This window comes from Amphiura filiformis, chromosome 4, assembly GCF_039555335.1.
Source record: "Amphiura filiformis chromosome 4, Afil_fr2py, whole genome shotgun sequence".
NCBI lineage: Eukaryota > Metazoa > Echinodermata > Ophiuroidea > Amphilepidida > Amphiuridae > Amphiura > Amphiura filiformis.
Genome location: NC_092631.1, coordinates 67,881,930 through 67,992,040, shown reverse-complemented (window position 1 = coordinate 67,992,040; position 110,111 = coordinate 67,881,930). Strand labels below are relative to the sequence as shown.

At 37.3% G+C, this 110,111-nt stretch overlaps 1 protein-coding gene across 1 annotated transcript; it reads right to left on the bottom strand.

The window, feature by feature from the left end:
• Nucleotides 1-7,404: 7,404 nt before the first annotated feature.
• Nucleotides 7,405-101,564, bottom strand: LOC140150337 (uncharacterized). Its single transcript, XM_072172345.1, has 62 exons — nucleotides 101,301-101,564; nucleotides 83,504-83,628; nucleotides 81,641-81,985; nucleotides 79,922-80,035; nucleotides 79,491-79,604; nucleotides 78,022-78,135; nucleotides 76,909-77,022; nucleotides 68,885-68,998; nucleotides 68,060-68,173; nucleotides 66,975-67,085; nucleotides 66,497-66,610; nucleotides 66,084-66,215; nucleotides 64,872-64,991; nucleotides 64,022-64,135; nucleotides 63,666-63,779; nucleotides 62,737-62,850; nucleotides 59,664-59,891; nucleotides 58,048-58,161; nucleotides 57,200-57,313; nucleotides 56,296-56,409; nucleotides 55,624-55,848; nucleotides 55,078-55,191; nucleotides 54,498-54,611; nucleotides 53,432-53,545; nucleotides 52,501-52,614; nucleotides 51,295-51,405; nucleotides 50,999-51,078; nucleotides 50,295-50,412; nucleotides 49,598-49,711; nucleotides 48,747-48,860; nucleotides 48,374-48,487; nucleotides 47,878-47,991; nucleotides 47,270-47,383; nucleotides 46,429-46,542; nucleotides 45,738-45,915; nucleotides 45,057-45,106; nucleotides 44,276-44,389; nucleotides 43,908-44,021; nucleotides 43,310-43,423; nucleotides 41,930-42,043; nucleotides 41,177-41,290; nucleotides 40,299-40,412; nucleotides 39,521-39,634; nucleotides 38,528-38,641; nucleotides 37,501-37,614; nucleotides 36,932-37,045; nucleotides 35,434-35,661; nucleotides 34,228-34,347; nucleotides 32,979-33,092; nucleotides 32,143-32,306; nucleotides 31,227-31,437; nucleotides 30,826-30,948; nucleotides 30,280-30,396; nucleotides 29,135-29,248; nucleotides 27,936-28,061; nucleotides 26,707-26,832; nucleotides 25,456-25,572; nucleotides 24,677-24,790; nucleotides 23,762-23,875; nucleotides 23,027-23,174; nucleotides 16,023-16,172; nucleotides 7,405-12,629 (listed from the first exon to the last, which is right to left on the bottom strand). Exons 2-62 carry the CDS (start codon nucleotides 83,556-83,558, stop codon nucleotides 12,545-12,547), a joined length of 7,686 nt encoding a protein of 2,561 aa, XP_072028446.1. The 5' UTR covers nucleotides 83,559-83,628; nucleotides 101,301-101,564; the 3' UTR covers nucleotides 7,405-12,544.
• Nucleotides 101,565-110,111: the final 8,547 nt, after the last annotated feature.

Here is a 110,111-nt window from a genome sequence, read left to right as displayed (position 1 = left end):
AAATTACTATCTTCAGAAGATAGCAAGCAAATAAAATAAAGAAAAAAAGAAGGAAAAAACATTGCCTAGCACGCGTTGTAGATGATGATTCAGTACGGCGCGAAACGGCAAAACTGCATTGAACGGGATTGTGCGCTTAGAGAAAAATCGGCATTAGGCCGACTGCAGAGCTATAAAGAAATGTAAAAATGACGAAGCTGACCAAAATGTAAAACGGCACTTATAAAGCAGAGATTATCATCTGTCTGTTCTCTATTTTACCTCTTCTTTTTTAATAGCGCGGCATTATAGGTCGAATGCCGATTTTTTTATTCTGGCAGAGTAATCGGTCGCGTTTTAGGATTTTTTCGCTATATCTACTGAAGATAGCATTTAGAATCTCATCCCTAGTCATTGCATCTTTCTACTCTAGAAGTAATGTTTTACATTATTTTCTCTAAATTTTTACTTCATCATGTAGCGGCGAGTTTTTTTCTTTCCAATACATCAGTCCCGATCAGAAAGTTTAAAGCGATATTACAGACTCATCACTTCCCGCATCTGCCTGTTTCTCTGTTTTTACCTCTACCCCTTTTATTTAATAGCGCGGCATATAGGCCGAATGCCGATTTTTTTATTCTCGCAGAGAAACCGTGCGCGTTTTAGGATTTGTTCGCTATATTTTACTGAAGATAGGCCTAGCATTTAGAATCCCATATAGTCCCAAATTAACGCCTATAGTCCCAAATTAAACCAAAAGAAAATGTCGCAACATTTGAAATTTTAATTTGATTCTCAGTAGATATAGCACCAGTAGGCCTAATTCGATTCGAAAATATATCTCGCGCAGGGGACAATGAAAACATAGGCCTGCATTTTATTTCAGCTATACTAGTATTCAGTAGGTAGAACAAAAAACCACATGCAATTAAAATTATAAACCAAAACAAAATGTAGCAACATTTGAAATTTTAATTTGATCTTCAGAAGATAGCACACCAGTAACATGATTCTATAAAATATCGCTTTAGGGTTCATATATCACTAATCCGCCTGTGAAGCGGTTTCCGGTAAAAGTTTATCACGCCTGTAGTCCCAAACTTTGCCCCCGGACTTTGCCTAAACTAAATCGGTACAATATTAACAATTGCAGTGTTGAAAATAGTGTTTTACAAGAACTTGTGAATGTGATCTCAACAAATTTGAAAAGAAAATGTGAAAATTTGAGTGATACGATTATGTGCGCATGAACAAACGAGGTCAGAACGCGGTTAGCAGTCGGATGTAAACACGGGAAAATGTGGCCTTTTTATATAGCACTAATTATCTCAAAATTTAGTCGGACCTAAAACATGTAAAATGTGTAGTCATTTTCAGAAATGTTATGCAGAATTTTGTTCTAGTTAAAGGGCATTTCGTGATCCACAGCCTCATCCCCCACTTTTCCCAAAAAAGTTGAGATTTTTACACCACTGGATACCTCTGGCTACATAATGTTTATGTACCAAATATTTCTTGCAGATTAATTCGTTTAGCAAAAATATCGTTAAATTTGAATTTCGTTCTGGTGCACCAGAACGAAATTAGAAACACATTGTCTATGGAGCAGTGTAATACACATAAACATGCATAACTCGCAAACGCAAAATCGGAATCAAGGCTGAAATTTTGGAAATAAGCTTTTTTCGTGGATATCTACTGAAAAATGTCATAAAAAGAGGATGCTAGGATCACGAAATACTCCTTTAAGATGATATCAAATATATATTTCAAAGTTGGACGTAACTCGACTTATGGCCAAAAGGCGACCCCTATTCAGCACGTAAAGTATATGGAAAGCTTTTTTGTGGCAGTACCCTCTATCTTGATTTCGTTCAGCAGACAAAAACGACAACCAACGGCATTTAAATTTGAGCTATCTGCAGTTAATAGTAAAATCACATGAATCCGACAAACAGCAAAATGACATAAAACAGATAGAGCTTTATTTCAAAGTTTGTTTCAGCGTCATACGGTATTCGGTTCTTGAGATATTTCAATTTTAATATTACCCATGTAAATCAATGGAGGAGCTCTATAGACACCGGCACCAGAATCGAGCAAATTACGGCATGTCTCGCCACACTTTTCTTTTTAGTATAAAAATCGGCACTAGGCCGAATGCAAAGCTATAAAGAAATGTTAAAATGATGAAGCTGACCAAAATTACTATCTTCAGAAGATAGCAAGCAAATAAAATAAAGAAAAAAAGAAGGAAAAAAACATTGCCTAGCACGCGTTGTAGATGATGATTCAGTACGGCGCGAAACGGCAAAACTGCATTGAACGGGATTGTGCGCTTAGAGAAAAATCGGCATTAGGCCGACTGCAGAGCTATAAAGAAATGTAAAAATGACGAAGCTGACCAAAATGTAAAACGGCACTTATAAAGCAGAGATTATCATCTGTCTGTTTCTCTATTTTTACCTCTTCTTTTTTTAATAGCGCGGCATTAGGCCCCCCTATAGGTCGAATGCCGATTTTTTTTATTCGGGCAGAGTAATCAGGCGCCTTTTAGGATTTTTTCGCTATATCTACTGAAGATAGCATTTAGAATCTCATCCCTAGTCATTGCACCTTTCTACTCTAGAAGTAATGTTTTACATTATTTTCTCTAAATTTTTACTTCATCATGTAGCGGCGAGTTTTTTTCTTTCCAATACATCAGTCCCGATCAGAAAGTTTAAAGCGATATTACAGACTCATCACTTCCCGCATCTGCCTGTTTCTCTGTTTTTACCTCTACCCCTTTTATTTAATAGCGCGGCATATAGGCCGAATGCCGATTTTTTTATTCTCGCAGAGAAACCGTGCGCGTTTTAGGATTTGTTCGCTATATTTTACTGAAGATAGGCCTAGCATTTAGAATCCCATATAGTCCCAAATTAACGCCTATAGTCCCAAATTAAACCAAAAGAAAATGTCGCAACATTTGAAATTTTAATTTGATTCTCAGTAGATATAGCACCAGTAGGCCTAATTCGATTCGAAAATATATCTCGCGCAGGGGACAATGAAAACATAGGCCTGCATTTTATTTCAGCTATATATAGTATTCAGTAGGTAGAACAAAAAACCACATGCAATTAAAATTATAAACCAAAATAAAATGTAGCAACATTTGGAATTTTAATTTGATCTTCAGAAGATAGCACACCAGTAACATGATTCTATAAAATATCGCTTTAGGGTTCATATACCACTAAATCCGCCTGTGAAGCGGTTTCCGGTAAAAGTTTATCACGCCTGTAGTCCAACTTTGCCTAAATATTGTAGAAAATCGGGACAATATTAACAATTGTAGTGTTGAAAATAGTGTTTTACAAGAACTTGTGAATGTGATCTCTACAAATTTGAAAAGAAAATGTGAAAATTTGAGTGATATTTACGATTATGTGCGCATGAACAAACGAGGTCAGAACGCGGTTAGCAGTCGGATGTAAACACGGGAAAATGTGGCCTTTTTATATAGCACTAATTTTCTCAAAAATTAGTCGGACCTAAAATGTGTAGTCATTTTCAGAAATATTATGCAGAATTTTGTTCTAGTTAAGATGATATCAAATATATATATCAAAGTTGGACGTAACTCGACTTATGGCCAAAACGCGACCCCTATTCAGCACCGTCTATGGAAAGTTTTTTTTGTGGTAGGCCTATGTAGGCCTACCCTTTATCTCGTTCAGCAGACAAAAACGACAACCAACGGGCATTTAAATTTGAGCTATCTGCAGTTGATAGCAAAATCACACGAATCCGACAAACACCAAAATGACATAAAACAGATAGAGAAATGTAAAAGCTTTATTTCAAAGTTTGTTTCAGCGTCATACGGTATTCGGTTCTTGAGATATTTCAATTTTAATATTACCCATGTAAATCAATGCAGGAGCTCTATAGACACCGGCACCAGAATCGAGCAAATTACGGCATGTCTCGCCACATTTTCTTTTAGTATAAAAATCGGCACTAGGCCGAATGCAAAGCTATAAAGAAATGTTAAAATGACGAAGCTGACCAAAATTGCTATCTTCAGAAGATAGCAAGCAAAAAGAATCTTACTATAAATAGGGGAATGTTGTATGTATCTATCTGGGTTAATCAAAGGCTCCGTCAGTTTCGATCCAAATGTCACCAAATTCATACGGGAGATCGAGGAATATACCGAGACGGTAATGCGAAAATTTGGTTGAAAACGGTCAAGAACTGGCCTCAAAATCAGTAAAAATGTGGTCCGTTGCTATACTAGGTAAACAAAAAAAGGAGACCCTGCGCGTCGCACGGGCGTATCTAATGCCAAGCCGCTCGCGTAGCGCAGCGATACCGCGCGGGTAACGCAGCACTACGCCATGGCACGCGTAAACGACGCAGAGACACGTGATGAATGATATTAACGACCGTATAGAGCGTAATAAATACAGGAAAAAGATGTGTGTTAAAAAGTACAAACAACATGAAGAGGTAGGCCTACTATAAATAAAAAAGAAAACAAAATGAGGATAAACAGGCTGTACGAGTATGTGGGTTATAGTTAGTCATAAAATGAAAACGGGAATAAAATAGGCTAAAGAAGGAAAGAAAGAAACTCTTCAGGAAATGTAAGAAAAAAAAGCTATAATAAGATCAGGAAATTTAAATAAAAAGGCTATTAAACTGAGGACAGAATAAAATAAATAACATGAAAACGGGAAATCACAAGCTATGCAGCAAATAAAAAAAGAAGCTAAAAGGGAAATGTAAGAAAGGACAGATTTAGAAAATAACGGGAACGGGATTCAATAAATAAAACACATGGTCAATGGAAAATCGCAAGCTTAGCAGCTGACTTTTTTTTAAATGGAACAAAATTGGCCCATGTAGAAGAAACTAAAAAGAAAGAAAGAAGTTCAAATGGAAATGTAGGCTTATATTAAGGAGGGTCAGGTTCAGATAAATAAAATTTACCGTATCAATGATTCTACCTGTTCAGTAATTCCTCCTGTTTTAGTGAACGCTCTCCCATTTACTCACCTAGCGGGGACCCGCGCGTAGCGCGGGTGTCCCGCTAGTAAAAAATAATAATATTAAATTTTTTTTGTTTTAAATTGCCTAGCACGCGTTGTAGATGATGATTCAGTACGGCGCGAAACGGCAAAACTGCACTGAACGGGGCCGGGTTGCTCGCTCAGAGAAAAATCGGCATTAGGCAGCATGCAGAGCTATAAAGAAATGTAAAAATGACGAAGCTGACCAAAATTTAAAACGGCACTTGTAGAGCAGATATTATCATCTCCCTGTTTCTCTATTTTTACCTCTCCCCCCATTTTTTTTTTAATAGCGAGATATTTCAATTTTAACATTCACCATGTAAGTCAATGCATAAGCTTAAAATCAAGCAAATTACGGCATGTCTTGCGACATTTTCTTTCGTTAAAAAATCATGGTAAATTCGTGTTTTTACTATCTTCTGAAGATAGCTTAAATTAAATTGATCATGTAATTTTGGTCTCCAATTGTACTATCTTCTAGAGATCAAGTTAAGTAAAAACATTCAAGCAGGCACGAAGAATGTTGCAACATTATTTTGAAAACTTGATGATAAGATGTAGACCCAATAGACAATTTCAATGCCTTTTTGGCAATGGTCAAATTAAAACAAAAATTTAATATAAAATAAGAAAAATAAGCATAAGTCATCATTTAAAAAAAAATGGGACTATATTGGTGTTGAAAACTAAACTGGCCTCAAAAAGAAACTAAGTTATAATTTTTCACAAGATCATATCTTAGAATCCTGTCCATGAACAAAAATTACACACAGGATTACTTCAAAACTCTTCTCTAAACACATGTCAGTAACCAAGCAGTTGTCCAACTGACACAACAATAAAATGCACTGACACAGAACAGCTTCCGGGACCACATTCACAGGCGAATAGTTGGAACCCAGCAAAAAATTCTTGAGAATGCGTACAAGATCCTTACACAGATGATTATTTCCCAATAGTAAGTGGAATAGCGTGGAACGGGGTTGCTTCTGCTTTTCACACACTTTCTTCAAGAAAAGGGTCTTGTTTCACACTATTCCATTTACTCACAGATTTCTTATGTTGGGTGCCAATTATTGGGCTGTGAATGTGGTCCAGGAAGCTGTTCCATAACAGTGTATGTTGCTGTTGTATCAGTTGGACAACTGTTTGGTTACTGACCAGTGTTTAGAGTAGAGTTTCCTGCCCATATGATAGTTTGTACTAATTTGACCTCAGATGACCCCTGGATGAGCTCTGATGACCCCGAAATGACCTTCCAAAAATTTGGCCCTGAATGTTGACTGTACCCACCAAGTTCCATGCCCATACGACAGTCTTTACTAATTTGACCTCAGATGACCCCTGGGTGACCCCAAAATGACCTTCCAAAATTTTGGCCCTAAATGTTGATGGTACCCACCAAGTTTCATGCCCATACGAGTTTTTACTAATTTGACCTCAGATGACCCCAAAATGACCTTCCAAAAATTTGGCTCTAAATGTTGACTGTACCCACCAAGTTTCATGCCAATAGGATTTGAACTGTTCATATGAGACCAAATATACAAGTTGACCTCAAATGACCGTTGACCTCAGTATATGGCCTTCAACCCCACCCAAAAAAAAGTATCCAGGGTTTCTGACCATGAACCACCTATCCTGAAAATCTGAAGTCAATCCGCCCATCCATGCCCGAGATACAGCATCCGGACGGAAGCACCCCAGGAAGCACGGAAATGGCAAAAACAGTATGCCTCGTGGTGGGGGGGCATATTAAAAAATAATTCATGTGTAACATGAATTTACCAAGCTTGTTAAGGGATCTGGAATGAGCGTTTCAACAGTATTTTTTGTGGGACATGAGAGCACATCAGACATATCGAATTGCATTCTGAATACGAAGAATGTCTTTCTGATATCATTTTTGAAATTCACGATATAATACAAATTTTATGACAAATTATTAAAATTTGATATTTTCACATTTTGATATATAACAGTCCTCGAAGTAAATTTTATAAGTCTAATGATATATTTTTAAAGTATATAAGTTTTTTGGTGAAAAATCCATATCTTCATTACGATTTATAAAGTTTACTTCCGAGTACTGTTAAATATAAAAATATCAATTTTAATCATTTGCCATAAAATGTGTATTACATTGCGAATTTCAAAAATCAAAATTAATTGATATCAGAAGGACATTCTTCGTATTCAGAATGCAATTCGATATGTCTGACGTGCTCTAATGTCCCACAATAAATACTGTCCAAACGTTCATACCCCTTCCCTTAACAAGAGACAAATCTGGATTCACCTATCTGTCAAATTCATATCAATAATGAAGTCAATTAAAGAAAACATAAAATAACACAACTTAATTTTTTCACAATTTTATTTGTAGAAAAAATCATGAGAAGCACAATACTTTAACAGTATAAACAATATGCAAATATTCTTTTACCAAACGACAAGAAATGAGCCATTATTAAACTGATATTAAGTAGGGGCTGTTCAACTGTGCATCAGTAGTTTCTACAGTAAGGAGTTCCCGAAATATTTAAAAAATGTATAAAGTTCTTTTGATGAATTAAACAAACCCGCAAACACTTAAATTTATATTATATTCTGCATGCTCAAATCAAAATTTCAACAAACCCATCAAGTATAAACAACACCAACTGCATTAATTGGGCAATTCCAGTTGAAATCCATCCACTCCTATACGGAAGATATGATCATAAATCTTCCACACATGGGAGTGCAGGGAACAAATGGAGTCACCCATTCAGGTAACCTCATTTGAAATTCAGACTCTGTGTGGGAGATTAAGGTCATGTGTTCCATAGGGAGTGTAAGCCCCACAAGGGGAGTGCATTTAGATGCATTAACATCACAGTAAAAGTGCATCATTTTGAACAATGTCTTGAGCAACAAACAATGCAGTTTTTGACCTTATTTTATACACGAGCAGAAATCCTGTGATTTTTGCTCAAATTTGTGTTATAAATTGTCACTAAATATGACAAAATGTTGGAAATTATGAGCAAATATAAATGAATCAACCCGCAAAGAAAATGTATCAATCCTATGCGATACGTACAAAAGCACTGCGCTTGGTTCGCAGAGTGCGCATCAGTCCAATTATACACAATTGGTTCTCACTATCTAAGAGCGTATGAAAACTGTGTAAATGTCATTTTTATGACAGCTTAATGCAATACATTCTGCATAAATCATACATTCTATAAAGAAAAAATACACAGTTCAATGTGCAATCTGTAATATTTCTCTCAACATGCTACACAAGTGTGTCCTCACGGTCAAGTCCATTTTTCGGTTTGTCCCTTGTGTAAAATTATACGGAATTAGCCTTGCACAGAAATCTTCTATAGAAGAATTGTATAGCTTTATTCTGTAAGCAGCTGAATTCCTAAATAGAGTCTTCACACTAGTCTAACTCATGAATATCTTAACACCAAAATCAACTATTTCTTCCCATTCTTGGCACTCTTAGAAGTGAGTAAATATTGTTTTACCAACAACTATCAGTGTTTTTATATTTTCCATTATACTATTTGTATAGAGCATGAATAGTTTGAAATCATGACTACAAATCTCTTCAATACACCCTTGATGTCACCCATGTGCCTTGATGTCACCCATGTGGTGCCTTGATGTCACCCATGTGGTGCCTTGATGTCACCCATGTGGTGCCTTGATGTCACCCATGTGGTGCCCAATCTTCACATAGAACCTGTAGTGTAAGATTGTATTGCAATATCTACAAGTATACTAAAGGACAAAAGGGGTACATAAAGGTTGCAGTAATGGTACCAGGATTTCCCTATTGTAGTTGAAATCCACACATTACTGTGGTAGACATGACCTTAATTTCCAACACATGAAGCGGAAATTTCAAATGGGACTACCTGAATAGGTGACTCCATTTGAAGTCTACATTCCCTGTGTGGGAGATTATGGTCATGTCTTCGACAGGGGGTCACCCAACCTGGTCCTTTGAAGGGACAACTTAACAACCTGTTGCATGATCTATGGCGCACACATAACTTATGTGATACACCCTCCAAGTATTTTGAGAATGGTGCATACTTGAGAATGGTGCATACATTTTAGGACTGGTGCATAATAAAGTGTAACTCATGAATGGCATACATAAAACCTAGCCAAAAAACAAAACAAATTTGTATCAGCTGGAGAGGAAATCAGGATCCAAAAAGGACATCTCACTCCCTGGGCAAACATTTTACAAGTGGCATGAACACAATAGGTGGCGCCAAGGCATGCTTTAAGAGTATATAGTGGAGGTCCAGGTGGTACCCCAGAAGCTTATAAAGCTAGAAGCTTTAACACTTTTGTAGGGACAGTCACATATTATATTTTTGCAACATTTAAATGGAGGAAGGGGACAATAAGGAGAATTGGGTTGTGACCGAGGAATTCTTGGTACCACTTCTAATGGCATGCCAACGTAACTTGTAAAGTTTGTTTAGCTTATAATTGGCGAAAATTATTTGGTTTTGTTAATGCACGTCAATAAAGTCTGAACTTACACTTGCGTTAATTCACATTTACATGCATTTTGCAACGTGCAACTAAGTGCTGTGCCCAACTGCATGCACACCATTCAATATCAGAACACTTTTCCCCCAATTATAGGTTGAACAAACTTTAACAGGACCATCACATAGTAGGGATCTGGATGCATCAACAAGATTTGACCCAAAGAATACAGACTCAAAATTGTGTGTGATACTATGCTAACCTGTGTTTGACTCTCATGGAAATAGTGTACCTCCGGCATTCATCAGCTAAACCCAAAAATGAAACTATTGCTTATTTAAGTCTTTGGGCATGCAATGCTTCACACACACACATTTTGGGCACCACATATTATATGCTGAATGCAAAGAACCACACACTTCAAAAGTTTGCCAGGCTCATGGCGAAATAATCTGTGGGTACACTATTTTACTCACCATGCGCTACACCCAAACATGACAGGGTCAGTACTCTTTGATTTTTCCTCATTGGGATGTATACTGTAAAAGTGGACATTTTTGTGCGATTAATTTGTGCGTTTTGCCAATTTTGAACTGTTTCCCTTGTGATTCTAAGCTTCCTTACATTGGCCTATACACAAAAGGAATATATTCATGCGTTGTTATTTTCGCGATAGCAGCTTGGAACACCAAAAGCAAAAATAAATGTAGCACGAAAATTTCCACTTTTACATTATTTCTCTTGCTTCTTGATATGCTGCCTGTGACAAATACAAGATTGCTATCTATTTTCCTATCACAAATTGTCTTGTACAATTATTTCAATGATCCTTGTAACTATTTTTAAAATAAAACTGATAAACTATGAAATATACACAAATTCAGACAAATATAGTAGATACAATTATTGCTCTAAAATTTCATTACAAATACAGTGAAATGAAATAAGAACATGTGCACACACAAGACATATACACATTTTTAAGTACTAGCACAGGTATATACAACCCCCCTCCCACCTCACCCCTCCCCTGGAAACAAGGTCAGTTTCCAATAATATTTTACATTTCAGATGCAAAAACATAGTGCATAAAAAGTGGTCATTTCGTTTCCGGTAAGATGTGCTTAAAAATAATAAAATAAGAATTTGGAGATTGGTCACAATTTCATCACATAAGCTTTTTGTTCATCAAGTCAGTGTGACTTATATAGACCATCTGTATAAACTTTTCAGGAGTAATTTTTCTTTCCAGTAGTGCTATGCATCTGGAGTAAAAAGTTATGTGATGCAAATCACCTCCTTGTAATATTGTTTTATTGTATTGTTTAATAACATGTTTTGAGCACATCTATGAGAAACACATGTCACTTTTATGTCTGATAAAAGAATATACAAGTTGGCAGACAACAGTTACCAACTAAAGATACAGCGATGAGCTATGATTATAATGAAGACAAAGTTCAGAGGATGAGTTTCAGTGTCCTAATTTGTAAACTCTTTGCAGCTATAATAGCTCAAAGTTCTACTTTTATGTGCTTAAGTTTGTTCTCAAGTAACGAGGAGAAATATATTCCTGAACAATATTGTACTATTCAAGCAAACACAAAATATCTTCTAAAATAGTTTTTCAATATTTTTTCAAGAAGTTATTTAAAACATTCTATATAAAAAAGTTTTAAAATGTTGTCAAAATGGTTTTTTTTTTAAATATCTGTTGCAAACATTAAAAGAACCTTTTTATAACATTCATATAAACCAATATTTAAACGTTTTCCGACTACCCTTTGAAAATAATACAAAAACGTTTTGTGTTTGCTAAGATATAAATAAGTCCACTAATTAGAATCTTTTATGTAATTTATTTTGGATGGGGAGGGGACATAGATGGGGACAGCAAAGCTATGGGGAAGGGTCAGTGTAGTGCTCTCATTATACTGGGTGCAATTCCCTGATAGATGTGGGTCGCAGGACACTGCAATTCATCCTCTTCAATTACCGAGTAATTTGCAATTATGTCTGTTGACTTTGAAAGTCAAAATGCAAAGCACTGACAATACAGGAATTTTTATTGTAAGGACAAGCCCCCATGCATACTTTTTTTGAACTACCAAATATCTTAATGTTTTCTCCACCAGGGAAATATGAAATATAGAGGGGTCACCCTAAGAACCATGTTTTTTGTATTCCTGATTGGCAGTGCTTTCATTTCATTTTCAAAGATAAGTTCTTTAATTTGAAAAAGAACATGATAGAATTGTATCAAACATTTTAAAATGAAATTATTATGCATGCTGCTATCAGTAGTATTAAACATTATACTGAAAATTTTGACAGCATTATTATATAAAAAGGCAGGATAAATCTGATTTATACTATTTCATATTTAAACATATTTACAATTTTAATCAGTATCACTAAACCTCTAAAATCTTGCCAAAATAGCCTTCAGTTACCATGCAACTGTGTATTATATTGACAGCAATATCTTTGTGCAGGCATGTGGAGCAAAACATATCCAGACACTGCAAGTTTCTTCTCTAATAAGGTCACTTGGGTGCTGAATTCAACAAATGGGACATTAATAATTGATTGGTATATTTAATGTTTCATTATTATTGTGTGCACGTCACACACAACATGTGGGCTAGATAAAGTGAGCAACACATAAAGTAATGGGCAACACGTAAGTCTGGCCAAAACTGGGCCAGCTCTGGTTGCAATAGGAAGCCCGTAAGTGCCACACCATATGAGACCTGCTCTGGCCGACTTTGTCTTGTCCGGTACTAGCATTCACTTTATCTAGCCCATCCCTGGTCCAGCACTGGGCCAGTGTATAATGGGTATAATGACCTTTTTTGTCTGGTCCAGTACTGGCAGAGATTTGCTGTGTTCGTCAAATACTAAGAACAATTAACAACAGTTTGGGTTCATTGCCCATGAAAGACTCATTCAAACAACAAGAAAATAAAAATAATATAAGCAGTAATAGTTCATTACATAGCCGTATCTCCGTATTTGTCAAATTCCTCTGTGCTCTGTGGCCATGGATTCTCATAACTGTTGACGGCATAGACATTACTACAAAGAAAACATGGAAATGAAAATGCTTAAAATAAAACACAATACAACTATTTTGAATTAAAAATGGCAAAAATCAAATTCAAATCTGTAAAAGCAACCATTCTGTTCTTTAAGCTAGAATTTGGTAAACTGAAATTCAATTAAAAACTTGATATAACACATAAAACAAAATTAAAATATGACTAAAACAGTAACAGTTGGTTACAAAATTCTTCCATTCAATGTTTTTTAAAAACGTCACATGGACAAGTTCTTCATTACAAGATGCATGTGTGTAACTTTTTTGGCAAAAAATAAATAAAAAGAAGCTGGATGTATCCTTTGTGTTTCATCTAAGATTACATACAGGAGACAAAATCGATGGTTACCATGGTTACAAGCATATAGAGCTTTGGAGCAACAGTTGATATTGGGCGAATCCAGTTTAAATCCTTACCCCCTATGTAAGATATGACCTAGTGTGAATTTCAAATGGAGTTCCCTGAATGGGTGACTCTGTTTGAAATCTATCCCCCCTGTGTGGGAGATTAAGGTCATGTCTTCAATAGAGGGTGTAAGGATTTCAACTGAATAAACCCATTGTTAATGCCATCCACCTTTACATCACCATTTTCTTATACATAATTTGAACAATTCTTGACAATCTCTTCTATTATGCCTATGTATAGGGTGTTGCACCCATGTTGCATGAGTGTTGCATAAGCATGATCATAAAATCTTGATTAAATTTGTAAAGTTTTTTTCAGGAATTATGAAAATCATCTATTGAATCTTCACAAGTAAGTTTTAAGGGTTTCCACATAAGGCTGACATGATCTAACAGTCTTATAAAGTAATGCAGAGTAATATGTCAACCCTATACTGACAAAATATTAAAGGCATAATTGGAGAGATTGTCTGAGTATGATACGGCTATTACCCATTGTGACATGGATACATGGTACCATGATTGAAACACAGTCATATATGAAAAAGCTGTCTTCAGTTTACTCTCATTTTTGTTAAGGTTTCTATTTTGTTAGCTACTTGCTTAAGTGGTCTCAAATATCCCAAATTAGGAATTATCTCAAGATTCACTGGCCAGACATTTGTCGCCTTAACCCACAGGACACTACTGATCATCTAACAGCATTTCTGATTGGTTGATAACTTGAAATGCTCATTTCAATTGCCAATTATGACTAGGCTTTAAACTATTTATGGTCAAACTTGCATTTGCAGATGATCTTATTAATACCCTCCTCAATTGGTTCAAAATTGGACACAATATTCATTTTGGCCAATCAGCAGGTAGTTCTCATGGGGTTAACAAGTGATAAACAAAAACCTAAAGGCAGCTATGATAGTCTCTAGCTTTATTAAGTAAGTAGTATTAGTTGCAATGCTCCCATTAGCTTCCCAAGCAGGTCTGTAAGCTTCATGTTGCAGCGATATCCGCTGTCAGGCAGGCAGGCAGGCAGTCTGGCAAGGTTTATAGAGGTAGCGCAGTGAATGCTGATTATTTAGAGATGTGTTTTCTGTAATGTAAAGTCTTCTGTACTCTGCGGCCAAGGGTTTTCATAGCTATTAACTTCTGCTATCATAGGCCTGTGAAAAATTACATAAATGATGTTAGATTACAGTGACATGCACCAGCAAGCCTTGGTTAGATTTAGCACAATCAGAGAGCCAGTTGAGTTTTGGTGGGAACCATAATTATTGAAATAGATCATAGATCTATATTTGGAGAGCTTTTCTCTTTTTTGAAATCCTTAGAATTAGAAATGATTTGAAGTGCTCCCTGTTGAGTGCTCTGTGTCAGCTCAGATGTACCAGTGTCAGGTGAATTCAAGTACACTTAGAGGGCACAGGCATGAAACATTCCAATCTATGTGTTATTAATCTATTGGTAGAGGAGATAACCATGAATGGATGCTGCATACCCATATATTTTACAATCGGGCAGAAACTATACTGCATGATGAATTCCTCTGAACTATGTAGAACATATTACTAAATTCTAAAGAGTGTGTTTCGACGAAATTTAAGTTATGTTAGTCTCATTATCAAAGCACCATAAGGAACCAATGAAGCAATCAAAGATTCCTTTCTGTTATGCATTTCTTTCACTGTTCTCTTAATACTCGATCCAAAAGTGTTACTTAGACAAATTACAAAACCACACATCACTATCTGATGTGGAACTTATATAAGAATAGATCACATGCCAAAGGTTTGTATATTGGGTTATTCCATTTAAGATCCACACTACCCCTGTGGAAGATTTTGGAAATATCTGTCACAGGGGGAGTATGAATTTCAAATGGAAGGAGCACATTAGGCAGCTCCATTTGAATTTCATACACCCTCTGAGAATGAGTCACCCTGAATATTCCACAGAGGGAGGGTGAATTTCAAATGGAGCTCCAAATGTGTTAAATCTATTTGAAATTCTAACTCTCCATTTGGCAGATATTTCCAAACTCTTCCACAGGGGTAGTGTGGATTTGAAATGGAATAGCCCATTGCATTGACATTCAATGTGTAATTGAATCAGTAGCATTTCTTGCAACTTTTGGATTGAGTATTTACCTACAGCGATAACCAATAACCAAGAACTGATCCACTCAAGTCATTAATTGTGAACATTGACTAAGCTTTGTTATGCTTCAAACCCCATTTTTCTACATGTGTGATGCGATCAAGCAAAATCAGTCTGAACTCAGAAATATTAAATTTTCTTATAGGATAGTAAAAAGTATTTACAAAGCTGCATTTTGCAGAAAACTCCATTGAAATTGAGCAACCAGTTCCAAAGATATGAGCAATTAAAGAGTTTCCAAAACAAGAAGAAACAGGTTTGGCTATATCTCAGACTCAATATTTCTGATTTTGCTTGATCCCATCACATAAATGCATGGCTGAAATATTGCACTGTCAAATTGAAATGTCAAATTTTAACATTTGTTGTCATTATATCAAATTCAAAATTGCAGACTTATGTCTGATTGGATCATACAAGTCACAACCTTTTATTAAAAGGTAACAAGTACAGCCTTGTTTGTGCTATAAAAACTGAGGTACCAAAATGTGCAGAACAAGTTCAATATGCTTATTAGTACTATAGACCATTTCTATAATTGGCACTTTTCTGCCATTGATGGGGTGAACATTAATATCACATTGGTATCACATATTATAAAATAATGAAAGAGAGGTCAAAAAGGATATCATGTGATTATAAAATAATGAAATAATCATGTGATACCCCTATTGATGTGATATTGATATTCACACTATCAACAGTAGAAAAGTTCCAATTATAGGAATGGTCTGTAGGACTTCAAACTTAGTCTTCTGAAAAGTGGAAAGTTATTGTTTGTCTTACTGTTTAGGGACTGGCCAACTTACCTGCTACCACTGGGTGGTACAAATCCATAATCATTTTCATTGGCTGGTTCCGGCTCATTTACATCTATAACAGGGATCTGGTCATCTAGCTGAGTATTGGGTAGACCTCTTGTACGCTCATCCTGCGCTCTCTCTGCATCATATTTGGCTCTGTAAAAACATAGAATAAGGTTGATATTTAGTGATGTGTCACTGAGATTAAAGTTACAGGATTTTTGGATTATTTTGAAATATAAATCCCACACCCCTTGTGCAAATTATTTATCCAGGGCTGTCAACTCTCACGCATTGGGTCACTTTCTCACGCCAAGTAGTATAATCTCACACCTAGGTAGTAACTCTCACACATAAAGCTGTCAAATTATGCCAAAACATGCATCGTAAAAATAATTGGTTGTCCCTACCCCACCCCACTTTTTAAGATTCTCGAGGGCTGTGCCTCAAATAATCATGGGTCAAAATGAACATTGTAGTTGGCAAATAATAATTCTGTCCTGGTTCTACAGTGTCTCACGCCAAGCAATTCCAATAAGTTGACAGCCCTGATTTATCTACCATACACAATAAACAAGGCATGAGAAGTGACTGACTTGCAGTAAAATGTACTGAGTGCTTTAATTAATTGGTGAGCAGTCGGTGCTATTATGACGTGTTGAACCAACATTGAGATGATGCTTTCGAGACGGACATACACACTTGCATATTTTGTCTTCAGTCTAAGTGATTTACATGTAGGTTAACATCAATAGTGCAAAAAAAAATCATTGCTATGCTGTAAATATAATTTCATAATGTGTGTGTAAAGAGGTGAACCAGCAGAATTGAATGAGACATTACATAGAAATGTTTTTTGTGTGTGTATTATTGTTTTTGTTTTCATTTTGAAATGCTTATCAGAGACAAATACAAAGACTTATACTGGGTATTGTTAACAATGTACAACAAACGATAAACACGGAAAAGGATTTGCAAATAATTCAACATCAATCTACACATGTATGAAGTCAATGTTTCAGAATAATGTAAAGCCTGGTAAGAAATAAAGATACATCCATAAAAACTTCGGATGACCACTCAATGTGACATATATACCTTGTGTTGCTCTAATTTTGGTAGGGACATCAATGCGTGTTTTAGTTTGCATATTCTGTCGGTCGGGGTTGTTCCATCCACTGCACCTACCCATTTCTCATGTCTGTCAAAAGGGGATCGACACCCTCACGAAATCCCTATTGGTTTGTACAAGGCCTTTTACTTACTAGTAATTCAAGTCAATTTTTTCAACACACAAAATACCAATTTGCCTTGTCTTTGGAAATTATTGGAAATTGATTTCCCTGATAATAACATTAAACTTTTCAAGTTGGTACATTCAGAAAACAATCTCACATACAGAAACACATTTTGATGTCCCTACCAAACTTGAATGGCTACAAGGTATAGATGATCTTGACTCTGGTTCAAGGTTCAATCAAATGTGAAATTTGGGATCAAAATTCATCATCTGCTCTCTATTCGTATTTAATCATACCATTTCACAACAAAATGCTGAATTACATAAATGTCACATTTTTAAAAACATTAAGAGGGTACTACACCCTGGCCAATTGTGTGCCTATTTTTGCATTTTTCTCAAAAATTATAGTGCAGTGTTGACAAGTATATGTATATTATAGGGGCAAGGACTACAACTTCTGCACTGGAAATTTTATTTCAGCACAGACAACATTTGTGGAGTTACAGTCAAAAATGAGGAAAACCAGTATTTGATCAATAAATCAATAACTACTTGCCTTGAGTTGCTGAATTTTCAGTGCAGTAGTTGTAGTCCTTGCCCTATAATATACATATCTTACTTGTATCAAATGCGCTATAATTTTTGCGACAAATGCAAAAATAGGCACCAAATTGGCCAGGGGTGTAGTACCCCCTTAAAATTGCACAAGATTCACATCAACAAATACAAAATAATGAAGATACATTTAAACAAAACATTAAAATGACTGAGATGTTAAAAATGATGTACAATAACTTGGCAGTGAGGAACCAATCCAACATCTTGGCAGCTGATGTTAGGGCTCTCAATGTTGATGCACTGGAACATATGATAAAGTCCTTGATGGGGTGCAGTTGTGCATTAACAATTTTTCAGAATATCCTCAACTCAAGTCTTGTTGGTATAATATTATAGACTATATAGACTGGATATCATTCATGAAACCAACCCTGGACCTTGGTGTGGAAAAAATGTGCGAACACACAATGTGCGAACACCGAATGATTAACAATAGTAAAAAGTTTTGATGGATTTTCCAAAAGTTTTGATAAATTTTCTATAAAGTTTTGATGGATTTTTTCTTTTTAGTTGCGTTAACAAGATGCACAAGCAGACAATAGATCACATATAATTAGCACATTATCTTTGATGACTTTACTTTCAAGCAAGTAATGAGTTAAAAGTCATCAATGCATGACTGGGTAAACTTAATTGTTTTTCTTTCATAATTTTCAAAGCATATTTCTAAATCACAACTGCATTTTAACCTTTGCTGGGGTTTGGAAACATAAAACAGATTTATAAACAAATTCATTCAGCCCTTTTTGCTTGATTTCATGATTCTCTTTGGTTCTCAAAATAAATTTGATTCAGTGGCGTATCGGGCACCATGAGCCTTTGCCATCGATCAGATTATAAGAATTTATATTAAAAATTACTTGCTAGAAAGATTTGTTTTCTATTTGTTGTTGAAATAAATGTGAATATTACCTGTGCACACCAAACAGAGAGCAGGTGATTATACTGAAATAGGAGGCAGGAGTGTTAAAAACATTGACGGTCCTACAACATCTCTGCTACTAGGTTAGTATTATAATATTTAGTCTTAATAACAACTAATTTGCATACAACATTTGTTATTTACACGTACTGGGTGAAATGGGCTATTCTGCTTGAAATCCATACACCCCCTATGGAAGATATGATCTTAATCTCCCACACAGGGAGTGTAGATTTCAAATGGCACACCCATTCAGGTAACCCCATTTAAAGTTCACACTCCCTGTGTGGGAGATTAAGGTCATGTCTTTAATGGGGGTGTATGTATTTCAACTGTAATAGCCCATTTTCCTACAGGAAAATTTGATAAGTTATCTTGCTGCAACCCTCCTGGAACTTAAGGGTCTTCAGTGTAACAAATACACACACACACAATTTTACTTTCAATTTTGGCCCATATAATGAAGAAATGTGGGAAAATTGTCAATGTTTGTAGATGAATTCACCGATCCCATTGTGATTTGCATGGATTATGTAACTTGAAGTGCATTCAAAAATATATGACGTTGGTATATGGTGTAATAGGAAAATGATGCCAAAGGTCCGAGGAGCAAACAAATTTTGCATTAAGAATTCCATAATGCAAATTTACAGTCAAAATGCCGAAAGAATGAACACAACAACATGCATGTAAGCTTATTTCCAATGACAAATGCAGGCCAGTGAAAAATACCGATCAAACCAATCAAAAGACATTAGCAATATCAACCAACTTGAATGAGGAGTGAGTTGGATTCAGTTCCACGTCACGCAGTGTATGAGAGCCAACCCTGTACACAGGAAAAATAATTTGGTAGCAATTGGCTTCTAAAATGAAAATCTAGTCGCCAGCAATTAAATGAAATTATTTACAGTTAAATGTATAAGGCAAAGATATAAGTAAACTTATCAAGAATGTTGCTCGAAGTATTATTACAGAATAGTGTTTTGATTTATTCACTGCATTATTGTGCAAACTTGTTTTTTTTTAAAGCTTTCTGCAAAAGTTTAAATCTCAAGTACCGTACAACCGGGCGTCAGCGTCGCTGTTCGATCATTCAATTTTAACCATGCATGTGCGCTAAATAATTCATGAAGGTCAAGGAAAAACCACAACATCATCAGATTGACCTCATTAATAATGAAAACATTCATCTTACCAATTTAGATATGTTGCTATGGGGGATTCCTGGAATGTACGATCAGGTAATTATGTACTGCAGTGTAATCATGCAATACTAGTATGCTTCCGGGAATTGGATTCATGGAACAAATCGTGTGTATTTCTTTCTTAATTTTTAAGCCTGCTCAAAATTTGCATGTACTTTTTAAGCTTTTATAATGATGTAGTAGTATTGCGTGGCAACTAGTTAGCAAAGTGAGGTCGCATATGGCGAGTGCATGCGGAAACATGATCGCATTAAAAAAAATTGCTATGTACATGAGAGTATTCGTCACCCTGTGTTCATTTATTTATCATTCTGACTGCAGTTGCTGAAAAATATTAAGTTAGGTCAAGGATTGTTACGCAGGGTAGACACCCATTCAGTCTGGTAAATTTCACTTGCTCAAAGGTTAAATTGCTAATGGCCATCAGGCTGAAAATGTTTAAGGGTCATTGGCAACATTCCGTTTGATGTAAATATGATATTTTTTCCCTTTATGAGGGTTAGCAATGATGGATGACTTGTCTATGGAAGGTATTAACAGAGTAGTATGTATTCAAGATTAGTCTCTGAATTCTAACAGCAAAGGTTAAGGGTCACAGGACATGTTATAGCAAAGGTTAAGGGTCATGGGTCATGTTACAGCAAAGGTTAAGGGTCACAGGTCATGTTACAGCAAAGGTTAAGAATGAGGGTCAAATGTTGGTGCATTGTTCTTAAAACTTAAGATCAGATTTGATGTAAATTTATTTGAGTATACACATTTAACAAAGCTGTCAACTCTTTCACTATAACATGCATCTGGGTCATGACTACAAATAGCAAATTTTGGTGGTTAGAAAATTGTGATCTATCTGCAAAAAACATAACTCTGCAGTCTGCACTATAAATTGATCAAATTAAAGGAAATTTGCTGTGAATGTTGAGGTAAATTTTGGTTTTTAGAAAATTGTGATCTATCTGCAAAACCATAACTCTGCAGTCTGCACTATAAATTGATCAAATTAAAGGAAATTTGCTGTGAACGTTAAGGCAATCATAAATGTAAATTAACACCCAAATAAATAAGCAAAGATAGTTGCGATGCTTTGCTTTTCTTGTTGTTCAAAGCTTGTGCAACTCAGATGCATTTACAGTCAAATTTGATCCATATAGTCTTTTGTGTTCATGGCATGCACATAGACAGACTAGCAGACAAAAGCAAGGGATACAACAAACATTGCAGGGTTATACACTTACTCTCGTCGATTCCTGATTTAGTTTCAATTTGTGTAATAAAATTAGGGATGGGAAATAGAAAATCAGATTGTCAAACATTTGTGAAATGAGACCCAGATGCATATTATGCGAATACAAGAATCCTTAATACCATTAAAAACACATTTGTGGGCCTGTTGAAATTAATGAGGACCCCAGGGTTGTAGCTATGGTGGGTGGCGCCGGGCAGCCCGTCCACCACTGACGCTGGCCGCCCGGTACAAATTTTTTTTTTTTTAATTGTAATAATTTTTTTATGATTTTTCATCATAAAAAGAGCAAAAATTTTTTTTTTAGGGCGGTGATACCCCGGAGCTTATTCCCTGATCACTCGCGTTCACTTAAAAGATTGTGTTTGAGCCATTCATGTACTTTAGCAATTTAGAGCCCATTACTAAAATCAGGCTAGCTACAACCCTGGAGGACCCGTAGAAATTTATATACATATGGTCGTGCCCCCTCAACATATCGGCTTATTTCCAACACTGAATAATATCCTAATTTGAATTGGTCATAAACTGTTAATTTGTGAAGTATCATTGTTTGTTAAGTGTGGTGTCTGTTGCAGTAAATTCAATACATCTATACTTTGTTATACAAAAAAGCAGGGTAGGTATTTTGGAAGACTTTCTCTCAATATTAGTATTGATGAATTAACCATGTTGTATCAAGTGCTCTGAAACGTCAACATTGGTGCGGAATTGTGATATTCTGTTGCATTTGATATTCCTCTTTCAATATGATTCAACTTTACAAATAAAATATGTAAATTGCAACAAGTTTTGCATGAGTTAATCTACATTTTAAGGGCACATCACCAACTATCCTTTATATATAAAAAGAAAAGCGCCATTCAGTGATTTGTCTGACCTGAAGACCCACAAATTTATCCGAATTCTGATTTTTGGATGTTATGGTACAAGTATATAACAATTATTATATAGGCCTATACATGCATGTATTCTGACATGAACCACACTGTCAAATTTAGAATCCATACTCACCATATGAACACATATATACAGCAGTCAATGCTGGTACAATTAAAGGGGGATGGTCAGTTTTTCAGTGTTTATTTCACATTGTATTTTGCACCTCGGGTACATTGAGGTGACTTTTTGAGGAGCCTTTTGAGGTGCTTTTTTTTGAAAATTGCACATGAATTCTGGCTTAAAAGTCACAAAATAAAATGGCCTGAATGTAGGCTAAAGCCTGCAAATTCTCATACCTGGTATTATAACAAAATAATCTAGATTAGTTTTGAGTTAAATTGCAATAGTGGTTCGATATTTGAAGCAAAATTGTGTTTTACAACAGCAGTAACATAGCCAGCACTTTATAAAAGGTTGGAGGGTAAGGCAAATTTCAAACTTCGATGAAAATTGTCAAAAAAATGGCACAAAAAGTACAAAAAAGGCCAATGGAGGCACAAGACTTCTCACAGGAGGTTGTAATCTGGCTAAAAATCAGGCATAAAATCTCACTTGGATCGTAAAGAAAAATTGAGCTTTCCTCTGATGCCAATATATCCATTTTAATAGAATAAATTAGGGCTGAGTCTGTTGATCTGGTCACACTCCTTTACATGAGATATTTTCAACATTTTATGCAAGAGCTGTTGTGATGAAACTAACATGCTTATGATATCTAATCAATTTGTAGAAACAGAAAATCACTAAATGGCGCTTCAACAAACATATGACTCTTGTCCTTATACAGTAAAGCACACTACCCTATCTATATATTGCATATCTCACAGTACTTACTTTTCAGAGCGCCCTCTTACTAGTAGTAACAAAAGAAGGAAGAGAACGAATAATATGAGCAAGCAGATGAGCATGACGAACCACGGATTGAGTCCGATTTGTGCCCCCTTCCATGTGTAGAGATTGGGTGCTTTTGTACTGTCTGGGTCTATTGGTAGAAGTAAACAAAGAAAAACAGACACACAAAATACGGGTTAAAACAAATAATGTATAGTTCATGTTTATAGGGACTTTCGGGGATCTGTTGAGGACCAAACAAATCTGTTCAATTTTCCCAATTTGCTTAAAAATGTTTGATAAATTGAGGTAATACCTTTCTTTTCAGTAATATTGACAAAATATGAAGGAAACTGAAAGGTTATGTCCATCTTTCGGATAGTGTTCCCTTTTGCACTTTTTCCCTTTTTTTGGATTTGCACTAACTTCCTTATGCCCGGGCAAAAAGAATTAACACTGGAATCTCTTCACATAAAAATACAGTGTCTATACTCTGATCAGTTCGTAATAGACAGGACTCATAACATTGTGGATTGATATAGAATAGCGTACACACAGCTTGGCGCACCACCTTAACCATTTGTTTCTATGGGACAGGAAATTGTCTAAAATGCGGGGGAAATCTTCACAATCGCACACTTGGGCTACATAATATTTGTTGGTTATCTTTGGCAAATAAAAACATGTAATTTCTTTACATAGAATATGATGGCAGCTTGAATCTTTGTCATATCTTACCTAAAACACAAAATGGCGGTGAATATCCTGTATTACATGTGCAATAGAATGTGTTAATACCATCTACACATGTACCATATTCTCCACATGGTCTGCTAGCACATTCATCAATATCTGTAAAACAAGCAATAACAGCAAGTTGGTAATATATTTTGCTCTGTATTTGTAAAATTCTCATTTCAAAGTAGGTGGACTGTTTATGGATAAAAGGTTACTCAATATTAAGTTTAACTCCATGGGCACTACTGTCTTTCTCACCGAACCACTGATTGGTTAATTACATGATGTAATTATCTCATTAACCAATCATAATAGAGCTTTCAGATCTTGTGGTACTTTTAAGCTTTATCCCCTATCAGCCATACTGACTATTTTTACCATATCTGTGATTGGCTAAATACATGATATAGTCCTCTTTGTAACCAATCAAAGTAGTTCTTAGAGGCCGATAATTCGGCCGGCAGGGCCCATAGTTAAGTTTGAAAAAAAAATTTAAAAAAATTTATATGAGCTGCAGGAAAGTGTTCATGTGAGACCATTTTTGGTTGCCATTGGATTTGGACTGAAATTCATACAAGACCATAAATATTTTACATCTAAGTGCAACATAGTAGAAGTGTATACTAAATACTGTTTGACTGATGGACACACAGATGGAAAAAACACACAAACCATGCTACCACAAGGCTTTTCCATTAAAAATTTGATGATCTAAAATGTGGAAACTATTTGATGGATACTGCATCAAATTTTAGCTGAAGTTCATCCTTTCTTGCATTAAAAGTGTTCAGTTCATCAATGAGCGAGTCCAGAATGACTAACCTAGGGTTGGGACATTAAATGACAAGAAATTAAAATTGATAATTGTTTTTTTTTTAATAATGGAAAAAGGAGAGATAGCCGGCTTCAACCTACCTTGTTCACAACGCTCCCCTGTATACCCTGATTCACAGCTACATCTGTATGAGTTGACCAAATCAACACAAACACCATGATTACTGCACGACATTTCTGGACAGTCATTGTCATCTAATGAGAAAACAAACACAAAAATTACCTCATCATGTCACAATTGCTTTCTGAATGGTTTATTATAAGATTTGCTCAAACCATGACCTTCAAACACATAAGTAAAAAATTAGCAAAAAGATTTGCATCGCTTAATAATGAGATTTCATACACTCCTAGCTAGTGAGAACCAATCAGAGCACACGTTAGTAAATTATTAGCCATAAATAAATATTGTGTAATTGCATGGGTGCGTACTTGGTGAAGTATGCGCAGTGATTTCGGACGCATTCATTTTTCTTGCAGGTAAATGCTTTGATATTTGCTTGCATTTTCCAACAAAATGGAAAAATCACAGGATTTTTTAGTCGTGTATTAAATAGGTACTGAGATGTTGATGCGTCTACTGCACTCCCCTTTCTGGGCTTGTGCATTAGACGTATCAACATCTCAGTATGCATGCATCATTTTGTACAATTCCACTCCCAACAAGTAATGCGCATTTATTAACCTTCAAATGATTGTGCAGCTACATATATGTTCTTTTATTTTATATTAATTATTATTAAATTCGCTTAACATACAAATAATTTCTACCTACTGTCATTTCATCATTCTGTAAACATTATTGATCAAACACCCACACACATACAAAACCCAAATCTTAGAATATTGCTCTATCTTACTTGTTTGACATTGTTCTCCAGAGAACCCTACTGGGCATTGGCAGGTCAGGTTTCCTTTCTGTCGCACGCATTCAGCGCCATTCTGACATGGATTAGCTGTCCCGCACTCAGTGGATACTGTAAGGTAAACATACACAAAAACATGTGAATATATATGCAAACATATGAATATTCATTAGTGGTAATCTGGTTCACAACGCCATAGAACAGTTGGTGTGGTAAGTTGAATGGTAACCACCTTGGGGACGAGGCTATCACTTTTTCATTCATAACATATAAACAGAACATATTTCAGGCCTAAAATCATGTCACTTGGATTAGGCCTATGTAATGAAATTATTAGTTTCCCATCACTCGCCCTCATAACTTTTTCAATTTGACCAAAACTTTCATTATTTTCATATAAAAGAGATGGAAATAATCAAAATTGGAACTCTCAAAATGTCTGACATCCCCTGCTGATCATAATCAGCAGTTTTTCTTAGTTGTAGGGGTAGAGGATGTGGTAAATAATGAAAATTTAAGGACTACCTCATCATGTTTCTAGTGATTACAAAAATTGCAAATTTCTTTTCATTTTAATAAAAACAAATTGAAATCTGTTCTCAATCTGTTGCAAAATGTCTGTAATGATGATCTAAGCATTAATACCTGTTTTGAGATGGTCTTTTATCTACAATATAGGTAATAGCCATGTAAATGAAAGTTTTGACAATAATGAAATTGTCCAAAATAATGAATAATGAAATCATGGCGTCATATTTCACTGAAAAAAATGTGACGGGAAACTAATCATTTCATTTCATTAGCCTTAAACAAACACTGTGAGCTTTCTTTAGAACGCAAAATCTCCATTTTGATTAGATAAATGATATGACAAGACTGTCGATCTGGTCACACGCATTAACCCTAACTACAAAAAATCTTACAATAATAACTACTGCACATGCATCCCATCTGATGCCATGACGCAATCCCCAAGTCATATATACTCTGATTCGCTGGCAGGGCAGCTAAACCCCTGTGGCTACCGGTTGGTGATTCAATTCCTGGGGGTACCAAAAGACTTCTTTGTTCATCTCTCCTATTTCATTCCTTTTTTAATGCCCATTCCGCTTGCAAAACACCATGGGCTGTGTTAGGGTTAATGCACATTAGCACAAATTTGAATATGCCAGGTCCTTTCAGCACATAGATATATTTTCACATATATTTTTAATGTGGAAAGACCAGCACATAAAGTAATCTTACCCTTTGTAGTACATCTGTCGCCAACATATCCAGGTGGGCATTCACATCTGTGTGTGCCATCATCGTTTCCATTGACACAGGTAGCACCATTCAAACACAAACCGGCATTACGGCATGGATTACCGTCTGCAATTCAACAGAGTGAATTGATAAGAACAAAAAATTCAACACCAGTAGACTTGTCACAATAGGCAAAATATCTAATTCTCATTCATGAGAGGATGTACCGTCTGTGTCAGTGTACTTTCGTGGAATAACACAATGCAGCGACCTACATGACCCAACCTTGACCTTGCCTAGCGATGACGATATTCAAAAACATTATTGGTCAATTTTCAAAAGCTGTGTTGGCACCGTAAGCGTGGGGTCTTTGTGTAGTACGCCCGACACAAATATCTGTGCGTACCCAAGTTGGCTCTCATGATCGAGAATTAGATATTTTGCCAATAACTATGCCTAGCATTTACTCCGCAGAAAATGGTAAAGATAAATTACAATAAAATATGACTCTTTAAATATGACTCTTTTTCTGACTGAAGTTACTAGAAATGATGACTGCATTATTTTCCTTACTACTGGCATTAAAGCCAAGAAATATGATTTGAAATACTGACAGCATGAATTATATTCATCATACTTAGATGACTACAGTCAGTCTACTCTGAAGTACAAAGTACCGACACGGACGCACACATTGTGCCGACTTTGAAGGCATGCATACCTGCAGCAGAGACGCATCACTGCGCACTGTTTACGCGCATGTTGTCACTTGGTACTTCAGAGTGGAAAGACTGTAGCCTCCTTGTTGGTGAAAATGCTGATCTATAAATCCTCATATAAAGTTTTCATTTCATTGGTCAAACCAAATGATGGAGTATTATATGTTCATTTAATAGAATAATGCATTTATGGCCTTGGCATAGAGCATAAACTATGAGTGTATTGGGCTATTCCATTTAAAATCCACACTACCCCTGTGGAAGATTTAGCTACAGTCTTCCACAGAGGGAGTATGAGTTTTGGATAGAATAGACAATTGGGTAACTTCCATTTGAAATACTCACTCCAGTTGTGGAAGATAAAGGTAAAGCCATAATACAGGGAGAGTATGAGTTTCAAAATGATTAACCCTGACCAATTACATTTGAAAAACATACTCCCCCTATAGAACATTTTTCCAAAATCGTCCACAGGGGTAGTGTGGATTATAACTGGAATAGTCCATTTACCTATCTGGCAGTAGTCTCCCAGGAAGCCTTCTCGACACATGCAGATATATTGATGGTCTCTATATTCACATGTTGCTCCATTCTTGCAGGGATTGTTATTGTAGTCACATGGCACTGGGTTAGGAGCTGTTTCGAAAAAATAACAAAATTTGAAATTTTGAATTTTATGTCAATGTGATAGTTCAGGCATGATAGTTGTTCATTACATCAGCTCCGAGTCAAAAAACTCAGTTAGACATTCTGCCTAAGGTATAAACAAATGATCACGCCCTCAATTCTATTTATGAACCTGCTTATACATACCCAATTCAGTGATTGGAAAATTCTTTATAAAGTGATTTTTAAAAACTTTTTGCCGATCACAGAATGATCATACTGATCAGCCAAAGCATAAATGCTGTTTACAACTGGCTAATCAAATCACACATTCGGTTATGTTGTCACATGTATGGACAGACCAGGTGGTGGTCGCCGTGCATTCTCTAAATTCAGTAAATTTTCATCGTCAACCATGTAATTGAATAGGATTATTTTGAAATTTAAAAACGCTTGAAATATCACAAACAAATAGGCCTATATTAATAAATAATATAAATACAAGCTAAAACCGTTGGGGTTCGATAATGAACCCCACAAAACTAACCAAGTATATGGAAAATGCCATACGGCCGGGAGGTTTCACAAGTTGCCGGCTCGATCATGCCATTCGCCGCCTGGGACAGACAAGCATTTCATGTTATACTTGTGACATGCTTTATCCTGTACCATTTCTGTCGGTACTGTGTACCACACAGTGTTAGTAACTGCTGCCATGGATGAAAAAGATAACACTAAACAGACCGCGTACAAGCAGTCTAAGTCTCAGCATCACCTGTTAATGAGGGTCGATTGTTCCATGAAATGCGACAGACAAAACTGCTACGCACTTACCACATATTTTTACAGTCGCATGCAAAAGTATGAAACAAAAGTACAAAACGCTGGCATGATTGTTAGACATGGCACGATTGAATAATGAATATGCGAGAATTCACAGCATACAATCCATGGAGACTTTAACTTTCAACTGTTGATACATGGTCTGTAATAGTCTGTGGCTGCTACACTTGTGAAAGTCAAGTATATGTAGTTGATTTCAATGCTATATGGCGGTTATGTCCTGACACAGGCAAAAGTTTAACATTTGATGTTATACTTACGAATTTGACAAGTTTGGCCCAAGAATCCACCATCACATATGCAAGTAAACATGTTGATATTGTCCACACAGGTAGCTCCATTCTGGCATGGTGATGACGCACACTCATCAATTTCTGTAGCAATATGAAATGTCAAGACATGATAAGTTAGAAGATCTTAAAATTACAGACTAAAGGATTTCTGAGTTGATGTCGTTTATAGACCCAAATTTTATTATTTTGGGTCACTTTTCTATCATATATCTAGAACTCCTCTTTATATAAATTTTAGCGACTGATTGCTATGAGTAACCTGTGTCAATCATATTGACAAGCATCTTATGTGGCCCATACACGTTCAATTTTATTGGGCAATATCAAAGGGTCTTTGATATTGCCCAATAAAATTGAACGTGTATAGGCCACATTAAACCATGTAATTGAGTTTTGTCTGTAATTTGCCCATACAAATTTGACCTTGTAAAGATTATCCAAGCTTCGCTTATAGAATTCCACACCTGTCAGGGGTAATCATTTCGCTTTTCTCAGAATGTCCCAAATGGCAGGTGGATGGGTGGGTGGTTAGCTAATTTAGGCACTGTTATTGAGCTTATATTGTGTAGGTTCACAATAGAGGCCGTCAGCGTGACGTCATATGCCGCCATCTTGTGGGTACACGCTGTGATGGTCGTTCGATCTCCATGTGTGAGCAGCAAAATCACCGCATTGATGCGCTATAACAGCTGCGTGGCAAGCTGCGCCCTAACTGCGCGTAGTGTCTAACGCATGAACACACAGATCATTTGTACCTACAAGATGGCGAAAGGCTGACGGCCTCTATAACAGATAACAGTAAATACAGACTTGCCACAACCTCAAGTTTGGAGAAAAAAATTAAGATATATGTTTGTTAAAATGCATTTAGAGCCAATCGCTGCTTGTGTGCCCAGCACTCACAGTTTAGGCACAATTTGACATGCTTCATAGTGCACACAACTAATTGCTTTGAAGGAACGACAAAAGCGCATTATTTTATCGCAGAACTATTCTTGTTTGTTTCTCAAGTTGTTCTGTTGGCAAGGAGCAAGTCCAAAAATTGTCCACCCTTGCTGATGCTGCTGTTATAAAGGGCAATATAACATACTATATCTATTTTGTTTTCTTACCTTCATCACAGTTTATTCCAGCCCATCCGCCAGGACATGTACACACATACATGTCAGTATTCAGATTTATACAGGGGGCGCCATTTTGACATGGGTTATTTCCACAAGGGTTTTCATCTGGAAAATCAAACAAACAGGAACGTCAAAATCAAGTGAACAGGTATGTCAAAATCAAACAAACAGGTATGTCAAAATCAAAATCAATAATTAGTGACATCTCTTATGCTGATTTCATACTTTCCTGCCGCTTGCCGCTATGAAGATGATTTTGCTTCACTGCCCAGTCGCACCAGAAACGCTAGCGGTGACCAGCGGCAAGCTGATATATAGTGATCACTCCAATGCTTTGCCCAAGCGGCAGCATCGATGGGAGTTGAATTCAAGTCAACTCGGAGCAGTGCCGCTCTGACGTATGAGAACAAAATATGATTTTGGAGCAGTGCTGAGCGGCAACAGTGGCATACCGCTGCTGCTCAACGGCGTGCCGCTCCGATGAAGCGAAGCGGCAGAATCCAGCATTACATTATCATAGCAACTCTTCCTTACCTGTAGGCATTTCACAGTTAGGTCCTTGCCAATCTCCTGTGCAGGTACATGTGAAGAGACCCGAGTCTGTTGGCTGACAAACACCGTCGTTAAGACATGGCATGGCAGCACAGGGATCGATAGCTGCAAAGAAGAGGATGTACATTATATATTGTCACCAATAACAGTGTAACATGTATAACAATGCCCCATAGAATAGTACATACTTCTGCGGTGGTTACCACTTTTCACCACCTTTTTGTTCACACCATCTAAATGAAATATATCTGGGATTTCATTTTTTTTTCTGATACTAAAACCACTGGGGAAACATTTTTAAACCCTTAATTATTTTTTCCAACAAGAACCAGTTTAACAAATATCAATATAGCTGTCTTAAAAGTCTGTTAAGGTGTACTTACGAACATATCCGGCATCTGAAAGGTAAACAGAGAACCCTCTATCTGTTTTGTCAGAATCAGAGTTGAAAGTCATCCAGAAGACATTGCCGTCCATCTCCAAATTTGCTGGCCGATTTGGACCCGATGCCTCCAGGAGGATAGAGTTGTCATCCAATATGTTATCGCCCAACCCTATCTTGAGAATGTCATAGTGTTCCTCTGTGACAAAGTCCTACAAAATTCAAACAATTTCAGTCAATAATCTATTCAAGAAACTATGGTGAGAGAAATATTTTGTGGCATGATTTTTAATCATCTCATATCACTGCTCAATTAGATAGAGAGTACACACCATGTTACCTGAAGACTTTGTACTATGTAGTAATAGAACTTACACTGGCCATGTATTGTATGAAATCAGCCCATTTCACAGGAGTCGCACAAATTTACAAAATTCCGCCCAATATGTAACTTATCAGAAATGAGTATTAGAATACAGTTGAGGCAAATTTATCCAAAATTGTATTCCTTTCTGTGGATTTCATCCAAAAATCATCTTCAAAACATCATGATTTGTTATTTTTGAAGCAAAATTCACTGAAAATAGGCTATAATTTTCCACTCCAGCTCAAAAGTAAAGTAAATCGCGGGAGCCATTTTCATGTCGCGGGACCATAGGTCAAAGTTATTGGGCTACCAAATAGCAAGTGTGATAACCCTGTCTGAAATGGGATACTCCATTGAAATCCATACTCCCCCAATGGAATAAAAGATCGACCTTAATATCCCACACAGGAGGTGTAGATTTCAAATGGAGTCACCCATTCAGGTAACCCCATTTGAAATTCTCACTCCCTCTGTTGAAGACCAAGGTCATATTTTCCATAGATGGTGTATAGATTCCAAAAAGTAATAACAAAATAAAAGAACAACCTACCTGGAATGCAATGCCGACTCTCCTGTAAGCCCTAGTTGGTACATTAGCACCTCTGATAAACCAACGACAAAACTCATTGTTCTTGTAATTGTTAGGGTAACCAGGTGTGAAGATTGAGATGAAACCGTCAGCTGGGATGGTGTAGTTGACACGGCAACCAATGGCTGAATATAAACAAGGATATGTTGATATTTAAAACAGCTGTTTCATGCTCAGATCTATGTGGCATGTTAAAAAAGGCGCATGTATATATTAAAGCCAGTGTTTTGAACGAACACTTGCATAAAGACACATATGAAACCTGCACTGATATCACTGACTATACTTGGGCATAAGTATTATAGTCTAAGTTCCAACAGGCTCATCACTTTTGGACAAGCACAAATCAATCAAGATTAGTTTTGACGTCTTAACCCTAACCCCCTATTTACATACTGATGATCCTGAAGCCTGGTCTCCATTCATGACAGAACTGAACTTGCCTCTGTGGGGCCACTGGTCCCATGCATGGCAGAACTGAACATGCTTCTGTGAGGCCACTGGTCCCATGCTTGACAGAACTGAACATGCCTCTGTGGGGCCGCTGGTCTTTCTTAACCCCCTAAGCACTACCTGCCGATCTAACATTGCCTCTGATTGGTCAATTACATGATATCTTTATTTTAATCACCAATCAAAATGGAGCTTTGAAAGCAATTCACCCCAATTTTTTTGTGTGGTGACAACGGTGACAACAATGTTACTGATTGGTCCAATTGATAATGAAATTTTCTTTTTGACCAATCACCAATTCTCATGGGGTTAAGGACATTTTCATATTCCAATTGCATACTTACCAATTTGACAAAGATTACCACCCCAATCTCTGGGGCATATACATGTAAATGCATTGATTCCATCGCTACATATACCGCCATTCTGACAAGGGGTGCTGGCACATTCATTAATATCTGTGAATAAATTATGCAAAACGGATCATGAAAAAAATTGCAGTGCAAACAAACATATGGCTGTGATAGAGGATCGGAATGTACACATTTATAAATGCAAAAGTTGTGTGGATACACTTTAGCTCAAATCATTCACCAATAATAACTTTAGCTTTACGCAATATGTGTATTTAACTGATTGTTCATGTTGAAAATATAAATCTGTTTCTGTGTGGGACGTGTGGGGGCAGAGGATGTTTAAAGACATTCCCACAACCCAATGGGGTTTCTGACCTTGTATGTCTGGCTTTTGTACTCATGTAGCACAGTTGACCTTGCATTGGGATTGGGTGCAAATATCTGGTGTTTTCATCCTATTATTTAACATTCAAATCATTGAGACTTATGAATAAAATTAATGCAGTGGGACAATATGAATGTTTCCTGTAAGAAAATCAAATATCAGTCATAAGTCTCAACTATTAGCTCGTTGGCTGCAGTTTTAAAATTACCATTTTGTGTGTGTGGCAATGGGGACTTTGCCTTTAAAATTAGCTATAGGTTACATTGATTAAATTTCCCAATCATAGTGCATTGTAGGAATGCCTCCTCTGGTGTGGGGGTGTGTGTGTGGAGGGGTGTACATACCTAGATATGTATGTGTTTTCATAATTGACATTTGAAATCCTCATTTCCTGGATAACAAATATAGGTGTAACTAAATTCATTTATACACTCAAAACATGTGCGGTGTATGTGCATGGGTAAGCATATTGCAGTGGCGTAGCTGCCAGGGGGCAATGCCCCCCTGGCAAAATTGCCTATTTTGGCCCCGCCCTAGCGCAAGAAAAAAAGAGAGAGAGGAAAAAGGGAGGAGAGAGGGAGAGGAAAGGCAAAAATTGTACTATATATCAAAATGTGTTGCTTTTACGCTTATAATCCCCTTTTTTTTTCTTCTTTTTTTTCTCTTCACTTTTCAAACCACCAAAAAAAAAAAAAAAGGTCAACCTTTTCGGGCTGTTTAGGAAGGGGCGGCAAAATTTTTGTTTGGTGGATTTGGGCCCCCGCCCCTAAAGGCTTGCCCCCTGGAAAAATCCCAGCTACGCCACTGGCATATTTTATGCATGTACAACATGTATGTGTTTTCAAAACTTACTTATTTCACAGTTGACGCCCTCAAATCCTGGATGACAAGTACATGTGTATCCATGCTCAGTTACACGTTGACGACATGTCCCTCCGTTGACACATGGATTGCTGTCACATTCATTTACATCTGTGATTGAATAAATTATGCAAAATTGGTCATGAATATTGATTCATATGTTGCAATAGCTATAAGCATTTTCAAGACATGGAAGAGGCTACTTGCTGTCAACTATAACATCATTTGTTTGTTTTTTAAATATCTTTTAAATATTAAATTGAGTTTATGTGAAGAATTGTATCATATCACTGAAATTTCTAAAAAATCTGCATAGTTCCTGTTTATAACAGTGAGGAAGGTAAAATCAGGGACAATTGTTTATTAAGGTTGGTCTGAACCCTGGAATTATGGAAACTTTCGGGCCTCATAACTTCTAAATTGTTGGTCTAAAGTATATAAAAGTATACATATTTAGAATGGCAAAGACTTGATAAGTTCATCTGTGAGGTCAAATTTGGGCCAAAATGCCATTTTTGGCCCAAAATCCCCAAAACAACGGTTTTTGGCCCACTTCTTTTTCGTGCATCCTAACAAAAAAATTCTTGGGCCAAAATTTTGTTTTTATTAATTTTTAAAAACTAGATCAAAATATCTAGGACCCGTTTTTTTCATTTTTTTTGAATTTTGACCAATTTCACCAAACATATTTGAAATTTGGGCCAAAATCTGGCTTTTTTATGATTTTTTTGAAAAATCAGCATTTTTTGACCATTTTTGGTGCAAATTTCTCAAAGTTGGTCGAATCTGGATGGTTAGCATTTTGCCTGCCAGCTCTTAATGTTCTTATTGCATGCTAAAAACAGAGGACACCCCATATGAAAGCAGATATACAAGAGTATTTATATACAGTTGATATAAGGATTAAGCACCTCAGCCAAAACAATCTAAATAATGTATAACAATTACTGTATTCATTCCATTTACCACCCATGCCCCTATAAGCGCCCACCCAGTGACTTTACAACAAGCAAACTGATTAGTTTATTAATCATGGTCTGAAACATATGACACATTGATGATGATATATGAATATTTTGGGCCTTTCTTACATCTTGTTGGCCTAAACAATGTAAAAAATAAGCACCACCCAAAATGATTTTGTTAAGCGCCCTGGGCGGTTAATGGAACGAACATGGTATATAAAGTAAGCCTTACTGTTCTCGCAGTTGACACCAGTGAATCCTTCTGGGCAGACACATGTATAGCTGTTGATACCATCTTGACAAACACCGCCATTCCTGCAAGGCTGAGTAGCACACTCATTTATGTTAACTGAGCACGTTTTACCACCCCATCCAGGAGTACATGCACAATCAAAGCTATTGACTCCTTCAATGCAGGTAGCACCATTCTTACATGGATCCTGTGCGCATTCCAAAATGTCTGCAAGATAATGTAAGGAATAAGAATGGAATATGAAAGTTATAATTCAAATGCATGTGATTGTAATATTAGAGGGTACAAGTCATTTCTTTGTTTTACAATGACACATATCTCCCTGATAGCAAATACAGTGGTTTGCCTGTGACTCTGGAATAAAATAACCAAAAGTTTTTTAAACATGGTTTTAATTTGGTGAAAATGTGCTAATATCGTTTTAAATGTCCAGTTATATAAAAGTTGCAAAAACATTTAAAAAACATTTTGCATGAAAAGACACTATATCAACATTTTTAAAATGTTGTCATAAATTGGTATTGTAAAATATTTTTTAATAACATTTCACAAATATTTCATACTTTTGAACATAACACCAAGTTCTGCAGTAGCTTAATTCTTTTTATCTAAATGCACCCGTAACTCAATAGGCAAATCTATGACGTAACACACACGCAAATCTCACTAAGAACCTATCTCTTCCCTGCATGTACACGACACACAGTGTGACTGACCAAGGGCGCTGGTGGCTTGTTACATATTATGCATAAGCATCATTGGGATTGTAAAAACTATCGAACGGTAATTGGTTGATAGTAAAAATATCAAATGGTAATTTTGCAATGAATGTATACTAGGCCTGGCATTTTCGGGTAATTTTGTACCCGGTACCCGCCGCAATTTTCGGGCGGTAACCGGGTACCAAATACAACAACAAAAAAAAAAAAAAAAAAAAAAATAATTACCCCAAAACAAAAAAAACAAAAACCCAACTGAATTAAAAAACAAAAAAAGTATAAAATAAAAATTAAAAAAAAAAAAAAAAAAAAAAAAAAAAAAAATTCAAGATATTTTGTTATTTTTAATATGAAAATTGATAATTTGTATTCATGTCATAGTCTATTAATGATTTCAAAATGTATTGAATTTGAATGCATTTTGAAATCATTAATAGACTATGACATGAATACAAATTATCAATTTTCATATTAAAAAACAAAATATCTTGAATTTTTTTTTTTTTTTTTTTTTTTTTAGGTCAACCATGAATGATCCTAGCATTTAGGTCTAGGTCCAGGGACACTATAAAACCGAAAAAATAAAAACTTAAAAAAAAAATTTAAAATTTTTTTTTTTTTTTTTTTTTTTTTTTTTGAATTCGGTACCGGGAGGTATTTCCTACCCGGTAATGTAATCTCAGGCGGGTACCCGTTTACCCGACCCGAAAATGCCAGCCTTAATGTATACATAAGTGATATAATGTGCAGGAACTTACCTGATTCACAGTTGACTCCCGTATAACCAGGCACACATGTACAGGTGTATCCAGTGCTGTCCCCTTCACATAGACCTCCATTCAGGCACGGTGCACTGTCACATGTATTTTGCTCTATAATGGACAAAAAATATTTCAACAAATTATTTTATTTACAAGTGACATGAACTCAATGAAAACAAATATTGAAATTTCATTAACATTTTTATTAAATATAACATACTTTGTAACTCATTTTCCATAAATAAGTAAATAAACCTCTTTTTAATAAGTACTTTCAAGGCCACTTGGTCCCAAGGTCAAATACTATGAAATTAAGAATTTCAAAATTTCATTTTTTTATGGGAGTGTCATCTTTAAAGGCCTATAACTCAAAAACATGACTGGCGACTTGTTCCGGGTTTTGTTGGAGCTGGTCACATTTGAAATCATCATGAAAAATGCATTGAAATAAGTACAAACAAGCCCAGGATCAGTTTAGTAGTTCTTGATATTTTGAGAAAACATCTCAAAACTTTTTATATTGAAGCCTATAGCCAGCATGCAAAGAATTAAACTGAATCACTTACCAATTTCACAATGCTCGCCAACAAACCCTGGTGGACACTGGCATCTGTATGCATTAATCATGTCATTACATATACCACCATTGAAACATGGCTGACTGGAACATTCATCCACATCTAAAATAAGGAAAACATATTGCATTAGTCAAATTCAAGGGAACCTTGATTGTTACTTATGGTCCAAATCTATTTGTGCAGATACCCTGGGCAGATACCACACTGACTAAGACAATGCCAACAACAACAACAACAACAACAACAACAACAACAACAACAACAACAACAATAACAACAACAACAACAATAACAGCAACAACAGCATGTTTATATCAACAAAATTTGAACAGGCCTTCTTTATAGTTGCAACTTGCTTTCCAACCATGTGTAGTTCTATATGTAAAGCATGACTTTCAAAGAGCACAGTTTTGAACTGCTTTCTTTTTGAATATTACATTATTACCTGAATGTCTACTTGTAGGCAGCTATGATTATTCAATGACATTTTAAACAGTTGTATATTACCAATGAGGTGGAACCAAAGAATACCGACTCCTCGATGTTTATGTGTCAGTCACAGAGGGCTGATATTATATCTGGGGATAATTTCGCTATGCACCTGGTAAACTTTGACTCAAAGTCCCAGGTTTAAAGTCCATGATTGTTTGAATTATAGATGAACAACATTGAGCCAAACATACTTGCTAAGCAATAGCTGAATACAAACCTTTGTAACGCCAAGGTTCGATTTTGGGCTCTTGCTGAAAAACGTCAGAGGTAGCGACAAACAGTGGTGCGGCAAGAGCCTCGGGGGCCCATGCACAAGGAGCAGTGTAAACCCATTTAACATCTCCTCTTTTACCTCTTATTTCATTTTTGCTTTTGCTCAGGGCCCCTGAACCCTTGGGGCCCCTGGACTTCGCCCACCCACTTGCTACACCCCTGGCGACTAACCAACATGGCAGATACCATAGTATTACACAGGACAATTTTTAGTCAGTACTCTTTGGGTACAATCTCCTTTCCTACTTACTTATAGCACAGAATTCCCCTGACCATCCAGGAGCACATCTGCATACAAAGTTGTACACGCCATCTATACAAGTTGCTCCATTCTGACATGGAATACTAAGGCACTCATCAATGTCTAATTAAAAAAAATTAAACCAATGATGACATGTGAAAATAGAAGAAAATGGATAGATGAGAAGGAAGCAAAAAACGTAATTAATACAGATTCATGGTACACTATTTAATGTTCAAAATAGGTTATTTATGAGTATATAGACCGTCCACCACAGATGTGATATAAAATCACCAGCTTCACTCTTGGTGATATTGAACAGGCAAAATTGTCTTCAAAATACACTTTACAGTGATATACTGCAAGTCCATATTGCTTGTAAGGAAGTTGGTACAAAATCAATAAATATGTCGAAAAATTCTGTTTTATGTAGTTCAATGGACCATGTCTAAGAACTAGTTCTGTTGACATTACTGCCCTTTTGAGGTGGATGGTCATATATATATGTTTCAGAACTTGTGAAGCAAATTCCAACACTGTAGGTGATAGATGTGGACGCCCACTGTTTGTTGTGTCCACAGTTTATCGGAGAGTAAGGGGAACAAGTTTTACAAATTCAACCCTCTTTGTTAATACTTGCAAACAAGGACCTCATTCTGCATATGATTTAATCCTATCTAACCGAGGACACACACACCCGATTTCAATCAACACACCGTGGACCTACCCAAACACCCAACAACTTCCTATCCAACCGTGAACTATCCTGAACCCCTAAACGTGGACCCATTTTAAATGCATTTTGACGCTATTTGCGTTGTTCTGGTTATATACAGCAACCATGGACATCCACAGTTGCAGGTGTATCCACGTTTGTGATGTGTGTATCTGCGTGCGTGTCCTCCTTTGCAGGTAATCAAAATGCACCCCAACACACACACACACTAGTCAATAAGCACCTAGATAACTCAAAATTGTTGCATCAATTAAATCAAACTGTACCTGTTTCACATTGGTTCCCTGTAAACCCTGGTGGGCAGACACAAGCAAACGAATCAAAACCATTTTGACATCGACCACCATTCAGACATGGAGCACTGCTACATTCATCCACATCTGAAAGTAAAAAGTGAAAGACACAGTTAATATCTAGTTCATGAATCAAACATATGGAAAACAAGTCGAAAAAGTGGTAGAAGTCTCATAATTGCATATAATTACAGTCCAACCTCTCTTATCTGGACCTCTGTTATACAAATCTCTCTATCATCCAGATATGTGATCTTCATAGAAAAACACGTTTTTAATGCTTTGAGAGCTTGATTTCATGCTCTGAGGCATTTAGAAGGACATCACTATATGGCATACAGCAGTTAAATATAATATTTGGGTGTTATTACTGCACATTGAGTAACATTTTGCTGTCTCAATGTTAGCACTTCAGACATTCAATGCATAATTACATATTTATTTATCCAGATTTTTCACTTATCAGGCCAATGATTGGTCCCATCATGGCCGGCCGGATAAGAGAGGTTGGACTGTATGTCTAAAAATAACAGCTTGCAACTGCTTGAAGCCAGCCTGCATTTACTGTTATGTAGAGATATCTGTATTGTCTATGCAATTGCATAAAATCTCAAATACAGCGTATATTTATTTTGCTCCCAGAAAAGGAACCATTTATCCTACAGCATATTTCCATTTATATTACATAGGGATTCCTCAAGGTCCAATGCAAGGTCCCACTTATAACTTTATAATGTAGTGCAAATTTTACCTTGTCCACAGTTATAACCTGTCCATCCACTACCACATTGACATGAAAATGAGTTGACTGCATCGGTACATACACCATCATTTAGACATGGATCACTGCTGCATTCATCCAAGTCTATAAAAGAAAACATTTCATAACATTTAATTTAACATTTCATAACAAAATACAACAAATAATTATCTTCCCAGACCTGTATCCTGAGATTTACCATATCATATATTGTGCTCTAGAAATATATTTCAGAATTTCAACTTCCTTGAAGTATTATTTTTTAGGAGTTAGGCACCGCCCTACTTCATCTTTTAATTTTGGTATGCTCAATTCAAATTTCCCCATTTCCAAGCTGTCTTTTGACCCTTTGACCTAAAAATGACCCCATACAGATATGCTCCTCCCAAATATGTGATTATCAAATTCTTATATCAATTTTACTATGAATCGTGTCTATAATGCCATCGTTATTATTCATTATTATCAAGTACTGGATGGTCAAGATATTTTTTCAGTGTTGTTCATAAGCCCAATCACTATTGTAACTTCCGGTTTTTTGGGACACTTTGACCTCTGACATATCGGGGATATTGCTGTAATTATTATTAATTTATTTATTATTGTCATAATATTATCTTTAAAAAAATTTCAAAAATTAATTGATTCAATAATAATGTTTTTTGGGTTTGTTTTTATTCTTGCAAAACATTTTAGATTATATTTTGTACGCACAAAAACCAATTTTTCTGAATTTTCTCAATAGGTCAGAGGACAAAGTGTCCCAAAACTGCAAAAACTGTCCCACAATGCATTGCAAACTTCCAATGTCGATTTGGCTTATTCTGTAAGATGAAGAAGTTGGTATGGTATTTATATATCCTGCTCACCTATTTCACATAATACCCCAGAGAAACCAGGCTCGCAGTAACAGAGAAAAGCATTTTGCCGGTTTAAACACACTGCACCATTTTCGCAAGGAGAACTTGCACATTCATCGATATCTGCAAAACAAAATAAACACATAAGACAAGATGATAACAGGCAAGACAAAGTGGACCAGATCAGACCAAATTAGATCAGAATTGATCTTAGGCAATTACTATTAATTTGGAATGATGGTTACAGACAAGACAAGGTGGATCAAATCAGATCAGATACAATTTGTCTCAGGACATAAAATGGCCCAGTTATTTGAATATATTTCTACAAAACAATGTTGAATATTATTAATATTCACTACTGGAGATCCACAGAGGAGTAAGATAAGACAGAGCGCGTACCACCAGTCAAAGTCTCCGCCTCATCCGATAATGAGGGCCGATTGTTCCATGAAATGCGACAGGCGAGACTGCTACGCAATTACCGCGTATTTTCATGGTCTATTGCGTGTCGCGAAAGCACATAGCGCTCTATCGCGATATCTGGCGAAGGCACGCGCATAGCGCTGGCGTGATTGTTAGACACAGCACGATCGAACAATCGGCCCTCATGAATATGCGAGAACTGGTAGCATACAATACACGGGGACTTTGACTGGTGGTACGCGCTCTGTCTTATCTTACTCCTCTGTGTGGAGATCAAATGCTAAGTATATCAACTAAATATAGAGGGGGCAAATTGATTCCTTTGGCAAAACTCACCTTGTTGACAGTTAACACCTTGCCATCCTGGAGTGCAGAGGCAGTTGTAGCTATCAATGTTGTCAACACACACAGCGTCGTTGAGGCACGGATTGCTGCCGCACTCAGCAACATCTAAGAAATAAAAAGGCACAAATTTATATAGCGCAATTACATAAGACCATTACAGAAAGTCCACTTTAGCTGAAGACACGCCTTATAAACCATTTAGAATCATGAATCAATCTATACAGGCATGAGCCCTATCAGCCTACATAAAATAATCATCACAACCAGGAACAGAAGGGCCCTGCACCCCCACGTTACGCGTTTAGCAGGGTCCTCGTCAATCACCTGATTTAACCCTATTTTTTCAGGTTGATTCAATGATCTTGTCATATAGGTTTTTTGTCCAATTATTTGATTGTACATTTTTTCAATTTAACTACTTTTTGTAAACAGGCACTACTATCGCATAACTGCGACTTGTATGATTTACTGGCTCATTTGTCAATAATTAAGGTATAATAACATCATATGCTGATAAATGAATTTTGTCTGTTATCAATATATTTCTTTTTAAACGGGCCCTTTCATGCCATTAACTTATATGTACATAATTATTATTATTATCATGTTATTCCTATTATTAGGATTGTTACTATTGTTATTATATTAGTTATTTATTACCATGATTTATATTATTATAATTATCACTATTATTGCTTCTGCTTATATCATTATTGAATTACATTTGTACATTGTATTATAGATTGGTGATTGGCAAAATAAAATATGAATAAATGAATGAATGAATGATGATACATTACATGAACAATGCAAATTATAAGTGAAAAACTACAATTGTACTGTATAATAAACATTTTAATTCATAACTGTACTCTTTTGGCGTACAAATGTTGTTTTTGTCATGAAACTGATTCTCATCTCGATCGATGTGTTCAGCGAAACACTATGGCCTACTCTTCTTTGATGCATGATTAATAACGTCACTCATTAATATACGATCGATGTAAAGAATAAACTACCACACCTGACAACACATGGAAAATTGGACATTTGCATATCACATGTACGAGTTTTGGCAGGGGTTTGGGAGGATATTGTATACATTGCCCTGGAAGCACATAAATACAAACCAAATGGAATTTTATCTTGCGATATGGTTTGCGGCTTTGGCAAATTTTATTGGATACTACGATTATTTTATCATTCAATACAAATAAAGTGTAAGTTGAAACAAGCCCACGCCTTTTACTTTAATCCCACGCTTTATATCATTCCATGCTTTTTACCCAAAGTTTAACCCCCCATGCTTTTATCGATTTTCAAAGTGCACACTTTGTATGATCTACCAATCAATTTCTAATCAACACTTACCGGTTCCACAGTTGATTCCTGCCCATCCTGGTGGACATTCACATCGATACCTGTTGATTTCATTCACGCAGGTTCCTCCATTTATACATGGTGTACTGGAACATTCGTTGATATCTGAAACAAATATAATGGGAAATATTATAAATATCTACAAAAGGTATTCAATCTTTGATCTAATTAAGCTAATGTAGCATTTCTCAGTTGATTTTATGTTATTAAACCTAACACCCATAGATACCAAAAAATATCACGATGATAACCACGCCGCATGCATGAATCCCACGGCATGCGATGATGCAATCACCCTAAGTGCTATATGCTCAGGGAATCGCTGGCCGGGCCAGAACAACCCCTGTTGCTACCGGTTGGTGATCATGTGCTTGGCACGCGAGGGGTCCAAGGTTCAAATCCCGGGGGTACCAAGTGACTTTTTTGTTCATCTTCTCTCCTTTTTCGTTTCTTCCTTAACTTCCGATAGCAAAAAGCAGGGTTAGGGTTAACATTACCATTCAATTAAAAATGTGTTTTAATGCTAATTTCACAGACAATAATCCCATATATGGTACGATTAGAGGGAATTTGATTAGAGTACACTTACCGCTTTCACATAGAGTCCCTGTGTACCCTGGTTGGCACACACACACAAATTCATTGTTGCTATCTATGCAAGTGGCGCCATTTCTACATGGGCTGCTAATGCACTCATTCACAGCTGAAAAGACATGGAAACCAACCAATTAAACAAAATGACAGTTCTATCGTCAATGTAAAAACACAATATCTGCAAATCAAAGTAACAACACATGTTCCATCATATTTATTTTTTTTATGCAAATTTTTATTTGGTAATGGAAAAAGTTTACATACATACAAGGACATTTGTAGAGCACCTTTTATCCAACGACACAGGTGCTAGAAAAATACAAAGGTGGTGTTAAACTTCAATGATTATTTAAGAAAACTCACCAATTTCACAGTTATTGCCAGTCCATCCCTCAGCACAGGTACAGATATATAGATTTACCTGATCAGCACAAGTCCCTCCATTTCTACAAGGGGAACTTCTACACTCATCAATTTCTGTTGGGGCAACAAGTAGAAAAAAAATGTAACAAACAGAAACCAAACATGAATTATGAGTCTTTTCTAACTAAACTTTCAGGTAATTGTTATAATTGTCTTTTTGAGTAAAGAAGAAGACACTGCTATATAGGTCATGTATAAATTATTCTCTAATTTTAACCCCATGAGAACTACCTGCTGATTGGCCAAAAAGAAGTTTCCATTATCAATTGGCCCAATCAGCAACATTGTTAGAATAATTTCACCACACAAAAAAATTGGGGTGAATTATTTGCAAAGCTCCATTCTGATTGGTGAATAAAGTGAAAATATCATATAATTGACCAATCAGAGGCAATGTTAGATTGGCAGGGGGTTAAGGTACAATATCTATATGCATGTCTTAGTTGTTCAAGATTACCTATCAAAGTATAAAGAAACATTTTTGCTTATTTTGAAAACCACAAAATAAGGACAAATGTAGGCTAAACCATAAAATGCCGCCATCTTTAATATTAGACTTGTTTCTGGAATATGAATATGAACTTAAGTACTAAAAAATTAAATACATATAGATCTGCCACATCTCAAAATCATATTCAATGCTTCAAACTCATTTTTCTCTATCAAATACTGTATGTCTATCTTGTGGTTTGCAGTGATTTAAGAATGAATTCCTACATACCTTGTTCACAATTGACTCCCATGTATCCAGCCACACACTGACAAGTATATCTAGAAACACAGCAAAAGTGTTGTTTAATTATAATTAATTATATGTCATAATGTCAATGTTTGTAGTGTTGCACACCTTTACAAAACAAAATAACTATCAACACACTAATTCAATTGGGGGAGGATTATTCAGAAATGTACTATGGATGTTTTAAGTAGCAGAGTAATGATATGACAATCATACATCCAATATTCCAACTAGACTTTGCATCTGAGGTCACTGTCAATCAAACTCCCTGTGACCCTTGTTTGGTTAGTAGCATGTAAAAGTAAGCTTGATTCATCTAGTGCTTTCATCAGAGAAAGGAATCGCACAAAATTACGGTACATTTACACGGCAAAAAGCAACTTTTCTAGGCATTGTTGACATGGTGCCTTCAGGAAAGAAAGTTTCCAATTACTAATTTCTAACTTTTGAGACGGTTTGTATGTTTCAAGGTGCAAAATTAACCATTAGGAACACCAACTGCCCGCTGTGTTCAGAAAATCAAACATCACAACCAGTCATAAACAAATCCTTTCTGAGTTTGATTGACTGATGATGTCAGACGCAAACAAGTCATTTTGATTTTACTTCAGATTCAGATTTACTTCAATGCGCTAAATAAATGCTGTTTTATTATCACCTCACCTGTTTTGTTCATCCATGCATATTGCTCCATTCTGACATGGGTTAGAAGCACACTCATCCACGACGGTCTCACAATTACGTCCTGTCCAGCCGCTTGGACATGTACAACGGTACTCATTGAATAAGTTAGTACAGGTGCCAAAGTTCATGCATGGGTTACTGGCACACTCGTTGGTTTCTATGGCAACACAAAAACAGTTGGTTCAGTCAATGTATGTTTAATTTCACTCAAAACTAGTAATCAAGTGAAATATGTTATCTTGGTTCATCACAACTCTGATAAAGTGGAAATTGTAAGTCACCAAATTTAACACAAAACCTCTACTTATGCATGGGCAGACTTCGTTATTATCTGTTTTCTATTTTACATTGAAGTTTTAGTTGTATTGCTCCAGCAGTTTGACATTAGAAGCAAAAACGTGTTTCACAACGGGCCATTGAACAGTATGGGACTACTTGTGATAACCACCATGGAGGATAAGGCTATCACTTTTTTGTTCATAACATCTAAACGGAACATATTTCTGGCTTAAACTTTCACTGGGATCATGAGAAAAAAATTTGAGCATTTTTCTGATGCCAAAATTTTGATAGTATAAAATGTTAAAATGAGACTGTCGAGCGTTGATCTGGAAACACACCGTTAATGCAAAACTTTGAAAATGATACAATTTAATATTAACAATATTACCTATTCTACATGTATCTCCTTCCCATCCAGCAGCACAGATGCATTGGTATGAATTCAACTGGTCCACACATAGACCTCCATTCAGACAAGGTGAGCTGCTGCACTCATCAATTTCTAATAAACAGAAAAAAATACCAAGTTCAATACCATTTTATTTTTAAAGCAAGCAAAAGTTTTACATTTAGAAGTACTAAACAATTTTCACACAAAAATTATACATCTTTTGGGTGAATTCATTTGGAAGATGGTAATAACATTACTATTTTAAAGAAAAATATAAAAATATGTTACAAATGTTTGAATAGCACTGACATCGGAATAGTTATTGGAACCAGAATTTTTCTGCACTCATCAATTTCTTTTAAACTGAAAAAAAATACCAATTTCAATACAATTTTATTTTTAAAGCAAGCAAAAGCTATACATTTAGAAGTACTAAACAATTTTCACACAAAATACATCTTTTGGGTGAATTCTTTCAGAAGATGGTAATCACGTTACTATTTTTAAGAAAAATATAGAAATATGTAGCAAATGTTTGAATAGCACTGACATTGGAATAGTTATTGGAACCAGAATTTTTCTGCTGCACCTATCAATTTCTATTAAACAGAAAAAAATACCAATTTCAATACAATTCTATTTTTACAGTAAGCAAAAACTTTACATTTAAAAGTTCTAAACAATTTTCATGCAAAATACATCTTTTGGGTGAATTCATTTGGAAGATGGTAATCACATTAGTATCTTTAAGAAAAATATAAAAATATGTTGCAAATGTTAGAATAGCACTGACATCCGAATAGTTATTGGAACCAGAATCAAGCAAAAGTGATCTTACGTTGTTGGCAGTTGTCCCGCGTCCATCCAGGTGCACAGACACATGAGTAGGAATTGATTTGATCAATGCATGTTGCTCCATTCTGACAAGGTCCACTATCGCATTCATTTACATCTATATGGAAATATAATAAAAACAGGAATCATACATGTATACAAATGTAAATTTTGAAGTCTTCTACATCATAAATTATGCGCAATTATTAAATATTGCTAAACTATTATTGCATTTGAGAAAATTTAATATTATGTAGAAGGTGTTCTTTTTGTCATCTTAGGGTAAGATATAAAAGGTTAGCATAAGTATGTAATTAAATTCTGGAAACATGGTATGGTTTTGTAAACCTTACCTCCTTGACACAGAACTGTGTGCAAGAGTTCATAGATTGTTCAATTCCAATTTTGATCGATGAGACACCACAAACTTCTATTCAATGTGCAATATTACTGTTGAATTTATTTGTAATTTCTACTTTGTTCTCCAGATTTTGATGGTATTAGTAGGCATACTAGTAATGCTTGCAGTTTCCCTTCTGCACTTCATTTGTAATTGTTGAGCAGAAAACTAAAATAATATGAAATAAAACTATTGGATGTTTTGCAACTCACTGTTTTCACAGTTGACACCATCAAATCCAGGCATACAGTCACATACGTAGAAGTTGATGCTATTAGTGCAAACTCCGCCATTCAGACAAGGTGAACTACCACATTCATTAATATCTGAAAAAAAATGACAAGTTTAATACATAATTATTCTTACGTGAAAATGTATTTTCAATACCCTTTGACATCATTGTCGATTATCATCATCTTTGTTGTTCCTGGATGCTGATAAATCATTGTCATTACCAATCATCTTTGTTATCTTCATCATTGTTGATATTATCATCACCACCATCATCATCATCATCGTCAATATAATCATGCCCTTTGACCCGCCATAACCTTTGTAATTGTACATGCCACAGATTCTAGTAGCATTTACTCCTACATAATTTACTCCTAATCATGGACATAGCTTTGATATAAAAACTTCAAACTAGATATTTCAGACACATGTCTCAATTAATTGCCTTGATTTGCATATTAAAAAAAACCCTACCTATTCCGCAGTTGATCCCTGTATAGCCTGGAACACATCCACATGAGTATCTATTGGCTCCATTTGTGCATACAGCTCCATTAAGACATGGGTTACTCTCACACTCGTTGTAATCTGAAATCAGCAGAAAATATCAGTAAGAAAGGGTTAACAAATGGTGATCACAGAGGGCACAGCAGAGTTTGGAGTCTCCACTCCTTCTACATGCTCGATGATCACTATCAACCAATGGTCAACTGTCTAGTTTTCATGATTATTGATCAGCCAATGATTGTTTATCATATCTGCGTTCATGCTCAAATATCTGTGCTTGATATATGGCACATAACTTTGAAGAATTAGACAATTTTCTTTAAAAAACACTGCCTCTTACCATTTTCACACATGTTACCAGTCCACCCTGGCAGACATTGACATGTGTAGAAATTAACATTATCCGTACAGGTTCCTCCATTCCGGCAAGGGTTGCTTAAACATTCATCAATATCTGTGTAGAAATAATGCAAATTAAATCATGAATATGTATGTATGTTAATTATTCCATCTGATTTCATATTCTCTCTGTTGTTAATTTATTCTGAATCATTTCACAGAGAGCTAAACCTGTGTTAAATGCGTAATAACAATAGACTCTCACTGCTTTTATTAACCTATCGTTGAAGGTAATTACCCACAGTTACCCACATTCAATAGATATAGTAGGCATGTATTATATCATATACTTTCTCTCATGTGACATGACTCTTTGAACACAAGCATGTAAAAACGTCTACCGTTGTGTTCCCAACTCTGTCTGGGAAGCCTGTCCCCAGTAGGTGCATATCATAAAAAAGGAATTGATGAACAATGGCGCCACCCTACAACACAATTTAATTGAAGTGTTGCTGAAAACTACACCATTTGGAGGTAATAAGCTATGGGCTCCCTCATTTACATTATTTATGATGTTAAAAAATATATATATTTTTCTTTGTAATTTGATTCCGATATTGGCAATAATACTGTGTTTTAATGTGCAAAAGAAGTGCAACTGGTCACGTTTATATCCTTATCTACACAGCCAATCCTTAGCATGCCACATAAGTCTGCATTAAACTGGATTTGGGAAGTAACACACTGATGTGGATGGATACAGTATTGCATGTTAATTGCCACATTGTCAAATCCATTAATCAAGGTATAAATGTTCTCTTTTGGACACCCTATATGAGTCCGGCAACCTACCTGTTTCACAGTGTGTTCCTGTGTATCCAGGCTGACATTGACAAACATAACTATTCACTTGATCCATACACATAGCTCCATTCTGGCATGGACCACTGCCACATTCATTGATATCTGCAAAGTAAATCATGCATCAAGCAAACAGACCCAAATGTAAGAGTATGGAGTATGAAGGCATCCTATATTTCATACAGGGGCGTTGCTAGACTAATATGATTTGGGGTGTACAGCATGTTTTGCTGACGGAAATATTTTGTGAATTGTAGACAAAAATTTTTTAGCCAGGACGGCGCTCAAGATTCTAAAAAGTGGGGGGGGGGGGAGGGGTAGGGTTATAACAATTTAAGACACACAATTGGTCTATTACGTAACAACAGCACAATTTCATAACACATTAATCTTTAATATGACTCTTGCAATTTGCCGACAATCACAAAGCTTTGACTACATTTGCCGACAAATTGCGTATTGGGGTTTCACACCCCCATACCCCCCCCTCTAGAGTCGCCCCTGGTTTCATAATTACATCAGATTCTGAAGTGGTATGATAAATTGAATTTATTCACAAACAAACACATAAATAGACAAAAAATGTAATCTCTATCTCCCTGAATGAGTAAACTTCATTCAAATCTTTCTTCTTGCTTTTAAAATTATTCTTAAATGATGAAGAAAAAGACAATGTTCATCTACTTACCATTCAAACATGTTGGTCCAGTCCATCCATTAGCACATGCACACACAAAATCTCCATTTCCTTGACCTTCAAAACATGTCCCTCCATTTTTGCATTTGTCAGCGTGCATCAACAGCATCTGCACACATAAATACAAGCAATAAGTTTAACATATGGTTTTATAAGCAATTGCAAGCACTGAAAACTAGTTCATACATACACGCTATGAAACAGCGCGCGTTAAAATCACGTTTTTAATTATGTTACTGGTAGTTTTTGTTATTATTTTGATGAAATAAGAATCACAAAATGTTCTGGTATACATGTACAAACGGGGAGAAACGGCCACTCGGGCATAAACAACCATTTGGTCATGAAAATATATGAATGAACCTCTAAAGAGCAAATTTGTTATATAGATTGTTGGGAGTGGCCTTCTTTGCTTCTTTCTATTCCTTGCTATTTTTCACCTTTTTATAGGCTACATTAGCCTGGCTTTTGCATAGGTCTGGACCATAGATTTTCCATGGACCCAAACATGTGTCCTTTACGAATCAACCTAGGTAATCAAACAAACAAACAAATTTCTGGTGTGGCATGGATGCAGAAAAGAACAGTTGGTGTTCTCATGGCAAGTCTTCAACCAATGAATTGTGAGGCAGAAGTAGTGGATGACGAGGACATCGCTGTCAGTACTGATGAGGGTAACCTCTGGTTTTTCTTACACCCTGCCCTAAGGCCTGGCCATCATGGGGGAATAGTGTCTGCATTCTGAAGGGTTCACCCAGATTTAACCCCATGAGAACTACTTGCCGATTGGCCAAAAAGAAGTATTCATTAACAATTGGCCCAATCAGCAACATTGTTAGAATAATTACACCACACAAAAAAGTTGGGGTGAATTATTTTCAAAGCTCCAGTCTGATTGGTGATTAAAGTGAAGATATCATGTAATTGACCAATCAGAGGCAATGTTAGTGCTCAGGGGGTTAATGATAAGTATGTAATGTTGACCGCTTACCTTGTTCACATAATGTCCCAGTCCATCCAGTAGGACAGTCACAGAAGAAAATATTTTCACCATTTCTACAATTACCTCTGATACAAGGGTTGCTAGCACACTCATCAATGTCTGAAAATCAATCAAATACAGATCAATCAGTGATCCACTCCACATACCAAACAATCATGTCAATCTTTTCGAGCGGAACGGGCTACGACTCATAATCGGAAGGTTGCGGGTTCGAGCCCCGGCGACGCCATCGTGTTGTGCCCTTGAGTAAGGCACTTTATCTCGATTACTCCTCTCCACCCAGGTGTGAAATGGGGAGCTGTTATGAATACTGTCCATTGAGCGCCGCCCAAAGGTATGAGCATGCCTTGGGCATTGCATGGCAGCTGACATATTCTAACGACGGCGGAATAAATGTAAAGCGCTTTGGTACATGTTCACATGTGAAAGGCGCTGTATAAATACCAACATTTATTTCAATCATTTAAATATTGAGTGAATGACAATGGCCGTCAATGGACAATTCCACTTGAAATCCACACTACCCCTGTGGAAGACTTTGGACATGCCTTCCACATGGGGAGTAAGTTTTTCAAATGTAATTGGTCAGAGTTAATCATTTTGAAACCATACTCCCCCTGTATTATGGTTTACCTATATCTTTCATAACTGGAGTGAGTATTTCAAATGGAAGTTACCCAATTGTCTATTCTATTCGAAACTCATACTCCCCCTGTGTAAGACTTTAGCTAAATCTTCCACAGGGGTAGTATAGATTTTAAATGGAATAGCCCAATGCACAATATGGAATAAAAAGGACTGATGTCCTCTTTTTCTCTGTCAGCTAGTGAGAGCAAAACTAGCATGCAAATAACTTATTAGCGTGGAGAAAAATGTGATGAGATCGGGAGGGAGTCAATGCTATAATAAAAGTCGGAAATAAAAAACTAGTTTATGCTGACAATTCTGTCAATCAAACTCCAGCACATCCAGTGGTTGGTTAGTATTGCATTACTAGGGCGGTACGTTTAGTAGCAATACTAACCAGTCACAGGATGTGGGGCATTTGATTGACTGGATCATCAGACACCAACTTGTGCAGGATTTTGAGATTTCACAGGTGCTTTCCGGAACAAGGCATTATAGCTTCAACAGGATTTTACAGGATTGGTGTAACTTTGACCTTTTAATCAATCCTCTAGTGCAAGTACTTACCAATGTCACAGTGTATGCCTTGCCAGCCAGCAGTACATTGACACACATAGCCATTGGTCTGATCTATACAAACTGCTCCATTCTGGCATGGTTGACTCTGGCACTCGTTGTTAGCTACAAAATAAACAAACATAAAACTGATTTCACAACCTATGCATTACTTCTCTTATAATTGGTCAATAAATCCTAAAAAAAGCAGAGTGATTTATATTGCAATATATATGTACAGGCACGAACATGCAAGCATTGGCACATTTACAGGGATTTGCTGACCACTATGGTAAAGACACCGTGTAAACCATTTGGCACAGGGTTGTAGCTAGCCAAATTTTAGTGCCAGCTAAAATTAAGAGAAAATTGAATCAGAATGCCAATTACTTGACAGTAATGGCATTTGACAGCTGTTTTGAGGACAATTTGACATTTCAGTGCTGGTTGGCAAGACCCATAATTCCCTTGAGTGCCGGTCGGTCAGGCTGAGTACTGGTTACTGCCGACCAGCGCCGACCACCGTCTCTACAACCCAGTGTAATATTAGTGAATGAAGGCACACGGAGATGCACATAAATGTAATATAAATGTCAGAACTTCAGTTTGGTTTTATTCTCTTTGGCGGCCATACTCCAATCTGCCCCGAGTAGAGTGTTGCCAGTTCATTGTATACGAGTGTGAGTGTTGCTTTTGCTATGTTGATACTGGATTCAGAGGATATTACACCCAGATTTGGCATCATTCAGGATGCAGCTCTAGGCACAGGACTCTAATCAGACTACATATAACCATCACAACCAGAAAATCGCTAGTCAAGTGGACCTGGACAATCAGCAGTAACTTCCTTGTCCAAGCTAGCTCAATTTGTTCACAAGAATAGAATAATCTATTTATATGACAATTCTTTAGAATTATTCAAATATACTACTTGCAGACTTACCAATTTCACAATAATCTCCTAGCCACCCACTTGTACACTGGCATGTGTACCCGTTGATACCATCAATACAAACACCTCCATTTTCACATGGGTTGCTGGAACATTCATTGATATCTAGAAATAAATTATGCAGATTACATCATTAATATTCATAACAATTTGATATGCCAAATATGCATTCATTTACTGGTTTTTCTGTTTGGTTACTAAATGAAAAAAATTAAACTAAATTCAAATTTTACAACTAAAGTGGTCCTCCAAAAAGGCAAGTGGGCTAACTTTGCCTTTGTATCTCTTGGCTGGTAGTGTGAACCCCATTAGGCCTAAAAAAAAGTGTTTGATTGGCGTAACCCGACCGACCCTAAAAATAGGCCCGACCCTAGACTTTTTTTCTTATATTTTTTGCAAAAAATAAATAAAAAAAAAAAAAAAAGATTAAAATTTTAAAAAAAAGAAGACCAACCTACCCTAATTTTTTTTTCATGTTACGCCAATCAAACAATTTTTTTTTAGGCCTTATGTACATATCGGCTATACAAGTGCAGCCCTTTCAAAGCCACCACCTTAGCACTTAAAGACCCATTCAGTGATCCCAACGCAAGTGTAAAAAATTAAAATTGTTTATAAATTGCTTAAAAGTGAAGGATAAGTCATTCAAATTGTCATTTGGTATATTTGAAATGAAAAATTTGGCAAAAAGACAAAGAAAACAGCAGTATTGATGAAGTTGAAGCCCCATTCAAATACATGTAGCTAACTGTCAGTATATAAATTACTGATTCATGTAAAATTTTGTCTTAAATACATGGCTTTCAGCTGAACTACTAGCAGACTATGTTAGCACATCTACGACAATGAGAAAGGTACCAAAATCTGAATTTTGATGATTTTTACGATCGCCCGGATGAGCAAATCACTGAATGGGCCTCTAAGATTAATACATACACCATATTGCACAGCAAAATCTGAGCAATTAAACAAGTACATGTATTATAGTATCACTGTCACTACCACTGTCAATGTCACTCCCAATGTCACTGTCACTCTCAATATAACTATCACTTACTTATGGTGCACGTATCACCAGTAAAACCAGGACGACAATTACATACATAGGAGTTGATTCCATTGAGACAGGTGGCTCCATTTAGGCACGGTGAAGAAGTACACTCATTGATATCTGTGAAAAGTGTGAGTTCAAATAAAAGTAAAATATGAGTTGCAAGGAATATACAATGTATTGGTAAAATCTTATGAAATTCCCATTTGTTAAAGTCTCAATTGTTTCATTTTTTGTGAATTACACATTTTCAATTACAATAATAATAGTATTTGCATAAAAATGTTACTTTTGTGTTAAAGTGAAGGAAAATTAGTATTAATGAATGAAGCCTCATCAATTTTAATACCCACTTTGAAACCCCACAACAAAAGGATCAGCCATTTATGAGCTATGATGATTAAAAAGGATAATATTATGATATATATATATAGTTTCGCTTTTGTGACTGTAAAATAAAAGTTAAAGACCTCGCACAGAGCAGTTCTTCTGGGCTGAACCAAACTCCAGAAGAACTGCTCTGGCTGGGCTTCCTCTTTAAGTGAAGAAAAATATCTTGTCTGAAATCTTTTAATGCCTAACATACCAGTTTCACAGTTGATCCCTGTCCAGCCTGAAGCACAGGTACATGTGTAGCTATTGACTAAGTCATTGCAAAATCCGCCGTTAAAACATGGATTACTAGCACATTCATCCGTATCTGAAATAAATCAAGCAATAAGTTAAGCCTTTGGACATGGCAATAGTTCAAGGGGGAGGGTTATATCATTTTGTAGTCTTCATAGAAAAGCCCAAAAATACAAGTTAGCAATTATACCTAAAGGCAAAAAAAACTTTGTTTGTACTATTTTCATCAATCGTTTGACATGAAGAAGCTAAAAAAATAACAATATAATGCGACTACAGTGTCATATCTTTTCAATTTGCAATAGACCTGTGCATTTGAGAAAGTAATTACAACAATACAAGTGTTGTTGACCAGAATTGAAGTGCCAGATCATGCCTCAAGTCCTTTGTGACTTGTAGACCCAAGTGAGAATGCATGAATGTTGGCAACCACTTTAGGTGAAAAAAAATGAAACTTAAAAACAGAAAAATGAAAAGTTAGTACAAGTGAAAGTGTAATACTTACTTATGTCACAGTTAGTTCCCTGCCATCCTGGGTCACAGTTACAGAAATACTGGTTGGCGCCATTCACACAGATACCATTCACACATGGCACTGTTGCGCACTCATTGATGTCTATTTCACAATGTAGACCTGTCCATCCATTTGGACATTGGCATGCATAGCTGTTCACTTGGTCAATACAAGTGCCTCCATTTCGACATGGGAAGCTGTTACATTCATCAATATCTGTAGAAAAAGGATGAAAAATGTTGATTTTATATGATGCACTAAAGTAAATTTTTATTACTTCTGTGGTCCAGGTATACGCTGGTGATCGCGTAAAGAGGAGAGGTCTCCTCCCTTTATGCGACCAATTGATCAACCGTCTTGTTGTTAAGACTGTTGATCAGCCAATCAGCATGAGTGTTTATCACTTCTACTTCGATCTTAATCTTCCACACAGGGGGTGAATTTCATATGGGGTTACTTGAAAGGGTAACTGTATTTGAAATCCACTCCTCTATGTGGGAGATTAAGGTCATGACTTCCATAGTCCAATGAGCTTATTCTGATCATTTCAGCTTTTTTAAAAATTTGTATCGGTAAAGAAAAAAAAACAGAAACAAACACAGCTAACAAATAAAATAGTAGCGGGAAGCTGGAAATACAAAATTAATTATGAGTATAACTTACTGTTCTGACATCTCAATCCAGCCCAACCACTGGGACATTGACAAATGTACGCATCAACGTTATCCTCACATGTGCCGCCATTCATACACGGTGAGCTAGCACACTCATCAATATCTGCAATTAATGAAACAAATACAATTTTTATTCTTGAATGTAAAAAATGAGTATACAAAATTGGGTTAACTTTAGAATTTTTTTTTACATTCTGCATTTAACCATTTTACACAAAAATCCCCGCAAAGTATGCTGGTCACTACAGTCGGAATTTCGATTGAATGAACATAGCCTGACATAGCGTGACTTTTTTTGCACACACTGTGCGATATACACCAGCGTGTGCAACTGTGCGTTAGTAATGCGGAAGTGAATCCAAACATATCAACGCACTTGTGATTGGTTAGTGTTGTATCCAATGTTGTATGTTCGCATTGTATTTTGAAATACACGACATACAATCCCGCTTGGATTGAGTACAGCTGTTGAAAGCTGCGTTCATTCAATCGGAATTTCTACTGTAGTATAGTTTTAAAGAAATACAAAGTTTTGCTGGGTACATCATGAAACAATCCGCAAACATGGTGGAGTCTGGTGTCTCCAATCTAGTTCTATGATATAAGCAAACATGGTGGAGTCTGGTGTCTCCAATCTAGTTCTATGATATAAGCAAACATGGTGGAGTCTGGTGTCTCCAATCTAGTTCTATGATATAAGCAAACATGGTGGAGTCTGGTGTCTCCAATCTAGTTCTATGATATAAGCAAACATGGTGGAGTCTGGTGTCTCCAATCTAGTTCTATGATATATGCAAACATGGTAAAGTCTGGTGTCTCCAATCTAGTTCTATGAAATATGCAAACATGATGGAGTCTGATGTCTCCAATCTAGTTCTATGATTATTACTTACTTTCTTCACAGTTGAATCCAGCATAGCCATCTTGACATGAGCATGTATATTGGTTTTGAAGATTACTACACACTCCACTGTTCTGACATGGTATACTAGCACATTCATTAATATCTGAAATCAATCAAGAAAATAAGGTCATGAATATGAACTCCAAGTAAATTGCATAAGAGTTGTTACAAGGAGATTTGTGGATCATAATTGTTGTCTGCTTTTGTGTTCTCTATTTTGTCTGCTATTCTTTATATTTTTCTATTTTTACATAATTATGTTTGACTTAACAAAATTCACTTTTTATGATGAAAAAAAAACCAACCCACAGTTGTTAACAATGACACCAAATTACCTCTACATGCAGTTGCATCAAAATCAACTGCATTCTCTGGAAGAAGCAGAATTTTGATTAATTTTGAACAAAAACTAAAATGATCTTTGACCTTTGACATAGCTTACATAATACCTCAATTAATTACAGTGCTGGATACTTTGTGTAGAAGTTACGTGGACAGAGGCCTTAAACATTTGATATGGGAGCATTTTAGCAACCCTAACAAGAAATTTTAACAATGGCCCCTAGATGACCTTTGACCCAATATTTCCGCGCAAGTCTAAGGAACCTTCACACAAGGATCACTCCATCAAACTTACATCAAAATTCATCACATTCTGTGGACAAAGGAGCATTTTGATTAACTTTGGAAAATTACCTCAAATGACTTTTAACCTAAAATTTATTTTCTGGTTTCTATGCCATTTGTTTCTTTTTTTTAAGATCTTTAAATGATTAATATCCATATTAAACCAAGTTCAGAGGAAATTAACCCAGGTTATTCCGTGGTTATACCCACCTTGTTGACAGTTGTTGCCATCCCAACCCGCAGCACATATACACTGATATTGATTAAGTTGATTAACACAGACTCCACCATTCAAGCAAGGATCACTTACACACTCATCCGTGTCTGAAATAAAGATGAAAACGATACAATATACAGATTATTAGACATAAGTTAGAAATATCTCCTCCCAACAGGGTATATTGGATTTGTCCTCTTAGTATTGTGGTAAAGTTTACTTACAAATATATAATAACAGTTCCTATATTTAATTTTCAGGCACAACATGTACATTTGAAGGCAATAAGTGCGTCCAAAAAGCATTCCCTCAGTGCATGACATTGTAAACTATGCAAAACAAACTACACCAATCTTGCTATGCAGTGTTATTAACAAGCGCCTGCTTGCTATGATTGGAGCTTCTGCAAAGTAAACACATGCACTGATACAACATCTGGCACATAGACCTGTGTCCGAGAATTAAATATATCACCAATAGAAACAAATTCTCATCATTGTCAAACAAAGACAACCAATATGACTTCATGTATCTTCACATGTTTCACTTGAACTATGTATCCATTCAGATAAAAGTACATGCCATGAGTAATTCGTCGGTCGCAACACATAGTGGCGTACAGTGATTTTGGTCAATTTTATGAAATTTGGCCCAACGGTTTTATATATCAAGTTCTTCAAGTATACCAAGTTAGAAAGCTCAACTATACTTAATTAATAAATAACGTTAATTAATTAATTGACTTATGTTAACAATCCCGTAAGAATCCAATATCTTCCGTTTCACAAACTGACGTCACGATCATCATACGCCATTATGTGAAACGGCGAAAATCGGATTTGATGACATTTAAGCACATCATCCGTCAATAATGTGGCGTACGCTTCAGAAACCAGCCGAAGACCCCAAATCTTCCGTTTCACATAGGGGCGTACGTGCGACTTACGCTTCAAAAACCTGCTGAAACCTCCAAATCTTCCGTTTCACATAGTGGCGTATAAGTTTAGAGCTAGATATATCATGTAAAAATTATTCCTTTTTAACTATTTAAGTTACAGTTTAATAGTTTAATCCTTTAACTTCAATTTCAAATGTAATCGGTCCACTGAGAGATAATATTGGAGGAGTACTGACTATGTTATTAGTAGCATATCCTTCAAACACGTTTTTTTTTTTTTTTTCTTTTGCGTTTGTCCTGCCCGTACGCCACTATGTGTTGCGACGGACGAATTTAGGTGGCAAAATCAGCTTTGAGTAGGATTTTGATGGTAGTCTATCAATGTGCATTGTATGCATTGCATGGCGAACAAGTTTTCCCACTTCTACTTTGGCCAAGTATTTTAAATTCATTGTCAACAAAATGGTGCAATATTCCATTAAGAACTTTCAGGTCAACTTGCCATTTCATCTCCAAAGATCCTGCACCCATTGCAGACAACCACCACACATTCATTATCAAACCTAATAATTGATTATAAAAAATGCTACAAGAACTCGTCTATGCTATGTGAATTTCAAAAGCTATGCACGCGGGATGCATAGAAAACGTTTTTCACCTGTTCAAAAATTAATAAAAACTTTTCAAATGCACAAATTGGATAATACTGACCTCTCTCACAGTTGAGTCCTTCATAACCTGGCAAACATATACACTGATAGGAATTCAATGCATCCGCACAGTTGCCTCCATTCTGGCACGGTAGACTAGCGCACTCATCGATATTCACCTCACAATTGATGCCGGTCCACCCAGCTATACAATTGCATGTGTATGAATTCACTAAGTTGTTACAGCTCCCTCCATTCAAGCATGGAAAACTGTCACATTCATTCATATCTAATCAAAGAAAGAGAAAAAAAAGTTTACGATTATTTTGAAAAGCAGTTTTTTTGTTGGCTATGTGCATAGCACAACCTTTTTTCACCATCATATTCTACAACTACCAATTTGGAATTCTGTAATTTGTAAGTGTGCAGCATTTTTTTTGTTTTTTCATCATAACCACTTTGGTACTGAATTGTTAGCTTATACAGAAACAAAGACTAGGTTTACAATATCACACGTCACCCCCAAGCTGCTCTATATTCTGTGAATATGCCTAATTCTCAACATAATCAGGAGGTGTATGACAGGAATGGCCTCCCAGATTCTAAAATTGTACCAAAACAAATTACCATGAAAAGGTTCATTTCAGTATTGGGAAAATCTATTTTAAGGCCAGAGTAATAGGAGAGAACATGGACCTTTTCAAGCATCATCATTTCTGAATGGTATGTCCTAAGTATATAAAGCTATTCATTTTTGGAAAGGAAATGAGTCCAAGGAATCCCATGGTGACCAGGGTTTTCTTTAAGGATTTTGCTGAAGGGGTATTTTCAAAAAATTTGTACCCTTTCAATTGTAAATTTTTCCTCTGAAGGAGTCAAAAACATTGCCCAAGGGGTATTTTTATAATATTATTTTTGAAGACATTTTAACAATATGTGTGTTTTTGGAGCCATAGGCGTAGATCCGGAGGGGGTGGGAGTGGGGGGGGAATCTCCCCAATATTTTGCCAGAGGGATGGTCCATACAATCATCCCCAATGTTGACGCCTTTATGTGGGTTTCTGACCAAATTAACCTCATATACAATGGCCATTTTAGCCCCAAAAGTGCAAATTTTTGAGCGCTTCACACGAATTTATTCCACTTTTGCACCATCACAAGTCAAAAAGAAATCTACGCCACTGTTTGGAGCAGTGGCGGATCTAGAGCAGTCAAATGGGGGTGGGGGCAATTTTAGAAGAAAATAATAATATTTAAAATGCCCCCTGAGAAGTAAGAAACTTTTGCAAAATGAAGACCTAATTGAAGCAATTTGGTGGATCATTTTGGCACTATTAATGTGTATAATTTTAGTTTTAAAAAGCCGAAAATTTGTGAAATGAGCAGTCCATGGAGTCTTTCGTGGACTGCAAGTTGTCGAAAGCAGAAGTGAAAGTGGCCAATTGTTTATCAACTACGCAGGGTGATGTTCCCTCTTAGAACTTGGGAAAATTTTGCAAAATGAAGCGACTTGGTGGACCATTTTGGCACTATTACTGTGTAAAATTTAAGTTTGAACAGTTTAAAAGCCGAAAATTGTGAAATGATGGTCCATAAAGCCTTTCCTTGTCACGTTTTCCCCATTAGACCTATAAATTGTGTTAAACATATGGCCTAAATTGGCAAATGTAGAAAGCAGAAGCGAAAATGGTCACTTGTTTATCCACTACGCATGCGGGTGTCTGAGGGGGATATTCCCCCTGAGAGGGAAAATTTTGCAAAATTAAAGTCCAATTGAAGACATATTTGGTGCATCATTTAAACAGAAACCCACTTTGCAAGATTTCAAACTGACACTATACAATTTTAGAGACTCGCAATCACTAAAACATACATGGATCGATGCTGACAAAATGTGATGGGCCCTACATAATCGGGAGTAGGTCCTAAATGCCAAAAGAAGAAAATAAATGCATAATATCGGGTGTTTCTCTATTCAAATCTTGCAATATCTGAACACGTGCGTTTTCAAGATTTTGTACGCATTGGACTTTGGGACTATGGATTTGAAGGAGTCATAAAAGTGCCTGAACGCGTAAATACGTGTGTTTTGTGCGTTAAAGTAAACCCTGATGGTGACGTCAGATTTTTTCAAGATTTTTTTGAAAAAAAATCACAAAAATGCACTTTCTTTACCCCAATTTTTTTGTGACGTAAATCACGCATGTAATCACAATACTTCGCATTCGCGCATTCTTTACTCGTTTTTTCCCGCCAATTTACTAAGCTGTCTTGAGAAATGTGACTTTTTAGAGTTGAAAAGAGTGAAATAAATCAAACAAAAATACAAGGAAATATTAAGGGCTGGTGTATGAACGTTTGGACAGTATTTATTGTGGGACATTAGAGCAAATCAGACATATCGAATTGCATTCTGAATACGAAGAATGTCCTTCTGATATCAAATAATTTAGATTTTTTGAAATTTGCAACGTAATACACATTTTATGGCAAATGATTAAAAATTTATATTTTTGATATTTATCAGTACTCGAAGTAAAATTTATAAATCTGATGATTTATACTTAAAGTGTATGTAGGTGGGATAAAAAGCCGACGATCAATTGAAAATTTGGACCTTTCATATTGAAGATATGGATTTTTTTCCCAAAACACACAAAAAAATTAGGTCTTTTGGGGAAAAACAGTCCATATCGTCAATATGAAAGGTCAAAATTTTCAATTGATCGTCGGCTTTTCCTCCCAGCTACATACACTTTATGAATATATCATTAGATTTATAAAATTTACTTCGAGGACTGTTATATTATCAAAAATGTGAAAAATATCAAATTAAAATTATTTGATATCAGAAAGACATTTTTCGTATTCATAATGCAATTCGATATGTCTGATGTGCTCTCATGTCCCACAAAAATACTGTCAAAAAGCTCATTCCAGATCCCTTAACAAGTTGTATTTTATCAGTTTCAAGTGAAAGAATATATCTTAGTGTTCATAAGTATCAAGAAATCTCAAATTCGGGTGTGGATGAATGTGTCTCCCCTTATTCTGACAGCTATGAGTTTCGATTGGTCAAGTACCGTTAGCTCATGAATATGTATAAAGTGTGTTTCTATGTAAAAAAAACATACCTGTTTCACAAAATAGTCCTCTGTATCCATCTTGGCAAGTACATGTGAAGCGGCCTTCTTCATTGTTGCATATACCATTATTCAAACATGGATTACTTGAACACTCATTAACATCTGTGGAATAAATTATGCAAATATAATAATGAATATGTATGACATCCTACATACCCTTACGGGCAATGCATGTGAAGATGACTTTTCCATAGATGCTTTTACTAACATCCAGACATAATATGACTATGTATGGGAATATTTTGTATTAACTCTGACAAGAAAAACCACTGCGCATATATATGCATGGAATCGCTGGCAGGGCCAGTGAAACCTCTGTGGTTATTGATCGGGGATCTTGTGCTTGGCACCTGAGGGACCTAGGGTTCAAATTCCAGGGGGTGCCAAGTACCTTCTTTGTTCATCTTCTCTCCTTTTTCATTCCTTCTTTCCTTTCTAATAGCTAAAAACTACGTTTAGCATTAGGGTTAAAAAATTTAAAACAATATTCAAATTAAATAACAATATATGTTGTTCCTGACATTGAAATATTATTGCCTTGGTATTGGGGAAAAAGATCGATTTTGCTGTCGTGTTGATGACTTGCTGAACGCAAATTTATAACCGGGCGCCTTATTGTTAATTTTGCACCTTTCGACATGCAAACCATCTCAAAAGTTAGGTCTTTATAGTAGGAAACTTTCTTAACCGAAGGCACCATGTCGACAATGCCTAGAAAAGCTGCTTTTTGCCATGTAAAAGTACGTAATTTTTCGCCATTTGCTGCTATTCCATTTCCCCGATCAGCACCAGATAGATCGGTCTTCCTTTTACGCGCTATTAACCTGTGTAAACCAATCAAGGATCGTAAATTGACAGTGACATCAGACGCGATAAATTCTTTTTATCTCTGTCTTTAATTCTACATGAATACTTACCTATTTCACATATTGTGCCAGTCCATGCAGGTCTACATTGACATTCATAACCATTGACTTTATCAACACAGGTGCCAGAATTCAGGCAGGAGTTGTCCATGCATTCATTTATATCTGAAATATGCAAATGATTAGAGAATGAGTGTTTGTTGCAACTAATATTTCTTTAAATTAATATGCTAGGGGAATAATGGTTAATTCAAATAAACATTTGAGCATGCATATGATTGTGGCTACGGTGGGTTTTATGAAACATCATGTAAAATCATGTTATTTGGGGCAACTTTTAGCCACTCAGCTCCCCTCCGATAACTGGTTTCTAGATATGCTTATAGTAAACAATAATGTTATCTTACTGGTTTCACAAAGAGTGCCTGTGTATCCGGCAGCACAGAAACAGTAGTATGCATTCTGTCCTTCAAAACATGTTCCACCATTCAAACATGGATCACTGTTGCATTCCAAGATATCTGTGAAGAAATCAAGCAAAATATGCATTTAATGATCATATTTATTATATTTACACTCTTAGACCCATATCAAGTAGCCAACCAATCAGAAAAGATGTTTAAAAAAAAAGTGTATTAAAAGTGTTTAATTGCACGCTACATACTACAAATGCGTCGCTTTCATGAGGCCTTTCCTAAACTATCGCATTGTACTTAATCTGCTCTGCTCACCCACTTGCGCGATGCTCTTTGCATGTACTCAGATACACCTCTTTTTTTTATTTCTATTTATTATTTTGTCAACAGCACTTTTCTAAACTCTCAAACTTCATCATAATGGTTGAAAACTGCTTTACTTGAATGCTTGCACACTTTGGAGATTGCTGATTGGTGCATTTATATAAATCCATGAATTCAATTATGCAATAGTTGATAAATGGATGGGGACAAACATCTATGGGTCTAGATTTTGTATTTTGGGGATTACAAGTACAAACAGCTGTTGTTTTGGCTCAAGTGGATTATTTTAACAAAAATATTTTCCCAAAAGTTACATGTTTGCAAAAAAAATTCAGAATTTTTTCAAATTTTCAAGCTTTCTGTGATTTTTAGGATCATTTTAGCCCCTTACAGAAAAAAGATAAACATTGTGTATTCCATAGAGGGTGCATGAATTTCAACTGGAATACCACATTGTTGTGTAAAATTAGCAGTACTGTATGTTAATATTGTCTTATTTATATTTTTTGAGGCTTACCCAGTGTACAGCTGACTCCTGTCCATCCTGGTTTACATATACATGTCCAAAGACTGACTCCCTCTTGGTCTATACATGTGCCATCATTTGCACATGGGTTACTAGCACATTCATCAACATCTACAGACAAATACATAGTAAACATTTTAGTTGCATTCCTCCAGTTGTTCGACATTTTTCTTGTTCACCAGCAAATCAATAACAAAGACTGGATTATGGCATTATGGTTAGGGTAGTAGGGTTATGGTTTACTGTGTCAAACAAATGGAGGTCTTGTATATTCGCTGACATCGTCCATGTTAGTATCCATTGGTTACTGGTTCAAGTTTTACCTACATGCCTATTATACGCTTTGTGTTGTGATCATTTTGATCAGTGGTTCGTAACAAAGAAAGCGTGAGCCAGTTGACGTAGCAAGGACCATATTCGAATGTGCACTATGCCAGCGAATTAGTTCATTTCAAATAGTTGCTATCATGATCAATCCAGTCCTATTTTCTCTGATTATACCATAATTGAATATTTTTGCTAGCTATAAAATAATCACCTTCATGATACAAACAATTTAATAATGAATTGCCACAAACATTTGATAAGTATTTAAAATGAAGAAATATATCATTGTCTCACAAGAACAGCACAGGACAATAATTTTGCTAAAGCTAAAAATGTCTTTTCCTACTTAAAACATATTTTGACAACCAACAATATAAAGTAAAATCTGAGGGAGGGTGTACTTAGCAAACAATAGCCCCTATTCTAGATCAATTTTGGTATAAAAATGAAAATTATTTTAGTATTTTTGAAAAAAATACTGCAATTTTACTTAATATTGGAGCCCTTGTTTTTCTTTTTGGTGAAATTGTGCTAAATTTGGCCAACTTGGGAAAATCTGGGGTTAAGGTATAAAACCGGGTCAAATTTTCTTGGCAAATTAGCATTAATATGGGTCCACTTTGAAATTGTCTGAGGCATGATCCTATCCTTTGTAAGCATGTTTGTGAACAAAAATCTACAATCACAGGTATTATTTCCCACATCAAGCTAGGATCAGAATGGATCAGCTCCACATGTTGCTCTTCATGGAGGTAGAACTCTTTGAAATGTATGTTGTGTGGATTTGTGATCACCTCTTACAGACTCAAATATGATGGACTTAGTGGAGCAATATTCCTTGGTGCTGCTATTGTTTTATTCATATATTAAACCTACCTATTTCACAGAACTGTCCCATCCACAAGAGGTTTCCATTCAAGTCAGAAGGGCATTCACATATGTAGCTGTTGACACCATCTATGCAAATACCTCCATTGGTACACGGATTACTGCTACATTCATTCACATCTATACAAGAAAATTGTAGGGATTAATATGACGGGTATATAGCTTTTAAAAAGTTTCAAAAGTTTTTTTAAATGATTAAAATATAAGAATGAAAAGATACAAATTTTGTTTGGCGAATGTATCACGGTCCCATAATGGATCTATAGACATGAACAATATTTGATTGTAGTGAATACCAAGTGGGCTGACATTCATTTATCAATATATTGGACCTGCCTGCCTATCCTTTGGGACATAATTTGGTTATATAATAGACATTATTATGCAACTGTGATACTCACTATTACTACAGGTCAATCCAAACCATCCAGGTGCGCATGCACACTCATAACCATTGTCTTTATCTGTACAAGTACCCTCATTAGCACATGGATTACTCAAGCATTCATCCGTATCTGCAAATAAATTATGCAAATTAGATCATTAGCATTCATAATCAAAATTTTAACATCCTGTTAATACAATTTTTTTTACTTACCTTAAACAACAGTGCCAGTCTGTTGACTATATTCAGGTATAGTAAAATTTTCAGTTATCCAAACATAATAATTTCTGCATAAAAATGTTTATTCTGAGATTGAAGAAATGATAGAGTGGGCAAAAGTTATAGTTTTATAATTCCAATTTATATTTTGTGAATTTGTGGATTTGGAAATTGATTAATAAAGATGATTTGATAAAAAAAATCATTACATTACGTTAAGATTGATTTTGATTTATATAAATAAGATTAAATTAGTCCTTTCACATATTACTTACTGATATCGCAATGAGTTCCTTCCCAGCCAGAATTACATATGCATATATAGAAAGCAGTCTGGTCAACACAGAAGCCATTCAAACATGGGGAACTGCCGCATTCATCAATAGCTGTAGAATACAAGCAAACAAACATTGAAGTACAATCCCTTGAGCTATTAACTTGGATAAAACAGGCTGAATTGATAACTTTACAAATTACATTCACACTTCCACTCTCTCCATGTTACATTTACAATTGGGTGGATGAGAGTTACCTCACCCTTCAAAGAGGACATTAAGCTGTAGGGTGACGGTACTTGCCGTACTTCCATGTTAAAGTGTATGGGATGTGCCGCCCATATGGGTCCCGTTTTTTCACAGAGAGATCCATGTTTTGATCAATTGCTCCAAAATGAAAAAATGGGGTAGAGTTTACACAAAAATCCTTATGCATGGTTTCAATTTAGCAGCTTTTTTAGTAAAAATTACCCATAGAAATGAGGTTGGTTTAGAAGCTCGGGTGGCACCCGTCAAAACACAATTCATTAAGCTTCCAATCCAGTACCTGAAAATGTAGCTCAAACACAATTTCGATTAAAGTAGGGTGTTAACCCCTGATCGTCCCAATCCGTGTCATTACTGTTTGGCTATTCACAATCTAAGTCCTGATATCACGTGCATGAAGACTGCACAAATAGACAGAGTGAACGCATTCTGATATCTAATGGTGGACCAATATAGGTTTGATATTTGTAATTTTTAAAGTGCTATTCAACTCTCCTAGCTAGGAAGCAGGATTGTACTTTTATTTTCAGACAGTGCCGCACCGAGAAAATATTCTCTTGTGACTTTGGTTCTGCGCAATAGCGCGACTGACTACCGGCGCCTGTGTACCACACTGTTGTGACAAGATCACGCTCTGAAGTTCTTAAAAAACGTCAAAAGGTCACTTTGGACACAACTGCTCATGCTCCATGCCACAAGAATCCTGTTGCAAAGTCAATCACTTATTTCCACATAGTTTTCTCAGTCATCAACCCAGAAAGTTGAGAAATGAGGGCAGCAGTCTAGGTGAGCATGACATACATTATGGATTAACTTACGTTTATTGCAGTTGGTGCCAGCCCAGCCAGGTGCGCACAAACAATTGTAACGGTTCTCTAGGTCATTACAAGTACCATCATTCACACATGGGTTGCTGGAACACTCGTTTATGTCTAGAGAAAAACAAAACAGGCAAAGAGAATTATGGTTATGAGTATGCATAAATACAAGTTGCTAACTTTTGTTTAATACTAGGACCAAGGTTGAAAATGTGGGTCCTGGTTCACCTGAATTTAGAACATGGACTAAAAGCCACAAAAATATCCTAAAATAAACATTTCAGTAAATTTGTAAATTTTCTGACATCTAGAAATACCATTAGCAATTTTGTCCGCATTGAACATAATCATCTCCTGGCTACTGGTACAAATTATGGAATGAAAACCGGATATGACTGAATCAATGCCAAAAAAAGAGAATAGATTTATAAAAAAAATCTTCATCCATGCCTTTGTGGTAAGGACAGCTTACAATATACACTTTAAATAAAAAGCTAGTACCTGGGCACTGAGTGTTTATTATTACATACAAAATGCATAAATATACCTTCTTGCTTTTATATATATTTGATGTATTTTAAATGTGGTTTATATTAAAGTTGACTCAGAATCAGGTTTAATTTTAGCAAGTATTCACTTTTTGAAAAATGGTAAATGACGTACTGTCCGTCACTCCATCTTCATCAAGCTACTATGATGTCATTCGCCAAGAATCATAGATGGCAATTTATTATATTAAATTAGGTTTTCCCATGAACATTTGGCATATAGTTTCCTAGCAAAAAGGGATGTGTCCTGTCCATCTTGGTGGAATTATCCACTTACCAATTTCGCAGTTGTATCCGGTGTAACCTCCTATACAATTACATGAGTATAGATTGACTCCATCAAGACACTGGCCTCTGTTCTGACATGGGTTGCTAAAACATTCATTAATATCTGTAAAGAACAAAAAAATCGACAAATCAATCAGAAAAAGATGGACATTGCATGACCCATTGATTAACAATACATAATAGTCCCAAACAAAAATGTTTGGTAGACTCATAACCGGTGCGATCTTACCTTTCCGATGTTGATTAAGATACTTCTTGCATCGATCCCGAGATGCGGAAAAACCAATAGTCATTTTGTCCCACATAAATGAATAAATAACAAAAACCCCGATCCCCGGTGGACTCACCCAAAAGGTGACGTCACACCATATGATCGCCCTTATCCGACTTGGGATCCCCTACTCGGACCAAACTTGTAGGGGTGGCGGGGTCGGGATAATCAACATCGGAAAGGTAAGATCGCATCGGTTATGAGTCTACCAAACATTTTTGTTTGGGACTAGACTCAGTACACCGGTCGATCTTACCGTTTCCGATGTTGATTAAGATACTTCTTGCATCAACATCTGAAAGATCGATCTAGCAAGTAACCGACGGATGGAGGTACAAGATTGGTCAGCATCTGATCAGGGATCGGGAGCGGTAACGATGGTTTTCGCGAGGTCAGAAATATTTTCTCCCAGCGGTCGGGAAAACAAAAAAGACCACGCGATCACAGACATAAACCTCCTTACTTAATAAGTTTGGTGGTTAAGAATAGCGACACTGGTTCTTACCATGCTGAGTATTCTGTATAGTCTGAAAACCTGGTACCCGTACACCACCGTATTATGATCGCCCGAACAATGTCCCGGTAAACCTCCGCCCGTCTCTGATTACTAACGTAAACGGAAGTATCGTAGAGAAGGGCGAAGGTGGCTTCGGGACACCGCCTGCTAGATCTCCTCAAGGGACAACCGAGCGGTATACCCAAGATGATGAGATAGCTCGTGTCGAGTGGGTCGTGGGGCGCGAAGCCTTCGCGATCCCCCGGACCCCACCAACACCTGGACCAGCCATTGCGACAGCGGCTGGACCGAAAGGCTCTGTAAGGGTGATGAATGCGGTCGTGAGTCCCTCGCAAGGCTTGTGTTCGGAAGAAATAGTGCTGCAGCGCCTTATCGGACACCCCAGCCTATCTTTGGCTTCAGCCGAACCTTGCCCAACCCTGGGGATTGGAGAGGGGCGAATGTCGGTATGCACCGCGCCCGTTCAGTAGTCACGAGAACAGAGCGCCCGAAACAGTGTCGCTCCAGTGTTTGTGAACACGGAAGCTAACCTCGAGACCGTGTGCAACTCAGCACCGCCGTCCCGAAGCCAACGCCAAACCGGAAAGCCATCTTGAGAGTTACGTATTTAAGCGTCGCTTTTGACGGAAGGTCAAAAGGGTGACCCTTAAAGTAATCTAAGACTGTGTTGGGATCCCTTAGGAGGATCACTTTCCTTTTTGGTAGACACTCGTTGAACATACCGTCGGGCGTAGACTAATAAGGTAACCATCGGTTATGATAGTCAACCCGTCTCGAAACCTCGGTGAATGGAGAGGACAGCTGACTTATAGCTGGCCCCAGTGGCCCGCTGAAGTCTTGCTTGGAACTTTTCTGTCAGAAACTCCGGAACTAGCAGCACAGAGGCTCTAGCGGGAGAGCTATTTGTCACATAGCACCAAGCGTAGTATGGAGCCAGACTCTGGCTATACGTACGGAGGGTAGACTTCCGTCTAGCCCGGCGATGAGAAAAACAGCTTCTGATGAAAAGTATCCCTCCGCTGCGCGTTCCCTGGTAAGGGCCATGCAGCTAACTGCAGGTGCTCTAGTGATAGACTGGGTACCTCCGCTCCGGGCATCCGGAGTAGATCTGGTACCTCGGGGAGTGCCAGCGGCCTTGCCGCCAGCAGAATGACAATGCAGTCTTCCCACCCGATCTTGGTCACCACCCTCATGAGTAGTGAGATCGGAGGGACTGCATAAGCTGTCATCCCTCCCCAGTCTATGGACAGAGCGTCCACGGTGAATGCTTGGGGGTCCGCGACCCTTGAGCAGTACACCGGCAGTGGATGATTGCGATGAGATGCGAACAGATCTTTCGTGGGGTGGTACATCCCCTTGAAGATCGTCTGAGCGACCTGCGGAGCAAGGGACCATTCTGCTGGTCCCGACACCCTTCCTCGTGACAGATTGTGCGCGAGGATGCTGGTGACGCCCGCGATGTGTATCGCTCTCATCGAAATCTGCCTGAACTTGCACCACCCTATCAGGTGTCGTGCATGCAGGCTCAATCGTGGTGGCCCGGAGTCCCCTTGTCTGTTGGGGTAGGCTACCACGGTTGTGTTATCCGTCAGGACAACGGTATGTGATTCCACGATCACCTCCTCGTGAGCGAGGGAGGTTGATGTGAAACTCTGTCTCTATGGCCCCCATAGGCCCGAGGCGGAGTCTCCGTGGATGTGGACCCCCAGCCCGTTTTGACGCTATGGTCGTCACTACGTGACATACCGGGGTGCAGGAAACCTGACACCCTGGGTCAAATTGGGCTGATGGGGCCACCACCAGAGTTCCTCTCGCGCGGTCTCCGACAACGGAACCGCGAGGGATATTGGGTGACGACTGGGCCTGCAAGCAGGCTAGAAGGTGTAGTTGGGTAAGCCTTACGTAGAAACGGCAGTACAGTACGAGGTCTACCATACTGGCCATTAGGCCTACCACCTTCATCCATGCCACAGCGGGTTTTGCCCGAGACTCGGCCAAGAGTCAGGCACACCGCACCATGTTCGTCACCCGCTCGGGTGAGAGCACCGCGAACCCCTCCGTGAGGGTGATCTGGGCCCCTACAAAAAGTGGTGTCTGCGTCGGGACCACGCTGGACTTTTTTGGGCTGATCAAAAAATCCAGGGCCCCGCACGCTACGGACTATCAACCCCATGAGACCCGTAGTCTTCAGTGGAGTGCGTCCGTATATGAGCCAAACGTCCAGGTAGCAACTGATGTTGACACCCCTGTGCTTCAGGTGCGCTGCCACCGCTCTGACCAAGAGTGTTAAACACCCTGGGAGAGATGGACAGGCGGATGGCGGTATCAAAACTGGTAATTTTGATCCTGTACCTAGAAGCGCAGATGCCTCCGATCTTGAGAGGCGATTGGCATATGCAGATAGGCGTCCGAGAGATCTAGCGATGCTGTTCCCATGCCCCTGATGGGGCAGGCTAGCACCGAGGCGAGAGTCCCCATTCTGAACCTCTTGGGCCTGAAGAACGTGTTCAACAGCCTGCGGTTCCGGATGGGGCTCCCGTCGCCGGTATTCCTTGGAGCCAATGGCTCCAAGATCACCCGTAGAACGGGGGGTAGACCGGGACAATCGCCCGCTTCGTGAGAAGCTGTGTGATCCCTGTCAGTAGTGCCCGACGCTGGGGGCCGTCTGACGGCACTACTGTGGACCTCTGAAATGTGCAGACGAATGTGGGGAGACTGGGTTGCCAGTCTGTAACCCCCACTCACCACTGACCATACCCAGGCACTCAAAGAGATGGTTTCCCACCTCTGGGTGAAAGCCATAGCGGTCGTCCACTGGGAGATCCCCAGTGGAAAAACCGCTGAGCCCCCAGGAATGCTCTGCCTAGCTTCCCTTGGAAGAGCGCTTGCTCTTCTGTGGGGCTTGCCAGCTGTTCCTGTGCTACCCTTGCGCCTCCCAGAAATGGGTGCTACAGAGGTAGTGGGCTCGGGTACTGTTGGTGGTGCACGGCCTGCTGAAGTCGGAGCTCCTACCCATGGTAAGGGCAGTTTCCGACTTCTTCAGAGTGCTCCCGTTGGTAGCTTCTTTGCACGGTCCTCCGCCGTAGCGCAGAAGCATCCAAAGAGAAAAAGGACCCTGCCTTTCCATCGCGTTGAGCGATTGGAGTGGCAGGCCCCTCCCCCCGGCGCTGAGTGGACACCCTATGGGCTAGGCCCATGGAGCTCTCGTTGAGGCTAGCTGTTAGCACCGCCAATAGGCTCACCTCGCGGAAGAGCTCAGATGTTGTCTGAGCGTGATACGCTTGACGGCATCTGGGTCCCTCTCGGATCCCCTCAGGTAGGTCCCGTGGTCCTCCCGCGTTACACGCAGAGGAAGCGTGCAAGCACGCGGCGTCATAGCTCTACTGAGCTCGACAGCCCTACGATATCTACCCGTGAGGTTTGCCGGGAATGAGAGTGCAGGCGTCCCCTGTGAGGAAGCAGCAGCTGAGCATCCTACTGAAAGGATCCCCTGGTCCTCCTCCATGGACTCCCCTTAGGGAGTGTCCGGGAAGATCAGTGTTGTTGCTCCCCTCGCGGGGCAGCGGGGGAAGGAGATTGTAGTGATGTCACTACCGGACTCAGCTTCCGACTCCTTTCCCTCGCCCACAGTATCCGTATCATGCTCCGATGATGACGGTAACTGAGGACGGGCATCTGAAAGCGGGTAAGAAAGCATAACCACTGTGTGGCTTGCCGACTACCTGCCAGCAGAAGAGGGAGTACTCCCGCAAGACCCTGAGGTATCCGCCATGGCACCACTGGGTCCGCATGCTCTCGCAGCCGTCGTCCTAGCGCTAGCAGCACGGGGCCTACCCTGATCAAGATCTGGGTTAGCCCCATGCCGGCTGGCCTGGTCAACAGCTGGTGTTGGTACTGCGTGGCCATCGCTAGGGCGACACTTGCCACGGTGCTAGGCCGTGGAAGAAACACCCTGCGGCGGGTACCACGGGGCATACCCAGCCGGCAGCTGACCCTGAAAAGATCCGCCACCAGGGTAACCCCGTGGTACTGCAGTACCAGCACCGCCTCCCCCCCTTGTTGCCACAGAGACTGTGGCGACTAAAAGCGCGGTGCTGCGCAGTACCGGTCGCGGTATCAGCGTGGGTACCCTTGAGGGTTCCCAACTGTGGACCGCTGTGCCCTCGCCACACTGCGTCCCCTGTTTGGGGGATCAAGCTGTGTGCTGGCGTGGTACCGGCGCGGTACTAGCATGGGTACCCGTGAGGGTTCCCGGCTGTGTACCGCTGTATGCGTGGTTCCAGCGTGGGTGCCCGTGAGGGCTCCGGCTGTGTACCACTGTACCCATGCCTCACTGCGTTCCCCGCAAGGGGATCAAGCCGTGTGTATGGGTACCCCGCTATACCGGCTGTCCCTTGGCTAGAGGGAGCTTGCCTAGTACCACGGGTAGCTGAGCGTGCATACCCCCGATCAATCACCTCGCCACCTGTATAGGCAGCGTCAATCAATGGAGCTACGCCCTGTTGATTTGACAGTGATCGATCAAGAGAGGGTAATTGACCCATTGACGATAATGGATCACCCACGCTCCGCTGGCTCTCGAGGACATAAGTGGGTTGTTGATCAGCTAGGCTGTTCAAGCTACTTACTGTACCCTCTAGAGCTTCGCCCAAGGTCGCTGTGTGTGGCGGACCACTCACGGCAGCTATGGGCGGTGCATAGCGGCTACCACTGAAGTCAAGCCGTAGCTCGTCTTTGTAGCTGCCACGAATGCACCTGGGTCGCTGTCCCGTGAGAGACTGCGAGCCCAACCCCTGAATAATCGCCAGCCAGTCCCTGTGGACAGCCAGCAGCTATTCTAGGGCCCAGGGTATCACTCGGCGGTCCCGCCATGGAACGCTGCCTTGTGACACCCCAGTTGGTTCTGCTAAGACTACACCCACAGCGTTAGCAGCGGTATCGTCTCTCTGCTGAACCCATGCATGCTAGGGTTCAACCCAGGCAAGCCCGGGTACCCTTGCATGCTGCCCGTCGCTGGCTACTACTGTGGCTGTTTGAGCCCGTGAGATATGCCTGCAACAGACGGGTGTCCTCCTGCTAAAAACCCGTGAGGATTTTTGGCTAGAGGACTGGTATCCTCCTGCTACAAAACCCGCTAGGGTTTTCGCTGGTGGTTACCGCTCTGCTGCCTGCTACTTTGCTCCGACGTATAGTCAGTGCTTTCGCTGGCTGCTGAGCCTTTGGACGCTAGCAGTCCCGAAGGAACCGCCTGCTTGTCCGGGGACCGGAGCCCCTTAAGCAGACCTGCCATGACCCATAGGGGCTGTCACAGCAGAATCTACCGTATCGACCTTACCAGTGCCCTTGGTAGATTTCTTCTTCGTCTTATGGCGATGATGGAGCCTATCCCAATCGTCAAGCTGGAACTCGGAGAGTCCTAAGCAAAAGAAAGACATCTAGAAGATCGTGAGCACTCCCTGTGGGTGAAACAGAGCGGGTGTGGGTCCCGCTCCGTCACCAGGGAAGGACAAGCCCGACAGGGCCGAGGCGAAGCGAGGAGAAAGGGAGGGGGGGGCACTACCCCCCAACACGCGACTCAAGCCCAGTAAGCAAACCTGAGCACGGAGGCTGGTCGCTAACGTTAGTGGTAAAGTAAGGACTGGCTAACTTTATTACTAAAATGTCCGACGGGTCCCTACCAATCCCCACCGTATGAATATCTGATTAACTCGTCTTATCGGACGGTAATGAAGACATAACGATAGAGTAATCACCCTAACATAGCAACAATAACCTACCGTACATGAAATACAATGTGTATGTACAAACATCTATTGTAACTTACAGGCTGCAATGGTTGTTTTACGTGGGAAACAAAATGAATGGCGTCAACGAGCGGCCATTTTGAATTGCTCGTGTGTCCCGTATACAAACGGAGGCACGATATGTAGCTAAGTTTTGGATCGTTTTTTGTCACTTTTTTTTCTGAAAATGCCGTCAAAACTATCCTCAGCCGAACAATACCGGTTTGGTTTTACCTAAGGTGTGAAACTACAACAGTATATCTCGCCTTGGACGAGAAATTGATACACAGTGCTATGAAAAATCGCTAGGCACGTCTGTGTCAGTCGGAGACCAAGGAGGATAAGGGCGATCATATGGTGTGACGTCACCTTTTGGGTGAGTCCACCGGGGATCGGGGGTTTTGTTATTTATTCATTTATGTGGGACAAAATGACTATTGGTTTTTCCGCATCTCGGGATCGATGCAAGAAGTATCTTAATCAACATCGGAAACGGTAAGATCGACCGGTGTACTGAGTCTAGACAGGAAAGTCCCGTGCTTATGCTCTCTGAGCATGCTCAAATTTGGTAAAGAGCATTCCACTTTGCAGCACTTGCAGGCTTTCCTGTAGCCTCGTGTTACTTTTAAACTTGGGAGGGGGTGAATACAGCCAGGTATTCATAGGCACAATACGTCTGCCTCTTAAACTTTTGTTGTACATGTATGTGTGTGTGGGGGGGGTGCATAACTTAGCCTGAATACAGCTAAGCACTCAACCACACAATTATGCATCTACATGTGTTTCTTAATTTGTATACAAGTGTTGCATATGTATGTATTTGTGTGTGGGAGGGTGGGTGGGCTTGTAAACACCACCAATCGGGGACATTTTCAGATCTATATCAGACAACTGGGAACATATTTCTTAACCCTAACAAGGAACATGCTTTTTTGCTATTGTAGGGCAGAGAAGGAACGAAAAAGGAGAGAAGATGAAGAAAGATTTCACTTGGCAACCCCCAGTAATTGGCCCTGGGACCCCTTGGGTGCCACGCACACGATCACCGACCTCATGCCACATGGGAGTCGCTTGCACGGCCGGCGATTTTGTGGCCATAAATGACTTAGGATGATTGCGCAATGGCATCACATGGAATGCATGCATGTGCAGTGGTTTTCCTTGTAAGATTTTGTAAGATTTATATGTGTTAGGGTTATCCATGGATGTCTCCTATATGGTAGCGATTATTTTGGCATACATCATGTCCATAGAAAAGCTCAATAAAGAAATAAATACAACCGGGGACATCAAACATATTTGGATAATAAAAAATATGAAATGAGTGTTCAAAATGTCCCCGGTTACACAGACAAAAAATGTGTATATCCCTTTTTGCTATTTGTGTGTCCCCGCTTGTAACACAAAACATGTGGGTGTGTATGTGGGGATGCATAACTTACTTGTTTCACAATCAGTTCCAGTGTAGCCCAGCTGACAAACACATTCATAGCGGTTAACCAGATCTATGCAATTGGCATCATTTTGACATGGTTGTGTGGCACATTCATTAATATCTGGAAAAAAACAGAAACAATTAATATGGACCAGCCTATATACTAAATGGATGTTTATTGATTCTTTGAGCAAAGTAGTCAAATAATTTGTTTATTTGTTTACCTTCAGATGCATATTATATTGGCAATTTAAATATCCCTAGGTTTCTTGTGTAAAATATGAATCACTGGTGATAAACAGGGTATAATTTGTCTGAAATTGAAAGAATTTGCAAATTATACATGGAAGTTTACTTATAATTGACTGATGTAATATTTTGCCTTCTGACGATGCAAAAACAATTAGGTACATGTATGTGGTCACATGGTCTATAATGGTCCTATGCACAGACATACGGGTGTTGAAACCTCAGAATGTTTTCCAGACATTGACAATATTTTTAGTTGTATCCATTTGTACCTACAACAAATCCATTCACAAACATGTTGCATATGACTTAAAGCCATATTATGACATTTTCATACAAAATAGATTAGCATTTCTTTGCCATAAAATGTTAGTTTTACTGTCAGATATATCCCTTCTATTTTTGAGCGAACAACTACAGCAAAGCAAAGAAAATTGGAATTTACTACCAGCGCATATGTCGCTAATACGTACCACTCCTTCGGTCATGTTATGGTACGACCCTTTGTTGTGTACATCACCGTCCCGCACGCTGTGTACGTACTGTGTGTTATGAACATCGTGTATGGGTTCGACTAATAATTCCATCATAATAATAAAATACGGTTCCATCGTTTTATTCAAAATCTCGGATTTTGACAAAACTACAGCACATAGAGTCTTGATTTTTGCAGGGTATATTGGTTTAATAAAGTACAATATAATCGTGTAAAAAATGAATTTTAAAAAATCAGTGAGGGCATCCTCCTCAGCAAATGTTATAATATGGCTTTAAGTATATATAAACTGCATAAGTGTTACTTTACTTGAGGATATCCTTTGGGTAAGAGCGCCCTCTATCGGAGACAAGTTATACTGGTGATATCACTTACCATTTTCACAGCGTGTTCCCACATAACCAGGTACACATTGGCATATGTACTGGTTCACTTGATTTACGCATGTGGCACCATTCTCACATGGATTGGAATCACACTCGTTCGTGTCTGTGTAAAGAAAGAAAGATGAATTTCTTATACAGTAACTCAAGAGTACCGAAGTGTGACGTCATAAAATTTTCTTTTTTGCATTTCAGCATTTTCATGACCATATTTCAGTAGAACATGGTGAAAAATATCCACAGTCCAAATTTGGTGGGAATCGGATCATGAGGGCCCGAGATATGGCCGCATGAATACCTAATTAGCCCCATTGAAATCAGTGTAAATTAGTCTGGTTCCAAACAGTTATGAACCAGGCCAATCTACACTGCTTTCAATGGGGCTAATTAGGTATTCATGCGCTATATCTCGGCCCTCATGATCCGATTCCCACCAAATTTGACTGTGGATGTTTTTCATCATGCTCCACCGATACATGGTATTCAAACGCTGAAATGCAAAAAAAACACACTTTGTGACGCCATCACTTCGATACTCTATAGGGCAGAGGATCTCATTTTGCTTGTGAGGCAAGGAGGATCAAACTCATTTTAAAGTTATACCTTGGTTTGCTAAATTTACTATGCATTTCAGAGCTGTTCAAGGGCCAACCATAATTGGATGGTGGGCTAGATCTAGCCATAGCTGCTTATTGAGATTGAGGGGACACTTCCGAATTCAAATCATGCAAGCTTTTCTTTCCAAAATGTCATGATGATTTTTAATTCATTGCATAGCCATTGGTATTTGGTTTAGAGATAATATGTGACCGTACAGCACGAATGAGCCGTAAATGTCCTCAATTGTATTCCGAGTTACAGTGTAAAATGGGCATGAAGGTCGTATTCATTGGTACCTCAATTTGGTGCTACGTGTACCTCATTTAATGAGATACACGTAGCACCAAATTGAAATACCTATGAATATGACCTTCATGCCCATTTTACACTGTAACTCGAATACAATTGAGGACATTTACGGCTCATTCGTGCTGTACGGTCACATATAATCTCTTAAACTTCTTAGATGAGCATTTGATAAATAGATGCAGACACAGTGGCAAAGGTCCCCCCCCCCAAACTGCACGTTTATACATGTGATGGAGAAAGTCCAAATTTGAACAACTCCCAATTCTGCATTTCTCCCTGTTGGCAACCATCAAGTCTGGCCAGTCTCTCATCCAATACCAAGAAACTCATGTCTGCAGAGTACTTGTAGTTACTTTGATAGTGCGCTATATACAGACATAAATTCACAGGCCTCAGTACACTCTACAGAAATGTGTAACATTCATAAGGACTAGAACAAATGACCTACATGTAATGATTATGTGAAAAAGGCAGTAATAAAAAGCATGAACACTTTGTGTGGTTACTTCTCTATCCATTTATGGGTGTTATTATGTGTATGTATTATATTACCTATTTCACAGAGTGTGCCTACATAGCCAGGTATACAAAGGCAGTAGTAACTGTTGACATCATCTACACATTGACCACCATTCTGACACGGATTGCTGACACATTCATCCACGTCTGAAAAAAAAAACACAAATTATTAGGTTTTGTTGATGTACACATCAAGTTCCGACTTCCGTCTCTTAAATTCATCCAATGCACACACTTGGTTTATTTGCTGTACACAACACAACTGATCAGTGGCAGCGCCCCAGGTGAGGTGGGGGCATGAGGGGGCAAATGCCCCCCAGTCAGAACTATTACAGGAAATCACCAATTTGATTGCCATTAGGCCTATATGGCATCAATTTGATTGGATGATTATCAAATGTTGGCCACTAACCATACCATTTTAAACTTCAATAACATTTTGGTAAAAAAAAAAAAACACTTACTGGTTTCACAGTTTTTCCCCGTAAATCCCGGCACACATTGGCAGCCATATTGGCGTACACCATCGATACAGGTGGCGTCATTGCGACATGGATTGCTGATACAATCATCTCCATCTATAGCATAAGGAGAACAAATTATTACTATTGGTGAATGGTGATAAAACAGACAATTCAACTTATTAAACCTCTACCATGCAATTTTATTTATCATTTAATATCTGTTTACATAATTTGAAAATTAAGCTGCTTGGTATGCTAATAGCATGGAACGTAAATTAATACTTTTTTCATTTCTTATTTCACACAACATTTTGTTTATCAAGAAGGGAAGCCTTTATCCAGTTTACTCATGGATGTTGTTAGCCCCATTCTGACATGTGGGGTGCTATTGGGCTATTCTGAACCACAAACACCAGATAGATAGTGCCAGTTGGCTAAGAAGAGAGTTATAAACAGTGGATAATTTTTGCTATATGATACAGTGGACAGGGCTGTCGCTAGAATACACAATTTTTGTCGGCAAAAATTGACTGTTGTCGTCAAAAGCATGTGATTGTCGGCAAATGTTTTCAAAGCTTTGTGATTGTCGGCAAATTGCAAGAGTCATATAAAAGATTAATGTCTTACCCAATTGTGCTGTTGTTACGTAATAGACCTATTGTTAAGGGGCTGTGCAATAATTTCCAAACGGCACTTGCCAAAAATTGCTTGCCCCCCCCCCCCCCCCTCTCAGCCCGCCAAAAAATCTTTGCCTTCCCCCTTGCATATGCCAAAATTCTTTCACAAGAATTTCATGCCAATTAAAGTAATTAAAAGATAAATAATATACATGCTTCTGACAAACAAACAAATAATGAAAATGCAGCTTTTCAAAATGTGATAAAAGCATACTCCCAAAAATTCTTTGCCCCCCCTTGTGCATGCCAAATTTTTGGGATCCCAATTTGCAAACCTTAAATGGTCTATACACATGTTGCGAGCGCAGCAAGCAGGAACATTTGCATATTTAAGCGTTTCCATACGGTTTTCCTAAGCCTTTTTAGAGCGTTTTTTATTTAAAAGGCACCCCAAGAATGTGTGCCAAAAATCACTTCCCCCCTCTCGGCTTGCCAAAATGGCTTGCTCCTCCCTTTGGCTTGCCAAAAATTTCTTGCCACCCCTAGTTGTCAAAATCGGCAATGTTTTTGGTGTAAGTGCGACTTGGCAGATCATTTAAACATCAGTAGCTGACATTGACAAAGGTAAGCTGTTTATTACCGATACGATTTTTGCCGATAGGGGCACTATCGGCATCGATACAATGGCCGATACCGATCATCAGTTCAGGCCTAACCATTAAACCATAATAGTTTGGGCATAGTAATATTTCTGCTGCTTTTCCCAGATTGGTTTGCTATTTGCTCTCTTCTGGTAATCTCCAATAGCCATCATTGTGCACATGGTTGTTTGAGGGTGCTATTTACATATATTTTAAGTTTAATTGAACCCAATAATATGAGTGATTTCTTTCATTTCATGATAAATTTGTTTAGAAAATTTCCTTGATATTTGTTACTCATTTTTCTGATGTTTTAATGTCATTATATACAAGTGCCTACCCCATTTAAAGATGCAAACAAAATTTTAGATAAATAGCGCCATCAATGTTCAACTTTGCTTAAAAATGAATCAGTTCTACATGCCATCCAGCAACCGTATGCATGAAAGCTACACCCTCACCTGAATTGTATTGTATCCTCCATCCTCTTAGTTCTACATTCCTATCAGTCGCAAAATAGAACCACGCTTGATGACCCTCAATAGTAAACACAATCGGCAATGAGCCATCCTCAGTAAGGTTGCCATGTAATTCCGCAATAGGATTATCTAGATCCACAATTGGTCCGGCTCCATATGATAAATAGTCTTTTTCACGTTCAGTGTCAAATTCTTCTATTGTAAATGTTAATCTTTGTGCACCGTGTACTCGGATGAGATACACACATTGTGCTCTATTGCTATATGCAGCAGGGAAGTCTGGGCTAGTAAACGTAGCTGCGCCTGTGTAAATTTGTTCTCCACATGCTGTCAACGAAAATAAATTGTTGTCACAATGAGAGTGCATTATTTAGGTGTACGCCTTATATATGCATGCTTTGAATAGTGGAAATTTATAAAAAGCAAGATAAAAAATCTGAATTCAGATTTCAATCTGAACTCTCACCCCTGAAAAATAATGCAAATTAGATGCAGATCGCACACAAACATTCACTTTATGAAATGTCACATGTGACACAATCTGCTCCATGGGGGCAAAGAAGGTATTTTTGAAAATTTGAGTTACCATAATTATTTAATAACTTATACAATTCATTATCATAATACTGAAAACACCAAAGGTCTAGCATACTTTGTTCTAAAGTTCTGAAGTTTTGTGAAGTCATATTTTCTTACATAAAGTTGTGTTTTACTCCATATTTTTGCCTCAAATTTGCTGCCTTTGCCTCCTCTATGCCCCAGTTTGTGCCTGGCCCCCCAACTCAACCCAAAGTTGACAACCATGAGAGTTACCAAATAGCGCGGAAAAGGGGTAATTTTTTTACCAGTAGCCAGGACCGCGAAATTGGCAAAATAGGGGGCATTTAATTTGGACTGTCCGCAACATTTTACCGTGAAATCACCAAAAATAGGGGATATTTAATCTGCACTGTCCGCGAAATTAGGATAAAAGGGGTACTTGAGAAAATCCGGTAATTTTATGTCAATATTTAGTGTCATTAAAAAGGGGTGTTTGAAATTCTAGTCACTGAAAACCACAAAAAAGGGGTTGTTTTTGGCCAAATTTTTTCCTCAATTTTGCATGAAAAAGGGGGGGTAAATATGATGAAAAATCATTGCAAAGGGGGTCTTTGAAAGATTTGGTTGCCAACTTTTGTGTTGAGTTGGGGGCCGGAAGTTTTATGTCACATACACATTGTAACAAAGCAATTTGGAGGTATACTATTTAACCCTCCATTAATAACACACAGCTCTCCTTGTCTAACCTCTGAGGGCATCACAAGTAATAATAATTAAACAAATATGTTGAACTTTTTTAAGTCCATTGCACAAGAAGACTTTACAAAGTGACATACTGAACATTAAATGTTAAGGAGATATCATTTACATCATATTTATAACAGAAAATCAGCATTAAGTTACGGTACCATAAGTGAAAAGGCCATGTATATAACTTTACAATGAATTACTTTTGCATGGTTTACATAGTATTGTTGTTTATACAGTAGAATGACATTTGGTTCAATTTAGTTTGTGGACCAACAGATGTTATACCAGCCTTCCAATTCATTATCAATTGAACATTATGTGACATTGAACTTTAAAGTGCACCAAATGAAGCGGCAACAAAGAGTATTTACTTTTTTCATTTTTAATTTAAAAAAAAACTGAAGTTATAATTTGTTCTTTAAACTACAATAAATGCACAAAATAGCCTTAGGGTGTAATGTATATCTTCCTTGATTTATGTAATTTTTTAAAATTTAAAAAAAAATTTCAACAAGAGCCTTATTCACTGTCAGAAACTCAGAATCACATACTTACTTGCTGCTATTGGCATATCACAGTTTGTGCCATGTCTTTTGGTGGACACAAGCATGTGTAGTATGCACCTGATGATGCACTATCATCACAGGTGACTCCTGGAGCACATGGGTTACTTGCACATTCTGAAAAAAAAAACAATTGACAATATAGAATTACATTAAAAGAATGGATTCAATTTGATCTTACAATTTTAAGAAACAAGTCAAAGGGTAAACGGATCTCTTTACTTGAAATAGCCGGGCCATTCCAGTTGAAATCCATATGCGCCATGGAAGATGTTGTGACTTTAAGGGAACTGGAATGAGCGTTTTGAGCGTTTCGACAGCATTTTTTGTGGGACATGAGAGCACATCAGACATATCGAATTGCATTCTGAATACGAAGAATGTCTTTCTGATATCAAATAATTTCAAAAAATCGAAATTATTTGATATCAGAAGGACATTCTTCGTACTCAGAATGCAATTTGATATGTCTGATGTTCTCTAATGTCCCACAATAAATACTGTCCAAACGTTCTTCTTCTTCTTCTTCTTCTTGGTACAGTTCAACACCCCTAGTGGGGAAGGCAAACCGGAAAATTGCAGACCTTAAGAAACATGTCAAAGGGTAAATAGATCTCTTTATTTGAAATAGCCTAGGCCATTCCAGTTGAAATCCATATGCCCCATGGATGATGTTGTGACTTTAATACAGAGAGTGGGTATTTAAAATGAGGTTACAAGAATGGGCAACTCCATTTGTAATCTACACCCCCTGTGCAGTGACTAAGGTTAATGTCTACAAAGCATGTAAACATTGCAGGTTGACTCAATGTACACAGAAAGGTCTTCACACAATAATTTTGGACCTCTTCTCTTCTACCCTTAAACAAAATTAATTGATATCTGCAATAAAGAACTTCAAGTTTGAAATGTTTGGTGATTACAGTGATTAGAGCTTTTGAGGCTAACATAAACCTGGCACAGATTGAAGAGACTTATATTTAGGCCTACTAACAAAACCACAAGATCCAATCTCAAAGCAAACAAAGAATGATGTTTACATCCCCAATTCTTATAATCGGAAGAAGAGACGGGAGCAATAGCCACATACATGAATGTTTTGCTTGAAATCACAGTCTACATATGAAGAGCTTATTTCCAAACTGTGTTAAGTCCACCCACCTTCAAAATTGAGATTTTGATGAAAATGGGTAGTGAGTAACTAGGGCTATCCAGCAATGTGTGTGTTTTTTCCAAAATTAGTCAAGTCCCGAAATATTGATACACAAAGTATCGATTTTTTTCCAAAACGTGTTAAGTCCAATCCAGTTTGTTAGCAAACTGTGTTAAGTCCACGAACAATGCCCTTGTGGGCAGCTTGTAGGCAAGTAGCACGGCATAGGGCTTCCAATAACATTGCCTTGCTTTGCATCTTCGTTCTTGTTTTGGTCCTGAGACTAGTATACCTGAATTTGGTCTGCATAAAAAGTTGTTGTTTTTTTTGTTTTTTATAATTAGTAGGCCCAGTTTGTATGGGATTTCTTAAATATTTGATAGATACCTCCTAAAGACATGAAAAGGGTGGGAAGGGGGAGAGGGAGAGGTTGTGATGGTAGAATTAATGTTAGAAGATGGTGGTAGAGTTAGTTTTTGATATTATTATTTTGTATGATTTATATCAAAATGTGCTACTCAATTCAAGGTATTATTTTAAAGTTAAAGGTATAAAAAAAACTTATGACTTAAAGACTTACGGCTGTCAATATGAGATTATGGTGGCAGCATGGGGGGAGGGGGAATTGTGATAACTGATAATGTGATAAAACAAGTGGGTATTTCGGGTCATCACTTATTGTCAGTGAAATGGTGTTTATTTAATTCTGAGAAATGCAATACAACTCAGTTTTGAATTTTGGTAAAAACGGTTGGGAGGAGGGGGTTCGAGATGCAAGGTGTTTTGTGGCAAAATTGTGTTTTATAGTAGAGAGAATCACATTTGGTATGTTTTTAATAAATTTGTTATCTTTTAAGACTAGTTTGAGAAAAATATGGTTAGTTCTGCGTTACAGATGCTATGTTTTGTGTCAAAATGTGTTAAGTCCATGCCAGAAATTATGCTTTTGTGTCAAAAGCGTGTTAAGTCCATGCTATTTTTAAAACAAATTAATTCATTTAAAAAAATCAAAAGTCTCTAGATTTTAACTTAACATGTTTTTATGGTCCTATATATGTCACCTTCACTTCACTGTAATTTTATAGAAATCGAACTTTATTTCATTGCCATAAAGAAAATTCCTGATTTTCTTCAAAGTGAATCTTGTGGACTTAACACGGTTTGGAAATAAGCTCTTCATATTATCTTGTTATTGTGCAGATGAAAATTTATCTAGAAACATTTCAGGCTACATTACAAAGTTTATTACAACACGTGTGCAAAGTACATTAAACCCAAACTGGCTATGTGTGATAAATTGTACAATTTTCACTTTGTTTCAAAGTACTATTCTGTTATTCTACTATTATGATAGGTTCCAATAATCTGCCTATTTAGATCTAGTGCCTATGTATTATGTAAATTCTATTTTTGATCATGAAAATCAAAATTTTGTTACCAAAATAGTACCAATTGTCAATGCAATGCAGAAATAAAACAAAAATGAGCAAAACTGATGAAATCTTGAGTCGTCGCACGAAATGAGTACTGGTAAGCAACTGGACTATTTCAGATTTACAATGTAGGTCATCTTCACGATCAGTGATCATCATTCATGGTCTATCAATTTCCGGTTTCTTGCACTCTGTCAGAGTGAAAACAATATTTCTTCAATATTTTGACAAGTTGACATCAAATGTTCTATTCTATATTGTTTGGCAATAATGTCTTTTGCCAATAGTACATCCAAAGGTGTAATTTTGTGTTTTTGATCGCAAAGATCGAATACTTTTGTTCCTGATTCCAATTCTGCACCCTTCGCAGAGAATTCGCAGAATTTTGACGATAATTTTGCCTTTTTGGACACTATGCATTCGATCCTTAATTTTGTTTCAACCTGAGCCTTAAATTAATAAGCACAATAAGGTGGGTACCAATTTTATATACCGTTGATTAAATTTTAAAGAAATTTGTCGAATATCTGACCTGCGCAAACCTTTAAGTGTGTATTTTCCATAGACAGACAAAATGGCGTGAGCCAGTCCTACGGTGTATCGTAGGACTGGCGAGCTAGCGAGTCTACTATGGTATGGGTTAATAGTACTAGTAGGGCACCATGTTGGCACTTGCTACAACTTGAGAACAAGTCCTCGAACGTTCGAAATTTGTAGTTACTACAACTGATTCGGGGTATAAAATACCTCAGTATATATGAGGTATTATTATACATGGAATTAGTAGAATTTTACCAGGCTTCAATTTCATTATTTGGGACATCCCTATTGACCCACTGATTATTTCATACAACACAGAAGCTTAACGCGCATACATTTATTAGGTTTTCCAAGATTAAACTACCACTGCAAAGATATAATTCAAAGAAATATTCACACAAACCTTGAACTAAATTCCAAGTTTTCAAACCATTTCACGAAGTTTGTGACTATATGCAGCCCGTGTTCCAATTAGCGCCACTTATTTTCGTAATCAATTTAGTGTGTGATCAAACGTAATTTAATGAGGCTCTATGCAGTATAAATGAGGGTAAAATCCGGGGGAGTGGTGGGGGCTGGGGTGGGAGCTTGGAAATTTTCATACCCGCGGGGAATTGGGGCATTTATCCCAAACTTGGGCTCCCCTAGTCCCCCAGTCAGAACACACTGACAAGTTCTTATATATTTAGTGCCCAGATTATCAGCAATTTAATGCCCGGATAGGCCTATATCAAAATTATATCAGAGTGGTATCTATTAAATATTCCTTTGGGATGGTGGTTAAAATTCAAAGGCGAAAATTTGAAGAAAAAAATAAAATTATTGGACGAAGGGGGTGTTTGGAGCTTCAATGGAGTGGGTCAGAGCCTCAGCTCAGTCAGAGCTACATTAGCTTACATTGTAGGCCTAAGTTCGTACATTTGTGACTTTTTGTGAGCAGAGGCGTAGTGGTGCACAGGGTGGACGAAGTCAACAACTATAAGGGCCCGCACTGCTACTTGTCCATGGGCCCCCGAGACTCTTGCTATACGGTACCCATGTCTGTGTGTAGGGGGCCGACCTACCCATAAATACCATACTTTAAAAATCATTCCTAGAATAATTATTCTTTCACAAAAATTATTGAAAAGGGCAGGAAATTGAATGAACCTCCGATTTTTATAGGCCCTATAGCGTTAATGTAGGCCTACAATTTAGGTACCGAAGAAAAAATACGGAGCACCCCTCGGACTGTTTCTTACCAAGTCAGTCCACCATCATTATTACTTACAGTATCATGTAGGTCTATAAAGATTAGGCCTATGCAAACTTAGTTTGAAAGGATAATTCAAAAGTAGAATGGGGGCCTATAGAACGATAAACAAATATAATATACCCTGGTCCCATGACTCAATTAGACATGCTCGTATCCTGAGCATGCTAAGCCTACGTCTCACACCATCGTCAATTGACTACACCATCGCATGTCGAGTCACATGCATCCCTCCCCCACCACAATCACCACCATACACTACTACACCAACACGTTTAGCTACGTGTACCCAATACCCATGTACGGAAAAATAACTGACATCGATTTATATTGTTTCACGGGCAGAATATAATACTACAATATAATAATAGATGAGTGATTGCCATAGTCCCCGCATCAATTGTCAACAGGTGTCATACTAGTAATATCAATGAAATAACAGAATCAGACTTGATGATTACTTCATTGTCAGGCTTCAAATAATAATCCCAGCAAACACAAAAAGTTTTAACATTTATATGCTTGTTTGCAAAATATTCTAACATTAATGTTATTTAAGTTTAGGCAGACTTCACAAAAATATTATTAAAACATTTTAACCAAAACCGAAGCGTGTTTATAGTATTTAAAAACATTTTTGTGTTTGCTGGGAATGGATATCCTCTTCCTAAATTACGTTCATTTCTTTCATTAAACACCCACATTTTATTTTATTTTAATATTTTACATAATGATTAAAATATGTGGTTGGTTTCTATGACAGAGTTGAGAAGTTTTTGCTGTATGTATTCCTTGTTTACTTTCCAGCACGTACACAATAGGAATATGGCTGTGCTTGAACTATTTCATTGCATGGATATACGTGATTCATAGTATTCACACAATTACACAACTTATATGCTGCAATATATCCCCGGAATATATCAAAATAAACATTGATCCAGATAGCATGACGGATGAAAAACAAACAAATAAAAACAATGTTCACTTTGAGGAGGGTAGCCGAGGGGGTTATACAAATTCAGGTTCAGGAGCATTATATGGAAACGTTTTTAGGAATTGGGCGTGAAAAAAATGCACCAGAGTGGTTATCCAAAAGGCAACTTGAGTTAAGTGTTCTTTGGCAATTTTGGTGCGATAAACAGTGATGAAAATTTGGGGATTTTTGGCGCGAGGAAAGTGACTTAGAGTTGTCATTAAAATTGTATATACCACTTTGGTCAAAAAATATCTCATTTTCAGAGCTCGTCGATTTTTTTAGAAACCGAAGAACGCTGGCAATCACAAATCTTTTAAACACACTTTGAAAGTCGGCGCCATTATTCCATTCCAGTCCCAATCCAATTACGGTAATATTGAATTAATTTACGTGAATAGTCCACATCTTGCCAGCAGGGGTAGCGCGAGCACAAAAAACCAGCGGGTCCAATTTAATTTTTCTGGACCCTTTGGTACCTGCAAATCCAACATTTAAGGGGTCCAATGAGAATTTAAGGAGTCGACCTGTCCGAAATTCTAAACTTTGGAACTTGTCAAATATTCCAGTGAAATCATTAGTCGTTGGCCTATGGTGATTTGGAAGATTTACTGATCTTTTTATTTTTTTACTTTTGATCGACGATTCTTATACTGATTTATGCCTCCGTGCATCATAAAATTAAGGAGTCCATACAGTTTTTATCGGACCCTTTGGTCACTTTTAACTTGTGATTTAAGGAGTCCAAAATGCCAAAATAAAAAAATAAGGAGTCCCTGGACGCGCAAACTCCTCAAATGCGACCCCTGCTTGCCAGTGATAGTACTTCAATGATCTTATTTAGTAAGTGATATGTCACAAATTGATTGTACACCAGGCTGTTGGCACATGCACGTGCTTAAATATTTATAATTTATTTCGTTTCTTATGCTTGATTTGAGCCTTTCAAAACCATATCATTGTCACGAGAGAAACACAGAAAATAAATTTTCGCTTTCTCAGTCACGCAACATAATTTAAGCAAACAAAGAAATAACCTTTTAGTTACTAGTTGGTTGCAAAATAATTTAAATGAATATATTAAACCTATAGATTGATTAGCGAGTCTTTTCCAGAGAAGATAGAAACAAGGAAATAAATTTTAGTGTTCAATAACACGGAGTATAATAAAAACAAGGAAATACTGTATAATTTATATGTAACTGCAAACCGGTAAATGTATTTTTGTAGCGAAAACAATAATGTAGGTCTACCTGAATTTGGTTGTGTTTTGAACTTGAATGGAGATCAAAGTCACCAATGGAATGACGAGTTGGTGGTATGCATGGTATATTAATTTAAGGTTGATAATCATTTTCATTACAAATGACGTTAGGAAAACAGGTTTTCTATAAGGACTTCTCCATGCATATACATATAGTATCAACGATATTTTCTGGATATTCATACTATACTAGTAGTACTAGTCAACATAATGTGCGCATAATAAAATGCCACTGTATGTAAAATATTTTCTTGATTTCGAAATGAAAATAACTAATAAACTGATCACGATGGCAAGTAGTTCTGTTCATTTCCAGATTAATGATGAAATTTGGTCGTATTACTAGAGTGCATGCTTAACTATAAAATATGCAGAATCGTCTTAGTATACCGGTACAATGCATCTATTATGCACCTTGCGGTTGCTAATGGATACGCCAAACAAATCATTTGTGGTATTACCAGTCCGTGTGCTGTGTGTAAACAATATGGGCAAAATCGTCTTACAAGCATTAGTATTTTCTTTCAGGTTTTATTGGTAAATTGCATGGAACGGCTTTCGCTTGTCACATTTTGTAAATATAAGTTAATCTATTCAATACACGATTATAATGTTGTCAATTATACTGTATATATCAAATTCGGAGTTGTCAAGTCAAATCAGAAAACCAGAAAAGGTTGAAACGTAGCTTGCCAAAAGATCTTCCATGAAAGAAAACAAAAATGAAACATAATCTTCAAACATCATAGAATTAAAACCAAATTAATGTCAATTTCGTTCTTTGCTGCTATTTGTAAACAATTTGTCATGTTTCGTACTACACTTTTGAAAGAAAAGCAATAATACATGTAAGATTATTAATTATTTTTTTCCAGAATTCCTCCTACTTTTGTATCGGCATTTACATTATAGACTACCAATGCAACAGGTATTGGGCGGTGCTGATAATATAACATTTTATTTTTCATAATATCTTTGGACCTTGAATATGTAATTTCAGGTTAACAATAGCGAGTTATTATTAATTTCTGTATGCCATTAACGGCAGCAGCTGGTTTGTATAGTAAAGATCGATTGACCCGCTATGTATGACATACAGGGTGGTTCAAAATAATGAACGATATTATATTTAGCAAATTTAAAATGCTGCGTACAGGGAAGCTAAGAAGAAAAAATATGATATTTAAAATTCTTTTTACAATATGCGAATTCGAACTTTTAATTTAAGAAGTCGAGTAATAACGGAAACTATAGTCCCTGCATTATGTCTAATAATAACTACGTCGCTTTTTATATATTTTGAATACATATTATTTTTGGTTAAAATCAGATAGCAACCTTTGCATATTTTTTTTAATCACCCTGATCTCCCCTGCATAGAAGCCACCTGACGCGTTTAGGAATAACACAAGGTGTAATACGATGTGCGAATATTATACAATTGAATGCATTTAAATACCCTATTTCATGATAAACAAATAAGGTGTAAGAGTGCCATGGTAGAATTTGAAATTTAAGATCAAACTTGTCTTGTGTTGATCGTGTTACGGAGAAATTTAATCCTCCAAACTAAACTTATTTACATAAAGGTAAAATTAAAAGGTATGCTATACTGCACAAGAAAAAACGGTGCTGAACTTGGAATTCATAAGGCTAAAAAATAATGCTATGTCTCAAAGCCCATGGTAGGGGAGAGCGGGGAGTGTTCGCCCTAGGGGCAGGTTCGCCCACCCCTTGTTTCTCAGCACTACGGCTATCGGGGAATTTGGTGATGGCAAAATTAGGTGACACAGGTCATTATAAACTTCTCATATTAGCTACGCGACATATAGGGACGTGTTCATCGAACTGCAGCCAAAACAAAAAAATTACACCAAAACGTAATTTTTTCTTGCATTAATAATGTTGTATTATCATTGATACATAAATACAGATGGTTTTAATGGAAATCTGTTTTGGGAACATACAGGATTTGTCAAAGATTTAATGCAGTTATAAACTCCTTATTCGATTTGTATTTTGCATACCCTGAAGAAAATACAAAAATGTGCACAAGGGGCACGTTCGCCCTTTTGAGGATGGGGCATGTTCGCCCCATATCTTCCCAGGCGGACTTACCCCCAAACTGGAGGGCGGACCTACCCCATCAGCGTATTATGCAAAATATTTATAATTATACCATTAAACAAGGTAAAACTACTGAAAAGCATGTTTGTTAAAGTTATGTGGTATCAGTATTACTCATACCACCGTTTATGTCCTAATCCATAATCTCCCCAAAGTTGTAAACATGCTACATTTAAGCTCACTTTGGACCCCTACATTTTACCCTGACCCGACCCCTGCAACAAATTTAGTGACTCCCCAGAAGAGAATGAATGCCCTGTATACTCTTGCTAAATGTTTGCATTAAATATGTTATTGTTATGCAATGTTTAAACCGTTTTTGTGATTAGGGCGAACTTACCCCACCATATGGGCGAACCTGCCCCAATATGGGGCAAGTTCGCCACTTTGCAAAGCTTTTTTATTTGCTCTATCCTGTTGCTATTGTAAGGCCTATAGTTCTGGGATTGTGGCCGTATATAGCTAAGACATGGGGCTTTCACATGGGCTAATCAGGTCATCCCTAACCTTAAAATTGACATCGCTAGGCTGGTCAGAAAAATATAGGGCGAACACTCCCCGCTCTCCCCTACAAAATGTAGTTTCAAAAAAGAGTGCGGAATCCGTTTTTTTGTTTTATTTGTTTGTTTGTTTGTTTTTTTAGATTTTTATTCTTTTTTATGTTTTTTTAAAACTTAATTTTGAGTTAAAATGTAATGTTCGAGTGTTCAAAGTACACAGCATAAAATTGTGGTTGATCATTTACACAATTGAAGTACAATTAATATAAATACCTATGCGAGTATCGAATCCAGTAAATTATGTTCAAAATATGTCTCAGAATTTCACGATTAAAAGACAAAAAAAAACTATTAAAAAAATGTTAAAAAAAGGGAAATCAAAAATGAATTTGTTCTTTCACCTGACATGGGACGCGATAAGAAAAACGAATGCGAGCGGCGGCTTTGAGACATAGCCTTTTTAGGCTATATGGCTATGTTGATATCATAAAAATTGATCACATTATATTTTTGGGGGAAACTCCTTAATTGCTATAAACACGTTTTGGTTTTACTCAAAACGTTTTGTAAATATTTAAATGTCGGGTTATATAAAAGCCATGAAAACGTTTTTAAAACGTTTTATTTTATAGGAAACATTCTGCAACAACATTTTCAAAATTATGTCAGTAACTTATTGTAAAATATTTTTTACAAACATTTTTGCAAAATATTTTGTCAACTCTTAGATAACATTATATAAGAATGTTTTGCATCAAGTTTTCAAAAATGTTTTTGGAACATTACTAAAACGTTTTATACCCTTTATATAGCCATATAATAAAACGTTTACTTTAAAACGTTTACTGTAAAACGTTTTGTTTGCTGGGATGGACTCATTCGAATCACTTCTGGTTTTCTACATCGACGGTCACGAAGGTTTGATTTTTATGCAATTATATGGTTTATAGGATTAGGGTCAAGTTTAGGTTATATGGTTTGACTTAAATTAATGTTTGTTGTAGACAATGATATAGGTATAAAAGAATGGCGCGAATAATTGTCTTTTACACTGTCCTGAATGAGAAAGTGCATGTGAAGGTTAATACAGTTCAAATCTTTATGAAGCATCTTGAATTTATCATGATTTAGTTGCCAAATTAATACGCAAGTTCTCGTGAAATAATTCACAATCATTATCTTAATACTAATCACGGCGTGTCCGTCCGTCCGTCTCTCTGTCCGCGCGCTATCGCGTCCGCGCGGTTTGCAGTGCGCAGTGCGTGCATCGGAAAGCATTAGGCCTACACAGTATGACTAACAGGTGCACCTCATCGGACCAATAGGCCTACTTTCAACACATATTTCAATACGGAACGCATGCATTGGCCTATTTCAGCAGAACATGACTATTCCCGAGGTCCTCCAGAATGGTTAACATTAGGCCTATGATAAAAATAATCTGTTAATAAAATAATCAGGTAAGGCCTATAACCCGTAATATTAGGCCTTATTGGGTTGATTTCATTACTTTAGTAACGGCCGATCCAACTCCAACGTAGTAGCAGGACACTCAGAGCTTGGAAGAGGCGAACGATGGGTTTCCAGATTATGGTACCGAAGTAAGCGTCACAGCTACAAAACCGAGTTGTGTCAAGTTGGATCTTGATCATTGAGAGACGGCGAGGCCTATTATATAGTAGTTTAATAGGTCAGGGCAGCTATATGGGTAACGGGTGTTGGGCAATTAGAGATAGGCCTATTAAGAGAAATGCACAACCCGAGAACCGCGAAATCTAGTATTCTATATTATCGTTATATATTTTACGATTTGTTAATGAAGCTTATATTTGATGGCAAATAGGGACAGTGATTGATGAGTATATACTAACACAAAGGCATATATAGTAATACTGACCAATTATATACTTTTGAAGGTATGAAGCAATTTACCAAGAGTTTTTTGGGTATCAGTGTATATACAATAGTATTTCTGAGAAGTAAAGTAATAATAAGAGTATTATAAAAACATAATTTCCAATATTTTAAAAGGGAATATTTCCTACCATTCCTGGCATTTCCAGTTGGAAGGAATGCAAGCAGTAGCACCATAGCAATGGTCAGGATCCTGATGACATCCTTAGCTTGCAGTATCGGGAAGGCACTCACATAACTAGCTCTGATCTGACTCCTCGGAGTCGACGAAATATTCGGGACTAAATGTCCCTTACTGTTGACGTCAGTTACTGTCTTATCTGTTGTCATATGTCCCCGTCTTTTTGTCTCTCGTTTGTCTCTAGAACGAGTTCTACAAGAGAACACTGACAAAGTATCCTCTGTCCACTCACACCCATGGTGATGTTGATGGTATTGGTACTGGAAAAAGTCTGAAGAATCTGCCATTTTAGATTCTTTCGTTGTAAACATAATTTTGGTTAAAATTATTTTAGATGTTCCACTTGAAGTCCTTTACCGCAATTATTTCTTTTCCGCAGCGCTAGTAAAGGAATGTCATGTACAGCAGTTTCGAAGCAGGTGTACTCGGGCGTAGCCATTTTTGAGCCAACATAGCATGCAACAGGTTGTCAGTGGCATGGTGTCTCTTAATTACATTATTTGCAAAAAAATGTCATCCATTGGTAAAATACCGTCTTCAATCATCAGCAAACGTCAAATGCGTTTGAAATCAAGTAACTTATTATTCTGGAAGAAGTTATCCATTATATACTCCACATTTGCTTTTTTTTTTTAAATAACGTTGAGTCATAAAAATATGAAAACTCGGTAACGCCCTTTATCATTCATAGGCTTGTTTCATGTGTGTAGTTACGTGCGGTTGGCTGGATGATAGATGCTAGATGGTTGGTTAAAAGCGACAGCTTCTATCGACGAACAATAGGTGGCAGGCATGCTACAGGTACTAATTATACTCATTAGCAAAAATAATTTAATCATTTACAGTTATTAATTTGATAACAAAATATATTTAAATTGCGGAGATGGTTATTTAAACAAAACAACGATGCAAGCCAGATGTTTAGTCCCTGACCTTTCTTTTTAGTCTTTTTTTTTAAATTATGTTTTAGTTTGAATAAAAAAATAGTATGACACAAAATGCGTGATAGTTAAACTTCGATGCACATACATTTATAATTGCTTTAACAGCACCACATTATGTATAATATTAAGAAGAGCGATTTATAGTTCCTTAAATGCTTTTATAACGTCTTCGGAGTGCGATTCGCAACCCTCGCAAATGCCAAACAACAAATAGCTCAAAATGTGATAAAGAATGAAAAGTGAAGATATTTTTTAAACATTCTGATAAAACAAAATGAACAAATAACAAATATGCATAAAGTAATTTTCAACAATACAATTCAAGCAGTTAGGAGAAGATTGTAAAATTCTAATTGAAGAACAGTGAGAACAATTATGATTTACATTTAAATGTATATATTTTCATGGGAAAAAGAAAGAAGCCTTTAATTTATGCGTCTTACTTTTTCATGTATGCATAATTTAGCTTCAAACTACTTTGTAGTCAGGTTATGAGTTGAGTTTGTTTTTATCATTTAAGTATAGCAATATTGGGCTATTCCAGTTGAAATCCATACGCCCCCTATGGAAGACATGACCTTAATCTTCCACACAGGGAGTGTGAACTTTAACTCATGGGTGAATCCATGGCCATTAGAAAAATTTCACTCCAAGACGTGTGTGGAAGATTGTATGTTATATTTTCCATAGGGGGTGCATGCATTTCAACTAGAATATAGCTGATTGGGATGAAATTGAACATTGGTTGAGAATAGGGGCAACAGCAACGTTACAGTGAACCGTAAATGATACCATATCAATAGATATTTATGCAGTATGGTCCTTTCGATCGATACGTGTAATTAATGAGTTATTTCATTTAGACCAAATTAGTAGCACTAATATGAGCGACGAACTCGTTCAACAGTATGAATCGAAACAGAGCGCGCAGTTTTATTAAATATGGTATATTTTTGACAAACATTTGATACATGGAATCAACAGTTTGACATAAGCCTACATTGGGTAAATGTCATGCACTCATGAATAATGGTTAAGGAGGTACTACACCCTGCCCAATTTTGTGCCTATTTTGCATATTTCTCAAAATTATAGCGCATTGGTGACAAGTAAGATATGTATATTATAGGGCAAGGACTACAACTACTGCACTGTAAATTTTATTTCAGCACAGACAACAGTTGTGGAGTTACAGTCAAAAATGAGGGAAAACCAATATTTGATCAATAAATCAATAACTACTTGCCTTGAGTTGCTGAATTTTTAGTGAAGTAGTTGTAGTCTTTGCCCTATAGCTACATATCTTACTTGTCACCAATGCGCTATAATTTTTGAGAAAAATGCAAAATAGGCCGAAAATTGGCCAGGGGTGTAGTACCCCCTTAACATTTTTGATATATCTATATCAATTTCGTATTGTTTCTTTCGTATCAATTGATTCTGCGATATCATTGGTGTATGAAAATGCGACACTAAGTGGTCTGGAATTATGGGGGAAATATCTCTGAAATTTAGAAAGAAATTTTGTTTACTAGGCCTATGCTCCAAATGCCGTATCGTATGCCTAGAGATTCGATCTTTTCTTTTAAAATTTGGTGCAACTCGTGTTTCTTTCTCCATATCCACTCATCCTTATACAATGATGCGCGCACACACACATAAAAGGTTCGTCTACCGTAGATAGCAACTTGTATTTAAAATATTCCGACCCAGCACGTGATGAATGATGTTACAGATAATTTGAAACGACCTATGCTCTCAACAATTAAACAATTAATATAGTGTAATTGATCCAATTAACATTACGTAATAGATAATTGTAATTGACAGCAGACCTTGCAAATAATTTCATTCGGTCCCGCAGACTTTATACTACAGAATAAATTATATACTTTGCGAGTAAATCGGTCTTAATTATGAGCACAAAATTTCCGATTCGACCACAAGTTCAAGTCTTAGGGAACGGTTAAAATTAACACTGCAGTGGACAGTCTGAGTTTTGACAAAAAATAAACCTTATGAATCGCGTTCACCCCTCGCGTCCGCTCAAAATTGTCTGATTCTCCCCTTGTTTTCCATTCTTTCTTCACTTAAAACTTGATATTCCCCCTCTCATTGTTGAAGTAAAAAATCAAATTTCCCCTCAATACCCCCAAAAAATCCGATTCCCTCTTAACCCTGACTTCCCATGGCATAAATATTGAATGGTGCCATATCGTGATTGACGACCAAGTTTTACATCATACAGCGCATTTGAAATGATTCATTGTTGTTATTTATTTTTCATATTTTCCATATTTTCCCATTAATACTATCTCGTGCATGCATACTTATAAGAAAATAGTTAAATAAATGAGAAATACAGGGAGGGTGGACCGAACCACCAGCTGGGTGTGGTTAGTTGGGCGTAAGCACTTGTGCATGGTGACCAATTGATACCTTAATATTAATATCCACCGTTTCCACTCACTGAAGACGTACACGATCATTTAAGGGTAGACGAGGTATTGTTGGTCGAAGCAACCTAAAAATCGATTCCCCATTATCTAGATCAATATATTATTGAAAATTAACACCTTGATGTTTTGCAAAAGTTCATTCTACAAATCGTATACTTTGCCAACTTGCTTAATTTATTGTTGTTAATGAGTTATGTACGTTTTACAAAAGTGTTGTTGTTTCAGCTCTCTTTACAACGTAACTCAAGAACCACAGCACCTATAAAAGTATATCTGTGATATTTGAATTCTTCTACACGCTCGCTATGAATTGAGCAATGCAGTTTTTGCCAAAGCTCACTACCATTCGTAAGATGCTGTGAACTACCAAATCACAACAGTTTAAAATAATTAATAACCTTAATATAAAAGTACATGCAAGCATGCAGCAATATTCTACACTCAAAAACATCGATACAGATCGATGCATATTCTTAGTATTTTAAAAGTCATATGGAACATTATCTAAATTTAACCCCATTTGAAAGCACCGTTTGCAAAGACCTACATTCGTTTTCGTGGATATGTTCTCATGAACGTCTAATTATTTTACACGCGTACAGAATGTATAGTACGAAGATTGTATTTGCCCAAAGGAGATGCAAAAAGTGGAAAGTCTACATTATAGTAGGTAAATGATATGGACAAGGAGGGAAAATGTTAACTAATCCATAAAATAGAAAATCGATTAAAAGACCGGATGAAAAACCTGCCTTTTTGGCATACATGTACAGGCCTATTTTATATATGTTTACACATGTCTCAGCTTTAACCTAAATTGAATCCGCCAAATTCGTAGGTCAGTGGATCTATTTTGACATTATGCCATAATTCAAACATTATTTCTGAATTATGATGTTATGTCAAAACTGCTCTGGGTACCCCCCATCCCATATAACTCCATTTACCTTGTTATTTCGGCTAAAGTGGACCCCCCCCCCACACACACACCATCCTTCCATTCAATATTTTGAGTCAATAATAACAAAATGTATACATTTCTGCTGTTTTCATGGGCCGGAAGTTCGGACTTTTTCCTTGACCTTCCTTGTAATAGCTTGTAATATTGTTCAAGTTCGGGAAACCCCTTTTCAGAACTGTCTGTAATCAATCATGCATAAAAATGAGAAACCTCTTTGAATTGCTCCTGGCGAAGGCGTTCACCGTATACCTCCATGGTCAAATATATACCGCAATTTAGAAATGTAAACCAGGGAAAAACGCATGGAACAATTACACCCGCCACTTTAGTTTAAGGTCTGTTTGACTCGGGTAAGATTAAGAATAGTCCTTCGATAAAATGTTATTTAACTAAATCACGCAACGTAAATATTACAAATATAATTTACAAAACAACGTATGGCATGGAATACAATTTAATTTAATAATTTTGTAATGTTACATTTTTCTACCATCTGTCTTTAACTTGTTCCCTCTCAGAAAATGCAATATGAGTTCTATTATCCGCATAAAAATATACATTTTTAAAAGGCAAGGGTCAAAGAATCGAACTATACTCAGATTTGATGTACAAACATCAATTTTTGGAGAAGATCACAAAAAATCACAGTTTTTCCAACTTTCTTGGATGACTACATAACAAAACTAAATTATTTTATCAAAAATTGCTGCTTGTGTTTTTTCTTAATCTTGAGACTTCTGTCTTTGATTTTTTTTTATATCAGCCTTATTTTGAAATATTTGCCAAATAAGGCATCAAAAATACGCCTTTTGAAATTAAAAAACGCAAATCGATATGCACAAATGATGCAGAAAATCTGAATTAGACCAAATAATATTTGTTTTAAAGGAGAAAACGGTCCCAAGAGCCAAATCGTACTCTTTACGATGAACATGCTGAGTTTGTGTGTTCTGGAAAATGTTTTTTCTGTCGAAAATAAACTTCGAAAAAAAAGTCATTGACATTTAAAATGGGGGCTCACTGGATGGAGAATGCGAAAACTCTTGTTCTTCTCACTATAGGTGTAGGCCTAATTCTCCATTTATTTATATACCTCCATGGTTAGAGTTTATTGGTGCAATGTATATGGTTACGTATAGGGTAAGTGTAAGGATTATGTTATGTTATGGTTAGGTTTTGGGTTACGATTAGGGTTATGGCTTATTTATAGGTTACAAATGTAGGTCGAAGTTTAGGGTTAGGGTAAGGGTTATGGTTTATAATGAAGTTACTGGGTTTTCAGATTAGTAATAATGACTCTTGACCTGCAAACCGAACATTCCACAACATGTGGGATGTTGGCCACCATGATATTTGACATTTTTAGGCCTTTTTTGACCATTTTGACGATTTTCGTCAAATCCCGTCCCCTTTAATGATAAATCTTGGTTACGCCATTGCTTTACCAGGACTGTTTGTTGATGACGAATAGGGAACATGCTGACATCATACAAGTTACAAAATTCTCAAACCATGACAGGTCACAAAAAAAGCTGATCGATCATCGATGGCTTCTAGGTTGTGACATATTTGATAGATTGACATTATAAATAGCCCAATAATATTAATTTTCTTTAATTTTGAAAGAACATTCCTCTATCCATTTCTTTTATTTATTCGTTATTTATTAATTTTAATTTTAACATCTACCAAGCTCTGTGTAGTAAATGCCGATTCGTTTTAATGTTGAGACGACATAAAAATTAATATAACATGTTATCTTCCGGAAGCATTTTATATTAATTATGCGTAGGCGATTCATGTAGTCGAACAACATTTTACTGATAGTTTTCATCTTAGTTAATCATAATCTTGTCAATTAATTTGTGTCACAAATCAAATCGGCTTACACAAACGGTTTCAATGTGTAAGGCTCGTGTACTACATGTAATAATATAATTTCGCTAATTTTGTAACATTAGTTACCGATTAACAGTATTACGTCGTAGTTCGGTACAAATAATATTGTTCAGTTCTGTCACAACAGGTCACAACAATCTAGAAATTATGCTCTGAACAGAAATACATGTACTATTATATACTCACCACCATCCCCACTAACTCTTCGCACCAAAACAACTACAAAACAGCACCATAATAATGTTCCCTTCATCGTCGTATATATTCAGTTAAAATCCACCTATATTCCAGCAGGGTCCAGCCCCGATAGGTTTGGTATCAAAAAGTTAATCAAAGGGTAACCAAAGTACGAAGAATCTCATTTAGTAGCCGTGTCTTAGGCTATCATGTTTTAAGTTCAACTTAAAATTGGTTTAGTATAATCTTCTTGTTCTTGCGATGAATCATCAATTGTTACCTTGAGTCAAAATTTCATTACGACAGGTTAAGCCCACACCCCTTGTCCACGGATGATGATTTTATTGAATAGATCGGTTTGTGTACCTATTGTTGGGCATACCTTTTACCTATTCAGCCATTGTATTTGGGACTGTATTGACGGATATTATTGAATATTCATGAGCCTTTTTTAACTTTCACGGTAACCAAGATTGCCAGTATCTGTTTACACAAAAGAGCGCCCAACGTAAATAGACAGGTATACAGATTACAAAACAAAATCGATTTGGAGTAGAGTTTTACACCTGTTTGGGCGTTAAAGGATGTTTTATTTAGTTGGGAGTTCCGTCTAAAGTTTTGGAAAACATTTCATGACGTCAGAATTTGATAATTTTGTGTAGGCTTACAGAAAACAAAACAACACACACGGTCGGGAAAGCAGGATAGCAGACAACAAACCTGAGACTAAAATAATAATTCAAGTATAACAAACCACGACAATGAATCCGGGAACTTAGAGATATATTCATATTACATCAAGTATCTCCATGATATCTTAATTTAAAATAATAAATAATAATTAAAAATAAATAAATAAAAATAGATAAACAAATAAAAATAAATAAATTTAAACAATAAACCAAATAGGGGCTGTGCAATAACTATGAGCTCCACTTTTAACCAAGGGGGTTCAAATTTCAAACGTCCTGCCAAAATTCGCTTTCACCTCAGTCTCGCCCTGCCAACAAATCTTCTTGCCCCTATTTTACCCCTAAATAAATAAATAAATAATACATACATACCAGCAAATTATTTTATTGTAAGTGGTGCAAATATTGATAATAAATAAATAAAATTATTAAAAAACTGTTACATCCACATTCCACGTGTCATAATTGCACCTGCAAAAAGTTTGTGTCTAAGCATGGAGGTATATTTATAAATTATACGTCCATGGTCTAAGTATAAGAGCCGAATATTATTGTACGCGTGTTTTCTGAGGAGGTCCGGTAAACGGAAAGTCTACATTAAGGAGAGCGGGCTTCCGCGCAAGTGCGGATGCTGCTTCAAACTTCGTTACAAGAAAAGTATTTCTCTTGATCTGGCATAGGCCTATGGGTCACCGGGTTAAACCAAAGTTTCCAAACCATATTTACTTATGCCCGGGTATGATGACAAATTAGTGACAGATCCAGTAACCAAGTAACAGTGATTACGTGACTTTTTTGTCTGTGGTAAACAAGACTGCTTTAATTTCAAGAAAAATAGACATTCTAGCCATGAACTTTTCGCTTTAGTGATTTTGATGAATAGATTGTAAACCTAGCCGTATCGAGTACGATTATACTTAAGATAAGGGCCCAGACACCTTTAATTGTCTTGTTAGGGGCGGCACAAGTATCCAGAAAACAGATTTCTCAAAAAAATAAAATAAAATAAAATAAAATAAAAACAACAAAAAACCGATTTGCGCTGAAGTGACTTGGGTTATTGCGTTTAGACTATACTTGGCGGGAAAAATTACCCACCTTAAAAACTCAGGGATAGGGTGGTCGATGAAACATTGACGGCAAAGGGGAGTGCAGTGGGGCCAAACCTTGATTATTTCTCTTACCAAAATATTCGAAGTAATATTTAGGTTGTAGTATAGCATCATAGCCAAAATCAAAATTTAGTCTGTATGGACTACACTTGAAAGTGCTCTGACACTTAATGGCTCTGACACTTCAAAGTGTCAGAGCCATTCCAAAAGAGAAGGGGACCATCTGCAATAATTCCTATGTACCAGGATAATGCATTTTCCAACTGGTTTGATATATGCATAAGGTGTGAAAATGCCAAAATGAACTTGAAAATGATCAGCCCCCCCGTTTGTGAAAAGAGCTTGTATATACGAATATATAGACATACGTATATACCGTAGAAACCCGTCTATAAGGAATAGAAGCGACTGTGATGATAGCATATTTCACGCTAGCGCCCTCCACAATATTATATCATTATGGAATTTGAGCAAATCATTTACCGACACAAGCAGGTATACAATGTATTATTTTATCTTTATTTCGCATCTCACGAGCATAGCTCACTTGGCAAGGCATAAGACTTTGGTTCTTTAGATCGGAAGATGGTGAGTTCGAGCCTCATCACGGTCACACAAACTTCTATAAACAAAATATTGTTCAAACTTTTCATTTATATTTTCTTGCATTTTCTAAAGACTCCTTTCGTGATCATTTTTTTTTCATATTTAGTTTAATTTATTCTATTGTTTTTCTTTTATTGTTTCTTTTCTTTGTCTTTTTTTCTTGTTTAATTTTATTTTTTCTTTATTTTTCTTTGATTCATATAATATTGGCAGGATAAGGAGAGGAGGGAACTAAAGACCCATTCAGTGATTTGCTCATCCGGACGATCGTAAAAATCATCAAAATTCACCTTTGTCATTGTCATAGATGTGGTAACATAGCCTGCTAGTGGTTCAGCAGAAAACCGTGTGACACATAATATACATTTGGCTACATTTTATTATACGATAAATACGAATTTATTAAACATGGTAACAAATATTCTCTAGCAGATCGGTTATACGATGGAACTGGTAGGCATAGGCCTATTATAAATTCGGGATATTAAATATCTTCCTGACGAGACAGATCTGCGCATGTGGTCAAAGACGATTCCTTACTAGCCACAGACCGTCCGCTGGAATTAGTTGAATCGCTATGGCTGTTGGTCGGACCTCTCATCTCTCCACATCGATTGTGACCTATCCCCGACATTGCCCTTATGAACTCACATCCTCCTGTTTTATTCAATACGCTGGCGAAGTTACGTAATAATCGGATTAACTACCATAGCAATAGGTGAAAACAATTTTTGAATATACCGCGTTATACACTGATACGTTCAGGCGGTACCTCTTCATTGAACCATATCATGCTGCACCTGTAAGATCTTTGAAAAGACCAGTATTGTATTCAATCTATGATTGCAGACATACACAGTACAGGTGATGAGTGTAACCTGCTTGTAGCGCAGCGCGATATGTTCAAAATTGTTTTCACCTATTGCTATGGTAATTAATCCGATTAATTACGCAACTTCACCAGCGTATAATGGCCGAATAAATTCTGACCATCACTTGGCTTGTTGGATTCGTCTATACTACAATTCGCTGTCGAAGTGACGTAATAATCGCAATAACTACCATCAAGCAGATTGCACTAATCACCCGCGTATGTCACCAAACATAGATTGAATACCACTCTTTTCATAAATACTAATCTTACATGGCGAGTGATTAGCATTTCTTTGACAACTATGGTTTAATGCATAGGTGCCCGGGTAGGTGCCACGTGAACGATGAAGTGCAGGGCTATATATTCGAAATTGTATTCATCAATTGCTATGGTAGTTAATCCGATTAATTACGTCACATCGACAGCGAATAGCCTATAGTATGGGTTCAAGTGGAACAAAAATAGTGTATGTCCATTGCTAGCTATGGTAATTAATCATGTTAGTGTTTACATCACTACTTCGGTGAAGACAAGAGAAGTGTGCCTTCTCTACCAACGCCTGTGATATAACAGGTGCAAGCGAAACAAAATTGAATGACCAGAATAGTTTCCTTTGTCAGATCAGAGAAGATGGATCTATTCTCATCTTCTCTGGTCAGATGAATTGATTGAAGTTTTTGAAGACACTCTATTCTTGATGGGACAATAGATTCAAATATGGAATAATTATTATTCCTCATCTATTTTTTTTTATTGAAAAAACTGCAATTGTGGCAACAGAACAATATTTATTTTGATTTCATTTCAAGTAGAAACAAAATCGTGCTTAAGCCAAAAACGCACCCTACCTCAAGAATTGGGATGGCACAAAGGTGCAACATAGGTTTTTATTGCAAATACGAGGACAGACAAGTAGTTACAACACATCTGTCTAACCGTGGGTTTCGCTATTATTTAGAATAAATGCTTTTACTAGTTTCTATAAAACCATAAAATTACTAAACAAAACTATAAAAAAACTATAAAAAAACTAAAAAAAAAAAAAAAACGCACCTAAAATTAAAAGTAGAAAGGTAGATTTGAAGAAAGATAAAAGAACATGTCAAAAGTTAAAATTAAACGAGAATGAAAAAACGGAACCGGTGCCCGGACCATGCTCTCTTCAGCATGTCTTCAGTTCCAAAGTCCGACGCTCTATCAATTGAGCTATACGATCCTGATATACGAAACAGTCGTTATTATGTCAATACAATTGATTGGTGTTACAACATACTTAGATGGAATGCATAGCCACCCAGTGCCAGTATATATTTGCTCAAACTCCAAATACAACAAGCAACCAATTTTATTGAGGGCGTTTCTTAGGTATATCCTTGTAGACGGGGTTTTACGGTATATATACAACAAGTATGAAAAAACAATAATAGATTTTATTTGGTCACGCACCCACCCCTCTCCCACACGCACATATTCCACCTCACACCCCTCTCCCACGCGCACATATTCCACCCTCACACCAACAGACCATTTTTATCGGTTGATTTTGATCTATGAAATTGGAGGGAACTGTTTTTTGTGCTGATTAATTATTTTGTCTGCTATATTCAGGAGACAGCAGAGGATTTTCCAACTGGTGTGAAAATGCCAAAATAAACTTTCTCGATTATCCCCCCTTTAAGAATTTGAAAGACATTTTTTCTTTCACTTTTTCCTTTTGCTAACCATTTTATTGGTTTGGATTCAAGAAATGGGAGGAAACCGATTGAAGGGTTATTTTACGATTTGTCTGCTATCTTCAGTAGATAATAAGGGTCAGTTTTCAAACATGATTGTCTAAAGGCAGAGTATAAAGTAAAGGTGACCCCACGTTTAGGCAAACTGACCCATTTTTGTTCTTTTCAGCATCGGGACCCCTAGTATTTCATTACGGATTGACGGTATATACTCGACAGCAGCATTTAGCTGTGGACTGTGGCCTAATTGTTAACGAAACTGAGATCTGAACTCAATTTGTCCCGCAGACTCTCCTGGCTGGATGAGAGAGGAAACTGATTTTTGTTGATTAATTTGTCTGCTATCTTCAAGAGACAGCAAAGGATTTTCCAACTGGTGTGAAAATACCAAAATAAACTTTCTCGATCACCCCCCCCCCTTTAAGAATTTGAAAGACATTTTTCTTTCACTTTTTCCTTTTGCTATCTTGAGTAGATAGCAAGTTTGATAAAAGGTATGAAAATACCAAAATAAACTTTCTTTGTCACGCACACACTCCCCCAAGACCATTTTATCGGTTTGGATTCAAGAAATGGGAGGAAACCGATTGAAGTTTTTTTTATTTGTCTGCTATCTTCAATTTTTGCTCTTTTCATCAGCATTGGGCCCCCTAGTATTTCATTACGGATAGACGGTATATATAATGACTACTCGACAGCAGCATAATTTTAGCTGTGGACTGTGGTCTAATTGTTAACGAAACTGAGCTCTGAACTCAATTTGTCCCGCAGACTCTCCTGGATATGAGAGAATAATACAAAAAAATATAGATGGCGCTGTACCATCAGTAACAACGACTCACTCAGTTCATAATTTTCACCCTGACCAATTTTGTGCCTATTTTGCATTTTCTCAAAAATCATAGCGCATTGATGACAAGTAAAATATGTATATTATAGGGGCAAGGACTACAACTACTTCACTGGAAATTTTTATTTTAACACAGACAACAGTAGTGGAGTTACAGTCAAAAATGAGGGAAAACCAATATTTGATCAATAAATCAATAACTACTTGCCTTGAGTTGCTGAATTCTTTTCAGTGCAGTAGTTGTAGTCCTTGCCCCTGTAATATACATATCTTACTTGTCACCAATGCGCTGTAATTTTTGAGACAAATGGAAAAATAGGCACAAAATTGGCCAGGGGTGTAGTACATTTGTGGGTTACAAAAATATCAAAAAGTAAGAGGAAGGCTAGATTTATAATAATGATACCACAATCCATCATTATGCATTGGAACTCAAATAATATCAAGCAGATTATTGAGCCTTTCTAATCTTGCTGGTCATCAAGTTATAAGGCAAGCAGGGACCATAGACATATGTCAAGCAGGGACTATACTACACGGTCCCTGAGTCAAGTAGCCTACATATGGCCTGGTCTCTAGATCTCGGCTTTTTCATTATTTTTGGACTTAGTATTAAGGTCTACCTTGGTACTCTATTTGTACGAGGGCATTCATTATGTTCGTAGAACATTGACTTGTAGGCCTACTTGTGAGCACTAGCCAGATTCTATCTCACTCTTGAACATACTGCATATCAAAAGTGCTTAATGCATCCGTAATTTTTCTTGAAACCTTCTATGACTTCATTCTTCAGTGAAGACTCACCAGCATTGATCACCAGCAAAAATTATGAAGGTTGCACTTAAAATTCTAAAATAGGTTTCAGTGGAGACCATGTCTGGACCATGCCACGTACGTATGGTTGCTTTAGGGATGAAATCAAAACTCGACCGGCGGTTGACCGCCGCGCCGATTCCGTCCGGTTGTTTAGAACAATAGCAACCGGACGAGTTTTGATTTTGTAGGGTACAGGACACAATCCGAGAACAGTCCCATTCCTACAGTCAACCTTCTTCACTTAGACCCTATACCTCAATTTTGCTATATGTGAGCTTATGCATATTATGATTGTACTTTCGTTTGGTAAATAATCTGTCTTCAAGACTCTCCCTGAATCTCAGCTCAGAAAACAGTGATGAAGACCTTCCACTGTGATGACCGAGTGATGATCTTCTTATGGATGGGAGATCCATGTGCTTCCACTGAATGGACTCATACTTCCAGTGTTAATATAACTTCTAAATAATGAAACTGGTCTCGATCCCCATTCTAAGTGTGTGGACTTGATTATGTCAACTGGTCAATTTTGAATGAAGATTCTGGGACCCCATCTGGAAGACAGGCCTGGAAAGGCTGGAATACGCACATGTTAATGGATTTATGTTGAAAACACTTTCAGAGAGAGTTATCATATTTTGTGGCTATATATATATCTCATCTGTCTAATCTCTTGTTTGGCTCTTAAAACATTTTCAATGTCATTCAGCACGCATGCGCGTATTTTTTTTGGGGGGGGGGGGCTTTGGGGGAAAGTATGGGGCGGCAAAAACGAAGGGGCGGCGGAAGAAGTAGGGGCGGCAAAAACAGGGGCGGCAAAAACGAAGGGGCGGCAAAACGAATTAGCAAAGAAATAAGGACGCAAAAAATTTAAAAAGCATAAAAAAAATTAAAAAAAGGTTGCTTTGCGGGCGCTAGCGGCTAAAATCCTTTTTTTTTTTTTTTTTTTTTTTTTTTTTTTTTTTTTTTGCTCTTCACTTTTTCAAACGACCGTGAAAAAAATTGGGTCAACCTTTTCGGGCTGTTAAGGAAGGGGCGGCAAAATTGTTTCTTCTTCAGCCCCCCCGGGGTTGGGGCGGCCACGGTACGCCACTGGCACGTGATCATTAGTGGTGACGTCAGCAAGCCTCTTGGACCTTGTATAGGCCCTACGATCTTCAAGGACGCTCATTCCATCCTTGAACTCCAGAGACTACTTCATTGCTGTTGAATGCCAAGGACGCTCATTCCATCCTTGAACCACAGCTTGAACTCCAAGGACCATTTCATTGAATGTCAAGGACTTCATCACCATTTACAGCACTACTGTAGGCCTACATTTCATTTGAGTTTTCACCATGATGACCCTTTATTTCTGAGTATCTGTGAATTCAAGGGGGTAGACTTCCTCTACAGAGTGTCCTGCATGCCCAGTGCCCATAGTCCTATACAGTGATGCAAAAATTGAATACTTTTGCAGTAATATTAAGCTTTCAAATGAGACCAAACTCATTACCATGCGAAAAGTAGTTTTACACTAATTCTACGAACTTTTTCACCGCCCCTCGTATAGAGGTCCCTGTACTCCCACACACACCGTGCGTTTAGCAATATTTCCCTCATTTTTGATTGAATGGCTGGAAAATATGTATAGGGGAAATTTTTGAAGTTTTGAATGGGGGGGTTAAAAAGTTTTAGGTGTGTGAACAGGGGGTTAATTTGGCACGTAGAAGGGGGTGTACTTTTTTATGAAAATAATAAAAGTTTTGGTCAAATTGAAAAGGTGATGCGGGCGGGTGACGGGAAACTAATAATTTCATTACCGGCCTAGTCCGACCCCGGGGTGGGGGGGGCACTTCCATAATGGATATGCATCACGTGCCTCGGGATAGACCCCCTATTTCAAACCGGCTTGTACCGTACCCAAATGACCCCCTTTTTTGTGTTATTGTCCTACCTCAAGTATTATACCCAATGACCCCCTTTCGCATTTAGGCCTAGTATTAAAGCTTATTAAATCATGTCTATTGTATTGTCACCGAATCCATCCAAATCAAGCATTTTTTTTTTTGGCGGGGGGGGGGGTAAAGGTCGTTTTGGCATACCGCCAAAGACAAAGAAAAAATGAAAGAACTGAGAACCTGATGGATCAAAACTA

Bases quoted from the DNA above. Each gene is read 5' to 3' on its own strand.
- LOC140150337 (XM_072172345.1), bottom strand. From the start codon at position 83,558: ATGCTTGTGTCCACCAAAAGACATGGCACAAACTGTGATATGCCAATA. The intron at 77,023-78,021 runs GTAAGTGATATC...GTTTTTTTCCAG, and splicing joins GGGAACACGCTGTGAAAATG to ATATTAATGAATGTGCCACA. The intron at 54,612-55,077 runs GTATGTTAGGCA...CACTTTTCACAG, and splicing joins AGGGATCAACTGTGAAACTG to ATATCAATGAGTGTACTTCT.